This window comes from Hyla sarda, chromosome 5, assembly GCF_029499605.1.
Source record: "Hyla sarda isolate aHylSar1 chromosome 5, aHylSar1.hap1, whole genome shotgun sequence".
NCBI lineage: Eukaryota > Metazoa > Chordata > Amphibia > Anura > Hylidae > Hyla > Hyla sarda.
Window position 1 is genome coordinate 334,389,840 of NC_079193.1, and position 144,179 is coordinate 334,534,018.

Genomic DNA, 144,179 nt, shown 5'->3' on the forward strand with positions numbered 1-144,179 from the left:
TTCTTGTGATCAGTGTATATGATAACTGGAAATTTTGATCCCTCCAGCAGATGCCTCCATTCTTCAAGAGCCAATTTAATGGCCAGTAGTTCTCGATCCCCGATGGAGTAGTTTCTCTCCGCCGGAGAGAAGGTCCTAGAAAAAAAACCACAAGTAACAGCATGCCCGGAAGAATTTTTTTGTAGAAGGACAGCTCCAGCTCCCACTGAGGAGGCATCTACCTCCAATAGGAAGGGTTTAGATGGGTCAGGTCTGGAGAGCACGGGAGCAGAAGAAAAGGCAGACTTGAGATGTTTAAATGCGTCTTCCGCTTGGGGAGACCAGGACTTGGGATTGGCATTTTTCTTGGTTAAAGCCACGATAGGAGCCACAATAGTGGAAAAGTGTGGAATAAATTGTCTGTAATAATTGGCGAACCCCAAAAATCGTTGGATAGCACGGAGTCCGGAGGGGCGTGGCCAATCTAATACAGCAGCTAGCTTATCTGGGTCCATTTGTAGTCCCTGGCCAGAAACCAAGTATCCTAGGAAAGGAAGAGATTGACATTCAAAGAGACATTTCTCCATTTTGGCATAGAGTTGATTGTCTCGAAGTCTCTGAAGAACCATGCGGACATGCTGGCGGTGTTCTTCTAAGTTGGCAGAAAAAATCAGAATATCGTCCAGATAAACCACAACACAGGAATATAAGAGATCACGAAAAATTTCATTAACAAAGTCTTGGAAGACGGCAGGGGCGTTGCACAGGCCAAAGGGCATGACCAGATACTCAAAGTGTCCATCTCTGGTGTTAAATGCAGTCTTCCATTCGTCCCCCTCCCTGATGCGGATGAGATTATAAGCACCTCTTAAGTCCAGTTTGGTAAAGATGTGGGCACCTTGTAGGCGATCAAAGAGTTCCGAGATAAGAGGTAAGGGGTAGCGGTTCTTTACCGTGATTTTGTTAAGTCCGCGGTAATCAATGCAAGGACGTAGGGAGCCATCTTTTTTGGACACAAAAAAAAATCCAGCTCCGGCAGGAGAGGAGGATTTGCGGATAAACCCCTTTTTTAAATTTTCCTGGATATACTCTGACATGGCAAGAGTCTCTGGAGCAGACAGAGGATAGATTCTGCCCCGGGGTGGAGTAGTACCCGGGAGGAGGTCAATAGGACAGTCATAAGGCCTGTGAGGAGGTAAAGTCTCAGCTTGCTTTTTGCAAAACACGTCAGCATAGTCCATATAAGCCTTAGGAAGACCAGGTACAGGGGGAACCACAGGGTCACGGCAGGGAGTACTGGGAACCGGTTTAAGACAGTCCTTGAGACAAGAAGTACCCCAGTTCTTGATTTCTCCTGTGGACCAATCAAGGGTTGGGGAATGGCGTTGAAGCCACGGTAATCCAAGAAGAATTTCGGAAGTGCAGTTGGAGAGGACCAAAAATTCAATTTTTTCGTGATGAGGTCCGATGCACATTAGGAGAGGTTCCGTGCGGTAACGCACGGTACAGTCCAATCTTTCATTGTTAACAGAATTGATGTAGAGGGGTCTGGCGAGACTGGTCACCGGGATGTTGAACCTGTTGATGAGAGAGGCCAAAATAAAATTTCCTGCAGATCCGGAATCCAAGAAGGCCATAGTAGAGAAGGAGAAGGTAGAGGAAGATATCCGCACAGGCACAGTAAGGCGTGGAGAAGCAGAGTTGACATCAAGAACTGTCTCACCTTTGTGCGGAATCAGCGTACGTCTTTCCTGGCGGGGAGGACAGATAGGACAATCCTTCAAGAAGTGTTCGGTACCGGCACAGTACAGGCACAGATTCTCCATGCGGCGTTGTGTCCTCTCTTGAGGTGTCAAGCGAGACCGGTCAACTTGCATAGCCTCCACGGCGGGAGGCACAGGAACGGATTGCAGAGGACCAGAGGAGAGAGGAGCCGGGGAGAAAAAACGCCTCGTGCGAACAAAGTCCATATCCTGGCGGAGCTCCTGACGCCTTTCGGAAAAACGCATGTCAATGCGGGTGGCAAGATGAATAAGTTCATGCAGGTTAGCAGGAATTTCTCGTGCGGCCAGCACATCTTTAATGTTGCTGGATAGGCCTTTTTTAAAGGTCGCGCAGAGGGCCTCATTATTCCAGGATAATTCGGAGGCAAGAGTACGGAATTGGATGGCGTACTCGCCAACAGAAGAATTACCCTGGACCAGGTTCAGCAGGGCAGTCTCAGCAGAAGAGGCTCTGGCAGGTTCCTCAAAGACACTTCGAATCTCCGTGAAGAAGGAGTGTACAGAGGCAGTGACAGGGTCATTGCGGTCCCAGAGCGGTGTGGCCCATGACAGAGCTTTCCCAGACAGAAGGCTGACTACGAAAGCCACCTTAGACCTTTCAGTAGGAAACTGGTCCGACATCATCTCCAAGTGCAGGGAACATTGTGAAAGAAAGCCACGGCAAAACTTAGAGTCCCCATCAAATTTATCCGGCAAGGATACTCGTAGGCCGGAAGCGGCCACTCGCTGCGGAGGAGGTGCAGGAGCTGGCGGAGGAGATTGTTGCTGGAGTTGTGGTAGTAGCTGCTGTAGCATCACGGTCAGTTGAGACAGCTGGTGGCCTTGTTGCGCTATCTGTTGCGACTGCTGGGCGACCACCGTGGTGAGGTCGGCGACAACTGGCAGTGGGACTTCAGCGGGATCCATGGCCGGATCTACTGTCACGATTCGGCTGGCTGGAGGTGGATCCTCTGTGCCAGAGAGGGATTGGCGTGGACCGTGTTGGTGGACCGGTTCTAAGTTGCTACTGGTATTCACCAGAGCCCGCCGCAAAGCGGGATGGTCTTGCAGCGGCGGTAGCAACCAGGTCGAATCCACCAGCAACGGCTTAACCTCTCTGACTGCTGAAGATAGGCGCGGTACAAGGGAGTAGACAAGAGCAAGGTCGGACGTAGCAGAAGGTCAGGGCAGGCAGCAAGGATCGTAGTCAGGGGCAACGGCAGGAGGTCTGGAACACAGGCTAGGAACACACAAGGAAACGCTTTCACTGGCACAATGGCAACAAGATCCGGCGAGGGAGTGCAGGGGAAGTGAGGTATAAGTAGGGAGTGCACAGGTGAACACACTAATTAAGCCTGCTGCGCCAATCAGTGGCGCAGTGGCCCTTTAAATTGCAGAGACCCGGCGCGCGCGCGCCCTAAGGAGCGGGGCCGCGCGTGCCGGGACAAGACCGACGGGGAACGGGTCAGGTACGGGAGCCGGGATGCGCATCGCGAGCGGGCGTCTCCCGCATCGCGAATCGCATCCCGGCTGAGAGAGATATTGCAGCGCACCCGGTCAGCAGGTCTGACCGGGGCGCTGTAATTGCGAGGATGTTGCGAGCGCTCCGGGGTGGAGCGGGGACCCGGAGCGCTCGGCGTAACATAAGCATTGGGATGTTTAGGACAGAGAATATCATAAGTAAGCGTCATCAGGATGTTTAGGACAGAGTCATAAATAGATAGTGGTCTAGGACTGGCAGGACGCCTGTTATAAGAGTCGTAAATAGATCGTGTCTAGGACTGGGAGTACAAGGGATTTACCCGGCAATAACAGATTCCCGGAACTTGTCCCATTATAACTGATTGAATATGTGGTATATGTGTTATGTCTTGTCTTAATGTGTCCATGGATTAATGTTAAGCTAGCTAACTTTAGATGAAGAGAGAGGGTAAATTTCCCCTTTCTATTGCTAGACATAGTTAAAAAGGGGTTAAATGTGTTGGTATTAATTGAACCCTAATGTATTATTGTTTTAAAGGTATCTCCTAAAGTACAGGAGGGGTTAAGAGGGGTTTTAGTTGTGCAACAGCTGGAGGCCCATGAATAAGTCCCACCAGGAAGGGGAGGCTGTGGGGTCTAGATGAGAAGCCGGGGGCCTTAGGTCTGCAGATGTAACCTGATCTCACTGATAGAGTTGCTGACAGGAAGGGAAATTCAGAGAGTTGTACTAGAGTGAGGGGGAAAAAAATGAAGTTTTGATGGAAAACATGGTGAGTTCAGAATGGAATGGATAAATTGTAGATATTAATGTAGTTGAAAGTTGATGGTTGATGGATAAGAAGGTTGATATATATAGCAGTGTTATATACAGTTATATACAGCAGTGTGATTCTTGTGAAAAATTGTGATTTAACTTAGTTATATTGTAGTCATCTGAATGGGTATAGATAGGCAGAAGTTGTTGTTGCCTGAAAGTATTATGAAAATATTTAGGTAATGAAATTAACACCGATGTACAGACATACATTTTTTTATAAACTATTGATAAGATAGTGAGAAATATCATATATTCAATGAAGAGAGCCTTTGTATTTGGGTGTGGGATACCATGAATGGAAAATGGAGATTGAGTGAGGGGGAGAGAGTGTGAAAATACAGATATAATACATTTCCTGCCATCTGTATCCAATGTTGGAGGCAGTAACGTAACCAGTCACTGCCATATTCTTTTTGGTCATGTTTCCATTGTGGTGCTAAAAAATCCTTTATGGAGTGATACTTATTATGACTGTGGCATGCACCAGCCACACCCTAAAATCCCTACCCCCATGATTTCTTCCTCCACATATGTCCCATGCTTACTCCATATGGGGGCAGCCATGTATCCACCCCCAGAAGTGAAGCTCCTCCCCCAGCAGCCATTTTAGCTCACTGAATGAGTTCCCACCTCCACTCCCCAGCAGCCATTTTAGCACACCTAGTATAGTTAAGTAGGCATGATGTAGATTAAATTAAGTAGGAATACATGGAGTATGACCAGTGAATGGTTTCTGGTGAATCTGTGTATGTAAGTGTTTATGTCGTAATGAACCAATTTGATGATATTTTATTAATTTCTTAAAAAGTTTTGTTTTCACAGGTTTGCAAGATGAATGAAAAAAAATATATAAAAAAATAAAATAAAATGCAATTAATGGTCTGATTATATTATAGGAGTAACCAGAGAAGTTTGGCCAAGGAAAATAAAATAAGATATAAAATAAATTAAAAAGTGATCACTATTTAATTAATGAATATTACCTTAAGCATTTAAAATCAGCTAATGGTTTATTGATTATGAATAATGCGCATTGAAGGTGATTTTTCAAAATTTTTTAAAGAGCTCTGTGTATTTTTTTATTCTTTTACATTTTGTTTTTGGTGAGAATGTGGGCCCTGTGTGTTGTACATTAAGTATTTGTAAATGTTGGTATTGTTACATGTTACAAGTGTATTGTATGTCTCCTTGTAAAGTAACACAGGGATCAAGGCAGACACCTAGACGTTCGATGGTGATTGAGGAATGACTAAACTGGAGGGAGGACAAAAAGCCAGACTCAAAGGGGTGGTGACCAGTGACATAGAGGAGTGGGAGGAGAAAGGCGGGGCTTATAGGAAGATTGACAGAACAGCCTTGGTCTAATGAAACATAGACACATTAAATTGAAGAAACTACATAGCTACTGTTTAAACTTGAATGTGTTTATAGTACCTGCATACACAATGTGATATACCTATACATTCTACATTGCATTTATTTGAATAACATCAATTTTGAGTGGATAACTTTATAATGATAATTTAGTGTAACACGAAGATGCTGATTGTCTTAAACTTATAAGGTTAAAAATTCAAGAGCCATGATAGGATATCAGAGAATCCATGGTTGATGCTGAGTTATAAATGTAAGCTTGTTCCAAGTAATGTAAAGATGTAATACATAAAACAGGATATATGGTGACCACACGCAGAATGAAGTTCTACTACAATAAACCACTCGATCTGAGCTGGTGGTTCAGAGAAGTAGAGTTGAAGGTATTCACTGACATGTGTAAGATATCTGAAGGTATGACATAATGAGGACGGGTACACTTTTATTTCCGTCCACAAGTATGGGCCTATTGGAGTAAAGGTTTTCTTGAATCCTTGGCGAACCAATCTGTAGTTTGTAATTCGGGTGTTCAAATTCCTAGAGCTACCAGAGAAGGTGGCCATCATGAAGATCAAACCAACATGAAGGAGACAGCCCCAGAAGCCAAGGGGACTGAATGGTGAAGGAGGCTACCAAGACTGCAGTGCTCCTGTCCTCCCACAATGATGTTACAGAGTGTACAGGTGGATGGGGAGTGTGGATCTGTCTGTTTAGGTCTCTTGCAGGAACCGGCAATGCATGCTAAGAGAGACCAATAGAAGAAGAAGGAGGTGGTACAGGGCAAAGACGGCCTCTGGAGAGTTGGTAAGAAACTGTGTGTGCCAGCAGTCTTGTACCCCATGGTAACATATATGACCCCATACACTAAGCAGAGGGGAGCTATGTGTGTAATAATGTCCGTACATTGGGTGGCCTCAGGATTCAACAATGCAGAAAGAAGGTTTGTACAGACATCATCATTTACATCTGACATATGACCTAGGGGAAACAATAAAGGTACCTGACCAACACGCTCCATAATTATCTTACCTGTTTCAGAGAATATGAGTAGACTTCATCTAACTGCCTGGGGTGGGCCAATATCAGTATGTCCTTGTCTGATTGTACTGATCCCTAACTAAAGATACAGTAAAGTATACAATTAAGAACCTTTTGTAAAGTTGTGCCTAGTTCAGAATCTGCAATTGTCACCCATTTCTTTAAAACCTATGAGGGTGTGTCAGAAAATAAGTGAGGAAAGAGATGCTTACATATGATGATCCCGTATAGATTTATCTAAGATATATATTCTCTGATAACTGTTAAATCTATGTCTGTACACAACCATGGTTGTTCCAAAGGGAAAGATTATCACAACGGATTGTTAGGAGGTGACGTTGTATGAGGAGAATCAGTGGGTGAACAAGTACATTGGCTGAACTGTGTAGACTGTACCACCTTTCTAACCTCAGTAAAAGCTACCGTTACCCTTAACCTGGCCTTGGACTCTTTATTGCCCCTACCTGACCTAGGACTAGCGGTACTACCTTCGGGTGGTCATATAGGAAAACCACGCCCTGGTGTCATGAACACGAAGGGGTTAATAACATTTACCCCTTGGGCACTAACATTTGCCCCACATCTGCCCCACACGGGGGCGGAGTCGTGACATCACGATCTTCCATCCCCCTTGTCGGGAGGAATTAGCCTGAGATCCTTCAGCGCTTCTGGAAGCAGTTACAGGTGCGTGCTGCTTGCTATATTGTGGGGGTCCCCAGCGGCGGGACCCCGGCGATCTGACATCTTATCCCCTATCCTTTGGATAGGGGAAAAGATGTCTAGGGGTGGAGTACCCCTTTAACTGCAGGTACTACAGCTCCCAACATTGTACAGAGTGTGCTCCATGTTGGGAGTAGCAGTACCTGCAGTTAAGGACAGATCAGAGCAGGTATCACTCCTGACATCCGCTGTGATCATCCTTTCTATTGCAGAGATGCGGAGTGGCTCTATACAGCTCTCGCATCTCTGCACTATCCTCCGGCCAGTGATATGAATAGAACATCACTCATTCATATTTCCCTCTAAGAGACGTGATTGGCTGCAACCATCCGGCCAATCCTCACTCTGGGCGGAAAATATGAATGAGTAATGTTCTATTCACATCACTGGCCGGAGTACAGATCAGAGATGTGAGAGCTGTATAGAGTCGCTCCACATCTCTAAATGTCTATTAGTACAGGTACTACTACTCCCATCATGGAACAGGGTGTTCCATGCTGTGAGTAGTAGTACTACCTTAAAAAGGTCAAAAAAGAGAGGGGAAAAAAGTGAAACAGACACATTTTATTCAAGATTAAGTAACATTTTGTTATAAAAAATATTAATTTCGTTAAATACATTTTTTTTTCCATCACTACTGCATCCTTTTTTTTTGTTACCCAACAAATTTTGGGTACCAAAAAAAAAAAAAAAACGCCAAAGGGGCCAAAAATGCAATTTCCCCACAAATGAAAAAAATGCCAGAAAAGACGCCAGGCGTTTCAAACCAAAAAACGCAGGACAAAAAAACAAGTAGAAACTTAGCCTCAGACCTATTGAAGTATTTTTATGAATCGCGAATGAAGCCATTCACGTTTTGCAAAATACACAGAACGGCTTGGCCATTTTCAATTCCTGTTCTCTGCACCTGACCTAATCTGTGTCCAACAATAACCTATTGAGGACCGACATGTTGTGAGGTAAATTACCTCATGTGGTCCCCTCAGTTCTAGTAAACCTTATCAAGTAAAAAAAAACTAATACATGTTATTTTTAGTCCTCTATCTTTTTCTATTTCTGTCCTGAAAACGTATCTAAAATTAAACTAAACTAGTATTTTTATTTGGAATTCGGTCCCCTAAGACCATCCTCAATCACAAAATGGCGCCAAACTCTCTCAAACCATCTCTTTTATAATGTAGAAGAGAAGCCAGCGAGGACATATTGCATTAAATGTCCAGTTTTCTTGATATAAAGTCCGGAGACACAGAGTGAACAAAGTAATGCTTTTCAGGCGATGCCGCCCTTAGTCATACCATGACTAAGGGCGGCATCTTCTGAAACACGTTACTTTGTTCACTCTGTGTCTCTGGATTTTTATATCAAGAAAACAGGACATTCTTTGCAATATATCCTCGCTGGCTTCTCTTCTACATTTCGGATTACTGGTGCTGCCATACAGCGCGGTGGATGGGATAACCTGCGGTCAGCTGGCCTACCTATCTTCTTCGTCTCTTTTATAGTCGAGAGCGGACGTGACAGTGCAGAGGAAGTACTAGCGGCATCTAGTGGTGGGAGGACCGCACCTGCACTAATCAGCTCCATAGGATAAAGGGGCTGCTGTGACGTCATACCGAGTGATCAGAATATGTGGGAGGAGTCTATGGAGTTGGCTGGAGAAAGTCAGAGCTGAAGGGGTTGATGTAGTGGAGCGGAGTATGCTACTTGGCACCTAAAGGGTAATGCTTATAGTAAATGTACAGTGATGGACAGGGATAGGCAGGTGATACCTATATTGGGCTTTATTGGAAGGGCTCCCACTTTGTCTTAATGGTGGTATTGCACAATGGGCGTAACAGTGGCCCCCCGACTTACGATGGCCCGACATATGATCATTTCAACATATGGCCTCTCACAATGTGCCCCGTGTGAGTGTCACTAATCTGTCCCCACCGCTTCGGATCGTCCTCTTCATGCTCATGCACGGAAGAAGCCTCCGTGGCGAAACGTCGGGTTTTGGCGGTGTGGTTTTGCTCCTCTGTACCACTTGGTAATTATGAAATGCACTTTGTTCTGATTTTATGTTGTTCGTTTGTTGTATTATTTGCAACATAGCAGCACCTTAATTATTCATATTTTTGCCATGCACTTTATCATTTATGTATTGCTATACCAATACAATACAGTTGAGTGAGCGCCCACCTCCATATTTTCAGTGTCCTGTCTGTGTCTCCTTTTATGTTTTCCATATTTGGTGAACCATGGTGTTCATTTGCAATATGTATGTTTTATGAATTTTTTTTCTCAATAAAACTTTATTAATTGTTTATCTCTACACGCTTCTTCTCTGTGGTTTTTTACATCTGTTGCATGGCAGTTGCTCTCCTTCGTCGTCATCACGTCGCTGCGAACGCCGTCCCATCATCCAATAGGTGCGGCGTGCGTTGCGACGTGATGACGCTGCATTGCGACGATCCAGGGCAGCGGTGACCGTCAGGAGTGGCGGGGACACGTGAATATAACTTTGTCTATTATTATTGCACGTATCCCTCAACATACGATAAATTCAAGTAACAATGGTTCATTTGGAACAAATTACCATCGTATGTTGAGGGATCACTGTACATTATTTATAGAGCTTTGCACTTACTATATCAGATCAGTGGGTTAAATCAGTATTTACTAACTGGTGTGCCTGGGAGTTGTAGTTTTGCAACAGCTGGAGGCACTCTGGTTGGGAAAAAAACGGGTTAATTCACTGTCAATTTGTATATGCAGTCTGCTTTTGCCAGCTATCTACTGTATAGATATCAGCTTTGTTCCCCACTATACAAGTAGTAGTCGTGGCCGAGTGGTTAAGGCGATGGACTAGAAATCCATTGGGGTCTCCCCGCGCAGGTTCGAATCCTGCCGACTACGTGATATTTTTTTTTAAATAAATTAATCCTATTTGTTTATTTTAAACATCTTTATTATCCTAGCCTGTATAAAGCCTGATATGTCGCGATTAAACTGGCATAATGTGATATAATGAACCGTCTGGTTTATTTTCTGTTGTTGCACATGCGCTGCTGCTTTTGCTTTAGTTTGGCTCCTACAGCGTTCCGTCCGTGATCTCCTAGCAACAAACTGCTGCTGCTTCTTGGGACCGAACTTAGGCGACTTTTCCGATGGCTGATGACGATCTGGACCGGTTGCTGGACGAGGTGGAGAGCAAATACTGCCACCCCGGGGCCGGTCCAGGAGGAGCTGCGGCTGACAAGACCCGGGTGAAAAGGTGCGAAGGAGGCAGAGCGGTAGAGACGGTCAGCACCGGGCGGTCACATGACGTATGGTGGGGGAATATTGTACGACGGGGGGGGGGGTATTGTACACCAGGGGGCAGCAATATACAGCAGGACATGGGGGGCAGTATTGTAAACCAAGGAGTGGGGAATTGGGGGCAGTAGTGTACACCAGGGGATAAAGGACAGTATTGTACACCAGGCCATAGGGGGGGCAGTATTGTACACCAGGGGATAGAGGGCAGTATTGTACACCAGGCCATAGGGGGGCAGTATTGTACACCAGGGGATAGAGGGCAGTATTGTGCTTCAGGGGATAGGGGGGCAGTATTGTACACCAAGGGATAGAGGGCAGTATTGTACACCAGGGGATAGGGGGCAGTATTGTACACCAGGGGATAAAGGACAGTATTGTACACCAGGGGATAGGGGGGCAGTATTGTACACCAGGGGATAGGGGGGCAGTATTGTACACCAGGGGATAGGGGGGCAGTATTGTACACCAGGGGATAGGGGGGGCAGTATTGTACACCAGGAGATAGAGGGCAGTATTGTACACCAGGGGATAGGGGGCAGTATTGTACACCAGGGGATAGGGGGCAGTATTGTACACCAGGGGATAGGGGGCAGTATTGTACACCAGGGGATAGGGGGCAGTATTGTACACCAGGGGATAGGGGGCAGTATTGTACACCAGGAGATAGAGGGCAGTATTGTACACCAGGGGATAGGGGGCAGTATTGTACACCAGGGGATAGGGGGCAGTATTGTACACCAGGAGATAGAGGGCAGTATTGTACACCAGGGGATAGGGGGCAGTATTGTACACCAGGGGATAGGGGGCAGTATTGTACACCAGGGGATAGGGGGCAGTATTGTACACCAGGGGATAGGGGGCAGTATTGTACACCAGGGGATAGGGGGCAGTATTGTACTAGTCCGGGCTGCTGTGTCCAGCAATAAGATAAATTTGCAATGTTTTTAGGTTTTTTTTCTGGACAACAGGGGATACAGCAGATGTTTACTGGGGAAGCGTAGAGCAGCTCTGTAGCTGAACCCGCTCCATACAGACACTCATCAACACTGGCTGGGATCAGAGATAACTCTGGTCCCAGTCATTTATCACCCTTGATTCAGTTGTCAGTAATCATACGAAATCTGCGTTGCAAAACTTCTGACATGTGAACTGTGAGGATTTCACATATTAGTTTGTCTCAGCGAAAATTGGTGAAAGGGGATTTTTCTTGATTATGTTGATTTCTATCTCGTAGATCCTTATATACCCCCCACCCCCCACCACATTAAGAAAAAGGGCACAGTTTGCCAAATAAACCCATAAAATCCCCCTTATACTGCTGCTCATATTTTGTTGCTATTGGCTACATCCTCCTGTAGTGTTCAGGACCAGCAGATTCCCTCTTCAGTGCTGCCTTCATGGTTTCCCCAATAATGCTGGCGCCTCCATGGTGTCCGCACAGCAGAAAACAGATGAAGCATGCACAGTGCTGTGGATAGTAGAACCACATGATACGTTTATGTGTGGAAATGCGAATGACGGGATAGGAAGAATTGGTAACGAGAAAGAAGATACAGTGATCAACATACAATAGTTTCAATATACAGTCGTCTTTTCTGGACCATTGTAACTTGAAACCAGACTCGACATACAATGTACAGACAGTCCAGATCTGCAAAACATGTCAATGACTGGAAGAACCGACCAATCAGAATGGACATTTCACTGGTAAAACCTTTGTATTACTGAAGTGCATGCACTGACTGGTGTCTGGTAGCGCCCCCTACAGTACAGGGAGGTATTACATGTTCTGTATCTTTACCTGTACCAGGGTTAGCTGCTCCTTTGGACACCAGGTGAGGGCGGCTCCATGTTACTTTTTAGGACACTGTGTGTACTGTACAGGACCCTGAAGAAGCTCCTGTCCTCTACATAGACAGTGATTACAGCACCAGCAGATATTTCTTTCTTTTATCTGTAAGGACGTGTTTTATCTGTATTAGTTATCTACTTAAAGGGGAACTCCGGTGGAATTATTATTATTAGTATTATTTTTTTTAAATCAACTGGTGCCAGAAAGTTAAACAGATTTGTAAATTACTTCTATTAAAAAATCTTAATCCTTCCAGTACTTATTAGCTGCTTAATACTACAGAGGAAATTATTTTCTTTTTGGAACACAGTGCTCTCTGCTGACACCTCTGTCCATTTTAGGAACTGTCCAGAGCAGCATATGTTTGCTATGGGGATTTTCTCCTGCTCTGGACAGTTCTTAAAATGGACAGAGATGTCAGCAGAGAGCACTGTGCTCGTGATGTCAGCAGAGAGCTCTCTGTTCCAAAAAGGAAATAATTTCCTCTGTAGTATTCAGGAGCTAATAAGTACTGGAAGGATTAAGATTTTTTAATAGAAGTAATTTACAAATCTGTGAAAAGGAAATATATTGCCCGGACCTTCCAAGGTAGTGTAATTTAATTATATGAACGATAGAAAACTGGGTCGTACTCCAATAATAATTCAATGGTTATTTATTAAAAATGTATAGTGCATTATTCCTCACAGGGCCCTTGTGAGAAGAAACACATATAATAGATATACAAAATTAGATATATAAAATTAAAATATAGAAATATTATAAAAATGTATCACTGGCATATAGAGTAGCTCTATGTTGATGAATTCATATATCGTCTTTAGAGTATTGTAAAGGTATAGATGTCCTTTTGTATGATAATTATAAGTCAAAGTGGATACTCTGTTACCGGTCCTGGGTGATGTGGCTGTGTCAGCTCCCGTGCCCGGATGGCGGTCAGCGGTCCTAGATGGTGCTGTGGCTTTGTCTTTCAAGATCCAGATGTTTATGCGGTATTGGTCGTCCCAGGCTAGTGGCACTGGCAGGTGCCGATGGTGATTCGCCGGGAGGCCGTGCGCTGGCAGGCGCTGCTGGAAATTTGTCAGGAGACCAAGCGCTGGCAGGCGCTGATGGTATCGATCTCCTCACCGCTGGACTTGGAAGCCGGAGACTACAAGCTGGGTAGATGGAGCTTGCCTCGTGTAGATGGCGTGTGACGTCAGCTTGAGCCGGAGCTGACCAGGTAAAATCAGGACCGGACACTAGTCTAGGTCGACTAATGCGTGGGGAATCCACAATGTGATGGATTTGCTCCGTAAACTAGAGCTTAGATTCATAAAGAGCATAAATGCCAGTGAACAAAATCAGTGCATAAGACTAGACGCGTTTCAGGGTTCTCAGATACGACCCTTTCCTCAGTAGTCATAATGGTTAAAAGCAATATTTGTCTATTTATAGGAGTACGAATCCCATGATTCAACAGTGTTCTAAGTGGTAACAGAAACATGAAATGGATGATCAAAATAGGGAATTACCTAGAGAGCAAAAGTGAATGTGAATACCGTCAGAGGACGGAAATTAGATTACGTGTATGGGTGAAACTAACTGAACTTTGTATCTGATTGCAATTCAGTGTCTTTCCCACAATTGCGATGAAGATAATAATAATGGAATTGAAATGTAGATGAAAATAAAAATAAGGATAAGGATGAAACAGGAGAATAAAGATGAGGGTGTAGTTACAAATGGAAATAAAGATAAAAATATATTTAAAATATAATGGAAAAGGTAAAAATAAAAATAAAAAATAAAATATAAAAAGTAAAAAATAATAAATAATAGATGAAAAATAATAAATGAAAAATAAAAAAAGAGGGATTGGATACATAAATGAATCGATAATGGTGGAATGGATACAAAATGTAGATGAAAATGAAAATAAAAAATAAATAAATATATGAGAATAAAAATAAAAATAAATATAAGTGTAAATAAAAAATAAAAAATAAAATAAACATAGAAATAAATAAAAATAAAAATTAAAAATTAAAAATGGAAGTAAAAATAAAAATAATAGTAATAATAATAATGAAAATAATAATCATAAAAATAAAATAAAATAAAAAGAATGAAAATAAGTGTAAAGAGAAATAATATATAATGAATAGAAATAAGGAAAATGGTGGAAAATAAAATAAATGTAGATGTAAAAATAAAAATAAAAATTTTGACATCTTATTTTTATTTTTATTTTTATTTTTACATCTACATTTATTTTATTTTCCACCATTTTCCTTATTTCTATTCATTATATATTATTTCTCTTTACACTTATTTTCATTCTTTTTATTTTATTTTATTTTTACACGTAATCTAATTTCCGTCCTCTGACGGTATTCACATTCACTTTTGCTCTCTAGGTAATTCCCTATTTTGATCATCCATTTCATGTTTCTGTTACCACTTAGAACACTGTTGAATCATGGGATTCGTACTCCTATAAATAGACAAATATTGCTTTTAACCATTATGACTACTGAGGAAAGGGTCGTATCTGAGAACCCTGAAACGCGTCTAGTCTTATGCACTGATTTTGTTCACTGGCATTTATGCTCTTTATGAATCTAAGCTCTAGTTTACGGAGCAAATCCATCACATTGTGGATTCCCCACGCATTAGTCGACCTAGACTAGTGTCCGGTCCTGATTTTACCTGGTCAGCTCCGGCTCAAGCTGACGTCACACGCCATCTACACGAGGCAAGCTCCATCTACCCAGCTTGTAGTCTCCGGCTTCCAAGTCCAGCGGTGAGGAGATCGATACCATCAGCGCCTGCCAGCGCTTGGTCTCCTGACAAATTTCCAGCAGCGCCTGCCAGCGCACGGCCTCCCGGCGAATCACCATCGGCACCTGCCAGTGCCACTAGCCTGGGACGACCAATACCGCATAAACATCTGGATCTTGAAAGACAAAGCCACAGCACCATCTAGGACCGCTGACCGCCATCCGGGCACGGGAGCTGACACAGCCACATCACCCAGGACCGGTAACAGAGTATCCACTTTGACTTATAATTATCATACAAAAGGACATCTATACCTTTACAATACTCTAAAGACGATATATGAATTCATCAACATAGAGCTACTCTATATGCCAGTGATACATTTTTATAATATTTCTATATTTTAATTTTATATATCTAATTTTGTATATCTATTATATGTGTTTCTTCTCACAAGGGCCCTGTGAGGAATAATGCACTATACATTTTTAATAAATAACCATTGAATTATTATTGGAGTACGACCCAGTTTTCTATCGTTCATATAATTAAATTACACTACCTTGGAAGGTCCGGGCAATATATTTCTTTTTCACATATTTTACTATTTTTGCAACTGTGGTATAGTTGCATGCCCTGTTGACCTCAGGCAGTATTTATACACTAATTGTGAGCTGCACTTGCACCCCTTTTTTTCTTTCTTCTAATTTACAAATCTGTTTAACTTTCTGACACCGTTTGATTTATAATAAAAAAAAATATGTTTTCCACTGGAGTACCCCTTTAATTTTCTTTAAAGAGGTACTCCGTTGCTCAGCATTCGGAACAAACTGCATAGCCCTGCCCCCTCATTTAAAGTCTATGGGAGGGGGCTTGATGGCTGTCACGCCCCCTCCCATAGACTTGCATTGAGGGGGTGGGGTGTGACATCATGAGGGGCAGGGCTATGACATCATGAGCTGCCGGTATGAGGTGGAATTTTGTGACCCATGCAAACGTGCGACTGCTCCTCCCCTCAGCTCGCGTTCAGAACAGTTTGTTCCAAATGCTGAGCAGTGGAGTACCCCTTTAATCCTCATTTTTTCCTATTTTTGGATGGCATTTTGGTGGCTTCAGAACCAATTACCAGGTTTCCATAGAGTTCTGGTCTCTACATACAATGAAATCAACATACAATGGTCGTCCTGGGACAATTAAAGGGGTATTCCAGGAAAAAACTTTTTTTTATATATCAACTGGCTCCAGAAAGTTAAACAGATTTGTAAATTACTTCTATTGAAAAATCTTAATCCTTTCAGTACTTTTTAGCTGCTGAAGTTGAGTTGTTCTTTTCTGTCTAAGTGCTCTCTGATGACACCTGTCTAGGGAACTGTCCAAAGTAGAAGCAAATCCCCATAGCAAACCTCTTCTACTCTGTGCAATTCCCAAGACAAGCAGAGATGTCAGCAGAGAGCACTATGGCCAGACAGAAAAGAACAACTCAACTTCAGCAGCTGATAATTATTGGAAGGGTTAAGGTTTTTTTAATATAAGTAATTTACAAATCTGTTTAACTTTCTGGAGCCAGTTGATATATATAAAAAAGTTTTTTCCTGGATAACCCCTTTAATATTGTAACTTGAGGAGCCACTGCATATTACAAAGTTTCTTCTGTTCACTTGTATTATTGATCTTTCCAAAAAAAAAAAAAAAAAAAACGGGGACTATTTAAGGTTTGGTGGGAAAAGGGGTTTTACTCCAAGACACATTTATCTTCATTGCACATGTGATGAATGCTTTTTTAGTGGGGGGGGTTACCTCTATCATTCACAGATAGGGGGGGTCTCTTATCCATTCTTGTTCTCGGTCTTCTATAGGTTTTCATAATTGCATTTACTCCCAATGAGGGAGATATATAAAAGCTTTTGCAGAGGAAAAGTTGTCCAGTTACCCATGGCAACCAATCAGATTGTCTCTTTCATTTTGAAAGAAGGGATCTGATTGGTTGCTATGGGCAACTGGTCAACTTTTCCTTTACAAAGATTTTGATAAATATCCTCCAATGTGTATCATAAACCATTAGCAAATAGTGGTTATCTTAGTTTGGGCGTGGGGGACCATTTTTCATTGTATAAAGAGGTACTCCGCGATGTCATAGCCCCGCCCCCTCAATGCAAGTCTAGACTTGCATTGAGGGGGTGGGGTACGACGTCATGAGGGGGTGGGGCTATGATATCACGAGCTGCCGACTCCAGCGTTCGGAACAGTTTGTTCCAAACGCTGAGCAGTGGAGTACCCCTTTAAATGATTTAAAAAATAAAATAATACAGTGGTCCCTCAACATACGATGGTAATCCGTTCCAAATGGACCGTCGTATGTTGAGGGATCCGTGCAATGTAAAGTATAGGACAGTGGTCTATAACCTGCGGACCTCCAGATGTTGGCTGTCTGGGCATGCTTGGAGTTGTAGTTTTGCAACATCTGGAGGTCCGCAGGTTGAAGACCACTGGTATTGGAGGTTATACTCACGTTATACTCTCTGGACCGTCACCGCTCGTCACCGCTGCCCTGGATGTCGCCGTCCATCGCTGTCGCCGCGTCCTCAGGGTGTCCCCGACGCTTCGGCAAAGCCTCTGCTTCCCCGGCATCCTCGCTCTCCGTCGCCGCCATTAAGTTGTTACGCACGCCGCTCCTATTGGATGACGGGACGGTGTGCGCAGCGACGTGATGAGGAAGATGGAGAGCGCCGACAATGCAGGGGATTCCGAAGAGGACGCGCCGGAGCCTTGAGGACAGGTAAGTGATCGTCGGCGGACCACTTGGGGCACCGTAAACGGCTATCCGGTGGCAGCTGAAGCAGTCTGTGCTGCCGGATAGCCGTTTATGCGATGGCCCCCACATACAAAAGCATCATATGTTGATGCTGCCTTCACCATGCGATGGCCTCTGAGAGGCCATCGTATGTTGAAATGATCGTATGTCGGGGCCATCGTAGGTCGGGGGGTCACTGTAATGCATTGCACCCTATATGTTTTTGTGCTGGACACAGGAGCCTAAGCTCAGAGGCTTTATAGAGTGTTATTTTATCTTGATGTCTGTCATGTCTACGGCAACCTCCACAATATCACGGAGTCCTTTACCAGTGTTGCCGACAATTTTCTGTGTTTTCTAGGAAAGCTTCAAAAGCGATTGTGACCGTGGATGATGAAGACGTGGATGATCTGATTGAAGATATCCTGGACGTTCGCTTCTATGAAGAAAACAAGGTATATAGTGGACTGTATTACACACCCAATGCCAGCTGCACTATATAGTATATCTTTTATGCAATTATATACTTTGAACCTTGTTATTCACACCTGTCAGAAGATATTACTGGTGGATTGTATAAATAAATGCTCAGTTTTATTCCTCTAATCCACCCTTAGCAGATGTTTCAGATTAGTAGTTATACGATCTTCTTGGACAGCAGAACAGAAAACCTGACGAAGCTACATCCGTAGCGAAACATGTCGAGTGCGGCTGAGAGTTAATAGCTTATTGCTATTCCGTTGTACACTGCAAGATACATACAGAGATGGTTTACATTGGTTACTAATGAGATCGGATAGAGCCATTACTACTTGGACTTTACAATAGTAGGAGAAGCTGCATTATAAGTTTCAATATATTAATTTTGTCTTTTCAATAAAGTTTATATTTAAGGGATATATGGGAAATTAGGGGTTTTTGTGGATCACCTTATGAGTGATTTATTAGTAAATTCAGATTGAATTATAGGCACTGTGTAATGCTTCATTTTCCCTGTATTAGTGTTGCAGGTTTCCTGCAAAGTTTCACTTCAGATCAGAGCTGATCACTTAGGCCGGTTTCACACTACAGAGTCTCCAACCAGACGAAATCCGTCTGGAGATTCAGAGTGTGGGCAGGACCGCGCAGACGTTGCCATACCCATAGACGGTAATGTACGCAGAGCAGAGATCTGCCAGAATATTGAACGAGCAGAAAGTCTGCCTCAAAAACTCTGCAGTGTGCACTGTGCAGTAGAATCCCATTGCCTGGACTCTGCTGCACCGGAATTTCAAAACGGAATTCCGCTTGGAAATTCCATAGTGTGAAACAAGCCTAAGGGTCCCCACAGTAAGATACCCAGTGATCAACTTAAAGCGCAACTGTCATGAGGTTTGGAGCATATAACCTTACCACAGTGTGTGTATGGTGTGTAAAATATGTCTCCAGCCTTTTATCCCTCTTATTACAGCCTATCACACCGTGCCTATCCCCTGTACACCAGCACTAATGCCACTGTGTGATTGACACACAGGTCCCAGCGCATGCACCCCTTATCTTTCATATGTAAGTGCCGACCGACATTACAGAGCGAGTGCTCTGTCTGACACCTTCCTGCGCAATACTGGAGGCAGGGAGGGAGCGATCTCTGCCTCTAGGGATTGCAGAAGGGCTCAGTGTGTCCCCCGCACGGAGTAGCAATGGAAGCTCTGCCACTGAAATTCTGTGGTGTACCCTGTGCAGTGGAATCCCATTGAGAGCTCTCATTAAAGAACTCCCAACCCCCCAATAAATGCTGATGATCCTTATTGGTTATTGGTGGAAGAGAATAGTTATGTCTAATACTAGATGCTGTTAAAGGGAACCTGTCGTCACTTTCATGCTTCCGAAACTGAGTAATGGGGGTGATCCTCCATGGCTTATTCCTGCTCCGCTGGCCTTGATTGATATTTCTGTCTATATGCAAACAGGAATAGATCAATCACAAAGACAGGTAGGGGACTGCCGTGTTCCCTTTAAATTGGAGGAGTTCTATGAATACTTTCTTCTGCTGATCTTGTACAGTTCTAGGTTATTGGACATCTCTGATAGAACTTCCCTCGTGTCTCCCGGTGTAATATTGTATGTTTGCTCTTATCTGCTCTTTTACAAATTGTGTGTATAATGTCATATTATTATTGCGTACTTCTGGAAGCCTACTTATTTTTAATTTATTTTTTCTGTATCAGCACAAAGCGAAATCCACAGAACACCAATCCTGCAAATCATCCACACAACATCCCAGTAAAAAGTAAGTGAATCCAATCTTCCTGTAGAGGGGAAGCATCTGGGTAAGCTCCCCACATATGTCGAACTATAGGCCCCCATTTGCCCACAAGAGGCAGTGTAAAAAAAAAAAAGTGTAATTTTGGCTCATAATTACAGTATAGGAAAATGCAGCAGATTACACTTTCCTCTACATTTGGGCCTACTCAAAATAATGTAAGTGTGAATCCAAGCATCTACCCTAAAATAATCTCCAAACACCAAGCGAGCAGAGCCTTGCTGGTCTTGGCTTTACAGGGGTTTTCCCGCCAACAACCCTGAACACTAATCTGTAGGAAAGTGTCTGATCCATGGGGCTCCACTCTCTTGGACCCCCACAGATCATGAGAACCTGGTTCTGTGTCACCCAGTTCAAATGAACATATGTGTTACAGCTCCTTCTACTTTACTCTGGCTGTCTTCATCAGGCCCCTGTGACCCCTTTTTTGATAGATAGTGGGAGTCCCAGCGGTCGGACCCCCACTACTTGTGTTCACACTGTTGAAATAGCTTGTGTTCATTGGGAATCTGCATCATAATGTACACCCATATTAAAGGAGTAGTCCAGTCCTGAAAAACGTATCCCCAATTCTAAGGATAGAGGATAAGTATCAGATTGCGGGGCGGTCCGACCGCTGGGGCCCCCGCTATCTCCTGTACGGGGCCCCGGCAAATTCAACTCCATGGCAAAGCTGGAGCGCTGCCTTCAGCAATCTCCGGCTCTGCCATAGCACTGTATTGAGGGGGTGTGTCAGTCACCTCTTCGTGCGGTGGTCGTGCCGGGGCCCGGTACAGTAGATCTCGGGTGCCCCCCCGCGATCTGAAACTTATCCCCTATCCTTAGGATAGGGGATAAGTTTTACAGGACTGGACTACTCCTTTAAAAGGTTACTCCACTGGAAAACATATATTTTTTTTTTTTTAAATAAACTGGTGCCAGAAAGTTAAACAGATTTGTAAATTACTTCTATTTAAAAATCTTAATCCTTCCAGTACTTATTAGGTGCTGTATACAACAGAGGAAGTTATTTTCCTTTTTAATTTCCTTTCTGCCTGACCACAGTGCTCTCTTCTGACACCTTTGTCCATGTCAGGAACTGTCCAGAGCAGGAGCAAATCCCCATAGCAAACCTCTCCTGCTCTGGATAGTTCCTGACATGGACAGAGGTGTCAGCAGAGAACACTGTGGTCAGCCAGAAAGGAAATGCAAAAATAAAAGAACTTCCTCTGTAGCATACAGCAGCTGATAAGTATTGGAAGTATTAAGATTTTTAAATAGAAGTAATTTACAAATCTACTTTTTTAAACACATCTGGTATTTTGGACACGGATTATCCCAAAGTAATGAGGCATATCCATGACATACAAGCTGAAAATCTGTGGCAGTAATCCAGTCATATACCGCAAACTTCTGCCACAGATTTTTCCTGCAGAAAAATTCTTCATCTATACACAGGCTTAAATAACAAATAATTAGATGTAATCCTAGACCTTACGGTGACGTTATGCATGAGCTGCTGCTCACATCACCTTCTGTCACATAGGCCACAACTGGAAGTGTTCCCTGGCATATACTTCTGATGGAAGATTCCTATGCCATTGTATAGGTCATTGTTTTGCTACCAGGATGCCTCCAGCTGTTGCAAAACTACAACTCCCAGCATGCCCGGACAGCCAAAGGCTGTCCGGGCATGCTGGCAGTTGTAGTTTTGCAACAGCTGGAGGCACCCTGATTGGAAAACACTGGTCTAGGTATACAATAGCATACATCTCCCATAGATACTAATGTCATAAAATAAAAAATATATACTATACACTGTATGTTTTTGAAGGATCCCTCTGCGTAAAAAAAACTAGTCAAGTAACCCTTTTGTATACAGTAAAAAAAAAAAAAAAAAAAAAAAAGAAAGGTATACCAACATATGCTGGCATGATGAATGGCAAAAGTACACTGGGGCTTATTTATCGTTGTGTTGCGAATATTTTTTTTTTTTTTTTTCAAAGTTCTAAAATCCGTCATTTTTACTCATTGGTGTTGTTAGACCATTTTTTGAAGTGATGGATGCAGTGGTCATGAATTTATTATCTGCATGTTTTTGATTTTTGCGCAAATTTTGCCGCAACTGGCGCAAAAAACCCTGCAAATCTAGACCACCTCCTGACCAGGTCTAAAAGAGATTACTACTCCTGTCTTTTTGACAAAAATAAAAAATAATCAGCCAGAGTGAAAGAGAGAGAGAATAAGGTAGAGAATAAGAATGTGTTTAAAGACATAAAAAGTAAAAAAAATTGAAAAACATGCAAAGGAAAAGTAAAGCGGTTGTCCATATGAAACAATCAGATATCTTTTTTTAAGGTACAAAAAAGTAATGGTAAAGATGTAAGAAACAATAAGATTGTTAGCGATGGCCGACATCTCACAATTTCATGTGCCCAAGTTAAAAAAAATATATATACTAAAAGTGATGACAAAATAAAAAAGTGAAAGGTTTAAAAAAATAAATAAAAATAAAAGTTACAAATGATTTCTTTTTTTTCTTGGTCTACGGCAAGGTAAACCACTACTCTAATGTGAGGGAGACTCTCTTTTCAGACCTTCTTTTAGACATTAATTTGCCTTAAAATTGAAACTAAAACAAATAAAGCCAAACACAGAGACAAACAAGCTCCTCAGAAGTAGACATGATGTAAAATTGGCAGTAGAAAATGATCTGCACGAAATTTATCATGGTCACTGCGACAATATGATAAATTTGGAGCAGCACCGCCAAAAAAAAAAAAATGCATCTAGACAAATAACAAAAATGATCTAGCCAAGACCATTATTGATAAATATCCCCCACTGTGTTGGCCTCTACACCAAAGGCTGTCTGGGCATGCTTGATGCTTACGTTTTGCAACAGCTGGAGACGCCCTGTTTGGAAACCCTGTACTAGTGGAATCTAGTTGCTCACATCACCTTCGATGCTCGGTATACAGTCATAAAAGAAAGTGTGTGGTTAGCTGAGACCTGTGGTGCACAGCCCTGGTCATAAACATGATTCAGTCCCACTGCCCCAATGGCAACCAGTTTGAATACAGATGTAGCAATGCCAAGTTAGTCGTGTGTTAATTTGCTGAGTTAGGGGGTTGTGACATCACAGACAACCCCTTTTAGTATTAGAGTTGACTCTCCAAGTAAACAGGTCTAAAGGAAGTTTACATAAGGGGCTTATTTTCCTTCCAGCAGCCATTACTATTAAAATATGGTCTTACATGTGGACATTTAAATGAATACATGGACAGGCAAGACCACCTCGAAAAGAGCTGACTCTTGTTAGCAGCCGTCTGCTGTGGGTCACAGGACACCCTCATTCTGGATGTGGAATTCCTATCGCCCGACTCCCGGGACATGCAGTTCCTGGCGCCGGGCAGGTGAATTTTTCCGGGCCTTAGCCCTGCTTCGGGCAAGCAGGGCCGGACCTCATAAGCGCGGAGGCGGTCAGCAGTCTGTATGAGGCGGCTCCCGACTCGTGCCCGCTCCATACTCTGCAGCCCCCGGCTGATTTCAGTAGCTGGGGGCCGCCGCTAATAGCAAGCATGTGGCGATCGCCACGGCTGGCTTTTAACCCTTTAGATCGCCGCTGTCAAAGCTGACAGCAGCGTCTAAAGGGACATGTCAATGCTCCCTGGTGGGCTACTGGGGTGGACGATCGCAGGGGGCGATCCACTATAGAGGTAGCCGGAGGGCTTACCTCTTTTTCCTGGTGTCCCAGCTCTGTCATTGATAAAGCCTGGCTGGACTAGGCTCTATCAATGGATCACAGAGCACACAGATCAATGGAGTTCAATAAAACTCTATTGATCTGTATGAGGAATCTAATGATTCCTCCCAAAAGTCTAATAAAGTTTGTATAAAAAAAAGTTTTAATAAAAGTTTAAAAGACGCACATTAACCCCTTCCATGTTAAAAGTTCAAATCACCCCCTTTTCCTATATAAAAACATGTAAACATAATAAACATATTTAGTATCGCTGGGTGCGTAATTGTACGAACTATTAAAATATAACATTATGTATCCCGTACGGTAAATGTAAAAAAAAAAAATACCCAACCACAGAATTCTATTTTTATAATATCCCAGAAAAAAAAGTTAAAAAGCGATTAAAAAGTCAGATCAATACAAAAATGGTACCAAAGCAAAAAAAAAAATAATAAATTATGGCGCAAAAAATGAGCCCTCCTACAGCCTGGCATGCAGAAAATAAATTTTTAGGGGTCAAAAAATGGCAATTATTTTTTTTTTTTTTTAAAGTTCTGAATTTTTTTTAAATTAGTAAAACATGACAGAAACTATACAAATCTGGTATTGCTGTAATCAGGTGACCTAGAGTATCAAAACAACATGTTAGCTCAACCACAAGGTAAATGGCGTAGAATTGAAAACCACCAAATTTGCTAAATGATCTTTTACTATTTCAATTTCATTTCACCAATTAGAGAGAGAGAGAGAGATTTTATAATATAATTTTTTTTTTTTTTTTGGGGTTCGGAGAATATTTTATTGAAAAATTAAACGGTATCATTATAGTAGGTAGTTATGGCTATTAGGCTATTATAGGGCGAGGAGGAAAAAAACAGGAGTGTAAAAGCAAAAATTTGCCGGACAAGTGGATCGTCATGAGGGAAGAGCAGATTTTGCTCTCTTTTTGTCCCGTGGACAAGTAGTTTTTTATTAAATTTCCACACCCCTGTGGTGGCCTATATTCATGTCACATTCAGCAAAGGATACAATAAGCCTGTTTTGACATCCTCATCAGAGGCTTTGGTAGGAGTCTTCGTTGCAAATTTCCAGGGTTTTTTCATTTTCTTTTGTTGTTTGTTTGTTTTTCACTGTAAAATGAATGCACTGCAAAACTTTGAGCTGTATCCATTACAACAAGGACGTCTCATGGGAACCTAACAGTCTCCATATGAGTCTGTAGGACACCACTGCTATACGTTGTAAAGCAGATTATTCCGTACGCCCCCTCCCATAGACTTGCTTTGAGGAGGCGGGACGTGACATCATGAGGGGGCGTGGCTATGACGTCACGAGCTCCCGACGCCGGCTCCAGCGTTCTGAACAGTTTGTTCCAAACGCTGAGCAGCGGAGTACCCCTTTAAAATATAAATTGTAGTACTAAAGTTTGAGGAGGACTTTGCTCCTCACTGGAGATTAACTTTACATTTTATATTAAACCTGAAAATATAAGAGCGTATAACTCATGTCTTGTGTTACAGGTGCTGCCCAGTGTATCTTGGTGGAAGCGGGATTCCTTTTGGCATCGGAACAAGTATTTCTGAGAGGTAAATATCTTGTGCTGCTTGTGATACACTATTGGCTGCTTAAGACCATTCCTTGTTATTATTGCAAAGGTATTTAACCCCTTAACGACGCAGGACGTAAATGTACGTCCTGGTGATGTGGTACTTAACGCATCAGGACGTACATTTACGTCCTGAGCATAACCGCGCGCATCGGAGCAATGCCGGCATCATGCGCGGCAGGTCCCGGCTGTGGATCGCAGCCAGGGACCAGCCGGTAATGGCGGACACCCGCGATCCCGCGGATGTCTGCCATTAACACCTCAGATGCCGTGATCAATACAGATTACGGCATCAGCAGCATCGCGATCACTTAACAGGATGATCGGATCGCCCGCAGTGCTGCCACGGCGATCCGATCGTCCTGCACGGCAGACAGAGGTCCCCTCACCTGCCTCCGCTGTCTTCCGAGAGTCTTCTGCTCTGATCTGCCTTTCCGCAGACCAGAGCAGAAGATGACTGATAACCCTGATCAGTGCTATGTCCTATACATAGCACTGAACAGGATAAGCAATCGAATGGTTGCTATAAATAGTCCCCTATGGGGACTATAAGAGCGTAAAAATAAAAGTAAAAAAAAATAGAAAAAACCCCTCCCCCAATAAAAATGTAAATTGTCCCATTTTCCCTATTTTACCCCCAAAAAGTGTAAAAAAATTATTTTATATACATATTTGGTATCGCCGCGTGCGTAAATATCCGTACTATTAAAATAAAATGTAAATCATCCCGTATGGTGAACGGAGTGAACGTAAAAAAAAAAGTCCAAAATAGCGGCTTTTTTAATAACATTTTATTCCAAAAAATTTTTATAAAAAATGTAATAAAAGTTTTGTATAAGCAAATATGGTATTAATAAAAAGTACAGATCACGGAGCAAAAAATGAGCCCTCATACCACCGCTTATACGGAAAAATGAAAAAGTTAAAGGTCTTCAAAATAGGGGGATTTTTAACATACTAATTTGGTTAAAAAGTTTGCGATTTTTTTTTAAGCGCAACAGTAATAGAAAAGTGTATAATCATGGGTATCATTTTAATCGTATTGACCCAGAGAATAAAAAACACGTCAATTTTACCATAAATTGTACGGCGCAAAATTGCGGTTTTCTTTTTAATTTTCCCACACAAATAGTATTTTTTTGGTTGCGCCATACATTTTATGGTAACGTGAGTGATGGCATTACAACGGACAACTGGTCATGCAAAAAAACAAGCCCTCATACTAGTCTGTGGATGAAAATATAAAAGAGTTATGATTTTTTGAAGGGGAGGAGGAAAAAACGAAAAAGTAAAAATAAAATTGTCTGAGTCCTTAAGGGTTAACCCCTTGGCACTGTCCATTGTATATTTACTGTGCTGCCATAGCGCCTGTAACCTCTTATAGACCTTACAGAAGGATGGGGCTCCCTCTCCTACACATTGGTGGACCACAATAAGATTATGGGTGCTGATAGGGTGCAATGACATCTGAGGGCCTAACAGTAGCCCCCAGGTTTTACTACCTTACTGCTCTTGTTAGGCAAGGTTCACACCTAAAAAGCTTCGGACGGAGCCCAATAGATGGCAATATCTGGGGAGCAGATTTCACTTGAAGAATGAATAAGTACATTCTTTTGGTAGCGGAGTTTCAGCGGAGGAATGTCCGCCACTGAGATTCCATAGTGTGCACCGTACAGTGGAATCCCATGCCAGCAATGGCATTCTGCTGCACCAGAATGTCCAACCAAAAGTCCTAAGTAAGATTCCAGTCGAAAATTCCGTAGAGTGAACATAGCAATAGGCTTTGGCAGAGGGTGGACTAAGGGGATACCTATCTGTGTTATACTGACGGGCATAATACGCTGCAATAAAGAACAATCCCCTGTTGGTATTACAAAAAATAGTTTTAAAAGAGTAAAAAAAAAAAAAATATTAAAAACAAAAACTATAAAAATAATTGAAGCTATCCTACACGATGAGTGCAGTAAAAAAAATATACAACATCATAATTGTTTTTGCTTTTCTGCCTCCACCTGAAAAAATTTATAAACTGCAGGTTGAATGTACCAAGAAAAACTACTGCTTGTCCTGCAAAAAGCATCCCCTCATACATCTGTCAACATCAAATTATTTTTATTTTTTTACCGCATGAACAGAAAAAAGTTTTTTTTTTTTCTCTCTTTTTTTATATTATATGTACCCCTAATAGCTCCCGGCCCTGTAGTCGCCCGTAGTCAGACCCGGAGCGAACACGCTCCGGGGACTGATTACAAACTGGATGCCGCGTGCAAGATCAAGGGCGTCCACAGCTGCGGGACTCCCGCAATCAGGCATCTTATCCCCTATCCTTTGGATAGGGGATAAGATGTGTAAGCACCGGAGAACCCCTTTAACTCTTCATTGCTACCTCATTGATGTCATTGTTAAAAATGTCCCAGTCTTATCACAATGGCAAGGTAACAGTCTTATAAAAAAGCGACTGTCTACAAGGAAATAAACAAGTATAAGAAAATATAAGGCACGAAAAGAAGCCACATTTATCAGTTATCAACATATATTGCACCATTTCACTAATACTGATGCCCCCCGCAACACACCATAAGATTAAGGCAGTGTTTCCCGCCAGGGTGCCTCAAGCTGTTGCAAAACTACAACTGCCAGCATGCCTGGACAGTTAAAGGGTGTCTGGGCTTGCTGGGAGTTGTAGTTTTGGAACAGCTGGTAGCAGCCTGGTTGGGAAACACTGCCCTAAGGCTTTCTGTTTTTCAACTTATGCAGGATTCTAAAAATGAACAGTAGGTGGCGCCATTGATATGTAAGAAGCTTTTCCTACACTATCATAAAGCCAGATGATGGAAAAACAGGCATGAATGACACATGTATTATTTTACAGTATTCTGATGCAGCTTGGCAAAATATTTCATGAATGAACATGAGGTTTTTAGTAGACATGGCTATATGATCCCGCCTGCCACTTTATGCCTAACTCTAAAGCTTTCCCAAGCTCTTAGGTTATATTCACACAATTAACTTAAAATCTGAAAAGGCTGAGCCTCAGAAATAAGTGTAAGTTGTGGAAATCGGTGCCCGCTCACTTTCCGGGGAGGCACAGTGACAGACGCGCCAAATCTATTAGGAGGCGTGCACTTCTTAAAGGGGTACTTCGGTGGTAAATGTTTTTTTTCTTTTTACATTTTTTTTTTTTTTTTTAAACAACTGGTGCCAGAAAGTTAAACAGATATGTAAATGACTTCTATTAAAAAATCTTTACCCTTCCAGTACTTTTTAGCAGCTGTATGCTAGAGAGGGAACTTTCCAGAGCAGCATTGGTTTGCAATGGGGAATTTCTCCTGCTCTGGACAGTTCCTGATACAGGCATCAGGTGTCAGCAGAGAGCACTGTGGACAAGACAAAAAAGAAATTCAAAAATAATAGAATTTCCACTGTAGCATAATACAGTAACATATAGTAACATAGTTCATGAGGTTGAAAAAAGACCAGTCCATCAAGTTCACTCTATATCACTAATAAGTCCCTACTGAGTTGATCCAGAGGAAGGCAGAAAACCCTCATACTAGAGGTAAAAATCCCTTCCGGACTCCAAATATGGCATCAGAATAAATCCCTGAATCAACCTCCTGTCCCTATAGATCTAGTATCCATAACCGGTAATGTTATTACTCTCCAAAAATGCACCAGGCCCCTTTTAAATTACCATTATTAAAATTATGTTCCTGCCTATCTAAATTGTCAGACAAACTATAAACCCTCATATCTCAGGAGAAGGAGGTGTATCAAGAGACTGTGAAAAGGTGCGTGATCAGGGGACCCTCAGCCATATAATGATAGTAACATCCCATATTTAGGGGTTGGTCGCAGGTCTTCTTTAATTATTATTATTTTTTTTTAAAGAAACGTCTTTTAAGAGTATGTTCACATGTACCATATATGCTGCTGATTTTATGCTGTGTAAATCAATATAAATAGCTGAACTCTGCATCAAATCCACAGGATATACAGTGCGAATGGACATACCCTAAGGCTGGGTGCACATATGTACAGCAATCTGGCATAAGTGTCTTGAGGCCTGGTTGTACTGGATCACAAAACAGATAATGCATCATTTTTTTTATTTTTTTATGGCATAATCCCGATGGAAGGTAACTATGCCAGATATTCCAACGTTGTGCCTAGTTTCACCCTGGTGGGCAAAAGATAAGACACCTGATACTACAAATCCAGTTGCTCCTATCCACGACAGCTCTGGATTGACATAAATATGTGTACCCAGCCTAATACTGAAACGGCGTTAATGGAGCAGAAAATCAGATTGGCAGCAATTCCGAAATGCTATTCCCTTCACAGGCTTTTCAAATATTCAGGCTTTGCAAAAGATAACTCAGATACAAGATATCTGTTGGCTTTTCAGGTTGAGGAGAAGTAGGGTAATGTATGTAATAGGAACACATATTGGTAAGAATGGGACCATTGTGCTGCAGTCACAACTTTAGGTTTATTTAATTTTATCTCATTTTATTTCATTTTTATTTTTATATACAGTGGGGGGGAAAAGTATTTAGTCAGCCACCAATTGTGCAAGTTCTCCCTCTTAAACATATGAGTGGCCTGTAATTTTCATCATAGGTATACCTCAACTATGAGAGACATAATGAGAAAGAAATCCATAAAATCACATTGTCTGATTTTTAAAGAATTTATTTGCAAATGATGGTGGTAAATAAGTATATGGTCAATATTTGACAGAGGTCAAACATTTTCTGTAAGTCTTCACAAGGTTTTCACAAACTGTTGCTGGTATTTTGGCCCATTCCTCCATTCAGATCTCCTCTAGAGCAGTGATGTTTTGGGGCTGTCGCTGGGCAACACAGACTTTCAACTCCCTCCAAAGGTTTTCTATGGGGTTGAGATCTGGAGACTGGCTAGGCCACTGCAGGACCTTTTGAAATTCTTCTTACGAAGCCACTCCTTTGTTGCCCAGGCAGTGTGTTTGGGATCATTGTCATGCTGAAAGACCCAGCCACATTTTATCTTTAATGCCCTAGCTGATGAAACAAGGTTTTTACTCAAAATCTTACGATAAATGGCTCTATTCATTCTTTCCTTTACATGGATCAGTCGCCCTGGTCCCTTAGCAGAAAAACAGCCCCAAAGCATGATGTTTCCACCCCCATGCTTCACAGTAGGTATGGTATTCTTTGGATGCAACTCAGCATTCTTTCTCCCCCAAACACAAGTTGAGTTTTTACCAAAAAGTTCTACTTTGGTTTCATCTGACCAAATGACATTCTTCCAATCCTCTTCTGAATCATCCAAGTGCTCTCTAGCAAACTTCAGACGGGCCTAGACATGTACTGGCTTAAGCAGGGGGACACATCTGGCACTGCATGATATGAGTCCCTGGTGGCAGAGTGTGTTACTGATGGTAGCCTTTGTTACTTTGGTCCCAGCTCTCTGCAGGTCATTCACTAGGTTCTCCCGTGTGGTTCTGGGATTTTTGCTCACCGTTCTTGTGATCATTTGACACCACGGGCTGAGATCTTGCGTGGAGCCCCAGGTCGAGGGAGATTATCAGTGGTCTTGTATGTCTTCCATTTTCTAATTATTGCTCCCACAGTAGATTTCTTCACACCAAGCTGCTTGCCTATTGCAGATTCAGTCTTCCCAGCCTGGTGCAGGTCTACAATTTTGTTTCTGGTGTCCTTCGACAGCTCTTTGGTCTTGGCCATAGTGGAGTTTGGAGTGTGAAGTTACAGGTCAGTGAGAGACAGAAATCTTGCTTGTTTGTTGGTGACCAAATACTTATTTCCCACCATAATTTGCAAATAAATTCTTTAAAAATCAGACAATGTGATTTTATAGATTTTTTTTTTCTCATTATGTCTTTCATAGTTGAGGTATACCTAGGATGAAAATTACAGGCCTCTCATCTTTTTAAGTGGGAGAACTTGCACAATTGGTGGCTGACTAAATACTTTTCTGCCCCACCGTAAACCTAGAACAAACAATAAGATTGACTTGTTTATAAACATTTATGTTTATTGACATGAAAACAAAATGCTATGAATAAGAACTACTACTATAAGCTAGGCCCCTCCTACAATACTACATTTGTTTTATTCGGGGGGGGGGGGGGGAAAGCAGTAAGTAAGACCTATCCTACTCATGTCAAGACTCAACATTAAAAAGAATAAATTGTACAAAGAAAGAAGGAGAAGAAGAAAAAATGGGGGAGGGGGAGCCGTAGCTTATGTAGTCTGACCTGATCGTGAATAGTGAGTATTACATAAAATGAAGCTTAAATACCGTATTTTTCGCCGTATAAGACGCACTTTTTCTTCCCCAAAATTGGGGGAAAAGTTGGTGCGTCTTATACGGGGAATACACACACCTATCGCGGCGGTCCCTGCGGCCATCAACGGCCGGGACCCGCGGCTAACACAGGACATCACCGATCGCAGTGATGCCCTGTATTAACCCTTCAGATGCGGCGATCAAAGCTGACCGCCACGTCTGAAGGGAAAGTGACACTAACCCGTCTGCTCAGTCAGGCTGTTCGGGACAGTCGCTGTGAAATCGCGGCGTCCCGAACAGCTTACAGGACACCGGGAGGGACCTTACCTGCCTCCTCGATGTCTGCTCCGTGCCGGGATCCCCTGCATGGCCGACACTCTCCTTCGACGTCGTCGTGCACGCCGTCCCGTCATCCAATAGTAGCGGCGTGCGTAGCGACGTGATGACGGCGACATGATGACAGCGACGTAGAGCGTGGATCCCGGGGAAGAAGACATCCGGAGTGTCTGGGACGCGGCGACAGCGATGGAGCGACATCCAGGGCAGCGGTGATGGGTCCGGAGCGGCGGGGACACGTGAGTATTACCTCCTATACCAGTGATCTTCAACCTGCGGACCTCCAGATGTTGCAAAACTACAACTCCCAACATGCCCGGACAGCCAACGGCTGTCCGTGCATGCTGGGAGTTGTAGTTTTGCAACATCTGGAGGTCCGCAGGTTGAAGATCACTGTTGTATTCAGAATCTTTTTTTTTTCTAGATTTTGCACCTTTAAAATTGGGTGCATCTTATATGCCGGTGCGTCCTATAGGGCAAAAAATACGGTAAGTCTTCTCTGTATTTTCTTTGCTTCCTGTAGAACATGTTCTGTAAACCACAGAGACTTCACTCCCTTGTTCTTCCTTTTCTCTAGGGCCTGTGACCAGCTGCGCTGCACTACCTGTGATTTTAACATCGTGATGTTTGATGACTACAAATGGGAAGCATCCTGTGACTACCTCTTCTTCAGGTACATTAGGAAGATTGCGGCACTTAAGCTAAGTGTAATCTAACTGAGACTTACAGAACATTTCCTCTCAGTACCAGACAGATGGCACTAAGCGCCCTAACCTGTATACGCTGTGTATTCTGAAATAACCTTGTTTTGTAGGTGAGTGATATGTCTCACCCCAGGGAAGCCACATAGATTTTATAGCTACACAATTATAACTTCCTTTATGTTAGACCGCCATTACATTTTATTTTAAATACTTTCACTTAAAGTGACCATGAGACTGGAAAGATCTGTATAGAATTCTTCTAAAACTTTGCTGCGATGCTCGGGTCATGCACGGCAGGTCCTGGCTGCTGATAGCAGCCAGGGACCTGCCGGTAATGGCGGACATTCGCGCAATTAACCCCTCAGATGCCGTGATCAATACAGATCATCTGCAGCGGTCACTCAAATGGATGGTCGGATCGCCTGCAGCGCTGCCACGGCGATCCGATCATCCAGAATGGCAGACGGAGGTCCCCTCACCTGCCTCCGCTGCCTTCCATGGGTTTTCTGCTCTGGTCTGAGATCGAGCAGACCAGAGCAGAAGATGACCGATAACACTGATCAGTGCTATGTCCTATGCATAGCACTGAAAAGTATTAGCAATCCAATGATTGCTATAAATAGTCCCCTATTGGGACTATTAAAGTGTAAAAATAAAAGTAAAAAAAATGTGAAAACCCCCTTCCCCAATAAAAACGTAAATTGTCCCATTTTCCCTATTTCACCCCCAAAAAGTGTAAAAAAAATATATATATATTTTATATACATATTTGGTATGGCCGCGTACCTAAATATCCAAACTATTAAAATAAAATATTAATGATACCATACGGTCAACGGCGTGAACGTAAAAAAAAAAAAAAAAAGTCCAAAATAGCTGCTTTTTTTTATAACATTTTATTCAAAAAAATTTTTTTATAAAAAATGTATTCAAAGTTTTATATAAGCAAATATGGTATCAATAAAAATGTACAGATCACGGCGCAGAAAGTGAGCCCTCATACCGCCGCTTATACGGAAAAATGAAAAAGTTATAGGTCTTCAAAATAGGGGGATTTTAAACGTAGTAATTTGGTTAAAAAGTTAGCTATTTTTTAAGCACAACAGTAATAGAAAAGTATGTTATCACCGGTATCATTTTAACCATATTGACCCAAAGAATAAAGAACACACGTCATTTTTACAATAAATTGTACGGCGTGAAAACGAAACCTTCCAAAATTAGCAAAATTGCGTTTTTCGTTTTAATTTCCCCACAAAAATAGTGTTTTTTGGTTGCGCCATACATTTTATGATATAATGAGTGATGTCATTACAAAGGAAAACTGGTCGCGCAAAAAACAAGCTCTCATACTAGTCTGTGGATGAAAATATAAAAGAGTTATGATTTTTAGAAGGCGAGGAGGAAAAAATGAAAACGAGTCCTTAAGGCCAAAATGGGCTGAGTCCTTAAGGGGTTAAAGGATAGGACATCATTGTTAGATCATGGGAGGTTCATCTCCCGGGACCCCTCTGAACAGCTCTTCTCTTCAGCACAGATCTACAAGATTGGCGCTTGTTTAGAGCTCACTTTGGAGCATGTAATAGGGCACTAAGCCAATGGGTTGCAGGTGAGCAAGTCCCACAATAGAGGTATAATAGGGAACTGCAGCATATGTATTTCTCTGTATATAAGCATGAGTTAACCTTTGGTTCACTGCGGTAAGGGTGCGTTCACGCGGCCGTCTGTCCCACGTTTTGTTTCACCGTTTAGGTTCTGTTGCTGCTGCTTGTAAACGGATTGCAAACGGTTGTAAAATAATCCTATTGATGTAAATGGGATTTTTTTTTTACAATCCTTTCACATCCGTTTGCACCCAACTGCGCTCATTTAGTTTAGTTTTTTTTACGGGAGAAAAGACTGTGCATGCAGTATTTTTTTTCCCCCGTCACAAAAACGGAAGAAAAAACGCATACAGTAAATTTAACATTGAAGTCTATGAAAAACAGATGAGCCTTTAATGTCATCTGCTTGCATCCGTTTTTTCAATCCGGTTTTTGGTCTGTGTTTACTTCTGAGCATACTCAGAACAAAATAAAAATAAAAATTTTGGTTTATTAACTGAACAATAACTGATCCAAACAGATAACATCCGTTTGCATCCGTTATTGTCTGTTTTTTTTTGTTTTGTTTCTTTTTTAAGTCCTTTTTTATTTTTGACGGGAGAAGAACGGGACGGGTCTAGACAGCCGTGTGAGCGCAGCCTTACTTCAGAATCTGTATAGAGACACAAGCCAACCGGCACTAAAGAGCTGGAAAATTATATAATATGTAAAGTCCAGGGTCCCGTGATCGGGTGCTCACCAATGATGCAAACGGGTGCGTGGAGGTGCTAACTGTCCAGAAGTACAGCGTAATAATATATAACTGAAAAGAGTAAAGAGTTGCACTCACCACGTCACCACTGGATGTTTTTCAAAGCAGAATTAATTTCATGTTGCAGACAAAGTTACAAGTCGCGCAGTGGAGGGAAGGGGGAGTACAGACAGGGAGCAGCTACGAGTCGTTTCGCAGATAAGACTGCTTGTTCACACAGAATCTGATCCAGTAGCTTTTTCTTGTTATAAATACCCCTTAGAAAAACTTCTCATGGTGTCAGATTGAAGTGCAGCATACAGCTCTTGGTATTGTTTTGGGTCCAGAGCAATATCTCAGTGACAGATATATTGAAGAAACTACAGCTTCACTACAAGAAGGTAGATATCTAGCCTGTCCGCCATGACAATGCAAGTTAGAAATGGAAATTCCCCCTCCCATTCAGGTTTGTGTTACTCTTTATAATATTTTGTGTAAAAAAAATATTAAATACATTTGCTATTATTTAGATTCACTCACTGCCTTTAACCCCTTAAGGACATGCGCCGTAAATGTACGGTGCTGCAAAGAAGTACTTAGCGCACAGCGCCGTACATTTACGGCACAGCTTTCCTGGATCACTGCATCTACGGATGTTATGACTGCTGATATCTATCCCGGCATATTGCCCAGGGGGGTCCTGAGACCCCCCATGTCGGAGATCACCGCAAATCGCCGGTCAATTCAGACCGGCGATTTGCGACTCTTCCGGGTCAATCGAGTCTCTGATGACCCGGTGACCCAGAAAAAAGGGGTGAATGAGGCTGTCCGAGACAGCCCCATTCACCCTTACCCAGCAGGAGTGAGGTGGCAAGGGTGCCGCCTCACGATCACATGATTGATTGGTCGGAACGACCAATCATTAACGACCCTGCTGGGCGGCGATCGGGACGGCAATCGGGTCCGGCGGGGGTCCCCTCGGGATCGGTGGCGGCGACAGGAGCAGCAGGATATGAGGCCTGTTCACCTCCTGCTGTTGCTTAGCAACAACTCGCAGCATGCACAGCCAAAGGGCATGCTGGGAGTTGTAGTTTTGCAAGAGCTGGAGTTCCAACTACAACTCCCAGCATGCCCTTTGGTAGTCTGTCCATGCTGAGGGTTGTAGTTATGCAACAGCTGGAGGCACATTTTTTCTATGAAAAAGTGTGCATCCAACTGTTGCATAACTACAACTCCCAACATGCACAGACTACCAAAGGGCATGCTGGGAGTTGTAGCAGTGTGCCTCCAGCTGTTGCAAAAGTACAACTCTCAGCATGCCCTTTGACTGTAAATGCAGGCTGATTGTTGCAGTTTTGCAACAGCTGGAGACACATTGGTTGTGAAACAGAGTTTGTTACCTAACTCAGTGTTTTGCAACGAGTGTGCCTCCAGCTGTTGCAAAAATACAACTCACAGCATACACTGAGAGACTGTACATGCTGGGAGTTCTAGTTTTGCAACAGCTGGAGGCACGCTGGTTGCGAAACACTGAGTTAAGTAACAAACTCTGTGTTTCGCAACAAATGTGCCTCCAGCTATTGCATAACTACAACTCCCAGCATGTATGTCAGTCAGTGCATGCTGGGAGTTGTAGTTTTGCAACAGCTGGAGGTTTGCACTTGACATCCACATGTGGTGCCAGAATGTTAAACAGATTTGTAAATTCCTTCTACTAAAAAATCTTAATCCTTCCAGTACTTATCAGCTACTGTTATGATTCACATGAAGTTGCTGACACCTCTGTCCATTTAAGGAACTGTCCAGAGCAGGATATGTTTTCTATGGGGATTTGCTACTAGTCTGGACAGTCCCTAAAATGGACAGAGGTGTCAGCAGAGAGCACTGTGATCAGACAGAAATGAAATTCAAAAAGAAAAGAACTTCCTGTGGATCACACAGCAGCTGATGAGTACTGGAAGGATTAAGATTTTTAAATAGAAGTAATTTACAAATCTGTTTAACTTTCTGGCACCAGTTGATTTAAAAAAAAAAAATGTTTTCTACCGGAGTACCCCTTTAATGCTTGGTATTATTACAGGAACAGTATGCCAGAGCACAGCAAACTACAGACCAAGATGGTAAGGAAGAAGGGGGCACGAGCCTACGCCTGTCAGTGCAGCTGGAGGTCCATCCAGCAAATAACCGATCTCTCCTCAGAGCCGCAGCTGCGGTGGGTGTGCGGCAAGCATTCAGATTGAAGACTGGTTGGACCATAAAAGTGTTGGAATGTCTATATCAGTGGTCTCAAACTGTGGCCCTCCAGATGTTGCAAAACTTCAACTCCCAGCATGCCCGGACAGCCAACGGCTGTCCGGGCATGCTGGGAGTTGAAGTTTTGCAACATCTGGAGGGCCACAGTTTGGGACCACTGGTCTATAGTGATACATACGAAGGTAACTGTAGGTATTATAAATTCCATTTTACAACTCAGGACAGCCCCTTCCTGTGAGGGTGCATATGAATATCATACCGAACGACTCAAGAATGGCTGCAAAGAGCGTCACTCATCCTTAAAGGGGTACTCCGGCGGAAAACAATTTTTTTCATATCAACTGGTTCCAGAAAGATGAACAGATTTGTAAATAAATTACCTCTTTTTAAAAATCTTAATCCTTCTAGTACTTAACAGCTGCTCTGTATGATCCAGAGGAATTTGTGTAGTTCTTTCCAGTCTGACTACAGTGCTCTCTGCTGCCACCTCTCTGCGTGTCAGGAACTGTCCAGAGCAGGAGAAAATCCTCATAGCAAACCTCTCCTGCTCTGGACAGTTCCTGACATGGACAGAGGTGTCAGCAGAGAGCAATGTGGTCAGACTGGAAAGAACTACTCAACTTCCTCTGGAGCATACAGCAGCTGATAAGTACTGGAAGGGTTACGATTTTTAAATAAAATTAATCTGTTTAACTTTCTGGCACCAGGTGATTTAAAAAAAAAAAAGTTTTCCACCGGAGTACCCCTTTAAGGATGTTTTTTACATTTTCCCTGCTACAGTGAGAGACAAATATTGGGGTCCAGCAGCTGGGACCCAAACATTCAGCTATTGTTATGAGAAATGCCTCATAAAAAGGGGTTTGTTCTGGATATACGTCTCCACAACAATAAAGGATTATCACGTGACAATTTATACGTTTGTTGCAACTTGAAGTGAAAGGGCGGCCTGTATGACAAGTTTAACCTCTCGTACCATGGTGATAATTTCTCTTGGCTCCGCTTATAAGATGGATCATGTGTTGCAATATTTTGACTGCTTAGTCACGTCCTCCCTTTTTCTTTAGAAATGCCTGCCAGTACTTAAAGGGGTACTCCGGTGGAATTTTTTTTTTTTTTTTTTAAGTCAACTGATGCCAGAAAGTTAAACAGATTTGTCATTTACTTCTATTAAAAATCTTAACCCTTCCAGTATTTTTTAGCAGCTGTATGCTACAGAGGAAATTATTTTCTTTTGGAATTTATCTTTTGTCTTGTCCACAGTGCTCTCTGCTGACACCTGATGCCCGTATCAAGAACTGTCCAGAGCAGGAGAAAATCCCCATAGCAAACCTATGCTGCTCTGGACAGTTCCTGATATGGGCATCAGGTGTCAGCAGAGAGCACTGTGGACAAGACAAAAAAGAAATTCCAAAAGAAAATAATTTCCTCTGTAGCATACAGCTGCTAAAAAATACTGGAAGGGTAATATTTTTTAATAGAAGTCATTTACAAATCTGTTTAACTTTCTGGCCCCTGTTGATTTAAAAAAAGAATATGTTTTCCTCCTTTAATAAGATACCACAAAGCATTTATAAATGTCGCACCATATTTCTGGCATCTATATGCTTTATTTCCGGTAAGCAACAGTTGACGCCCATGACTCTGATGCTTATTAGTGGAGAAGATAATTTGTAGGAAAACTCTAATGGTGATTTCCCATTTTCTGCCTTATTTTCTGCAGTTTTTGAAGCCAAAGCCAGAAATGGATCATAAAAGGAGGACATATATACCATATATATATATATATATATTATTTTTTTTTTTTTTTTTATCCATTCTTGGCTTTGGTATTAAAAACTGTGTTTAAAAACCTAAATGTGTGAACTCGCCCTTAAAAAATGTATATGTGTGTTTGAAACCTTTAAAAGGCCCTAAGTGTTTTAAAGGAGATCTGCAGCAAGAATTAATTTATCCCCTATCCACAGGATAGGAGATAAGTAGCTGATTGCAGGGGTCCAACCATTGGAGCCACCCGCGATCACCGAGACGAGACCCAGCGCTCTATTTATTTGTATGGGAGTGCCGAAACGACCTGAGTACAGCTTATTGGTGCTCTCTTAGAAATGAATGGAGCTTGTGCCGTCTACTGGTAGATGACACATGCTTCTCACTGAAAATGCCGGGGTCCAGTCCTGGAGGTCGCAGGGGGCCCCAGCGGTCAGCTACATTTTCCGTATCCTGTGGATAGGGGATAAGTGAATTTTTGTCAGAGTACTCCTTTAAAATAACAAACTGACTGATATCAACCTCTGAGATCAAATGCTGATTTCTCATTCAGCATCATGTTATACTTGAGGACCAGACGTGACGGGACCACCAGTTATTGTTTACAGTCTGTACTTATGGCATCACCGCAGGCAGGGCAACGCCGCAATATTATGTCAAGTGACGGCAGTCTGGCCATCTAGCCCCAAGTCCATCCATAACAGAAGACATTTCAATTGTATGCCTATAGACCGATCAGATTGTATGCCTATAGACCGATCAGATTGTATGCCTATAGACCGATCAGATTGTATGCCTATAGACCGATCAGATTGTATGCCTATAGACCGATCAGATTGTATGCCTATAGACCGATCAGATTGTATGCCTATAGACCGATCAGATTGTATGCCTATAGACCGATCAGATTGTATGCCTATAGACCGATCAGATTGTATGCCTATAGACCTATCAGATTGTATGCCTATAGACCTATCAGATTGTATGCCTATAGACCTATCAGATTGTATGCCTATAGACCTATCAGATTGTATGCCTATAGACCGATCAGATTGTATGCGTACAAGTGTTTCTCAACCACATTGACCTGTAGGGTTATTCAAGCAGGACAGAAATGCTGCAGATTTATTGCATATTATAGCTTCCCTATTGAAGTTAAATGGGAAAATCTCCAGTAAATCTGCATTGTTTTAGTCCTGTGTGAGCATACCCTCAATTTATATTCATTTTTATTTTGACAAAAATGCAGGTTCACAAAGAGAAAGTGGTGGTCAGCTCACTCAGGACGACCAACCATGACCCGGACAGGTGCGGACCTCGCCGAAGACAAGATAGAAGAAAAAAAATGGAAGTCCAGCAGATCAAAGCAGATCATACGGTTTATTGTATCAAAGCATGCAGAACAACAATGATGCATGGTGGTGACACCGGCCGAAACGCGTCACCACCATGCATCATTGTTGTTTTGCATGCTTGATACAGTAAACCGCATGATCTGCTTTGATTACATCGCGCTGGACTTCCATTTTTCCTTCTAAAAATGTAGGTTATTATATACCAAATATGTGTATATTATTTAGTGTTTTGGACCCCTTGAGTTATGGTGCCATACTCCTATATTTTTATTTATACATACACACATATATATATATATATATATATATATATATATAGCAACAGAAGAATACAGCAGCACACTGCTAGCACAAAGATATAGATAAAACATGAGTATATAGATACAACATGAAAAGCTATACAACTATGGTGAAAATATTAAATATAAATGAAAATATAAAATTATGAAGTTATGAAATAGTGAGGTACTTAGCTTCCAATTTGGCGGCCAAATAGCTTGGACCGTCCCACCATAGCTGTATAGCTTTTCATGTTGTATCTATATACTCATGTTTTATCTATATCTTTGTGCTAGCAGTGTGCTGCTGTATTCTTCTGTTGCTGTATATTTAGCCCAGCAGCCTGCACCTGTAAGCCAGGTCTATATAATAGTTTGGAATCAATAGTGCTGGCTGACGTATCCTTTTATCTGTATTGTACATACATAGTTACATAGTTAGTACGGTCGAAAAAAGACATATGTCCATCAAGTTCAACCAGGGAATTAAGGGGTAGGGGTGTGGCGCGATATTGGGGAAGGGATGGGATTTTATATTTCTTCATAAGCATTAATGTTATTTTGTTCCATGAATGTATCTAATCCTGTTTTAAAGCTGTTAATTGTTCCTGCTGTGACCAGTTCCTTAGGTAGACCGTTCCATAAATTCACAGTCCTCACGGTAAAGAAGGCGTGTCGCCCCTTTAGACTAAACTTTTTCTTCTCCAGACGGAGGGAGTGCCCCCTCGTCCTTTGGGGGGGTTTAACCTGGAACAGTTTTTCTCCATATTTTTTGTATGGGCCATTTATATACTTATATACGTTTATCATATCCCCCCTTAAACGTCTCTTCTCAAGACTAAACAATTGTAACTCCTTTAATCGCTCCTCATAGCTAAGATGTTCCATGCCCCATATTAGTTTAGTCGCACGTCTCTGCACCCTTTCCAACTCCGCAGTGTCCCTTTTATGGACAGGTGCCCAAAACTGAACAGCATATTCCAGGTGAGGCCGTACCAATGCTTTATAAAGGGGGAGTATTATGTCCCTGTCCCTTGAGTCCATGCCTCTTTTGATACATGACAATATCCTGCTGGCTTTGGAAGCAGCAGCCTGACATTGCATGCTATTCTGTAGTCTGTGATCTACAAGTACACCCAGATCCTTCTCTACCAGTGACTATGCCAGTTTAATCCCCCCTAAGACATACAATGCATGCATGCATGTTATTAGTACCCAGATGCATAACTTTACATTTATCCACATTGAACCTCATTTGCCAAGTGAATGCCCAGACACTTAGTCTATCCAAGTCATCTTGTAACTTATGCACATCCTCTATAGACTGTACCGTGCTACAAAGCTTGGTGTCATCTACAAAGATAGAAACAGAGCTGTTAATACCATCCTCTATATCATTGATAAATAAATTAAACAGCAGCGGGCCCAGTACTGAACCTTGGGGTACACCACTAATAACCGGGGACCAATCAGAGTACGAATCATTGACCACCACTCTCTGGGTACGATCCATGAGCCAGTGTTCAATCCAGTTACAAACTAAAGTTTCCAAGCCCAAGGACCTTAACTTACCTGTCAGATGTCTATGAGGGACAGTATCAAACGCTTTAGCAAAATCCAGAAACACTATATCCACAGCCATTCCTCTGTCAAGGCTTCTACTCACCTCTTCATAAAAGCAAATTAGATTGGTTTGACAACTTCTATCCTTAGTAAACCCATGCTGGCTATCACTTATAATACAATTATCCCCTATGTATTCCTGTATGTAATCCCTTATAAGTCCTTCAAACAATTTACCCACAATGCACGTTAGACTTACCGGTCTATAGTTTCCTGGGGAAGACCTAGAGCCCTTCTTGAAGATTGGTACCACATTCGCCTTGCGCCAGTCCCTTGGCACAATACCAGACACCAGAGAATCTCTAAATATCATGAACAGGGGTACAGATATTACTGAACTTACCTCTCTAAGAACTCTTGGGTGTAGTCCATCCGGCCCAGGGGATTTGCTTACATTTATATCACTTAACTTACCTTGTACCATCTCTACATTAAGCCAGTTCAATACATTATATGATGTGTTACCAGCACTGACCTGGCCAATGTCAGCTCCTTCTTCCATAGTGTATACAGAACTAAAGAACCCATTCAGTAGCTCCGCCTTATCTTGATCGCCCGTGACAACCTCCCCATTATCGTTATTAAGGGGTCCTACATGCTCTGTCCTTGGTTTTTTTGCATTTATATATCTAAAAAAATATTTAGGATTAGTTTTGCTTTCTTTGGCCACCTGTCTCTCGTTTTGAATTTTTGCTGTTTTTATTACATTTTTACAGATTTTATTAAGCTCTTTGTACTGTTTAAATGTTATAGCTGACCCATCAGATTTGTATTTTTTGAAGGCTATTTTTTTGTTGTTTATTGCTCTTTTAACATCATTTGTCAGCCATGTAGGATTTAGTTTTAATCGTTTATATTTGTTCCCCTTTGGTATATATTTAGCTGTATAGTTATTTACAGTTGATTTAAAGATGTCCCATTTACCTTCTGTATCAGTATTTGAGAACACCTCCCCCCAGTCTATGTCCTGTAGTGCAGCCCTCAGCCCAGGGAAATTTGCCTTTTTAAAGTTATATGTTTTTGCCTTCCCCGCCTGTCTTTGTTTTCTACATTTTAAGTCAAAAGTAACTATATTGTGGTCGCTATTACCAAGGTTTTCCCGCACAGTTACATTACCAACCAGCTCTGCGTTGTTGGAAATGATCAGATCCAACAAGGCATCACTTCTTGTTGGGTCCTCCACAAACTGGCCCATAAAATTATCCTGCAATAAATTTAGGAATTGTCGCCCCTTTGTAGTTTTAGCCAACCCCGGACCCCAATCTATATCTGGATAGTTAAAATCTCCCATTATTACCACTGTACCTGCCCGGGCGGCCCTCTCTATTTGTTTATACAGCCGACCTTCTATCTCTTCAGTGATATTAGGGGGTCTGTAGATAACACCAAATATTCTTTTTTCAGTATTTCCCTCCTTTTGTAATTCTACCCACAGTGATTCCACCTCCTCAGAATCATCACACACTATGGCATCGTTCACACTGACTTTCATACCACTTCTTACATACAGACAGACTCCACCACCTTTTCTGTTCATTCTATCCTTGCGAAACAATGTAAACCCCTGCAGATTGACAGCCCAGTCATGCGAGGAGTCCAGCCATGTCTCAGTGACCCCAACTATATCAATATGTTCCTCCAGTATCAAGGCCTCAAGCTCCCCAATTTTATTTGCTAGGCTTCTGGCATTTGTGAACATACACTTTACATTTCCATCCTTTATGTTATTGGGGTTAATGGGATTCAAGGGTGTAAGTTTTATTTTCCTATGAAGCCTATTCCTATTAACTATTCTAACCCCTCCCTCCGCTCCACCCCCAGGTACATTTATAATTCCCACCTCTCTATCTACACTATCTTCCCCCTCTTTGCTGTAGGTTCCCTCCCCCCAAGTCCCTAGTTTAAACACTCCTCCACCCTTCTAGCCATCTTCTCCCCAAGCAAAGCTGCACCCTCCCCATTGAGGTGCAGCCCGTCCCTACGGTAAAGCCGGTAACCGACAGCGAAGTCAGCCCAGTTCTCCATGAACCCAAACCCTTCCTTCCTACACCAGCTTCTGAGCCACTTGTTTACCTCCCTGATCTCCCGCTGCCTCTCTGGTGTGGCTCGTGGTACTGGTAGTATTTCAGAAAATACTACCTTGGAGGTCCTTGCCTTAAGCTTGCGGCCTAAGTCCCTGAAATCATTTTTAAGGACACTCCACCTACCTCTTACTTTGTCATTGGTGCCAATATGTACCATGACTGCTGGGTCCTCTCCAGCCCCGCCCAGCAACCTGTCAACCCGATCCGCGATGTGCCGAACTCGTGTGCCAGGCAGACAACACACTGTTCGGCGATCCCGGTCTTTATGACAGATTGCCCTGTCTGTCCCCCTAATAATTGAGTCCCCCACCACTAGTACCTGTCTGGCCTGCCCTGTACTCCTCCCTCCCTCCTTACTGGAGCAGACACCCCTCTGGCGGTCAGAGGCGGTATCCTGCTGCAGTTCTGCTAGCTCTGTAATGGCATCCCCCTCATCTGCCAAGCGGGCAAACTTGTTGGGGTGTGCCAGTTCAGGACTAGCCTCCCTGACACTTTTTCCCCTACCCCTCTTTCTAACTGTAACCCAGCTAACTGCCTGACTGTCCTGCAACTCCGTCCCACTGTCCTCCCCCACCTCTATTCCCGAGAGTGCCTGCTCAGTGAGCAGGAGACTCCTCTCCATGTTGTTAATGCTTCTCATTGTTGCCAGTCGCCCCTCTAGATGTAGGATCTGGGCTTCCAAACGGACAACTAGCACACATCTCGCACAACAATATGCACCCTCAAACTGTTGTTCAAGGATTGCATACATTGAACAGGATGTACATTGGACTGCATTTTCCAACATGGAGGCCATCTAGTTATAGGGATTTCACAAATGTATAGGAAAAAACAGACAGTCAAAATTACACTTAAAATTTTTTGTAGACCTTGTGGGTTCAGAAATTAACACTCACAGCGATCTCAACCTCCTGCTTTCAAACTCCTGTTTTTGTAACTCCTCTTTCACGCCCCCTCTTACACAGCAACACTCAGAAGAGCAAGCTCTCAATAAGAGTCCCAAGCTAAGATTTATGGCTACCTCCATGTTGGCTCTTGCACCCCACCCACCTGTATCAGGTGTAAATAAGGTGTCTCGGATGTTTCAGATCCTGCAATGCCTGCTGAACTGATCACACAGAGGCATATTCATAGTGTAGGGTCCGTCCCATATGAGGTCACCTTATCGCGGTGGGACGGTCCAAGCTATTTGGCCGCCAAATTGCAAGCTAAGCACCTCACTTTCATAATTTTATATTTTCATTTATTACACCATAGCTGTATAGCTTTTCAAGTTTTATCTATATCTTTGTGCTAGCAGTGTGCTGCTGTATTCTCCGGTTGCTGTATATCTAGCCCAGCAGCTTGCACCTGTAAGCCAGGTCCATATAATAGTTTGGAATCAATAGTGCTGGCTGACGTATCCTTTTGTCTATATATATATATATATATATATATATATATATATATATATATATATATATTATACACAGAGAAGTCAGCACACGAACCTTCAACACATCTGCAAGTGTCCAACCAGTTTGCCAATGCTGTATTCAATGTATTCCGTTCCAAATGAGAACACCGCAAAAGGTGACTGTATTCAGGATGAAAAAAGTAGCTAAAAATGTATTGCACACTAGCAAATATGTCCGACGTTTCGGCCTGGTGGCCGCTTGAGAAAGGCCACCAGGCCGAAACGTTGCATATATTTGCTATTGGTGTAATACATTTTTAGCTACTTTTTTCATCCAGAATACAGTCACCCTTTGCTGTGTTCTCATTTGGAATGGTGTGGGTGTGTGTATATATATATATATATATATATATATATATATATATATATAATGTGTGTGTGTGTGTGTGTGTGATATATATATATATATATATATATGTCTGTGCCACTGGAAAGTCAATTTAACAGTAATTAGATAAAGATATACATGCATACATCGGTCCCTTTGTCTGCATGTATGACACGCTCCTTTACGCAGCCCCACAGTATCTCTGCATACCTTCAATTTAATACAGAAGATGTTTCTGTTTCTCTTATGCAACAGATAGAAAATGCCACAGTCATTTCCTCTTATCAGTTGCTATCGTATGAACATGTTCTTCTTTAGAAACAGTGCTTATAGGAGGGAAGATCTTCATAATAAGGTGTCATAAGCAGAAGAGCAGCATATGGTGTGCCTGTGGCTCCGTAATTGAGAGCCAAAGGGAGTCCTGGTGCTTCCATACTCTGTGCACATGGCCCTGTCGTCTGTATGAGTCTATACCAAGGTGCCTCCAACTGTTGCAAAACTACAACTCCCAGGATGCCCGGACAGCCAGCGGCTGTCCGGGCATCCTGGGAGTTGTAGTTTTGCAACAGCTGGAGGCACTCTGGTTGGGAAACACTGGTCCATAGGCATAAAATCGAAGTGCCTTTTGATATGGATAGACTTAGGGCTAGATGGCTTATTGCGGTCACTTGACATAATACTGCAGCATTGCCCTGCTAATATCACAACTATAATGGAAGTGGATGTGCAGAAATCCAACAGGTTTGGATTATAAATAGAGAAGAGCGAACTTACAGTAAATTCGATTCGTCACGAACTTCTCGTCAAAAAGAAAAGAATTTCCTCTGTAGCATACAGCTGCTAATACGTACGGGAAGGATTACGTTTTTAAATAGAAGTAATTTACAAATCTGTTTAACTTTCTGGCACCAGTTCATATAAAAAAATATATATAAATGTTTTCCACCAGAGTGCCCCTTTAACAACGTATCCCCTATGCACAGTATGGGGGATAAGTGTCTGATCGGGGGGGGGGGGGGTTTGTTGGGGGGACAGACTGCTGGGGCCCCCGCGGTCTCCTGCCTGCCGCCCCGGCTGTCCTATATGGAGGGATTGCGTCGGCCACCTAATTGTGCAGTCGTCGACACAGCTCCATGCATATGGAGAGCCGGGGCGCCAGGCAGGAGGTTGCAGGGGTCCTAGCAGTGGGACCCCCGCGATCAGACACTTATTACCCTTTCCTGTGGATTCACATAATTTGCCCCATATTTCTCCTACCAAGAGTTGTTATTCTACATCATTTGTGGGGGTAAAAGACCAAAGACACCAATTAGAGATGAGCGAATTTACAGTAAATTCGATTTGTCACGAACTTCTCAGCTCGGCAGTTGATGACTTTTCCTGCATAAATTAGTTCAGCTTTCAGGTGCTCCCGTGGGCTGGAAAAGGTGGATACAGTCCTAGGAAAGAGTCTCTTAGGACTGTATCCACCTTTTCCAGCCCACCGGAGCACCTGAAAACTGAACTAATTTATGCAGGATAAGTCATCAACTGCCGAGCCGAGAAGTTCGTGACGAATCGAATTTACTGTAAATTCGCTCATCTCTAACACCAATGTTCTTCATACAGATGTATTTCAAATAAAAACTATATCCAATATCTGCATTGTTGCTCATTCAGACGAGAACAATTTTTTTTTCTTTTTGTTTGACAAGGCTGTAGGAGTCAGTTTTACTTTATATAGGTGCCATTATGTGGTGCTTACACATTGACCTGTAGTGTACGTTCACACAGGACAGAAATGCTGCACATTTTAGCTTCCCTGTTAAAGTTAAATGGGAAAATCACAAAACCCAGAAAAAGGAGATATATGATCCTTCAGCCAATGATATACATGCCCTTGGAGACAATTTTACTAAATAATAACTCAACTGAAATCTACCAATGAGGCCACAGATAAACACATTAAGCTAAAATATATAATTTTTATTATTAAAGATGGTAAGAAAAACAATGCCTCACAATACAGTGCTCAGAAAGGTATCAAATCAGATATAGCACTAAATAATGAACACAAAACCAAGGGAGGGGGTTTAGGGTACAGGTGAAAAACCTGACCTGACCAACCCTACCTAGTCTAACCCCTTGCCCTCACTACAATAAATGTGGACAGGGAATAGGGATAGTAGAAGTCACATATACATTAAGAATAAACAATGCAATGACTTAATATGTATATACTCTTACTCCTAATGACCTACGCGTTTCACCCTTACTTGTAGTTAGGGGTTCATCAGGGCTCAGGGGAGCAGTCAACATATCATATGATATGTTGACTGCTCCCCTGAGCCCTGATGAACCCCTAACTACAAGTAAGGGTGAAACGCGTAGGTCATTAGGAGTAAGAGTATATACATATTAAGTCATTGCATTGTTTATTCTTAATGTATATGTGACTTCTACTATCCCTATTCCCTGTCCACATTTATTGTAGTGAGGGCAAGGGGTTAGACTAGGTAGAGTTGGTCAGGTCAGGTTTTTCACCTGTACCCTAAACCCCCTCCCTTGGTTTTGTGTTCATTATTTAGTGCTATATCTGATTTGATACCTTTCTGAGCACTGTATTGTGAGGCATTGTTTTTCTTACCATCTTTAATAATAAAAATTATATATTTTAGCTTAATGTGTTTATCTGTGGCCTCATTGGTAGATTTCAGTTGAGTTATTAAATGGGAAAATTCCCAGAAAATCTGCATTGCCTCAGTCCTGCGTGAACATACCCTCAGTTTGTATCAATTTCATTTGTTTTCTATAGCGTATACCAATAAACACGAATGCTGGTAGAAATTTATTATACAGGTTATTATGTACCAAATATGTGTATAGTATTTAGTGTTTTGGAACTTAAACTTTATTAAATATATATGCTGTAAAAATGTGTTTTTGTGTGGTTGTGAGTTTTTTTGTTTGTATTAATCCCATTGGAGGACCTGATTGTTATTTTTTTCATACTATAACTTACTGGCATATACACTAGCTATACAGTCATGGCTGTAAATGTTGGCACCCCTGTAATTTTTCCAGAAAATGAAGTATTTCTCACAGAAAAGGATTGCAGTAACACATGTTTTGCTATACACGTGTTTATTCCCTTTGTGTGTATTGGAACTAAACCAAAAAAGGGAGGAAAAAAAGCAAATTGGTCATAATGTCACACCAAACTCCATAAATGGGCTGGACAAAATTATTGGCACCCTTAACTTAATATTTGGTTGCACACCCTTTGGAAAAAATAACTGAAATCAGTCACTTCCTATAACCATCAATAAGCTTCTTACACCTCTCAGCCGGAATGTTGGACCACTCTTCCTTTGCAAACTGCTTCAGGTCTTTCTTATTGGAAGGCGCCTTTTCCCAACAGCAATTTTAAGATCTCTCCACAGGTGTTTAATGGATTTAGATCTGGATTAATTGTTGACCACTTCAGAACTCTCCAGCGCTTTGTTGCCATCCATTTTTGGGTGCTTTTTGACATATATTTGGGGTCATTGTCCTGCTGAAAGACCCAAGATCTCGGACGCAAACCCAGCTTTCTGACACTGGGCTGTACAGTGCGACCCAAAATCCGTGGTAATCCTCAGATGTCATGATGCCTTGCACACATTCAAGGCACCCAGTACCAGAGGCAGCAAAACAACCCCAAAACATCATTGAACCTCCACCATATTTCACTGTAGGTACTGTGTTCTTTTCTTTGTAGGCCTCATTCTGTTTTCGGTAAACAGTAGAATGATGTGCTTCACCGAAAAGCTCTATCTTGGTCTCATCTGTCCACAAGATGTTTTCCCAGAAGGATTTTCCCAGAAGTTCTTTTTGACCAAATGTAGTCTTGCTTTTATATGTTATATGTCAGCAGTGGGGTCCTCCTGGGTCTCCTGCCATAGCGTTTCATTTCATTTAAATATTGACCGATAGTTCGTGCTGACACTGATGTTCCCTGAGCCTGCAGGACAGCTTGAATGTCTTTGGAACTTGTTTGGGGCTGCTTATCCACCATCCGGACTATCCTGCATTGACACCCTTCATCAATTTTTCATTTCCGTCCACACCCAGGGAGATTAGCTACAGTGCCATAGGCTGCTAACATCTTGATAATGTTGCGCACTGTGGACAAAGGCAAATCTAGATCTCTGGAGATGGACTTGTAATCTTGAGATTGTTGATATTTTTCCACAAATTTGGTTCTCAAGTCCTCAGACAGTTCTCTTCTCCTCTTTCTGTTGTCCATACTTAACACAGACACACAATGCAAAGACTAAGTGAACTTCTCTCCTTTTTATCTGCTTTCAGGTGTGATTTTTATATTGCCCACACCTGTTACTTGCCCCAGGTGAGTTTAAAGGAGCATCACATGCCTGAAACAATCTTATATTTCCACAATTTTGAAAGGGTGCCAATAATTTTGTCGAGCCCATTTTTGGAGTTTGGTGTGACATTATGTCCAATTAGCTTTTTTTCCTCCCTTTTTTGGTTTAGTTCCAATGCACACAAAGGGAATAAACATGTATAGGAAAACATGTGTTACTGCAATCCTTTTCTGTGAGAAATACTTCATTTTATATACAAATTACGGCCATGACTGCATATGTGCCAGTAATTTACTGACATACACACTGCACAGTGTGAACACAGCCTTACACGTGCCAGTTATCAGCAATGAGCATTTCTAGAAACTGCCCGTATACATGTATTTGATGCTCAGTATTTCTGTGCTAGAAAAGTCTATGGGAGTAATAATAAATACCCATAGATTTTGCAAGCACTGAGATACGCTATGTGTGACCCTACCCTGCTGTTATTAAAGGGGTACTCTGCTGCTTAGCGTTTGGAACAAACTGTTCCGAGCGCTGAAGCCGGCGCCGGGAGCTCGTGACTTCATAGCCCTGCCCCACAGTTTGTTCCAAATGCTGAGCAGCGGAGTACCCCTTTAAATAGATAAAAACAATCAGGAGTTTGTTTTTGTTTTAAACAATGCTGGCTGCCTACAATTATATGTCTGAGATATGTTATTTTAGATATACAATGATACTATATATACCTCATCCTTGTAATACTTTGTGTTTTATCTCTCAGAAATATTATACACTTGTATTTGCCATTTAAAATCCCAGGAGAGGTGAGTAAAGTGAGTGTGTTTAGGGTCCCACCTGCAGTAAGGCCAGTTCTACGTGGATGGATAGGGGACACATTTTGATCAAAGAGTGTGCTAAGAGCCTCAACATTTTTTGACAAAATATCAAAACCTTCTTTTTGACATTTAAAACGTGTTTTTTGGGTCTCTAAAGGGGTACTCCACTGACCAGCATTCAGAACATTCAGTTCCGAACGCCGTGTACGTGCTGCGGGTGTCGGCCACGCCCTCTCGTAACGTCACACCATGCCCCCCTCAATGCAAGTCTATGGGAGGGGGCGTGGCTTAGGTGCATGTGAGACTTTTATGCACCGAATATAAGCAAATAAAGACAGTGATAAATGTTCCCCTACTTTCGCAACTATGCACCATATTTTCGAGCAGCCTGAGCCCTTGTTAAAAATCTGGCGCAATCTTAGACTGCCTGTGTAAATTTAAACTGCCTCAGAATCGGCCAATTTTTAAATATCTCCCCACATGAGATTAAAAACATAAATAAAAAAAAACTCATACACACACTGCAGCTTAAAGGGGTACTCCGATGCTCAGCATTTGGTACAAACTGTTCCGAACGCTGGAGCCGGGAGCTCGTGACGTCACAGCCCCGCCCCCTCATTGTGTCACGCCCCGCCCCCTCAATGCAAGTCTATGGGAGGGGGCGTGACGGCCGTCACGCCCCCTCCCATAGACTTGCATTGAGGGGACGGGGAGTGACATGAGGGGGCGGGGCTGTGACGTCACGAGCTTCCGGCTCCAGCGTTCGAACAGTTTGTTCCAAACACTGAGCAGCGGAGTACCCCTTTAAATACACAAAAAATGTGGTTTAAAATTAGGCCTACAGTCTGAAATTCAGATGTGCAGCAGGTCAGATATTGTGTAGGAAACGCTGTGGATTTATTGTCCATTCTCCATTGACTTCGCTGCATGTGATCTTACCCGTAATAAGTCGGCTCCTCTGTGCTTTCTGGGAGACCAATACTTTAGCAGGCTGTCGCTCCAGTATAAACTTTCTGATGGACATTGCCCTTTGGTATTTCGCTCAATACATTCTTTTGTAAACTTTGTGTTATTTTTCTCTATTTTTCTATCTTTATCCTTTGACTCTAATGGGCTCCAGCTGGCTTTGAGGATGCAGGAAAGGACATTGTGCTGCTGCCCTAAAGAGATTTCTATCCTCAGAAACCCTCTTGGCTTATTTCTTACTTCACAGCTAAAATGTATTGTGTGTATATTATTTATTTATATATATATATATATAAATATATATATATATATACACACACTACTGATTGAAAACTGTCTCACATTAACAAGCGGCCTTGTTGCTCATCAGCTCATGATATGAGTCGGACTGTTTCATTTTCGCAGACGTGAAGTTTACAGTTTTTTGCATAAATGTATACTTCTTTAACCCCTTAAGGACCAAGCCCATTTTGACCTTAAAGGGGTACTCCAGTAGAATTATTATTTTTTTAAATCAACAGGTGCCAGAAATGTAAACAGATTTGTAAATTACTTCTATAAAAAAAAAAAAATCGTAATCCTTCCAGTATTTATTAGCTGCTGAATACTACAGAGGAAATTATTTTCTTTTTGGAACACAGTGCTTTCTGCTGAATCACGAGCACAGTGCTCTCTGCTGACATCTCTGTCCATTTTAGGAACTGCCCAGAGCAGCATATGTTTGCTATGGGGATTTTTTCCTACTCTGGACAGTTCCTAAAATGGACAGAGATGTCAGCAGAGAGCACTGTGCTCGTGATGTACTGAAGGATTAAGATTTTTTTAATAGAAGTAATTTACAAATCTGTTTAACTTTCTGGCACCAGTTGATTTAAAAAAAAAAAAAAAATTGCACCGGATTACCCCTTTAACCTCTTGGGGACGCAGGGCGTATGCATACGCCCTGCATCCCCGATCCTTAAGGACTCAGTTTATTGGGTTTAAACTGTTCTCAACCCGGTGGGTCCTGGTTGCTACGGGCAGCCAGGACCCACGGCTGATGCCGGGCATGGCCGATCGGGCAGATGCCCAGCATTGACCCTGTAGATGCTGCGATCAAAGTTGATTACGGCGTCTAAAACTAAAGTAAAATATTCCCGGCAGTTCAGCGGAGCTGATCGGGACTATGCGCAGCAGGCTAGAGCAGCAGACCGCCAGTTTCACTTTGCAATGACAGAGCACTGAATAGTGTATGCAATCAGAAGATTGCATGTTTTAGCACCCTATGGGGGCTAAAAAAAAAAAAAATGTAAAAAAAAAGGATAATAAAGGTTCATTAACCCCTTCCCTATTAAAAGTTTAAAACACCCCCCTTTTCCCATTTTTTAAATAAAATAATGTAATAAAGAATAAATATAATCATATATGGTACCGCCACATGCGTAAATGTCCGAACTATTAAAATATAAGGTTAGCTAAACTACATGGTCGATGGCGTACACGTAAAAAAAATACCAAATTCCAAAATTGTGTATTTTTGGTCACTTCATATACCATAAAAATATTAATAAAAAGCGATCAAAAAGTCCCATCAAAACAAAAATGGTACAGATAAAAACTACAGATGACGGCACAAAAAATGAGCCCTCATACCGCTCGGTACACGGAAAAATAAAAAAGTTATAGGGGTCATAAGGTGCCAATTTTAAACATACTAATTTTGGTGCATGTAGTTTATAATTTTTTTAAGTATTAAAATAAAACCTATATAAATTGGGTATCCTTGTAACCGTATGGACCTACAGAATAAAGATATGCTGTCATTTTTACCAAATATTGCACTGTGTAGAAACGTGAGCCCCCAAATTTACAAAATGTTTTTTTTTTATTTCACCCCACAAATAATTAAATTTTTTTTTTGTTTCACCGCAGGTTATATTCTAAAATAAGTGATGTGATTGCAAAGCACAATTGGTGACGCAAAAAACAAGCCCTTATATGTGTCTGTAGGTGCAAAATTGAGAGTCATGATTTTTAGACCATGCCAATTTTATTTTTGAGTTTGTTTTTTCCCCCCTCACCTTGTAAAATCCAGAACTCTTTTTTATTTCTATTTACAGACCCATATAAGGGCTTGTTTTTTTGCGTGATCAATTGTACTTTGTAATGAAACCTCTCATTTTACGCAAAAATGTTCGGTGAACCCAAAGAATCATTTTTTTAGGGAGGAAATTTAAATGAATACCAAAATTTAGCACATTTTGGAGGGTTTCGTTTTCACACTGTACACTTTACGGTAAAAATTACGTGTTCTTTATTCTGTGGGTCAATACGATTAAAATGATACCCATGATATATGCTTTTCTATTTGTGTACTGCTTAAAAAAATGTCAAACTTTTTGTATAAAATCGCCCTATTTTGACCACCTATAACTTTTTCATTTCTCCGTATATAGGGTGGTATGAGGGCTCATTTTTTGCACCGTCATCTGTACTTTTTATTGATACCACATTTGCATATAAAAACCTTTTACGTTTATGCCATTCACCGTACGGGATTATTAACATTATATTTTGATAGTTCGGACATTTACGCATGCAGCAATACCAAATACTTTTATGCTTTTTGGGGGGAAAAAGGGACAATTTTAATTTTTTTTATTGGTGGAGGGATTTTTAACTTTTTTACATTTTTCAATAATTTTTTTTTTACACTTTTTATGTCCCCATAGGGGATTTTTTATAGCAATCATTTGATTGCTAATACTGTTCAGTGTTATGCATACTGATCAGTGTTATCGGTGATTTTCTGCTCTGGTCTGCTCGATCTCAGACCAGAGGAGAAGACCCGAGGAGATGGCTGGAGGCAGGTGAGGGGACCTCCGTCCGCCATTACAGATGATCAGATCACCGCGGCAGCGCTGTGGGCGATCCGATCATCTATTTTAACATGCGCATTGCCGCAGATGCCGTGATCTGTATTGATCACGGCATCTGAGGGGTTAATGGCGAAAATCCGTGGATGTCGGCCATTACCAGCAGGTCCTTGGCTACTGATAGCAACCGGAACCTGCAGTGTATGACGCGAACACCGCTCCGATGCTCGCAGTTATACACAGGACGTAAATGTACATCCTGGTGCACTAAGTACCTCCGTTTACGTCCGTGGTCGTTAAGGGGTTAATAAAAAAAAAAAAAAATGCATTCCGTTTTTTTCATGACATAGACCGCATGCATACACAGTGTGACCTACACCCAATTTACACCCATGCTTGTTATATAGTGGGGAGAACAAGTATTTGATACACTGCTGATTTTGCAGGTTTTCCTACTTATAAAGCATTTAGAGGTCTGTAATTCTTTTAGGTACTCTTCAACTCTTCTTCTGTGAGAGACAGAATCTAAAACAAAAACCTAGAAAATCCCATTGTATGGTTTTTTTTAAATGTTTTTATTAATCATAACATCACCATAGAGAGGGTTAAGAATGTACCAATACAAGGTAACAACACTGTTGATGTTTTTATTGTACTGTATGTTTTCATTGTATAACAAAGTACAAGAACAACAAATAAAGCACAACTTTCTTACGAATCATTTCATCAATTATGACTCCTAAGGAGGATCAAAGAAAAGAAGAAAGAGGGTGGCAGGAGAGTAACCCTGGAGGGATAAATAAGGTCAAACCAAGGAGTGCCCAAGGAGAATCAAGACCACTCAACCCCAGTATTAGGGCAATTGTACTTAACCTAGATAAGGATGAAAGGAGATAAGATGCTATGTGGTGAGTCAAAGGTGAGTTGTACTATTAAGACCTCACTTTCTCATCAAATGAACATACTGACTTGTTTTTTCCACTGGGACACTCTAGGACCTGGGTTCTCAACCTGGGGTATGCTTACCCCTAGGGGTACACCAGTGGCTGTCAGGTGGTACGCGAAAGCGCTGTCAAATACCGGCCATGCATTGGCCAGTATTTGACAGCGCATAGCGGAGAATGGCCGCGGCAGCTCACTGTACTGTAGCCGCCGCCCGAGCTCCGGTGTGGCCATGGCTACTGTGAGTGAGCTGGGTGGTTGCCGGGGAGACGTGCGACCTCCCCTGACGTTGTGCGGACTTGCCACACAGCGCAGGAGGACGTCATACGTCAGTGTGGCCCCGCCGAACTGTATGGCACGGAGGGGGACTGTGTGGGACAGAGGGGGGATGTATGCCTTGTGCTTTATTACTCCCCATCCCCTCTCCGCCATTATCCCTCTGCCCTCCAATCTTAATCCTCTTGCGCCATTCCCCCTTCCTATGACCCCCTTTTGCCATATCTGATAATAATGGCACAAGGGGATTAATATGGAGGGGAGAAATGGCAAAAGGGGATCAGAGGGAGGGGGAATAATGACACAAGGGGATTAGGATGGAGGGAGGGATAATCAACCCCCCCCCCCCCCTCCATATTAATCCCCTTGTGTTATTATTCCCCCTCCATCTTAATCCCCATGTGCTATTATTCCCCCCTCCCTCTGATCCCCTTTTGCCATATTGGATAATAATGGCACAAGGGGATTAAGATGGAAGAGGGAATAATCGCACAAGGGGATAAAGATGGAGAAGGGAATTATCGCACAAGGAGATAAAGATGGAGGAGGGAATAATCGCACAAGGAGATAAAGATGGAGGGGGAATAATAACACAAGGGGATAAAGATGGAGGAGGAATAATAACACAAGGGGATAAAGATGGAGGAGGGAATAATAACACAAGGGGATAAAGATGGAGGAGGAGGAATAATAGCACAAGGGGATAAAGATGGAGGAGGAATAATAACACAAGGGGATAAAGATGGAGGAGGGAATAATAACACAAGGGGATAAAGATGGAGGGGGGAATAATAACACAAGGGGATAAAGATGGAGGAGGGGGAATAATAACACAAGGGGATAAAGATGGAGGAGGGGGAATAATGGCACAAGGGGATAAAGATGGAGGAGGAGGAATAATAGCACAAGGGGATAAAGATGGAGGAGGAATAATAACACAAGGGAATAAAGATGGAGGAGGAGGAATAATAACACAAGGGGATAAAGATGGAGGAGGGGGAATAATGGCACAAGGGGATAAAGATGGAGGAGGGGGAATAATGGCACAAGGGGATAAAGATGGAGGAGGAGGAATAATAGCACAAGGGGATAAAGATGGAGGAGGAATAATGACACAAGGGGATAAAGATGGGGGAGGAATAATAACAAGGGGATAAAGATGGAGGAGGAGGAATAATAACACAAGGGGATAAAGATGGAGGAGGAATAATAACACAAGGGGATAAAGATGGAGGGGGGAATAATAACACAAGGGGATTAAGATGGAGGAGGAATAATATCACAAGGGGATAAAGATGGAGGAGGAATAATAACACAAGGGGATAAAGATGGAGGGGGGAATAATAACACAAGGGGATTAAGATGGAGGAGGAATAATATCACAAGGGGATAAAGATGGAGGAGGGAATAATAACACAAGGGGATTAAGATGGAGGGGGAATAATAACACAAGGGGATAAAGATGGAGGAGGAATAATAACACAAGGGGATAAAGATGGAGGAGGAATAATAACACAAGGGGATAAAGATGGAGGGGGGAATAATAACACAAGGGGATTAAGATGGAGGAGGAATAATAACACAAGGGGATAAAGATGGAGGGGGAATAATAACACAAGGGGATAAAGATGGAGGGGGAATAATAACACAAGGGGATAAAGATGGAGAAGGAATAATAACACAAGGGGATTAAGATGGAGGGGGGAATAATAGCACAAAGGGATTAAGATGGAGGAATGCATTAGTATAAAGGTAAGAACGCGCCTTTTTTCCCGCGGGTACCCCTCGTGCGCAAGTTCCGTGCGAGGGGGTACCCGCAGACATACTTTCAGCCTTTGGGGGTACAGTCGCCAAAAAGGTTGAGAACCACTGCTCTAGGAGACCTTTACCCTCATCGCAGTCACCTTTTTGGCCCAAAAAGAGAGTCTCAAAGAAATATCCTGTCACGGTGTGACCACACCACCTCATCTAATAGACCAAACAGACAAATTTCAAGGATGCTCCACAAACAGAGGTTCAGTCACCTCCATCCAGAAACGCACAATCCCAGATTAGAGGCCAAAAATTGTCACAAGGTGAATGACAACACTCGTGGCAGCCTACCCATTCTGTAAAGCCTAAAATAGCATTGATGTATAATATATAGTTGAAAGAGTTTATTGTTGGCAGCCTGGGAAACATCGGTGCAACTCAACCACGTTCATCCATTCCTCATCCATAAGAGTAGGGATCAGCTCATGCCATTTACTTCTACTGACAATCGAGTAGAGGAGATGTTATTGCCCAGGATTGTGTGTACAGGACCAAGATCAGCCCTGTGCATATATCTTGGGAACAGGAGGGCATTTTAAGAAACCATGAAAAGGTTTGAGATCAAGGCACCCAAAGCTGTTTAATGATCGTAACATCTCGGTTTATTGGTTTGGCCACAGGTCTTTTAGTGCAATTGCAAAGCAGCTTTTTTTTACGTGGATATTATGTCATAGTATGCCCTTATGTCAGTACGTGTGTCCTAATTGGACATCCCCATATTTTTAGATTTGTTAAATTAGAGTTTTGATTATCTAATAGCTGTACCGGTCATTGGTCTCCATAATGTTCCCCATACTGATGATGTGCAGCCATTGCCGCAGTCACTGAAGTGTGCAACCATGCACTTGTGTCTGTGCCGTTTCCTTTATTAGCTAAGAGAAAAGAATCTAGGGGGAGATTTATCAAAACCATTGGAGAGGAACAGTTGCCCATAGCAACCAATCAGATTGCTTCTTTCATTCTTAACAAGGCCTGTAAAAAATGAAAGAAGCGATCTGATTGGTTGCTATGGGCAACTCAGCAACTTTCCCTCTCCACAGGTTTTTATAAATCTCCCCCTTAGTCATAAGTTATATATAGACACACTCGCAGTTTCCTTGACCTGGTGCACAGTAATACTAGTAATGGGTTTTGTGTGAAAAGTTCCAGGATAACTTCTCATTTATTCACGTAACTCTCTGCACATTCTGGGCTAAGTAGTCATGGGGGTGGTGCTACTCAATGACTAATAAGTGTTTATACAAAGAGTTTCAAGCATTGAGTATGACGACCAACTTAAAGGGGTATTCCAGGAAAAAACTTTTTTTTATATATCAACTGGTTCCAGAAAGTTAAACAGATTTGTAAATTACTTCTATTAAAAAATCTTAATCCTTTCAGTACTTATGAGCTTCTGAAGTTAAGGTTGTTCTTTTCTGTCTAAGTAATCTCTGATGACCTGTGTCTTGGGAACCGCCCAGTTTAGAAGCAAATCCCCATAGCAAACCTCTTCTAAACTGGGCGTTTCCCGAGACATGTGTCATCAGAGAGCACTTAGACAGAAAAGAACAACCTAAACTTCAGAAGCTCATAAGTACTGAAAGGATTAAGATTTTTTTAATAGAAGTAATTTACAAATCTGTTTAACTTTCTGGAGCCAGTTGATATATAAAAAAAAAGTTTTTTCCTGGATAACCCCTTTAACTACTTTGCCCACAATGAGCAAAGTTGCCAAGTGGATGGTCTTACTCTTTGTACATGAACACCCATGCACACTGACAGTTCTCAATCATTGAGCAGGACTGCCCACATAATTACTTATACACATATAGCTGACAGTCACCGAGTAGGACAACCCACATGACTACTTATACACAGATAGCTGACAGTCACAGAGTAGGTCAACCCACATGACTACTTATCACAGATTGCTGACAGTCACCAAGTAGGACAACCCACATGACTACTTATCACAGATTGCTGACTGTCACTGAGTAGGACAACCCACATGACTTCTTATCACAGATAGCTGACTGTCACCAAGTAGGACAACCTACATGACTACTTATCACAGATAGCTGACTGTCACTGAGTAGGACAACCTACATGACTACTTATCACAGATAGCTGACTGTCACTGAGTAGGACAACCTACATGACTACTTATCACAGATAGCTGACTGTCACCGAGTAGGACAACCTACATGACTACTTATCACAGATAGCTGACTGTCACTGAGTAGAACAACCTACATGACTACTTATCACAGATAGCTGACTGTCACTGAGTAGAACAACCTACATGACTACTTATAACAGATAGCTGACAGTCAACGAGTAGGACAACCTACATGACTACTTATAACAGATAACTGACAGTCAACGAGTAGGACAACCCACATGACTACTTATCACAGATAACTGACAGTCACCGAGTAGGACAACCCACATGACTACTTATCACAGATAGCTGACAGTCACCGGGTAGGACAACCCACATGACTACTTATCACAGATTTCTGACAGTCACCGAGTAGGACAACCCACATGACTACTTATCACAGATAGCTGACAGTCACCGGGTAGGACAACCCACATGACTACTTATCACAGATTGCTGACAGTCACAGAGTAGGACAACCCACATGACTACTTATCACAGATTGCTGACAGTCACCGAGTAGGTCAACCTACATGACTACTTATCACAGATTGCTGACAGTCACAGAGTAGGACTGCCCACATGACTACTTATCACAGATAGCTGACAGTCACCGAGTAGGACAACCTACATGACTACTTATCACAGATAGCTGACTGTCACCAAGTAGGACAACCTACATGACTACTTATCACAGATAGCTGACTGTCACTGAGTAGAACAACCTACATGACTACTTATCACAGATAGCTGACTGTCACCGAGTAGGACAACCTACATGACTACTTATCACAGATTGCTGACAGTCACCGAGTAGGACAACCCACATGACTACTTATCACAGATAACTGACAGTCACCGAGTAGGACAACCTACATGACTATTACTTATAACAGATAGCTGACTGTCACTGAGTAGTACAACCTACATGACTACTTATCACAGATAGCTGACTGTCACTGAGTAGGACAACCCACATGACTACTTATCACAGATAGCTGACTGTCACTGAGTAGGACAACCCACATGACTACTTATCACAGATAGCTGACTGTCACTGAGTAGGACAACCCACATGACTACTTATCACAGATAGCTGACTGTCACTGAGTAGGACAACCCACATGACTACTTATCACAGATAGCTGACTGTCACTGAGTAGGACAACCCACATGACTACTTATCACAGATAGCTGACTGTCACTGAGTAGGACAACCCACATGACTACTTATCACAGATAGCTGACTGTCACTGAGTAGGACAACCCACATGACTACTTATCACAGATAGCTGACTGTCACTGAGTAGGACAACCCACATGACTACTTATCACAGATAGCTGACTGTCACCGAGTAGGACAACCCACATGACTACATATCACAGATAGCTGACTGTCACTGAGTAGGACAACCTACATGACTACTTATCACAGATAGCTGACTGTCACTGAGTAGGACAACCTACATGACTACTTATCACAGATAGCTGACTGTCACTGAGTAGGACAACCTACATGACTACTTATCACAGATAGCTGACTGTCACTGAGTAGGACAACCCACATGACTACTTATCACAGATAGCTGACTGTCACTGAGTAGGACAACCCACATGACTACTTATCACAGATAGCTGACTGTCACTGAGTAGGACAACCCACATGACTACTTATCACAGATAGCTGACTGTCACTGAGTAGGACAACCCACATGACTACTTATCACAGATAGCTGACTGTCACTGAGTAGGACAACCCACATGACTACTTATCACAGATAGCTGACTGTCACTGAGTAGGACAACCCACATGACTACTTATCACAGATAGCTGACTGTCACTGAGTAGGACAACCCACATGACTACTTATCACAGATAGCTGACTGTCACTGAGTAGGACAACCCACATGACTACTTATCACAGATAGCTGACTGTCACCGAGTAGGACAACCCACATGACTACATATCACAGATAGCTGACTGTCACTGAGTAGGACAACCTACATGACTACTTATCACAGATAGCTGACTGTCACTGAGTAGGACAACCTACATGACTACTTATCACAGATAGCTGACTGTCACTGAGTAGGACAACCTACATGACTACTTATCACAGATAGCTGACTGTCACTGAGTAGGACAACCCACATGACTACTTATCACAGATAGCTGACTGTCACTGAGTAGGACAACCCACATGACTACTTATCACAGATAGCTGACTGTCACTGAGTAGGACAACCCACATGACTACTTATCACAGATAGCTGACTGTCACTGAGTAGGACAACCCACATGACTACTTATCACAGATAGCTGACTGTCACCGAGTAGGACAACCCACATGACTACATATCACAGATAGCTGACTGTCACTGAGTAGGACAACCTACATGACTACTTATCACAGATAGCTGACTGTCACTGAGTAGGACAACCCACATGACTACTTATCACAGATAGCTGACTGTCACTGAGTAGGACAACCTACATGACTACTTATCACAGATAGCTGACTGTCACTGAGTAGGACAACCCACATGACTACTTATCACAGATAGCTGGCTGTCACTGAGTAGGACAACCCACATGACTAGTTATCACAGATTGCTGACTGTCACTGAGTAGGACAACCCACATGACTACTTATCACAGATAGCTGACTGTCACTGAGTAGGACAACCCACATGACTACTTATACACAGATTGCTGACAGTTATCCTGGAACTTTTCCTCCCACAAATCTGCTAAGCACCTCCTGTTCTAGCTTGAACTGCATTTCCATGTGACAGGTTCCCTTTTAAAAATGATCTGTCAGCTATCCTGATATGTCTTAATTAGTAATTAATTGTGTTTACTATAAAACAACGCCTAGGACATATTTTCTTAGAACCCTTTATTGCTCCGTTCCTTTTTTTAAAATTCTTCCTCAAAGTGTATGAATAAACTGACAAGTGAGCGCTACCATTCCCCTTGTCCATAAAGTGAGTCCCTAAACGGTGTAGAGTCTACAGAGTCTGACGAGGGGTCACTGACTAAAATACATACCTTTGGGCCGGAGATATGCCCCACCGATGATCCACTGCTATATTCTGTGAAGTGCATGCTGAAGGCGGGCCCCGCCGGCTCAATTTATATATTTATTGTCTGTGACTCCACGTCACTAGTCAATTTGGCGTGCGCAGTAGTGTTGAGCACGAATATTCGTAATGCGAATCTTTATCACGAATATTGGCACTTCGCGATTTCCTGAATATTTACAATATAGTGCTATATATTCGGAATGACGAATATTCGTGTTTTTTTTCACATGCAAATTTTCCATGCGAATAGGGGTCTATCACGTGGGTCTGTTTATTTATTTATTTTTTTTTTTTTCACATGCAAATTTTCCATGCAAATTTTCGCACGCAAAAAAAAAAAAGTGAATGAACATAGCAAATTTCGCGAACATAGGACGAATAATCGTCAATATATTTGCGAAATATCACAAATTTGAATATGGCCCCTGCTGCTCATCACTAGTGCGCAGTGCCCATGCACCTTTTTACTCTAAGAAAAGCCCACTTGCTTTGAAGTGGCACGGCTAGGCTAAAACAGCGGAAGGTCTAATTTTTTTGCGCAAACCAGGATCTTCAGAAAAAAAAATTGATGCCAATAATAAAGCATAACAAATTCCGCCATATATTTCCAAAAAGTATATGTACCCCCTTTCTAGTTATTGGGTTCAGGTGTTTCAGCCATACCCATTGCAAGTAAATGCATCATACAATCTCCATAGATAATCCTTGTGAAGTTATGGGTCATACTGAAAGGCTCAGTGACTTAATGTGGCACTGCCATAGGATGCCACCTCTGCCGCAAGTCATTGTGTAAAATCGCTGATCTGCTACATCCGTCACCTGGAAGTGTTGTTACTTCTAGATGCTCTAAGTTCACGGTAATAGCATGAAGCAGTAGACCGTGCAAACCTACAGAGCGTGGAGCGTAGACACTGTCTATCCGCTGTTGCATCACTTACTACAGAGATGAGCACATAAGATGGGTTTCGATGGTTGTGCAGATCACCATATGCAATTCCAAAAAAAGGCTCTAGAGCATTTCAGCGGCAGTCTGAACTATACAGTCCCTTGGTGAAACTATGTGAAGATAGGATAATGGTATGGGACAGTTTTATCAGAATTTGGACTAGGTCCCTCATTTTCAGTAGAGACTAATGTTAAAGGGGTACTCCACTGCCCAAGCATCCGAAAGATTTTGTTCTGGACGCTGGGTGCGGGCTACGGGGGCCGTGACGTCACGCCCCCTCAACTCAAGTCTATGGGAGGGGGCGTGGCAGCCGCCACGCCCCCTCCCATAGACTTGCATTGAGGGGGCTTGACGTCACTAGGGGGCGTGTGCATGACATCACGACCATCTCTGACTGCACTCAGCATTCTTAAAGGGTACCTCTCATCAAATAAACTTTTGATATATTTTAGATTAATGAATGTTGAATAACTTTCCAATAGCATGTTAATGAAAAATATGCTTCTTTCTATTGTATTTTTCCCGATCAGTCCTGTCAGCAAGCATTTCTGACTCATGCTGGAGTCCTAAACACTCAGAGCTGCCAGCCTGCTTTGTTCACAGCCAAACAGGCTGTGAACAAAGCAGGCTGGCAGCTCTGAGTGTTCTCCTTTGTGAACAAAGCAGACTGGCAGCTCGTAGTGTTTAGGACTCCAGCATGAGTCTGAAATGCTTGCTGCCAGGACTGGTAGGGAGACCCCTAGTGGTCATTTCTTCAAAGTGGAAAATTAAATAGAAAGAAGCATATTTTTTAATAACATGCAATTGTGAAGTTATTCTGCATACATTAATCTATAATATATCAAAAGTTTTTTTGATGAGAGGTACCCTTTAACAAAATGTTCCGGACGCTGGGGCAGTGGAGTATCCCTTTAAAGGGGTACTCGATGAAAAACATATTATCCCCTATCCAAAGGATAGAAGATAAGATGTTTTTTCCATGGATTACCCCTTTAAACTTTTGTCAATTGTCGCTTCCATCTTTGTGGGAACAGTTTGGGTTCAGCCCTTTTCTGCTCCAGCATGACTGCGCCCCAGTGCATAAAGACACGGTTGGGGGAGTCTGGTGTGGAAGAACTTCATGTCCTGACCCCTACCCCGTCCAACAACTTTGGGATGAACTACAATGAAGATTGTGAACCAGGCCCTCTAAGGACCTCACACATGTTCTTATGGATGGATGGGCAAAAATGCACAAAAAACACTGCCAAAGTCTTGTCAAAAGTCTCTTCAGAAGAGGGGAGTCTATCAGGCCTCTGAAAGAGGGCCCAATTCCATATGAATGTCCATGGATTTGGAATGGGACTTAAAGGGGTACTCCGGTGGAAAACTTTTTTTTTTTTTTTTTTTACATCAACTGGGGCCAGAAAGTTAAACAGATTTGTAAATGACTTCTATTAAAAAATCTTAATCCTTCCAGTACTTATTAGCTGCTGAATACTACAGAGGATTTTTTTTTCTATTTGGAACACAGAGCTCTCTGCTGAATCACGAGCACAGTGCTCTCTGCTGACATCTCTGTCCATTTTAAGAACTGACCAGAGTAGGAGAAAATCGCCATAGCAAACATATGCTGCTCTGGACAGTTCCTAAAATGGACAGAGATGTCAGCAGAGAGCACTGTGGTCGTGATGTCAGCAGAGAGCTCTGTGTTCCAAAAAGAAAAGAATTTCCTCTGTAATATTCAGAAGCTAATAAGTACTGGAAGGATTAAGATTGTTTAATAGAAGTAATTTACAAATCTGTTTAACTTTCTGGCACCAGTTGATTTAAAAAAAATAGTTTTCCACCGGAGTACCCCTTTAAAACTAACTCATATAGAAATTATGAACTGGTGTCCTTATAACTTTGGCAATATAGTTTATGTCCATATTTATTTTCAGAGCCAGATCAAAATATAACACAATTCTTGTTGCATGCAGCCTCCACTAGGAGGCGCTCACTGCATGTGGATTTTTGGTTGCAGGTACCAGCTATAACTGCAATGGTGCTCAGTGTCGGACTCCATTCTACTATGGCAGTGTGGTCCCTGTTTCTATTGTAGACTTGATGCTGGTTACGAACTAACAAAGACATGAGCATAGTTGACTTACATTAAGCAAGGCAAGTAAGAAGATGGATGTTATCATTTGGGGGGGGGGGGGGGTAGTCTGTGGCCTGTCTGTCTCTTTCCTAGAGCAGTGGTCTACAAACTGTCGGCTGTCCGAGCATGCTGGGAGCTGTAGTTTTGCAACAGCTGGAGGTCTGCAGTTTAGAGGCCACTGTTCTTGACCATGTTGTATTCACCAACAAAGAGCACACCTCTTGTACAATATGACACAACTGCATCAAGTATTGAAAAACATGGTAACATAAAAAGTCTAGTGTTGCTCAAAAAAGTGGCAAGGAGGGTAATAGAACAGGCAGGCTTAAAGGGGTACTCCGCTGGAAAACATATATTTTTTTATCTCAACTGGCTCCAGAAAGTTAAACAGATTTGTAAATGACTTCTATAAAAAAAAAATTCTTAATCCTTCCAGTACTTATCAGCTGCTGTATGCTCCACAAGAAGTTGTGTAGTTCTTTTCAGTCTGACCACAGTGCTCTCTGCTGACACCTCTGTCCATATCAGGAACTGTCCAGAGCCGGAGTAAATCCCCATAGCAAAACTATTCTGTTCTGGACAGTTCCTGACATGGACAGAGGTGTCAGCACTGTGGTCAGACAAAAAAGAAAAACGTAACTTCCTCTGTAGTATATAGCAGCCAATACGTACTGGAAGGATTTAGATTTTTTTAATAGGAGTAATATACAAATCTGTATAACTTTCTGGAGCCAGTTAATATGAAAAAACATTGTTTTCCACCGGAGTACCCCTTTAACCCCTTAAGGACCTAGGGCATATGGATACTCCTTGATGTCCTGGTACTTAAGGACCCAGGGCGTATCCATACGTATCAATCAGCAGGCACCCCACGCAAATGCCCAGGGGGGTCATCAGACCCCCCCGCCGGCGATCGGCGCAAATCGCAAGTGAATTCACACTTGCGATTTGCGCCGATTCCGGGTCATTCCGGGTCTATTGTGACCCGGTGACCCGGAATAGAAGGGGGATCGCGATTGTCTAAGACACCCATGATCCCCCTGTAGGCATAGGAGTGAGGTGGCAGGGTTGCCACCCCTCCTATCCCTGCTATTGGTCTGCTATTGATCGTCAGAGGCGACGACCAATAGCAGACCGGGGGCGGGGGGGTTAACTTTCGTTTTCCCCATCCTGCCCACCCAGAATAGGCGGGGCAGAACGGGGAACCGAAGGGGACCGGGCGCCGACGTCCACTTACCTGTCCGGAGGCTGCGGCGACGTTGATCGGCGGGCGGCGTGACCTGCGTCTGAAGAGGACGGCTCCCGGGATCCTACGGTAGCCGGTAAGTTGATCTGGAGGGCTACAGTCTGAGACTGTGGTCTCTAACTGTAGCCCTCCAGATGTTGCAAAACTACAACTCCCAGCATGCCCAGACAGCTGTTTGGGCATGCTGGAATATGTAGTTTTGCAACAGCTGGAGGGCTGCAGTTTGAGACCACTATACAGTGGTCTCTAAACTATATCCCTCCAGATCTTGCAAAACTACAACTCCTAGCATGCCCACATAGCTGTTTGTTTCTGGGCATGCTGGGAGTTGTAGTTTTGCAACATCTGGAGGTCCACAGTTTGGAGATCACTGTGCAGTGGTCTAAAAACTGTAGCTCTCCAGATGTTGCAAATCTGCAATTCCCAGCATGCCCGGAAAGCAAACAGCTGTCTCGGCATGCTGGGAGTTGTAGTTGAGTACCTCCAGCTGTTGCATAACTACATCTCCCAGCATGCCCTTCGGTGATTAGTACATGCTGGGAGTTGTACTTTTGCAACAGCTGGAGGCACACTGGTTGGAAAATACTGAGTTAGGTAACAGAACCTAACTGAAGGTTTTCCAACCAGTGTGCCTCCAGCTGTTGCAAAAGTACAACTCCCAGCATGCATGGTCTGTCAGTACATGCTGGGAGTTGTAGTTTTGAAACAGCTGGAGGTTTGCCCCCCATGTGAATGTACAGGGTACATTCACATGGAGAGGTTTACAGTAAATTTCCTGTTTCAAGTTTGGGCTACGGCAAATTTTTCGCTGCAGCGCAAACTCCTAGCGGAAAATTCACCTTAACCCGCCAGTGTGAATGTACCCTAAAAACACTACACTAACACATGATAAAGGGTAAAACACTACATATACACCCCTTACACAGCCCCCCCCCCCCCCCAAATAAAAAATTTAAAACGTCTTGTACGGCAGGGTTTCCAAAACAGAGCCTCCAGCTGTTGCAAAACAACAACTCCCAGCATTTCTGGATAGCCACTGACTGTCCAGGCATGCTGGGAGTTTAGCAACAGCTGGAGGCACCCTGTTTGGGAATCACTGGTGTAGAATACCCTATGTCCACCCCTATGAAATCCCTAATTTAGTCCTCAAATGCGCATGGCGCTCTCTCACTTCGGAGCCCTGTCGTATTTCAAGGAAACAGTTTAGGGCCACATATGGGGTATCTCCGTACTCGGGAGAAATTGCACTACAAATTTTGGGGGTCTTTTTTTCTTTTTACTGCTTGTGAAAAGGAAAAGTTGGGGGCTACACCAGCCTGTTAGTGTAAAAAAAAAAATGTGTACACTAACATGCTGGTGTTGCCCATACTTTTTATTTCCACAAGCGGTAAAAGGAAAAAAAGACCCCCAAAATTTGTAACGCAATTTCTCCTGAGTACAGAAATACCCCAGATGTGGGCGTAAAATGCTCTGCGGGCGCACAACAAGGCTCAGGAATGAAAGCGCACCATGTACATTTGAGGCCTTAATTGGTGATTTGCACAGGGGTGGCAGATTTTACAGCGGTTCTGACAAACGCAAAAATAAATACCCACATGTGACCCCATTTTGGAAACTACACCCCTCACCGAACGTGACAAGGGGTATAGTGAGCCTGAACACCCCACAGGTATTTGACGAATTTTCATTTAAGTTGGATGGGAAAATGAAAAAAATTATATTTTTTCACTAAAATGCTGGTGTTACCCTAAATTTTTCATTTTCACAAGGGAAAATAGGAAAAAAGCCCCCCCAAATTTGTAACCCCATCTCTTCTGAGTAAGAACATACCCCATATGTGAATTTAAAGTGCTCTGCGGGCGAACTACAATGCTCAGAAGAGAAGGAGCGCCATTGGGATTTTGTAGAGAAAATTTGTCCGGAATTGAAACATGTGTTTACAAAGCCCCCATAGTGCCAGAACAATGGACCCCCGACACATGTGACCCCATTTTGGAAACTACACCCCTCATGTAATGTAATAAGGGGTACATTGAGAATTTGGGCCCCACAGGTGTCTGACAGATTTTTGGAACAGTGGTCCGTAAAAATGAAAAATTAAATTTTTCATTTGCACAGCCCACTGTTCCAAAGATCTGTGGGGTGTAAATACTCACTGCACCCCTTATTAAATTCTGTGAGGGGTGTAGTTTCCAAAATGGGGTCACATGTGGGGGGGGGGTCCACTGTTCTGGCACCACGGGGGGCTTTGTAAACACACATGGCCCCTGACTACCATTCCAACTAATTCTCTTTCCAAAATCTCAATGGCGCTCCTCCTCTTCTGAGCATTGTAGTTCGCCAGCAGAGCATTTTACCTCCTAACATGGGGTATTTCCATACTCAGAAGAAATGGGGTTACAAATTTTGGGGATCATTTTCTCCTATTACCCCTTGTAAAAATGTAAAATTTAGGGAAAAACTGCATTTTAGTAAAAAAAAAAAAGTTTTCATTTACACATCCAACTTTAACGAAAAGTCGTCAAACACCTGTGGGGTGTTAAGGCTCAGCGGACCCCTTTTTACGTTCCTTGAGGGGTGTAGTTTCCAAAGTAGTATGCCATGTGGGTATTTTTTGCTGTTCTGGCACCACAGGGGCTTCCTAAATGCGACATGCCCCCAAAAAACCATTTCAGCAAAAGTTGCTTTCAAAAAGCCAAATGTGACTGTCACGATGCCGGCTGGCAGGAGGTGGATCCTCTGTGCCAGAGAGGGATAGCGAGGACCGTGCTAGTGGACCGGTTCTAAGACACTACAGGTTTTCACCAGAGCCCGCCGCAAAGCGGGATGGTCTTGCTGCGGCGGTAGTGACCAGGTCGTATCCACTAGCAACGGCTCACCTCTCTGGCTGCTGAAGATACAGAAGATAGGCGAGGTACAATGGAGTAGGCAGAAGCAAGGTCGGACGTAGCAGAAGGTCGGGGGCAGGCGGCAAGGATCGTAGTCAGGGGCAACGGCAGGAGGTCAGGAACACGGACTAGGAACAGACTAGGGAACGCTTTCACAAGGCACTAAGGCAACAAGATCCGGCAAGGGAGTGCAAGGGAAGTGACTAGATATAGGGAAGTGCACAGGTGAACACAATAAGCTAATTGGGCCAGGCACCAATCATTGGTGCACTGGCCCTTTAAATCTCAGGGAGCTGGCGCGCGCGCGCCCTAGAGAGCGGAGCCGCGCGCGCCAGCACATGACAGCAGGAGACGGGAACGGGTAAGTGACCTGGGATGCGATTCGCGAGCGGGCGCGTCCCGCTGTGCGAATCGCATCCCCAACGGCCATGACAGGGCAGCGCTCCCGGTCAGCGGGACCGACCGGGGCGCTGCGGAGAGAGAGACGCCGTACGCGCTCCGGGGAGGAGCGGGGACCCGGAGCGCTAGGCGTAACAGTACCCCCCCCCCTTAGGTCTCCCCCTCTTCTTGGGGCCAAAGAACCTGAGGAAAAAAAATTCAATTTTTCCGTGATGAGGTCCGATGCAAATTAGGAGGGGTTCTGTGTGGAAACGAACGAGACAGTCCAATCTTTTATTGTAAAAACAATAGATGTAGAGGGGTCTGGCGAGACTGGTCACAGGAACGTAGAACCTGTTGATGAGAGAGGCCAAAAAAAATTTTCCTGCAGATCCGGAATCCAAGAAGGCCACTGTAGAGAAGGAGAAGGCAGAGGCAGACATCCGCACAGGCACAGTAAGACGTGGAGAAGCAGAGTAGACATCAAGGACTGTCTCACCTTTGTGCGGAGTCAGCGTACGTCTTTCCTGGCGGGGAGGACGGATAGGACAATCTCTTAGGAAGTGTTCGGTACTAGCACAGTACAGGCAGAGGTTCTCCATACGGCATCGTGTCCTCTCTTGAGGTGTCAAGCGAGACCGGTCAACTTGCATAGCCTCCGCGGCGGGAAGCACAGGAACAGATTGCAGAGGACCAGAGGAGAGAGGAGCCGGGGAGAAAAAACGCTTCGTGCGAACAAAGTCCATATCCAGGCGAAGCTCCAGACGCCATCCGGAAGAACGCATGTCAATGCGAGTGGCAAGATGAATGAGTTCATGTAGGTCAGCAGGAGTCTCTCGTGCGGCCAGAACATCTTTAATGTTGCTGGATAGGCCTTTTTTAAAGGTCGCGCAGAGAACCTCACTATTCCAGGACAACTCGTAAGCAAGAGCACGGAACTGAATGGCGTACTCGCCAACGGAAGAAACACCCTGGGCCAGGTTCAGCAGGGCAATCTCGGCTGAAGAAGCTCGGGCAGGTTCCTCAAAGACACTTCGAATTTCCGAGAAGAAGGAGTGTACAGAGGCAGTGACGGGGTCATTGCGGTCCCAGAGCGGTGCGGCCCATGACAGGGCCTTTCCAGACAGAAGGCTGACTACGAAAGCCACCATAGACCTCTCAGTAGGAAACTGGTCCGACATCATCTCCAAGTGCTGGGAACATTGCGAAAGAAAGCCACGGCAATACTTAGAGTCCCCATCAAATTTGTCCGGCAAGGACAGGCAGAGGCTAGGAGTGGCCACTCGCTGCGGAGGAGGTGCAGGAGCTGGCGGAGGAGAAGATTGCTGGAGAAGTTGCGACTGAAGTTGGTGCGAAATGGTGGACATTTCCGACAGCTGACGGGTTAGAAGGGCGATCAGTCGGGCTTGCTGGGCGGCCACCGTGGTGAGGTCAGCGACCACTGACAGAGGAACTTCAGCGGGATCCATGGCCGGATCTACTGTCACGATGCCGGCTGGCAGGAGGTGGATCCTCTGTGCCAGAGAGGGATAGCGAGGACCGTGCTAGTGGACCGGTTCTAAGACACTACAGGTTTTCACCAGAGCCCGCCGCAAAGCGGGATGGTCTTGCTGCGGCGGTAGTGACCAGGTCGTATCCACTAGCAACGGCTCACCTCTCTGGCTGCTGAAGATACAGAAGATAGGCGAGGTACAATGGAGTAGGCAGAAGCAAGGTCGGACGTAGCAGAAGGTCGGGGGCAGGCGGCAAGGATCGTAGTCAGGGGCAACGGCAGGAGGTCAGGAACACGGACTAGGAACAGACTAGGGAACGCTTTCACAAGGCACTAAGGCAACAAGATCCGGCAAGGGAGTGCAAGGGAAGTGACTAGATATAGGGAAGTGCACAGGTGAACACAATAAGCTAATTGGGCCAGGCACCAATCATTGGTGCACTGGCCCTTTAAATCTCAGGGAGCTGGCGCGCGCGCGCCCTAGAGAGCGGAGCCGCGCGCGCCAGCACATGACAGCAGGAGACGGGAACGGGTAAGTGACCTGGGATGCGATTCGCGAGCGGGCGCGTCCCGCTGTGCGAATCGCATCCCCAACGGCCATGACAGGGCAGCGCTCCCGGTCAGCGGGACCGACCGGGGCGCTGCGGAGAGAGAGACGCCGTACGCGCTCCGGGGAGGAGCGGGGACCCGGAGCGCTAGGCGTAACAGTGACTCCTTCTCTTCTGAGCATTGTAGTTCGCCCACAAAGCATTTTACGTCCTAACATGGGGTATTTCCATACTCAGAAGAGATGGGGTTACAAATTTGGGGGGGCATTTTTTCCCATTACCCTTTGTAAAAATGGTAAATTTGGGGGAAAAACCACTTTGGTGAAATTTTTTTTTCCATTTACACATCCGATTTTAACGAAAAGTTGTCAAACACCTGTGGGCTGTTAAGGCTAATTGGACCCCTTGTTACGTGCCTTGAGGGGTGTATTTTCCAAAATGGTATGCCATGTGGTGTTTTCTGCTGTTCTGGCACCATAGGGGCTTTCTAAATGTGACATGCCCCCCAAAAACCATTTCAGAAAAATTCACTCTCCAAAATCCCATTGTCGCTCCTTCCCTTCTGTGCCCTCTACTGCGCCCGCCGAACACTTTACATACACATATGTGGTATTTCCTTACTCAAGAGAAATTGGGTTACAAATTTTGGGGGCTTTTTCTCCTATTACCACTTGTAAAAATTCAAAATCTGGGTCTACAAGAACATGCGAGTGTAAAAAATGAAGATTTTGAATTTTCTCCTTCACTTTGCTGGTATTCCTGTGAAACACCTAAAGGGTTAACACACTTACTGAATGTCATTTTGAATACTTTGAGGGGTGTAGTTTTTATAATGGGGTCATTTGTGGGGTATTTCTAATATGAAGGCCCTTCAAATCCACTTCAAAACTGAACTGGTCCATGAAAAATTCCGATTTTGAAAATTTTGTGAAAAATTGGAAAATTGCTACTGAACTTTGAAGCCCTCTGGTGTCTTCCAAAAGTAAAAACATGTCAACTTTATGATGCAAACATAAAGTAGACATATTGTATATGTGAATCAATGTATAATTTATTTGGAATATCCATTTTCCTTATAAGCAGAGAGCTTCAAAGTTAAAAAAATGCAAAATTTTAAATTTTTTCATAAAATTTTGGAATTTTTCAGCAAGAAATGATGCAAGTATCGACAACATTTTACCACTAACATAAAGTAGAATATGTCACGAAAAAACAATCTCTGAATCAGAATGAAAGGTAAAAGCATCCCAGAGTTATTAATGCTTAAAATGACAGTGGTCAGATGTTCAAAAAATGGCCGGGTCCTTAAGGTATATTTGGGCTGGGTCCTTAACTCCTTGGGGACGAAGGGCGTATGCATACGCCCTCGCGTCCCGTCACTTAAGGACGGAGGGCGTATCCATACGCCCTCCGTATTTCCGATCACTGCCGCTCGCCGGGCGGTGATCGGACCGGGATGCCTGCTGATATCTATCAGCAAGCATCCCGTGGCAATGCCTAGGGGGGTCCTGAGACCCCCCCCCCCCATATCGGCGATCGCAGCAAATTGCAGGTCAATTCAGACCTGCAATTTGCCGCGATCCGGGAAAATCGGGTCACTGGTGACCCGATCTCCCGGAAAATAAGACTGATCGGAGCTGTCAGAGACAGCTCCGACCAGCCTACAGCATAGGAGCGAGGTGGCAATGTTGCCACCCCCCTCCTATCCCCTGCCATTGGTCGGTCAGGCTGACCACCAATGGCAGGAGGGGGGCAGGGGGTTAGAGTTCATTTCCCCCGATAGAAGTCAGTACAGAGCGGGGGGAACACTGGCGGCGAGTGGGGGGACATGGCCCGGCTTACTCGGACCCTCATCGGAGGCGGCAGCGGCATCCCGGAGCTGCGGCAGGAGGAAGAGCGGCGGCCGGAAAGTGCGGCTGAGAAGGCTGCAGTGAAGATCGCGGTAAGTGATCTTCACTGTGGCCTTCTAAAAGCTGCAAAACTACAACTCCCAGCATGCCCAGACAGCCAAAGGCTGTCTGGGCATGCTGGGAGTTGTAGTTTTGCAACATCTGGAGGGTCACAGTTTGGAGACCACTGTGTAGTGGTCTCTAAACTGTGGTCCTCCAGATGTTGCAAAACTACAACTCCCAGCATGCACTGACTGTCTGGGCATGCTGGGAGTTGTAGTTTTGCAACATCTGAAGTGGCACAGTTTGGAGACCACTATATGGTGGTCTCTAAACTGTAGCCCTCCAGATGTTGCAAAACTACAACTCCCAGCATGCCCAGACAGTCAGGGATGCTGGGTGTGTAGTTCTGTAATATCTGGCCCTTCAGATGTTGCAGAACTACAACTACCAGCATGCCTGGACAGTCTGGGCATGCTTGGAGTTGTAGTTTTGCAACATCTGGAGGGCTACAGTTTGGAGGCCACTGTTCTTCCCCAGTTGTTGCATAACTACAACTCCTAGCATGCCCAGACTGTCCAGGCATGCTGGGAGTTGTAGTTATGCAACATCTGAAGGGCCAGATATTGCAGAACTACACGCCCAGCATCCCTGATTGTCTGGTCGTGCTGGGAATTGTAGTTTTGCAACAGCTGTAGGCACACTGGTTGGGAAACACTGAGCTAGAGTCTGTTTCCTAACTCAGTGGTTCCCCACCAGTGTGCCTCCAGCTGTTGTAAAACTACAACTCCCAGCATGTACGGTCTGTCAGTGCATTCTGGGAGTTGTCATTTTGCCACAGCTGAAGGTTTGGGGCGCCCCCCCCCCCCCCATGTGAATGTACAGGGTACATTCACACGGGCGGGTTTACTGTGGGTTTCCTTCAAGGAAACTTACTGTGAACCCCTGCCTGTGTGAATGTACCCTAAAAACACTGCACTACACTAACAAATAATAAAAAGTAAAACACTACACATACACCCCCTTACACGTCGCCCCCCCCCCCCCCCCCCCCCCCCAATAAAAATGAAAAACGTCTCATACGGCAGTGTTTCCTAAACGGCGCCTCCAGCTGTGGCAAAACCACAACTCCCAGTGTTGCCGGACAGCCATAGACTGTCCTGGCAGGCTGGGAGTCTTGCAACAGCTGGAGGCACCCTGTTTGGGAAACACTGCTATAGGGTTTTGGTGGAGACAAGCCCCATCCTTGTAACCAGGTCCACCACTATTGCAAATTCCTTATTCAGGCCTCAAATGGCGCTCTCTCACTTCAGAGCCCTGTCGTATTTCAGGGCAACAGTTTAGGGCCACATATGGGGTATCTCCGTACTCGGGAGAAATTGCGTTACAAAGTTTGGGAGGATTTTTCTCCCATTACCCTTTGTAGAAATGGTAAATTTGGGGAAAAAACCTGCACTTTAGTGAAATTTTTTTTTTTCATTTACACATTCGAATATAACGAAAAGTCGTCTAACACCTGTGGGGCGTTAAGGCTCACCGAACCCCTTGTTACGTGCCTTGAGGGGTGTAGTTTCCATAATAGTATGCCATGTGTTTTTATTTTGCTGTTCTGGCACCATAGGGGCTTCCTAAATGCGACATGCCCCCAAAAAACCATTTCAGCAAAACTCACTCTCCAAAATCCCATTGTCGCTCCTTCCCTTCTGAGCCCTCTACTGCGCCCGCCGAACACTTTACATAGACATATGAGGAATTTCCATACTCAAGAGAAATTGGGTTACAAATTTTTGGGGGCTTTTTCTCCTTTTACCCCTTGTAAAATTTCAAAAACTGGGTCTACAAGAACATGCGAGTGTAAAAAATTAAGATTTTGAATTTTCTCCTTCACTTTGCTGCTATTCCTGTGAAACACCTAAAGGGTTAACAAACTTACTGAATGTCATTTTGAATACATTGAGGGGTACAGTTTTTATAATGGGGTAATTTATGGGGTATTTCTAATATGAAGGCCCTTCAAATCCACTTCAAAACTGAACTGGCCCCTAAAAAATTCCGATTTTGAAAATTTTGTGAAAAATTGGAAAATTGCTTCTGAACTTTGAAGCCCTCTGATGTCTTCCAAAAGTAAAAACATGTCAACTTTATGATGCAAACATAAAGTAGACATATTGTATATGTGAATCAAAATATTATTTATTTAGAATGTTTATTTTCCTTACAAGCAGAGAGCTTCAAAGTTAGAAAAATGCTAAATTTTCTATTTTTTCATCAAATTTTGGAGTTTTTCACCAAGAAACGATGCAAGTATCGACAAAAATTTACCACTAACATAAAGTAGAATATGTCACGAAAAAAAAATCTCGGAATCAGAATGAAAAGTAAAAGCATTCCAGAGTTATTAATGCTTAAAGTGACAGTGGTCAAAAAATGCTCCCGTCCTTAGGGTTATAATGGGCTCCGTCCCCAAGGAGTTAAGGGTTAAGTTAAAGGGGTATTCCAGGAATAAACTTTTTTTTTATATATATATATATATATATATATATATATATATATATAAACTGGCTCCAGAAAGTTAAACAGATTTGTAAATTACTTCTATTAAAAAATCTTAATCCTTTCAATAATTATCAGCTGCTGAAGTTGAGTTGTTGTTTTCTGTCTGGCAACAGTGCTCTCTGCTGACATCTCTGCTTGTCTCGGGAACTGCACAGAGTAGAGGAGGTTTGCTATGGGGATTTGCTTCTAAACTGGGCGGTTCCCGAGACACGTGTCATCAGAAACCACTTAGACAGAAAAGAACAACTCAACTTCAGAAGCTCATAAGTACTGAAAGGATTAAGAATTTTTAATAGAAGTAACTTACAAATCTGTTTAACTTTCTGGAGCCAGTTGATATATAAAAAAAAGTTTTTTTCCTGGATAACCCCTTTAAGACCAACCCTGCACTCCCTCAGTCTTTTGTAGAGTTTTGTCCTTTATGATGCTAGGATAACCCTCATAGAGTAAAGGAAAAAACGTTCCTTAATGGCATAAAGCCGGCCAAACATAACTATCCCTAGTATAAAAGACAATTACCTGCCCGATTGCCCATGATAGCTACACATTGGTGTCTGTTCGGTGTTAATTACAATGTACTTCGGAAATCTCACCTTGTTGTTGCTTGTTTTGTGGTTTCTGTTAGAATCAGATATCTCTGTCAATCTGTTTCTCTATTTTGAGCATCTAGAAACACTGTGAGCTGGAGCGTGCGGTAATAGTAAACTCATCACCTGGAAACCGGGGCAGTGTGCCATTACTAAGTATAGGAACGTCCAGATTCACAGCAGCACAAGAGTATGACAGAGCCTGAAAGGGACATTATGAGATGATCTAGAGATATGAGATGTTCACCCGCAGGGGGTAGGGCCAACGGTAGCAGTAAGGGTCTACTCACACGGCAGAATTTTCATTTGCCGAATTCCACCTCAAATTAAAGCCCATAGACTTCTATGGGTATCCACACTCCCATTCACACTTCTGAATTTCCGCTTGCGGAATTCCGCAAGCGGAAATTCAGAAGTGTGAATGGGAGTGCAGAAACCCATAGAAGTCAATGGGCTTTAATTTGAGGTGGAATTTCGCAAGTGAAAACTCTGCCACGTGAATAGACCCTAAAGGTAAGTTCACACGAGTGGATCCCCAACGCGTATTACGCTGCTGATCTGCCACTGTAGGACCGCTGTATGCTGCCTTTACAGGTGCCTGCTCAGAACCGCAATACGTCGCTACAAGCAGATACACTGCGATGTGCGAGTTGCTGTGCGCATGCGCAGTATACTCGCACATCGCGGCAGCTCCGAGCCTAGCTCATAGAGAAGGGGGAGCAGCCACGATGCGTGCGAGTACACCGCACATGCACAGCGACTCACACATCACTTCAGTGTGTCTGCTTGTAGCAGCGTATTGCTGCTCCGAGAAGGCACCTGTAAAGGCAGCATACAGCAGCCCTTTAGCGGCGGATCTGCAGTGTAATACACGCTGGGGATCCGCTCGTGTGAACTTACCCTAAGGCTGGGTTCACACCGTTGAATCTCTGGGCAGATTTTCTGCCAGACATTGATCCAGCAGCACTAGGACTGCGCGGACTGCATTGCCGTCCCCATAGATGGCAATGCATTTCTGGCTGGATCTTTTGGGAGATCTGCTCAGAAATGTCCTATTGCCGCCGGCTCGATCTCCGGCAGAAATTCTGCCCGGACACTCCGCAGTGTGAACCCAGCCTAATGCATAATAGTAGGGGGAGGTAGCAGAAAAGTAGGGGAGACCTCATTATAACGGGAAACCAGACACCTTGACCTATGTAGCTGATATACTTCTCCGTGTCTCACCACCATTGTGCTTACCATGGGGGCACATGCCTGTGCCAAGCAACTTCTTGGCGCTCGGATCTGCGGCTTATAAAAGCAGATGAGAAGCACCACTCCTTGTCTGAGCAGCAAAGTCCTTTGGTTCCTGTTCATGTGTGAATTTTGGATTAGACGTGGAATGTTTCCTGACTATACCTTTTTATCGCTGCTTGTTCTGTCTTGTATCTGTCGAAGGCTGAGTTTCCCCTTGGTTACTTTTAGCAAAAATGCCGACAAAAATGCCCAGTCAGTCACACAGCGTTTTTTTTGGGGGGGGGGGGGGGGGTGAAAAAACGCTGCAGCCAGATGTTAGCTGCACATCAATAGGGATGTATAAAAATGTCATACCCACTTGGCGTTTTTTGTCTTTAGTGTTTTCTCATTACTGTTGGGCGTTTTTATGCATTTTTGAGCTCAGTGGCAGTTTTTCAAAATCACAGCATGTTGAGATGTTTTTTTCTATAAAATATTGTCATTTCTTTCCCATAGAAGTCTATAGGCGAGAAAAAACACCATTAAAAACGCAATGTGGCTTTTGCATTGCCTTTTTTTTTATTAATACAGTAGTTAAAGGGGTATTCCAGGGAAAAACTTTTTTTTATAAATCAACTGGCTCCAGAAAGTTAAACAAAAAAAAATCTTAATCCTTTCAATAATTATCAGCTGCTGAAGTTGAGTTGTTGTTTTCTGTCTGGCAACAGTGCTCTCTGCTGACATCTCTGCTTGTCTCGGGAACTGCAGAGAGTAGAAGAGGTTTGCTATGGGGATTTGCTTCTAAACTGGGTGGTTCCCGAGACAGATGTCATCAGAGAGAACTTAGACAGAAAAGAACAACTCAACTTCAGAAGCTCATAAGTACTGAAAGTATTAAATCTGTTTAACTTTCTGGAGCCAGTTGATATATATAAAAAAGCTTTTTCCTGGATAACCCCTTTAAAATAGAGGGTAGACACAGGAACAGGAAAAACTGGGGAAAAATATGCACTTTCCACACAAAGGCAAAAACACAAAAAAAAGACCACAAAAATGCAGTGGCAGCTTTTCAAGTGGTTTTTTTTACAGGTTTTTTAGTTTTTTGGGGGGGGGGGCAAAAAAACGAGTGGAAGCTTAGCTTTACCATGTTGCGAGAACTCTACCAGCACTCACTTTAGATTGTTATGACCACACTTCTTTCTATTGATTCTGGTACATTGCTTTGGATCACAGTCTATTGCGGCATCTAAAGGTCTAAAATACAGGTGTCGATCAGTTACAGAGGCTGACCGCGACCTCTGCAGCGTGATCACGGGGTCTTGATTAGTTAAGATGAAGGCCGGAGGTTTCTTACCCTCTTTCGTGATGTCCGATTGTTGCTCTGATGATACAGTCTGCCTCGGCAGGCTTTATAAGCAGAGCACTGTTAAAGGGGTGCTCCAGGGAAGAACATATAAAAAAAAAGCTCCAAAGCCACCAAACAACCTGAATATGTTCCCTTTAAGGGTACGGTCCCACGTACCGCGTATTTCATGCTGTGCAAAATCTGCTGCTGCAGCAGGAAATACGTTGTGTTATCCCCGATCACCATACACACAGGGCTATACGGCAGCAGCACTACGTGTGCAGTGAGTTTTGGAGGCAGGGCCGCGAGTTACAGTCTTGCCTATGCGTGACCCCACCTCCAAAACTCACTACACTCACAGGGCTGCCGCCAAAAAGCCCTGTGTGTATGGTAATCAGGGATTATGCAGAATATTTCCCACTGCAGCAGCAGATTTTGAGCAACATGAAATACACTGCTTAAGTGGTACGTGGGACCGTACCTTAAATAATCCTGCCTTATATGCATGGCTCCTGTGGCCTGTTTTCTTCTCTGGTTGCTTGATATTCTTTGCCTCCTCTTCAGCATGAATACATTTCCCAGCAGCCATTGCAGCTTTCCTCTCACTGTCATCAAGCTCGCTACAGCTCCTTCTCTGAGAGCAACCCCCACCCTCCTGTTCTGGGAGCAGAGAGATTTAGTGTGTGATTGGCTAAGGCTGCACACACCTCCCAGCTCTCAGTACTAAAGAATCAGGACTCATCAGTGAAGGGCAGAAACCATATGGTCTTTGTCTCTCAGGAGGGTGGGGGCTGTTATGCAAGCCAAAGATTGCATGAAATAGTCTCCTATGGGGACTTAAATATTTTGTATATAAAAAAAAGTAAATATTAAAATATTACGATAATGAAGCCGCATTGTGAATTACATATATGTAACAAAATGCCAAATGACAGAATTGCTGATTTCACGGTACGCATTTTGACACAGGATTGGCCTGTGTGAACATACCTTTATGCATAGACCTCTTCTATAGTGTTCACACACTTGTATTGTAACCATTATATTATGACTATTGTGATAAGTTAAAAAGGAAAATAAATCAGTGTTCTACAACCCATATAATTTTAATATATATATATATATATATATATATATATATATATATATATATAAGCAGTTATGTTCCTCTGATCAGCCAAGGGTTACAGACTACTAGAAACCAGACTAGTTCCTCAATTTTGAGTGTGGCGTAATACGTGACTCTATTTTCATACCCTGAACTTCCCCTGATTCTGTCTTTTCAGATCTACCTCTGATATAGCGTTGTTGTTAGTCAAATACTGTATAATACAAATGTTTGGATTAAAGGAGTACTCTGGTGGGAAAAACATTATTTTAATCAACTGGTGTCAGAAGGTTACACAGATTTGTAAATGACTTCTATTTAAAAATCGTAATCCTTCCAGTACTTATCAACTGCTGTATACTACAGAGGAACTTATTTTCTTTTTTCATTTATTTTTTGCCTGACTACAGTGCTCTCTGCTGACACCTATGTCCATGTCAGGAACTGTCCAGAACAGGAGCAAATCCCTATAGCAAACTGCTTCTGCTCTGGACAGATCCTGACACAGACAGAGGTGTCAGCAGAGAGCACTGTGGTCAGACAGAAAAGAAATTCAAAAAGAAAAGAACTTCCTCTGTAGTATACAGCAGTTGATATGTACTGGAAGGATTACGATTTTTTAAATAGAAGTCATTTACAAATCTGTTTAACTCTCTGGCACCAGTTGATTTAAAAAAAAAGTTTTCCACAGGAGTACCCCTTTAAGGCTCTAAATTTCAGACAAAATTGTGGTGACATTTAGACTCCATGACTGTTTTGGGCTATGTTCACATGACATGTTTCGTGTGTTCTATCTGTATAACCCTCAACATTTCTGTTATTTTTTTTATTGCAAAAGCTAATTTTACCACAGGAAGCCGCAGGCAGTCAGACATTTGAGGGATATATTAGTAATACATTAATGGCTTGACGTGAGCAGGGGTCAGTCTGTAAGATCCCCTCCTGACATCTAAAGACTTATTTAAAAAATTGGAAAGGCTTAAAGTGTAGCTCCCACCAAGTTATATATAATCTAATATGTCCCTACCTATTAGTAATCTAGCCGAACCCCCTACCTGTCTTCAAAAAAATTTTAAATCGCTTAAATAGAGCAGATTTAGTGCTTCTAAATCTGCTCTATAAAGCAGGGCAGGAAGCGGCGCTTCCCAACAGGCCGCGACGTCACTGATGCCTTGCTGGGCGCTTGCTTCCGCCCTCAGATCGTCTATGCAGCGCTCCTGTCGGGAGCGCGCATAGACGATCTGCCAATAGCACGGCAGGCAGCTCCGGGGTCTCCTCCTCCCTGTTTAGCTGTGCATATGCTATCCAGGGAGGAGGAGTAGAGGAGCAACGCCGGCCTGCCGTGCACGATATTACAGCCGAGACCCGTGGAGGCCAGTGGAGCTGGCCAATGCGCGCAGCCCCAGCTATCAGCGTGCTCGCTCTTGCCTGTTTGATTGACAGGCGGGAGCGAGCACAGCAGTGCCTGAATTCCGACTCATTGCCAGGCTGAAATGAGTCGCAATTCAATAGTGACGTCACTGCTGAATGCATTCGGCCACTAGGAGGGCGACCCCTAGTGGCCGAATTTAAAAGTGATTTTAAACTGGTTTAAAATCACTTTTTTTAATTAAAGTATATTAGAGATATGTTGTAGTACTTAAGTACTACAACATATAAATTTTTTTACTTCATGACAGTGCCCATTTAATGTTCTTCCCATTTGCTGTTAAATGATGGTTCCTACAATGCAGCAGCTGCTGTATATAATTCTCGGCCTCACATGCTGTGTTCTCAATAGGCAGAACAGGTTGCTACCAAGCTCCTCTGGCAGTGGTGTATCACTCTTCATAAGAAAAGCATCAGGCATGTTGAAATCCTTCTACTGATCCTTATTTCCTTCAGGGGAGAGTCTAGCGGCCCTCATACATTGGATGGTCAGCCGCTCCCTATGAAATCACCCATTTCAGCCGACAGTAATCAAATATTCATGGCCAGATTAAAGGGTTACTCCCAACATCAAACGTATGTGGATAGGGGATAACAAGTGGATCGAAAGTCCAACCACTGGCTCCCCACACAGATCCTAAGAATGGAGGAAAATTGTCCCCCAAATGATTTGTCCCCCAAACATGCATGAGCAGCTCTATTCATTCTCTATGGGGTTTCCAAACATTGCTAAGCACTGTCCCAGTGGTCAGGCCCTCATTATCCCCTGTCCGGTGGGTAGGTGATCATTTTTGATGTTGAAAATACCCATTCAAGAGAAAAAAGGTTTTCAGTCCAGCAACAAAAACTGATCCGGTCCAAAAATGAGCCGACCAGAGTCACTAGCTGGCACTAGCTCACTTATTGAAATGAATGTAGTGCTGCGCGAGTCCGGTATAGATAAGACAGCAGACATTTTTTTAATTTTCACGCCGGATCCGGCTGCCATATGCCCAAATCATGGTGTGAATGCAGCCTAATAGTACCGTTAAACATCAAGACAGATACTAGTCCGGCACTGCATCCCACCTGGACCCGTACTTCGCCACCAATCAAACAACAGCCTTCAAAGTATTGGAATATGACTTGGTGCTCAGACCACAAGTTCAGCATGGCAAATAGATGTCCAAGAAGTAATGAATGTCGGCACTCACCAATTCTTCTGTTCTATTTCTTCTTTATTTGCAATACTCACATATTACAAGAGACAGGACAACAGACATGGGGGGGGAGGTACCACAAGGCCCGTGGAAGCTCGTCAGCGAGCGAAACAGTGCTGTCGCCTTGTGGTACCCCCCCCCATGTCTGTCATCCTGTCTCTTGTAATATGTGAGTATTGCAAATAAGGAAGAAATAGAACAGAAGAATTGGTGAGTGCCAACATTCATTGTTTCTTGGACATCTAATAGTACCGTTATCTGATATGTGCAACAAGACGTGAACCTGTATGACCATCACATAACCAGGGAATGCTAAATGTAAGAAAAAAAGAGAAGAGGTGCGCTCATAGTGTGATATTGTCGGTATTCTGGTGATCAAGTGCTGGTTAGTGCACCTTACCGTTATGTGTTGAGCTGAGAGCACAACACCTCTATGTGCCTATAGACTCGCTCGGAGCCGGTGGTTTTCCAAGTTGGTGGTTCCAGAGTCGGTGGTTTTGGGTAGGTGGCTGCCTCTGCGTCCTTGACCATGACTGGCAGGTCCGGTAAGACGTGAAGGAAGTAGGGGTAAAAAATTGGACGAGATAACGGCGCCTCCCTTGAATAAAATAGTACAGTATAGTAAAATAAAACTAGCCCAGGTAGGGTAAAAACTAAAAAGGCTTTTTTATTTAAATAATACAGCCTTTTTGGCTTTTACCCTACCTGGGCTAGTTTTATTTTACTATACTATTTTATTCAAGGGAGGCGCCTTTAACTCGTCCAATTTTTTACCCCTACTTCCTTTACATGGGAAGACCTTCATCCACTGGAAGTAAACGGTGAACATTTCTATTAAATAAAAACAAGAAAAGATTACAGAACTATAAGAAATACATTCAAAAAGTAGTATACCTTTTCATCTAACAAAGAATAACTGTTTCTAAAACCGTAATACTCCTTTAAGTAATTTAAGAATAATATTGTGGGTTTGTGGTCCTCTGGTGTATTGGTGTTTCTGTCACTCCCATATCTACATAGTTAGGTCATTGTATGATTTCCACCTATTGTCAGCCTGGAAATGTTTCTAGAGCTGAGGAAACGCATTGCAGGAATATTTATGTGATTCATTGCTATGAATTACCAATGAAAACAGAGAAGGTATCGGTAATTCTGTCCTTTCCATCCCTGTATATTCTGCCGTGGTTTGGTATTGGCCTATACTCGGGGTGGTTCCATACAATTTGTCTTCCCACATCTAGATGTTTTCCTGATTCCTCTGTAAAATGAGGGAAGGATGAAAGGTGCTTTCTATAAATAATACGGAATTAGGAAAGTGATCCTCCTGTGACTTATTGGTCATAAATCACAACCCTAGAATCAGTATGTGCGCACCTTGTGTTTTCTTCCAACATAAGCAACAATTACTCACATGACTCACACCAGAGCTAGGAACATGTATCCTGTAATAATTGAGTTTTAAGGGGGTTGTCGAGGATTAAAGAGGTTATCAAGGATTAGAAAAACAGGGCCCATAGCCTCCAAAAACAGAACCACGTCTGTCCTTAGGCTGTGTGTGGTAATACAACCTGGCTCAATTCACTTTATTGGAACTGAGCTGCAATACCGCACACAACCAGAGGACAGATGTGGTGCTGGTTTATCGAAGAAATCAGCTTTTTTTTTTCTAGGCCTGGATAACACCGTTAATTCGGGATTGACCACATTTCTCAATAATATTAAAGGGGTTATGGTGATAAGACGACTTTAGTACTTACCTGCCAGATAGTAATGGACATGCTTAGGAAGGATCCATGCTTGGCTGTGTTGCGCTGTGTTGTGAGTGCGCCATAACGCTGTGGCTTTCTTTTTTTGAAAAGGCTATTTTCTGTTGGAGTTCCCTCCCTCCAAATACAAGTCCCATGATTCCTTGTTTGTAAGTGTGAGGTCACTTTTCTCCCTCCCACACGACAGTCACCTCACCCATTGCAGCACAGCTAGGCTCCTTTGCATGCTTTGCTGTCCTTGAAACTACAATTCCCTGCAGCCCTGTGGAGAATGATCTCCCTCCCACTCAGAGGTCTCTACACTCATTGAAGAACAGACATGCTCCCTTTTAACACCTGACTAGTGATGTAATGTCTCAGGCCGCACTGCAGCCTAGGAAAACCTGAGATAACACTCAGTATGTATGGGGAGGGGGCGTAACTGTCGACCTAAGTTGAAGCTACGCGCATTAGTGCTCTCACTGAGCGCTAGTGCAGGGTCCCCATTCAGGAGATCGTGGTGGGTCCCAGCGGTCGGACCCCCTGCGATCAAACACTTATCCCCTATCCTGTGGATAAGTATTATAATGCTGCAGTTGTCCTTTAAGAATCAAACACAGGTACAGACACTATATTATGAGCTCTGTATCATACCTTTCCCCTTCCTCACATTGCATGAGCTCCCGGCAGGAGAAAGTGGGCGTTCCCCAGCAGGAGCAACGTCACTGAAACCTGCGAGAACTGTGACTCGCCATGCCTGGCACGCACTTTCTGCAAGTCCAGATGGAGACCAAATTAACTGTTCGGGAACAGAACAGAACCACCTAATGGCCATTTTTTTTAAATCACATTAAAAACAAATAAAAATTTTAACTGGCCCAGCACCATATCATGCACATGCATGGTCTCTGCCCCCGAAATTCACATGCTAATTCAATGTTCCCCAACCAGGTTGCCTCCAGTTGTTGCAAAACTACATCTCCCAGCATGCCTGGACAGCATATTGTTCAAGGTGGGAGGTGACTTATTTCTGTCCCACACTTCGGTTGCCCCACCCATTTCAGCACAGCCACGCTCCCTTTGATCACATGACATCCTCGACATCACCTGACACACAAGCTGTTGATCTGTGTGATGATGAATGCATGCACATGTGTGCTGGTAAGGGGGCTGGCTTCACACAAAACAAACAAGCCTGCCAAGCTCACTTTCAGAACCTGACTCGTGATGTATTGTCTCGGGCTGCACAGCAAGCTGGGAAAGGGCCAAGACAACATTCATTTTGTAGGCTGCAGAAAATGAACTTCTGGAGAAAATAAAGACTAAGAAATTTGATACCAGCCACCAAACACAGGTAAAAGAAGTACACTGCTCAAAAAAATAAAGGGAACACTAAGATAACACATCCTAGATCTGAATAAATGAACTGATCGTATGAAATACTTTCATCTTTACATAGCTGAATGTGCTGACAACAAAATCACACAAAAATTATCAATGGAAATCAAATTTATCAACCCATGGAGGTCTGGATATGGAGTCACACTCAAAATCAAAGTGGTAAACCACACTACAGGCTGATTCAACTTTATGTAATGTCCTTAAAACAAGTCACAATGAGGCTCAGTAGTGTGTGTGGCCTCCACGTGCCCATATGACCTCCCTACAACGCCTGGGCATGCTCCTGATGAGGTGGTGAATGGTCTCCTGAGGGATGTCCACCCAGACCTGGACTAATCATCTGCCAACTCCTGGACAGTCTGTGGTGCAATGTTGCGTTAGTGGATGGAGCAAGACATGATGTCCCAGATGTGCTCAATCGGATTCAGGTCTGGGGAATGGGTGGGCCAGTCCATAGCATCAATGTCTTCCTCTTGCAGGAACTGCTGACACACTCCAGCCACATGAGGTCTAGCATTGTCTTGCATTAGGAGGAACCCAGGGCCAACTGCACCAGCATATGGTCTCACAAGGGGTCTGAGGATCTCTTCTCGGTACCTAATGGCAGTCAGGCTACCTCTTGCAAGCACATGGGGGACTGTGCGGCCCCCCAAAGAAATGCCACCCCACAAAATTACTGACCCACCACCAAACCGGTCATGCTGGAGGATGTTGCAGGCAGCAGAACGTTTTCCACGGCATCTCCAGATTCACGTCTGTCACATGTGCTTAGTGTGAACCTGCTTTCATCTCTGAAGAGCACAGGGCGCCAGTGGCAAATTTGCCAATCTTTGTGTTCTCTGGCAAATGGCAAACGTCCTGCACGGTGTTGGGCTGTAAGCACAACCCCCACCTGTGGACGTCGGGCCCTCATACCACCCTCATGGAGTCTGTTTCTGACTGTTTGAGTGGACACATGCACATTTGTGGCCTGCTGGAGGTCATTGTACAGGGCTCTGGCAGTGCTCCTCCTGGTGGTGGGTTGTTGCCCTCCTATGGCCTCCTCCATGTCTACTGATGTACTGACTTGTCTCGTGGTAGCACCTCCATGCTCTGGACACTACGCTGACAGACACAGCAAACCTTCTTGCCACAGCTCGCATTGATGTGCCATCCTGGATGAGCTGCACTACCTGAGCCACTTGTGTGGGTTGTAGACTCCGTCTCATGCTAATACTAGAGTGAAAGCACCACCAGCATTCAAAAGTGACCAAAACATCAGCCAGGAAGCATAGGAACTGAGAAGTGGTCTGTGGTCACCACCTACAGAACCACTCCTTTATTGGGGGTGTCTTGCTAATTGCCTATAATTTCCACCTATTGTCTGTTCCATTTGCACAACAGCATGTGAAATTGATTGTCAATCAGTGTTCTTCCTGAGTGGACAGTGTGATGTCACAGAAGTGTCATTGACTTGGAGTTACATTGTGTTGTTTAAATGTTCTCTTTATTTATTTTTGTATTTTTTTTGAGCAGTGTATATTAGTAAATAGACTAACTCTGCTATCTCTGTCAAAGAACCAAAAATCCTTAAATACCCCAGGTACTGTTTTTATTGCTTCAATACTTTTCAGCCATGTTATTTACCATCCTGTTTTAAACAAAAAAACGATGAGAATTGTGCTTGTGGTGTCAGCCCTTCCATAGCCTGACCCTGTGACCTTCCTCCATACAGAGGATTTGCAGTCCCAGGCAATTCTCCAGCAGGATGTAGTAATCTCATTACAGGTCTATGCTGTGCCGCCCTAAACCCCTCCCAACAGGGGAACGCCGGACACCATTCTGTAATAGATCTGACTTCTTCCCATTCAATTACAGGATTCATGTAAAAGTGATTCCGACAAAAAAGGAGAAACACACGATACATCAAACAGGATGAAAGCTTCTCCAGAATAGACTAAAGGCACCGAAGAATAGCGGGCGGCACCACTGCTCTGATATACAAAATTCATGGTGTATTCAAAAGTCCCGCTCGGAACTATATTGTAGTAGATAGGGGTGCAGGGGGGCATTTTAATGGTCTAATTAAAAGTCAAGTTTTACAGTACGGGTGAGTGCTCATACTCTATTTATTTCTTTTTGCGAACATTTAGTTTTCCAGAATAGATTCTGAGATTTGAGTAGCTTCTAAACCAGTATTTCCCAACCATGGTGCCTCCAGCTATTGCAACTGAATAGCTTTTCCAGGAAATTGTGCTGACAAAATGAAAAATAAAGCATACTACACAGGAACTACCCATGCAGCCAGTCACAGTGGGGACCTGCCTAGGCCAGTGATTGGCTGAGCAGACACTTCCTGCATGGTCGCCAGGTCACAGGAAGACGCCAAAAGTAACAAGTAAAAGTAGCCAGGAAGCATAGGAACTGAGAAGTGGTCTGTGGTCACCACCTGCAGAACCACTCCTTTAATGGGGGTATCTTGCTAATTGCCTATAATTATCACCTGTTGTCTTTTCCATTTGCTTACAGGACAGCAGATGCAGGGGATCAGCACAGGTGTAATTTACTTTTTATTTTGGCAGCACCCAGAGCCCTTCCTGAAAATCTTTTCTTCCTCAACAACCTCTTTAGGTGAGTACTGCTTTTTTTTTCAATGATTTTTATTTTTTATAATTTTTTTTATTTTTTTTAAATACAACTCAGAATATAGCACCCCTGTATATTCGAGGTTTTAGTAATGAATAGTAAATCGTATTAGAACAGTAGAGAATAGCAACACACAAGTGCAGCCCTTTTTTAATGTTTTTTTTTTTTTTTTACTCAGTCAGTTTTTTCTGTTTTATCAAAGCATTTTCGATTTTTCCAAAGCATTTCATACGGTGCCACATAAAAGATTGGTGCATAAAATGAGAAGGAACGGGCTGGGGGAGAATGTGGGTAAGTAACTGGCTCAGTGATAGGAAACAGAGGGTGATTATTAATAGTATTTATTCTGATTGGGTGACTGTTACTAGTGGTGGTTACTAGTCTTGGGTCCTGTTCTATTTAATATATTCATTAATGACCTTGTAGAGGGGTTGAATAGTAAAGTAGCAATCTTTGCAGATGATACTAAACTCTGTAAAGCGGTAAACACAATAGAAGACAGTGCACTGTTACAAATGGATCTGGATAGTTTGGGGGGTTTTGGCTGAGAAGTGGCAGATGAGGTTCAACACTGATAAATTCAAGGCTGCTTTCACACTATAAAAGTTTAAAGATCCGTTATGAAATTCCGTTATAAAGTCTTTTATAACGGATCCTTAAACTTCCGTTAATAAATCCCATTAAAGTCTATGGGATTTTTTAATCTTCCGTTTGTACCTTTTTTGTTCCGTTAAACTAACGTCCGTTAGTTATAATGGAAAAATAGAACGGACATGCTGTATTTTGTTTCCGTTTATAATTAACAGATCATTGAACGTCCGTTAATTATTAACATTGAAGCCTATGGCGTAATGGACGTTACAAAATACACCCGTTATTGTCTGTTAATTTAACGTCCGTTAGTGCTACTGAGCATGCTCAGTGGAGACTTCACACTCCTGAAGTCACATGGGAAAGTTGAGTAGTGCTCACACCCCCTGTCACACCCCCTCTACTTCCTGGTCAGACAGCAGGAGGCAGCAGTAGGAGTCTGTTCTGGGTATCCGTATTCATCCGCCGCCATCCGCCTGATAGCACCCCAGATCGCACTTCAACAGCGCTCTATTAACAGCCCAAGAACCAGAGTAGTGCACCCTCCTGCACCCCCCCTCCAGGAGGCAGAGTAGTGCACCCTCCTGCACCCCCCCCCTCCCTCCAGGAGGCAGAGCAGTGCACCCTCCTGCACCCCCCCCCCTCCCTCCAGGAGGCAGAGTAGTGCACCCTCCTGCACCCCCCTCCCTCCAGGAGGCAGAGCAGTGCACCCTCCTGCACCCCCCCTCCCTCCAGGAGGCAGAGTAGTGCACCCTCCTGCACCCCCCTCCCTCCAGGAGGCAGAGTAGTGCACCCTCCTGCACCCCCCCCTTCCAGGAGGCAGAGTAGTGCACCCTCCTGCACCCCCCCCCCCCCTCCAAGTGGCAGAGTAGTGCACCCTCCTGCACCCCCCCCCCCCTCCAGGAGGCAGAGTAGGCAGAGTAGTGCACCCCCCCCCCCCTCCAGGAGGCAGAGTAGTGCACCCTCCTGCACCCCCCCCCCCTCCAGGTGGCAGAGTAGTGCACCCTCCTGCACCCCCCCCCCCCCCTGATAGTCTGATAGAAAGCATACGATAATACTCTCCCTCTCAATGCTGCAATGCAGACTGCGGCAGGATCATTGTGGAATCCTTTTATACCCTCCCCTTCAGGTAGGAGGAGGAGCTTCAGCTGTTGCAAGGTGTGCAGGTAGGGAGAGGCCAAACAAAGGTGAATATAACGGACGTTAGTAATAAGGTATTAACGGATAATAACGGATAAACATTTATCCGTTTAAGTAACGGACGTTAGAAGTCTATTCATCCGTTATAATCGTTTTATTCATCCGTTATATAACGTCCGTTAAATCAGTATAGAATTTAATATAACGGATGTTTTATAACGGATTTATGAACCATAGTGTGAAAGTAGCCTAAGGTAATGCACATGGGGAGGAAAAATCTGGGACGGGGTTATATATTAAATGGGAGAACACTTGGGACGACTGACATGGAAAAGGATTTAGGAGTTTTAGTTAACAGTAAATTTAGCTGTAGTGACCAGTGTCAGGCGGCTGCTGCCCAGGCAAATAAAATCATGGGGTGCATCAATAGGGGCACAGATGCGCATGACAAGGAAATAATTCTACCGCTGTACAAATCACTAGTCAGACCACACATAGAATACTGTGTACAGTACTGGGCACCAGTGTACAAGAAAGATATAGTGGAGCTGGAGAGGATTCAAAGACGGGCAACCAGAGTAATACCAGGAATGGGAGGACTACAGTACCCAGAAAGATTATCAGAATTAGGGTTATTTAGTTTAGAAAAAAGAAGTCTTCGGGGCGACCTAATAACTATGTATAAATATATCAGGGGACCGTACAGAGATCTCTCCCATGATCTATTCATACCCCGGACTGTATCTATAACAAGGGGGCATCCTCTACGTTTAGAGGAAAGAAGGTTTCTTCACCAGCACAGACGGGGGTTCTTTACTGTAAGAGCAGTGAGACTGTGGAATTCTCTGCCTGAGGAGGTGGTCATGGGGAACTCTGTAAAAGAATTTAAAAGGGGTCTGGATGCATTTTTTGGAGAGTAAGAACATTGCTGGTCATGTATACTAGATTTATAGGGACAGAACGTTGATCCAGGGATTTATTCTGATGCCATATTTGGAGTCGGGAAGGAATTTTTACCTCTAGTATGAGGGTTTTTTGCCTTCCTCTGGATCAACTCAGTAGGGACTCATTAGGGTTATAGGTTGAACTAGATGGACTCTATGGTCTTTTTTTAACTTTATGAACTATGTTACTATGTAAGCAACCCCTTTTATCATTTTCTACTGTATTGTGTTTGCAATTCTTTGCCTACCCATGTACCCCTGTGATCACAGACTCAGGCAGAAAAATTCTGCTCTGAAATTTTTTTTTTGGCTGCACCGTGCACATGGCGGAAACATCTGCCGTGGAAATTCCAGTTCCAGCCACTGCAGAAAGAATTAACATATGAATACTGTCTGCGGAATCCGCTCCGAAATGCATCTATGAAGCTGTGCTGGTCCGAGCGGTCCTAGCACCGGCATGTTCTCCGGACCCCTGCTGCGTGCAGAACATCCTCAGAAAATTTTCCAGGCGCACATTACACAAAAAATCTGCAGTGTGAAAATGGCCGTACCAAGAAAGTTGGCAATAAAAAGTGGCTGAAGTTAAAAACATAAAAAATAAAAGCCAAAAATATGCTTTAGTTTTGCAGTACGCAAACCGTATCAATGTTTCTGCAGCACCAAGAAGTAACAATGTGGCCCTTAGATAAAAAAGCTCAGCAGATGATAAGCTCAGCCCTGATGCTTATACATTGTATCCTCCGGTCGTTTGTTCATCAGTTATTTCCTGTTGTGTTTACACAGTGGACTCCGACTCCTCAGTTACACCCAACACAAGAATTTACCGTTTTGATCTAATGAGACAGTCATATGCAGATGATCCCGTCTCATGGTTTTCTTACATGGTAATAATCATGGAATTCAATTTGTTACAAAAAAATAAAAATAATAATAAAACACAGTTACAGATTTCTCAATCTTTCAGAGACTAAAACTGGAGGGATTTTGCCCATAACAACCAATCCCAGCTCAGCGTTCATATCATATTGAGCCCTGGTAAAATAAAAGCTGAGCTGGGATTCATTGTTATGGGCAAATCCCTTCCCTGTCTCAGGCGTATTGATAAATCTGGGCCATTAATATCATTATTTCTCATACTTCTAATAATTGAACACAAAGGGGGGAATTTATCAATGACGCTCATCTGCAAAATTGCGTTCGCAGTGTATTTTTATTTTGCACTTGACTTGCGCCAGAATTACAACAATATTGCAATAAATTATTAGGGTACGTCCACACCTACGGTATTGTCACACCTCCCATTATTAGGGTATAAATGTGAACAGCTTCAGAGAAGATGAGGCGGAGTGACGACGCTGGAAGGAACTGATCAGGTAAGATGAACAAAGAAATCTTTCACGGACCAGCATTCAACGTGTTTTCAGGCTCATAGGCCGCTTCATCAGGATGCCAGATGAAGCGGCCACCTAGCCGGGAAACGTGTTACATGCTGGTCCATTAAAGATTTCTTTGTTGATCTTTATAAATAAATAATAATCATAATCGCTGTTTCTTTAAAAAAAAAAAAAAATCAGAGTAGCGACAAATATCGCAAAATCACCCTGCACACTTTCCTGGTACACGCAATCATACCCACATATGAACTGCGTGCAATAATGCCTGCGGCCTGCAAAGTGGTAACCACATGGTGGTCATGAAATGCCCGTGGCCAGTGAGCACATGTTCACAACCAACACCATACAATGTGCATCGCAGCCATCCATGTACCTACCTTCACTCCAAGAATGATTTGCGTGGAGAAATTGAGCAAATATGGTGGATGGTAAGGGATTGTGTCAGAGTATCCAGAACACAGCAAAAGAGGGCTCTGAGCGCTCCTCCCCCTTCCCATGTGACTCCCTGAGTGTGAAGGCTTTACTGAGCATGCTCAGTACAAATAACAAACGTTAGAATAACGGGCAATAACGTGTTTTTTGAGAACATCCATCATCCATTGACTTCAATGTTAAAAAAAACATCCGATATTCCACCGTTATTTGTGACGGACAAAAAATTTGTGCATGGGACGTTATTTCTCCCGTCACAAATAACGTCCGTTAGTCATTACGGGCTATAACTGGTAACAACGGATGCTCAAAAAATCCTATAGACATGAGTGGGATTTTTTGACAGCAGTTTTTAGGATTTTGTGACGGGAGATTGTAACGGGTCTTTGTACAGGATGAGGTAGTGTGAAAGCAGCCTTAACCTGATCAGGTCCTTCCAGCGCCATCACTCTGCCTCATCGTCTTTGAAGCTGTTCACATTTGTATCTGTCCATTCTGGCAGGAGAGCTGCTGAGGGATTTCACACCTGTTCACACCTTTACCCACTGTTGTGTATGGATTACACAACCTGCTTTGGTGCATTATTGATTTTCAAAGGACACCATTAATGAGATTGATTTACACTATGGAGCGCTCCTGCTTTTTATCTTAGGTTATTATTAGGGTATACCCACACCTACTTTATTGACGCACCTCCCATTATTAGGGTATGTCTACACCTACTTTATTGGCACACCTCCCATTATAAGGGTATGTCCACATCTACCTTATTGGCACACCTCCCATTATTAGGGTATGTCTACACCTACTTTATTGGCGCACCTCCCATTTAGGGTATGTTCACACCTACTTTATTGTCACACCTCCCATTATTAGGGTATGTCTACACCTACTTTATTGGCACACCTCCCATTATTAGGGTATACCCACACCTACTTTATTGGCACATCTCCCAATATTAGGGTATACCCACACCTACTTTATTGTCACACCTCCCATTATTAGGGTATGTTCACACCTACCTTATTGTCACACCTCCCATTATTAGGGTATGTCTACACCTACTTTATTGGCACACCTCCCATTATTAGGGTATACCCACACCTACTTTATTGGCACATCTCCCATTATTAGGGTATACCCACACCTACTTTATTGTCACACCTCCCATTATTAGGGTATGTTCACACCTACCTTATTGGCACATCTCCCATTATTAGGGTATGTTCACACCTACCTTATTGTCACACCTCCCATTATTAGGGTATGTTCACACCTACCTTATTGTCACACCTCCCATTATTAGGGTATGTTCACACCTACCTTATTGGCACACCTCCCATTATTAGGGTATACCCACCCCTACTTTATTGTCACACCTCCCATTATTAGGGTATGTTCACACCTACCTTATTGTCACACCTCCTATTATTAGGGTATGTTCACACCTACCTTATTGTCACACCTCCCATTATTAGGGTATACCCACACCTACTTTATTGTCACACCTCCCAGTATTAGGGTATACCCACACCTACTTTATTGTCACACCTCCCAGTATTAGGGTATACCCACACCTACTTTATTGGCACATCTCCCAATATTAGAGTATACCCACACCTACTTTATTGGCACATCTCCCAAAATTAGGGTATACGCACACCTTCTTTATTGGCACATCTACCATTATTAGGGTATTATAAGGGTATGTTCACACCTGCCTTATTGTCACATCTCCCAATATTAGGGTATACCCACACCTACTTTATTTTCACACCTCCCATTATTAGGGTATGTCTACACCTACCTTATTGGCACACCTCCCATTATAAGGGTATGTCCACATCTACCTTATTGGCACACCTCCCATTATTAGGGTATGTCTACACCTACTTTATTGGCATACCTCCCATTATTAGGGTATACCCACACCTACTTTATTTTCACACCTCCCATTATTAGGGTATGTCTACACCTACTTTATTGGCACACCTCCCATTATTAGGGTATGTCTACACCTACTTTATTGGCACACCTCCCATTATAAGGGTATGTCCACATCTACCTTATTCACCAAAAGATCACCGAAGTGATCCACTAATTCCCTATATTTCCCATATATTTGTTGAAAGGTATAATCTTTATTAATTTCAAAACACCAACAAAAAAGGAGTTAAAATTTGCAGTGTATCTCTCCTCCTGTATTATTAGTTATCTGTGCCAGCCAGGCATCACCTATTATCTACCTGTGTGTACCTGCAGTGTACACACGGTTAATGGAGGAGTCTACACTGTATATTAAAAAACCTGTCCTATGCCCCCCTCGACATGTTTCGCCGCAAGACGCGGCTTTGTCAAGAGGCCCCTAAGCCTCTTGACAAAGCCGCGTCTTGCGGCGAAACATGTCGAGGGGGGCATAGGACAGGTTTTTTAATATACAGTGTAGACTCCTCCATTAACCGTGTGTACACTGCAGGTACACACAGGTAGATAATAGGTGATGCCTGGCTGGCACAGATAACTAATAATACAGGAGGAGAGATACACTGCAAATTTTAACTCCTTTTTTGTTGGTGTTTTGAAATTAATAAAGATTATACCTTTCAACAAATATATGGGAAATATAGGGAATTAGTGGATCACTTCGGTGATCTTTTGGTGAATTGGTTTAAATAACCCTCCATATATTGGTCCGCAGTTGGATCACACATCTACCTTATTGGCACACCTCCCATTATTAGGGTATGTCTACACCTACTTTATTGGCATACCTCCCATTATTAGGGTATACCCACACCTACTTTATTTTCACACCTCCCATTATTAGGGTATGTCTACACCTACTTTATTGGCACACCTCCCATTATAAGGGTATGTCCACATCTACCTTAATGGCACACCTCCCATTATTAGGGTATGTTCACACCTACCTTATTGGCACACCTCCCATTATTAGGGTATGTCTACACCTACTTTATTGGCATACCTCCCATTATTAGGGTATACCCACACCTACTTTATTTTCACACCTCCCATTATTAGGGTATGTCTACACCTACTTTATTGGCACACCTCCCATTATAAGGGTATGTCCACATCTACCTTAATGGCACACCTCCCATTATTAGGGTATGTTCACACCTACCTTATTGGCACACCTCCCATTATTAGGGTATACCCACCCCTACTTTATTGTCACACCTCCCATTATTAGGGTATGTTCACACCTACCTTATTGTCACACCTCCCATTATTAGGGTATGTTCACACCTACCTTATTGTCACACCTCCTATTATTAGGGTATGTTCACACCTACCTTATTGTCACACCTCCCATTATTAGGGTATGCCCACACCTACTTTATTGTCACACCTCCCAGTATTAGGGTATACCCACACCTACTTTATTGGCACATCTCCCATTATTAGGGTATTATAAGGGTATGTTCACACCTGCCTTATTGTCACACCTCCCATTATTAGGGTATACCCACACCTACTTTATTGGCAAATCTCCCAATATTAGGGTATACCCACACCTACTTTATTGGCACATCTCCCAATATTAGGGTATACCCACACCTACTTTATTTTCACACCTCCCATTATTAGGGTATGTCTACACCTACTTTATTGGCACACCTCCCATTATAAGGGTATGTCCACATCTACCTTATTGGCACACCTCCCATTATTAGGGTATTTCTACACCTACTTTATTGGCACACCTCCCATTATTAGGGTATACCCACACCTACTTTATTTTCACACCTCCCATTATTAGGGTATGTCTACACCTACTTTATTGGCACACCTCCCATTATAAGGGTATGTCCACATCTACCTTATTGGCGCACCTCCCATTATTAGGGTATGTCTACACCTACTTTATTGGCGCACCTCCCATTATTAGGGTATGTTCACACCTACTTTATTGGCACACCTCCCATTATTAGGGTATACCCACACCTACTTTATTGGCGCACCTCCCATTATTAGGGTATACCCACACCTACTTTATTGGCACATCTCCCATTATTAGGGTATGTCTACACCTACTTTATTGGCGCACCTCCCATTATTAGGGTATGTCTACACCTACTTTATTGGCACACCTCCCATTATTAGAGTATAGAAGGAGAGGGGGGATAAAAAAAAGTCTCATCCCAAACCAAAAGCCGATAAGTACTGAATGGTTAAGATTTTTTTATAGAAGTAATTCACAAATCTGTTTAACTTTCTTTCATGTCCCGACTCCGCCCCGTGTAACGTCACTCCCCGCCCCGTCAATGCAAGTCTATGGGAGGGGGCGTGATGTCGCACGGGGCGGAGTCGTGACGCCACGATACTCCGTCCCCGTGGTCGGGAGGCATAAGACTTGGAGCCTCCAGCGCTTCCTGCAGTGCTTACAGGTGGGTGCTGCATGCTAGATTGCGGGGGTCCCCAGCGGCGGGACCCCCGCGATCAGACATCTTATCCCCTATACTTTGGACAGAGTACCCCTTTAACATAGTGTGTTACATTCTCTCTGCTGTCTGTGAATCGAAACCTCTAGAAACTGAAAACATGCTCATGCCATATGGATCGTGTTGTGTCATGGTATTGGCCATGTAAGGGAGTGGGGAAACTTATTAAAAGTGTCATTTTGGGCTTCGTTAGGAGGCAGAGGCTCCAAAGCAGCAGTATCATTGGGAAGCAAAGCAGTGATGGTGCAGGGACAAGGAGGTAAGCATTGCAGGGACCCCTGGGGACTTGGGCCTGGCCAGTGCTGAAGCAGATTGTGGGCTGCTGATGGGAGATGATCTAGCCATACGCCATATCAGTAGGTGACTAGAACAGGGAGGGTGAGCTAAGTATTGAACATTTCACCATTTTTCTCACAAAATACTGTTTCTTTGAGACAACAATACCTTCTAATTCCAAGAAGCTTTTTGGAACACCTGGTTAATTTATGGTAAAATAATCGTCTTTTGTATTACGGCCCTAACAGAGCTCACTGGAACATTCTGAAGCTTATGAATGCGCCTGTAACCAACGCCTCTGTTATGTTTTACTACAATTAGGTTGTGAAGGTCTTAAGACAGCTCTTTGGTTTTACCCATCATGAGATGTGTCTTGTGTGAAGTCTCGGAAATGAGACCCTTTTGTAGTCATCAGTTGGGAGTTAACCAGCTGATATTAAAGGGGTACTCCCCTGGAAAACATTTTATTTAAATCAACTGGTGCCAGAAAGTTAAACATATTTGTAAATTACTTCTATTTAAAAATCTTAACCCTTCCAATACTTATCAGCTGCTGTATGTTCCAGAGGAAGTTCTTTTCTTTTTGAATTTCCTTTGTGTCTGACCACAGTGCTCTCTGCTGACACCTCTGTCCATGTCAGGAACTGTCCAGAGCCGGATAGGTTTTCTATGAGGATTTGCTCCTACACTGAACAGTTCCTGACATGGACAGAGGTGTCAGCAGAGAGCACTGTGGTCAGACAGAAAGGAAATTCAAAAAGAAAACAATTTCCTGTGGAGCATACAGCAGCTGATAAGTATTGGAAGGATTAAGTTTTTTAAATAGAAGTCATTTACAAATATTTATAACTTACTAACACCAGTTGATTTAAAAAAAAAAAGTGTTTTCCAGTGGAGTACCCCTTTAAGAGCATGCCACAGACCCGATTTAGTTGCACAAGCCAGAACTTGATTTTCATTTCTTAGTGGTCATAAAACAAATAGAAGTCTCTTCAATGGTTTTTACCATTTGCATCTCTTTAACATCAGGAGCTGGGAAAGGGGAGATGATTCTGTCAAATTCTCTCTCTTTCTAATACAGTCTGCCTTTAAATGTGAAGTTTCCGGTAACACAGGCTTACGGTGTCCATTTGGGTGAAATAAGTATTGAACACATCACCATTTTTCTCATTAAATATTTCCAAAGGTGACATAATATTTTTACCAGATGTAATCCATATAAATCCATATAAATATACAAGGAAACCATAACAAATAAGCTTAGAAATTACGTTATGTGTAATAATGCGACATGACACAGGGAAAAAGAATTGAATATATGAAGAAAGGGAGGTGCAAAAAGACACGGAAAGCCAAGACAACAGCTAAAATCTATTAGTAATTAAAAAGAAATCCACCCCCTTGTCAGTGCAAGTTAAAGGGGTACTCCAGCCCTAATACATCATATCCCCTATCCATAGGATAGGGGACAAGATGTCTGGTTGCGGGGGTCCCGCCGCTGGGGACCCCCGCAATGTCATTGCGCACCCACCTTTGTAAGCTCTCCGCAGCACTGGAGGCTCCAAATGTGTAGTATGACGACCACGGGGCCGGAGTATCGTGACGTGACGACTCCGCCCCCGTGTGATGTCACGCCCTGCCCCCTCAATGCAAGTCTATGGGAGGGGGCGTGATGGCCGTCACGCCCCCTCCCTTAGACTTGCATTGATGGGGCAGGACGTGACTTCACACGGGGGCGGAGAGCTCACAAAGGTGGGTGCGCAATGACAGATTGCGGGGGTCCCCAACGGGCGGGACCCCCACGACCAGACATCTTATCCCCTATCCTTTGGATAGGGGATAAGATGTATTAGTGCTAGAGTACCCCTTAAGCATGTGGATACATTTGTTGTGGTGCTTATGTGTAGATTTTGGACTGTGGGCAAAAAACCTGGGGTAAATACTACTGCTTAAGGGTGCTGGTTCACAGAGTGGTCGCCTTATGTCAGTGTTTTCCAAACAGTGTGCCTCCAGCTGTTGCAAAAGTACAACTCCCAGAGGCTGTCCGGGCATGCTGGGAGTTATAGTTTTGCAACAGCTGGAGGCACGCTGTTTAGAAAGCACTGCCTTATGTGGAAGCCTAGTACTTTATCTGTTCTTCTTTGATACTTGCAGCAAATACCTGGCAATTTGTTTTACGGTGCGTTCACACATGTTTATTTTTGCTGCAGATTTGCTGTTGCAGATTTTGCTGCCCATTGAAGTCAATGGGGAGCAAAATCTGCAGCAGCAAATCTGCAGCAAAAATATGCACATGTGAACGTACCCTTAAATTGGTTTACTGCAAATGGAAGCAGTTTTCCAAGAGGTGCCAAGGATTTTCAACAACTACCAATGTCCAATGTACTGATAAAGTGTAATGCTAGTGCATATGGTTACCACGACATGTAGGTTCACTCCTAGGGTATGTTCACACAGTGGAAATTGCTGCTGAATTTCAGTGGACTTCTGTGCTATCTATACACAGGATTCTGCTGAAATTCAGGTCCCATTGATTTCAATGGGATTCTGCCACGGAATGTCGTAAAATATAAGACTAGTTTTATATTTTGACGGAATGCGGAAAGCAGTATTTCCGTAGGGGAACGCATACATTTCCAATAAGTATAATGTGAGCACTGAAGGACATTAGGACATAGATGAGAGAAGACTGATAGGAATGGCAGCTGTATTTTATATAACATTGGGGAGGACATCAGGTGAAGATCTGATACCAAATAAAGTCCAGTCAGGAAATAGTCCAGAGACAGGAATGGAAAGAAGATATTGGGTTTCAGCACTGCAGGCGATCCCAGGAAGGAGACGCTGGGAATCACAAGACACTAACATGTCGCTCCTCTCCAGACACAAGTCACCGGAAGAGGAGATTAAAGTTTAATAAGAAATGATGAGTCTTCACTAAACCATTTGTTCCTCGTCGCAGTCTGAGAGATATTAAAGTATTCCATCAAAACAATGAATCAATAAAAAGAGTTGTCTCCTGGGTGAACACTGATAATAAAAGTATAGGACGTCACAGCCAAGCCCTGGTGTCTAGAGGGGCCCCTGAATGGCACGTTATAATTGTACATTGGGGCTCAGGCAGAGGCGTAGCTTGGAGATTCTGGGCCCCATATGCCATTTATAATACTGGTTTCTTATGGGGTAGATGTGTTTTGGGGCCCCCTTAGGCACCAGGGCCCCGGTGCGACTTCTACCTCTATAGCTACGCCCCTGGCGTAGCTATAGAGGTAGCAGTCGCACCGGGGCCCTGGTGCCTAAGGGGGCCCCAAAACACATCTGCCCCATAAGAAACCAGTCGCAGTCTGAGAGATATTAAAGGTTGCACCCCTGGAGATGAGATTTATAAACAACAGAAGTGAAATCCTGTGACCTGTTATATATTATAGGGTGCTGCAGTGTTCCTCCCCAACCGAGTACAGTCTGATTGGCCTCTGTCCCAATGAAACTCATCCTATCATTTTCTCTTTTGTAATCATACCCGGAGATCAATGTTATAGGTCTGCTGAAAAAATTGTTTAAAGCCCTGAAAGACTAAATAAAAATATGAAAATAATGAATATGCTAGAACACAAAAAATACAATAAACTATTTTTTTTAAATAGATTTACAAGTCGACTCTGTCAGTCTGATCGCAGGGGTTGGTTTTCACAGACTTAAAAATAATAATGGATCCCGTCTGTAGTCAAAGGGACTGCGCACTGAGCTGGATGCTTCTCCCAGTTATATCTAGACATTGGTCGGGGTCTCAGCACTGAGACCCTGACTGAGAAAAACTTTGGACATTTGTGCCTTTTGATGGCTTTGGATAAAAGCACTTTAAATTCTGTCACATTGTTGTTTCCCCGCAGCGTTTTTTTCTAAAAATGTCACTGTAGTTTTTCAGGCAGTTTTTTTTTAGATAAACCCACAAGTGGATCCAACAGGATGGGTGTCGCTGGCTGAAGGACATAGCTTCCCGGTTTCTCCCCTCCCCTTCCTGACCTCCTTCATGGCTGTGGATCCTTAGGTGCTGCTGATCACTGGGGTCACTTTTGGTGCTGCTAGAGCCTAATCTGGTTGTGGCCCCTGCAGGAAGGCCTAAGATGATACTTGCATATAGCATCCTGGCACTTGAGATGAATGAATTCTACAAAGACTTGCTGTAGATCGGGTGGAGGTGATCGGGTGGAGACAGCCCATTTAAAAAATTGAAAGACTACCTGTCACCAAATATTTATAAACTAACTCAGGCTATGTTCCTTAACTACTTCTTACACTCCTCCCACCCTTAAAAAAAGATTTCAGAGCTTTAAAAAGCTGTGTATCTTACTGTTCTTCTTGCTCACATAGTGCAATCTCCCAGCAGGAGAAAGTGGGCATTTCCCAGCAGGCATGACATCACTGAAGCCTGCCGGGGGACCACTTCTGCCCTCACATCATTGCAGTGCTGTGATGAATAGAAGACCTCAAGCTCTGTGCATGTTTCAGTGAGGCTCTGTGCATCTGTCAATCAACCTTAGTGCAGAGAAACACTTCCTGAGTTTGATATCCTGCCAGGCCAGGGGGTAGACCACACTAACTGTATTAATTGTGGCAGGGAACAGAACAGAGCCACCTAGTGGCCCTTTTTCTATTACATTTTAAACATATTTATGTTGATCATTTTAAAAGCAAGTGAATGGAAAATGTCTGCTAATTACACAAGTAACACTATATTAAAAGTTTTATTTGGAGACAGGTACTAATATTATAAATTAGCAGGATAAGTACCTTAAAGGGGTACTGTGGTTTCATGCACAATGAGAGCAGGGCACCAGGAAGGAGATCACAAGGGGTCTCAGTGGTGGGACTCCCCGCGATCATACACTTATCTCCTTTGCATAGGGGATACATAGTTTAGCACCACAGTACTCCTTTAAGTCACTGAATCATAATAACAGGAAAAAATAGCAAGTATAAATCACCTAATGTTTGCAATACTTCTGTGACTATACATAACTAAGGTGGCTCGATTACAATGTGCCACAATTCTAGTACAGCTGGAGCAAAATTCTGGCAAAACAGCCATAGTAAATCTGGGTTATTGTTAACTAGCTTTTGCCCGCGGCTTCACTCGCATTAAATCTGGGGTAACATAGATTTACTTTTTACGATCCTATAGTAATGAGGCCGTTCTGGGTAAAGTCTACGGGCATCCAAACAACCCAAAACATTACATCTGCTGTTTCATGGAATTGAAGATCGACATCCTTTGAGGACTTTTAACCAGCCTTCTCGTGTTGCTTATATACTGCCAACAGTCCTCATATTCCATCCTCCTATCCCGTCCTCCTATCTAGACCTCCTATCCCGATCTCCTATCCCGACCTCCTATCCCATCCTCCTATCCCTCCTATCCCGACCTCCTATCCCAACCTCCTATCTCGACCTCCTATCCCAACTTCCTATCCCGTCCTCCTATTTCGACCTCCTATCCCGTCCTCATATCCCGTCCTCCTATCCTGTCCTCCTAACCCGACCTCCTATCCCGAGCTCCTATCCCGTCCTCCTATCCCTTCCTCCTATCTCGACCTCCTATCTTTACCTCCTATCCCGACCTCCTATCTCGACCTCCTATCCCGACTTTCCTGACCTCCTATCCCAACCTTCCTGACCTCCTATCCCGACCTCCTATCTTGATCTATCTCGACCTCCTATCCCGACCTTCCCGACCTCCTATCCCGTCCTTCTATCTCGACCTCCTATCTCAACCTTCTATCCCGTCCTCCTATTTCAACCTCCTATCCCGTCCTCCTATCCCGACCTCCTATCTTGACCTATCTCGACCTCCTATCCCGACCTCCTATCCCGTCCTCCAATATCCACCTCCTATCTCGACCTCCAATCCCGACCTCCTATCCCAACCTCCAATCCCGTCCTCCTATCTCAACCTCATATCCCATCCTCCTATCTCGACATCCTATCTTGACCTCCTATCACGACCTCCTATCCCGATCATCCCGTCCTCCTATCTCGACCTCCTATTTCGACCTGCTATCTCGACCTCCTATCCCGACCTGTAATATGTGTACCAGGTATTCAAATATCTCCAGCCGTACGGAAGTTATGTGGGAACATACATTTCCCATTGATTTGCATGGGACTTTAAACAAAACCCCCGACCCTCACAAATGGGGGTAGTTAAGGGTTAAATTAACTATCCTATATTTTAAGTGGACATATAAATAACATGTGACCAAGTATTATCGAAATATCTCTTTGGAAGTTATGCAGTAACATATATTTCCCATAGACTTGTATGGGACTTTAAAAAAAAACTAAAAAAAAAAAAAACTTTTTCACCCCCTTAAGGGTGGAATTTCGAAAAATCCTTTCCTATTCCTTGTCTACGTCTTAAAAACAACACCTGTTCAAAAATTCAGGTTTCTAGGTCCAAGGGTTTAGGCTGGGCGTTGATGAGTCAGTGAGTCAGGTCTTCTCCTTTTATATATAAGATAATAGGTGAAGCAGTGCCCCAATCTATGTTTCATAGATAATTTAGACATAAGTTGCATAGGTTCTTGTATGGAGCGGAGTGTTTATCCTGCTCCCTGCACATGGGTTTTCTTTCATTAAAGGGGGTTACATAGTTAGTACGGGTGAAAAAAGACACATGTCCATCAATTCAACCAAGGAGGTGAAGGGAAGGGGTATGGGCAAATGAATGGGGAAGGGATTCTATATTTCTGCGTAAGCGTTAAAGGAGATGTCCGGTGAAAAATAACTTATCCCCTATACACAGGTTAGGGGATAATTAGCTGATCGCAGGGGGTCCAACCATTGGGGCCCTCCACAGTCATCGGGACGGGACCCGGCGCTCAGTGAGGAGTGTGTGCTGCAGCCGGCACGCGCTCCATTTATTCCTATGGTATTGACGAAAGGATTACAGCTCTCAGGCATCATCTGTGGATAGGGGATAAGTTAATTTTTGACGGAGTACTCCTTTATGGGACAGTCCCATGTAGCGTATTTGATGCTGCGTATTTGATGCAGCTGTGTATTTGTGCGTATTTTGCTACCCATTGATGTCACTGGGTAGGAAAATATGCAGCTGCATCAAATATGCAATGTGGGACCGTACTCTTAATGTTATTTTGTTCTGGAATATATCTGTGGTGTCCCGGTACGTATTGCATACGTTACCTTGTGGTGAGGTCCCCAAAGTCAGAGTCCCTAGGAACAGTGGGGGTCCTCTTCCTTAGTTAACCCCTAGTCACCCATTAGTCACTTAATATTTGTAAATATTGACAGACATTTATCAAGGGGTTTAGTCAGGTTTACTTTACTATAATTGTCGCAAAATTCTCGCAACTCCGACTACGTGTCTTTTGTGCGACAATTTGCGTGAAGAACAAGAAAAGCAAGAAAATTCAAACTTGCTTACGTAGTTAATTTTTCAAAATGGATTTGCTTTAGTCAGGTATTTATTAACTGCGACAGTCGCAGCTGCGCAATAAAAAGTCGCAACTGCCTTAAAAATTGACAAAATTTACTCCAGCTCCAACATGGAGCAGGAAAAGCTACTGCCGCCCGGGCTCCGACATACTTTCTCCCCGCTACCCTCACTTCGCTACAGGGACACTGCAGTAATTTACATCCCCCCCCCCCCCCCCTCACCTGCCAGCGCCACACAACTCCCATCTGTCTGCTAACTGTTGCAAGACTACAAGTCCCAGCATGCCCTTACAGTGAGGACACGCTGGAAGTTGTAGTCTTGTAGCAGCGGGAGCTGAGCGGTGCAGACGGGAGACAAGGGGGGGGGGGATATCAGTGTCCCCATCATTATTAAGTGAGGGTAGCGGGGAGGCCGTATGAGGAGCCCGGGCGGCTGCACTGTAATGTAATGTCAGCCCGGGCTCCTTATAACATATACCAATGCCGCAGACTCCTAAATCCCCTGCTGTCATTTCACATTTCCCGCTGGGTCCTGTGATTGGCCAGGACCAGCAGCCAATCACAGGACCCGACCGGAACAGTGACATGATTAGGGGATATAGGAGTCTGTCGGGGGGGGGGGGGGCTAGGTCCGTCAGCATACACCCCCCCCCCCCCGGGCTTCACTGTTCCCGGCCTCCGCCCTCACCAGCACCCCTCTGACCCCCCCTCCCCCGGGCTTCACCTGCACTGCCCTTACTGTAAGGGCATGCTGGGAGTTGCAGTCCTGCAGCTGGGGCAGGGGACAAACTTGTCACTTGCCCACACATTTCCTGCACCACACAACTACATCTCCCAGCATGTCCTTACTGTAAGGGCATGCTGGGAGTTGTAGTCGTGCGGGGCAGGAGATGTGCGAGCAGTTGATAATAAATGTACTAACCCATTTTTTTGTTTTTTTTTTCTTCTCATTTCAGATCCGTGTATCCTGTGGACTCCTTCGGAGTCGGTGGACTACTTCCATGACCAGCGTTTTTCTTTGTTTGATTTTTAATAAAATGGTTAACGAGGGCTTGTGGGGGAGTGTTTTTTGTAATATATTTTTTTTAAACCTGTTGTGTTTTTTCCTTACTTTACTTGACAGGCTTAGTAGTGGAAGCTGTCTTATTGAAGGAATCCATTACTAAGCCGGGCTTAGCGTTAGCCACAAAAACAGCTAGCGCTAACCCCCTATTATTACCCCGGTACCCAACGCCACAGGGGTGCCGGGAAGAGCCGGTACCAACAGGCCCGGAGCGTCATAAATGGCGCTCCTGGGCCTAAGCGGTAACAGGCTGGTGTTATTTAGGCTGGGGAGGGCCAGTAACAATGGTCCTCGCCCACCCTGGTAACGTCAGGCTGTTGCTGCTTGGTTGGTATTTGGCTGAGAATAAAAATAGGGGGGACCCTATGCATTTTTTTTTAAATAAATAATTAAATATAAAAAAAAAAAAAAACACATAGGGTTCCCCCTATTTTTATTCTCAGCCAAATACTAACCAAACAGTAACAGCCTGACGTTACCAGGGTGGACGAGGACCATTGTTACTGGCCCTCCCCAGCCTAAATAACGCCAGCCTGTTACCGCCTAGGCCCAGGAGTGCCATTTTTGACACTCTGGGCCTGTTGGTACCGGCTCTTCCCGTCACCCCTGTGGTGTTGGGTACCGGGGTAATAATTGGGGGTTAGCGATAGCTGTTTTTGTGGCTAACGCTAAGCCCGGCTTAGCTTCCACCACTAAGCCTGTCCAGTAAGTAAAAAAAAAAAAAAAAAACACAACAGGTTTAAAAAAAAAAAGGAGTCCACAGGATACACAGATCTGTAGAAGAAGTAAAAAAAATATATATATAAAAAAAGTACATTTAGGGAGAAAAAAATGTGTTAAAAAATGTAATAAACACACATATTATATATATATATATATATATATATATATATATATATATATGCACATTTTTTTTCAAAGCTGCAAAGTGGTGTAGTCATTATTTGGTTTTTGCTTATGTGTGCTAAAAAAATGGTATTTAAAAGTGATTTCTTGGTTTTTGCTCATGTAAGCCAAATTTATCAACCCCCTGTGATAGTATGATAAATATGTCATACATAAGCAAAAAAAATAGCAAGAAAAAAATTACTACAGAACTTGCTTACCAAAGCAATGTCCCCGATTATCTATATAAATAAATGTATATGGTATTACTCACTGTTTTAGCGTCGCAGGACCTGCGGGTCATGTGACCGGGTTGCAGAACTCTATGGTTTTCGCTAAAGGACCTTTGGTGGTTTTGGACATGTGATCACCCACAATCCATTGTAACGATGAGTGACAGCTGATTGGACCAATCCAAAACGGCCAGTACCTGCCCATATAAGGGAGCTGCGCCATCTTGATCGCTCTCTTGGGTTGCTGATTCTGGACGAGGTAGGACCTCCGCAGCTTACAAGACAAATTTCTAGGCCTAAGCCTTGCGGCCTAAGCCTGCGCTAGAGACAGATAGTTCATACAATTCCCCGCTACCTTCGCAAGATCTCCGGACCTAATCAAACCCCTAAATTCGGCGGATCTATGCAAATACAATCCTCTAAAGCTAAGGAGAACTTTCCGGTCCTAAGCATCTGTCAATCACTGCTGTGCTGTTTCAATAGACTCTGTTATCTGGACTGTTACCGTTATTGCAAATACAGAAAATCTTCAGTAAAGACTCCGCAAGTTTTAAGTTCAGCACTGCTGTGGACAATCTATTTATTCTACACTCACCTATTGCTCTTGGGAAGGGTGGCGATAGGCCCAGCATCAATACAGAGTTTTAACCCTAACCCTGGCGTCACGAGTGACAAGGGTTAACAGCGCCCTTTATAATACTGAACAGCAACACCCCAACTACCCTACACCCCCAAAAGGCTTTATTCCCCAAGTTTACCACATATCTAACCCTGTTTTGAAGTCCACAGCTGTTCCCAGTTGGGACCAGTTCCTGAGGAAGACTGTTCCACAAATGCACAGTTGGTAAAGATGGTTGTCACCAATGGAGACTAAACCTTTTTTTCCAGGTGGAGGTAGTGCCCCTTTGTCTTTTGAGGGGGTTTTACCTGGAATAGTTTTTCCCAATATTTTTTGTATAGGACATTTATATATAAAAAAGTTTATCATATCCCCCCTTAACCCTTTAAGGACACAGGGATTTTTCATTTCTGCGCTTTCAACTTTTTCTCCTTGCCTTCTAATAGCCATAACACTTTGTAATGACATCACTCATTTACCACAAAATCTACCGTGAAACCCAACTTTTTTTTGCAAATATTATGGGCATTCCATTTCTATGCAGTGTAAAAAAAATTGGGGCATATTTATCAAAACCTGTGCAGAGGAAACATGGAAAAAAAGCTAATATTGAGGCCTAGTGCTCAGGATGTGCTTTAAAACTTACCTTTTACTATATGCAATTAAAATAGTGATAAATGTGCCCAAGTGTGTTATATCAACAAAAGAACAACTGGTCCATAAATAATATCAATATATATACAAGGCACTCACTGGGTTCTGCAGGGCCCAGCCAATCAAGTGGTGCCACACCATCAGGGTATGACCAATGTATAGTAACAACAGGGAAACAAATATACCCTAAGAGCATCTGAAAAGCTACCTCCAACATGTTTCTACCACACAATATTAAGGTGGCGTCATCAGGTGGGTATTCAAACAATAAGCAATACGGACCAAGGTGATATAATATCAATAAACATGTCAGTGGTGACCAGCAGGACCTGTAAATAAAGACTGTCCCTATTAATCCTGTAAAGGAAAACGATGCAGAGTAGACCTTATGTGGTACAGTGTACATGTGGAAAGAGACTTTCCCTAGCAGTCAATCCACCATTCAATTGCCCATGGGAATAGGTCATCTGTTTTCCACGGTTAGCTGTTCCGCTCACACCGCCGAGAGGAGACACCTTCTAGCGGGCAGGGAGCCGGAGTTGGCTCTCTACGCTGTAGGTTCTGGCGTCTGACCTGAAAAGTGGAGCAGTAGCACATAGCAACCAATCAGATTGCTTTTTACATTTTTTAAAAAGCCTAAAAATATCGATCTGATTGGTTGCTATGGGCAACTGCTCCACTTTTCTTCTTTTAAAAAATTCTAATTTTTTGTACAAAAATCATTATTCTTAAAATGACCCTCTTCTGATCCCTATAACTTTTTTATTTTGCAATATACGCCATGATCTGTAGTTTTTATTGGTAACATTTTGGCTTTGATGAGACTTTTTGATCACTTTTTATAATTTTTTTTTCTCGCATATGAAGTGACCAAAAAATCAGGACCAAGCAGTTTTGGACTTTGGTGTGTTTTATTTACATTTCTGCCATTGACCGTGTGATTTAACTTTACATTTTAACAGTTCGGACATTTACGTAGGTAGTTAGGCATGTGGTTTATGTTCATTTTTGTTTATATTATTTTATTATAAAAGAAATGGGAAAAGGGGGTGATTCAAACTTTTATTATGGGAAGGGTTGATTCACATTTATTTATTTACATTTTATTCACAGTCTTTTAGTGCCAAAAAGGGCACAGAGGAAAGAAAGAGTCCTCCGTCCATCCTTTGAGCTAATTGGGACCCCACGATTTTGCCACAGTGGTCCCAATCAGCTACCTTGAAGCTACCAGTAAACTGATTCTGGGGCTTTAAGGAAGTTTGATTGCGGCATCAAAAGTGTTAATGCTGGACATCAGCCCAATCTGCTGTCAAGAGCACCTAAGACCAACTCAGTATGAAGCACACTCAGCTCCTGAGCAAGCTTCATAGAACAGGACATATACATCCTGCGTCCTTAAGTGGTTAAACATCTCCTAAAGGGGTATTCCAGGAAAAAATTTTTTTTTTTTTTTTTTTATATCAACTGGCTCCAGAACTTTAAACAGATTTGTAAATTATTTCTATTAAAAAATCTTAATCCTTTCAATAATTATCAGCTGCTGAAGTTTAGTTGTTCTTTTCTGTCTGGCAACAGCGCTCTCTGCTGGCATCTCTGCTTGTCTCGGGAACTGCACAGAGTAGAAGCGGTTTGCTATGGGGATTTGCTTCTAATCTGTGCGGTTCCCGAGACACGTGTCATCAGAGAGCAGTTAGACAGAAAAGATCAACTCAACTTCAGCATCTGATAATTATTGAAAGGATTAAGATTTTTTAAGAGAAGTAATTTACAAATCTGTTTAACTTTCTGGAGCCAGTTGATATATATTTTCCTGGATAACCCCTTTAAGACTAAACAAATGTTATTTTTTTAATCTTTCCTCATTGCTAAAATGCACCATGCTTTATTTTTAGTTTAGTTGCGCCCCTCTGTACCCTTTCCAGTTCCAGGGCATCCTTTCTATGAACCGGTGGCCAAAACTGGACAGCATATTCCAGGTGAGGCCGTACCAATGCTTTATAAAACTATAATAATGTGTCCCTGTCCCTTGAGTCCATGCCTCTTCTTATACATGACAATATCCTGCTGGCCTTAGAAGCAGCTGCCTGACATTGTGCTATTTTGTAGTCTATGATCTACAAGTCACCCAGATGCTTCTCTACCAGTGACTCTCCCAGACATGCAATGCATGCAGATTATTACTCCCCATAGGACATACAGTATATGATTCTGCAGGTTATTACTCCCTCGATCACATATGATGGATGCAGATTATTACTCCCCCTAGGACACATGATGGATGCAGATTATTACTCCCTCTAGGACAGGGGTCCTCAAACTTTTTAAACGGGGGGCCAGTTCACGGTCCCACAGACCGTTGGAGGGCCGGACTATAGATAACAAAACATGAATAAATTCCTATGCACACTTATATATCTTATTAGTGGACTACCACTTTAAGTATGCAGCACAGTTCCCCCACATTAGGTTGGCAGTATAGATCCCCCCACATTAGGGTTGAGAGTACAGTTCCCCCACATTATGTGTAGTACAGTTCCCCCACATTAGGTGCAGTACAATTCCCCCACATTAGGTGCAGTACAATTTCCCCACATTAGGTGCAGTACAATTCCCCCACATTAGGTGCAGTACAATTTCCCCACATTAGGTGCTGTACAATTCACCCACATTAGGTGCAGTACAATTCCCCCACATTAGGTGCAGTATACTTCCCCCATATTAGGTTGGCAGTATAGTTCCCCCACATTAGGTAGTAGTTCCCCTACATTAGGTTGTAGTTCCCCCCCACATTAGGTGCAGTATAGTTCCCCCACATTAGGTTGTAGTTCCCCCACATTAGGTGCAGTATAGTTCCCCCACATTAGGTGCAATATAGTCCCCCACATTAGGTTTGCAGTATGTTCCCCCACATTAGGTGCAATATAGTCCCCACATTAGGCTGGCAGTATAGTTCCCCCACATTAGGTGCAATATAGTCCCCCACATTACGTTGGCAGTATAGTCCCCCCACATTAGGTGCAATATAGTCCCCCACATTAGGCTGGCAGTATGTTATCCCACATTAGGTGCTATATAGTCCCCCACATTACGTTGGCAGTATGTTCCCCACATTAGGTGCAATATAGTCCCCCACCATTACGTTGGCAGTATAGTCCCCCCACATTAGGTGCAATATAGTCCCCCACATTAGGCTGGCAGTATAGTTCCCCCACATTAGGTGCAATATAGTCCCCCACATTAGGCTGGCAGTATAGTTCCCCCACATTAGGTGCAATATAGTCCCTCACATTAGGCTGGCAGTATAGTTCCGCCACATTAGGTGCAATATAGTCCCCCACATTAGGTTTGCAGTATGTTCCCCCACATTAGGTGCAATATAGTCCCCCACATTAGGTGCAATATAGTCCCCCACATTACGTTGGCAGTATCTTCCCCCACATTAGGTGCAATATAGTCCCCCACATTAGGCTGGCAGTATGTTCCCCCACATTAGGTGCAATATAGTCCCCCACATTAGGCTTGCAGTATGTTCCCCCACATTAGGTGCAATATAGTCCCCCACATTAGGTGCAATATAGTCCCCCACATTACGTTGGCAGTATGTTCCCCCACATTAGGTGCAATATAGTCCCCCACATTACGTTGGCAGTATAGTCCCCCCACATTAGGTGCAGTATAGTTCCCCCACATTAGGTTGTAGTTCCCCCACATTAGGTGCAGTATAGTTCCCCCACATTAGGTGCAATATAGTCCCCCACATTAGGTTTGCAGTATGTTCCCCCACATTAGGTGCAATATAGTCCCCACATTAGGCTGGCAGTATAGTTCCCCCACATTAGGTGCAATATAGTCCCCCACATTACGTTGGCAGTATAGTCCCCCCACATTAGGTGCAATATAGTCCCCCACATTAGGCTGGCAGTATGTTATCCCACATTAGGTGCTATATAGTCCCCCACATTACGTTGGCAGTATGTTCCCCACATTAGGTGCAATATAGTCCCCCACCATTACGTTGGCAGTATAGTCCCCCCACATTAGGTGCAATATAGTCCCCCACATTAGGCTGGCAGTATAGTTCCCCCACATTAGGTGCAATATAGTCCCCCACATTAGGCTGGCAGTATAGTTCCCCCACATTAGGTGCAATATAGTCCCTCACATTAGGCTGGCAGTATAGTTCCGCCACATTAGGTGCAATATAGTCCCCCACATTAGGTTTGCAGTATGTTCCCCCACATTAGGTGCAATATAGTCCCCCACATTAGGTGCAATATAGTCCCCCACATTACGTTGGCAGTATCTTCCCCCACATTAGGTGCAATATAGTCCCCCACATTAGGCTGGCAGTATGTTCCCCCACATTAGGTGCAATATAGTCCCCCACATTAGGCTTGCAGTATGTTCCCCCACATTAGGTGCAATATAGTCCCCCACATTAGGTGCAATATAGTCCCCCACATTACGTTGGCAGTATGTTCCCCCACATTAGGTGCAATATAGTCCCCCACATTACGTTGGCAGTATAGTCCCCCCACATTAGGTGCAATTTAGTCCCCCACATTAGGCTGGCAGTATAGTTCACCCACATTAGGTGCAATATAGTCCCCCACATTAGGCTGGCAGTGTAGTTCCCCCACATTAGGTGCAATATAGTCCCCCACATTAGGCTGGCAGTATGTTCGCCCACATTAGGCTTGCAGTATAGTCCCCCACATTACGTTGGCAGTATAGTTCCCCCCACATTAGGTGCAGTATGTTCCCCCACAGACATACAGCCTCCAGCCATACAGTATGGCTGGAGGCTGTATGCCTGTGTACTGCCCCACTTCAGTGTTCTGATCACCGCTCCTCGGGTCCGGCCATAGCAGGACCGGAGGATCACTGGTCGGAACACCGAAGGGACGCGCCGCTGGTAAACACTTAACAACTGCCAGCGCGCGTCCTTCTTGCTTCTTCTCCGCTCCTCCGCGCTCCCTTGCCATAGGCGCACGCATGGGACGTAAGTGACGTCCCTGTGTGCGCTAGCTCCCAGCGGTCTCCGCATTTTTAAAGTAAAATCAGGGCCGCAGGAACTTAACAGAGGCGTCCCTGTGTTCCGAAAGCAGGTTTCGGAACACAGGGATGTGCGGAGGCAAAAACACCCGGCAGGCCTCCCCCGCCGAACCCCCGAGACTGATTCACCGAACCCCTGGGGTTTGATTGAACCCAGGTTTAGAACCACTGCTCTAGGACATATGATGGATGCAGATTATTACTCCCTCTAGGACATATTATGGATGCAGATTATTACTCCCCCTAGGAGATACACGATGCATGCAGATTATTACTCCTCCCCTAGGACATATGATGCTGCAGGTTATTACTCCCCCTCGGACATATAATGCTGCAGATTATTACTCCCCCTAGGATATATGATGCTGCGGGTTATTACTCCCCCTAGGACATATGATGCTGCAGGTTATTACTCCACCTAGGACATATGATGCTGCAGGTTATTACTCCCCCTAAGACATATGATGCTGCAGGTTATTACTCCCCCTAGGACATATGATGCTGCAAGTTATTACTCCCCCAGGACATATGATGCTGCAGGTTATTACTCCCCCTAGGACATATGAAACATGCAGGTTATTACTCCCCCCTAGGACATATGATACATGCAGGTTATTACTCCCCCCTAGGACATATGAAACATGCAGGTTATTACTCCCCCCTAGGACATATGATGCTGCAGGTTATTACTCCCCCTAGGACATATGATGCTGCAGGTTATTACTCCCCCTAGGACATATGATACATGCAGGTTATTACTCCCCCCTAGGACATATGATGCTGCAGTTTTTTTTTGTACCCAGATTCATAACTTTACATTTATCCACATTGAACCTCATGTGCCAAGTGGATGCCCAGACACTCAGTCTATCCAAATCAGCTTATAACTTAAACATGTCTTCCATAGACTGTACCGTGCTACAAAGCTTGGTGTCATTTACAAAGATAGAAACAGAGCTATTATTCCCATCCTCTATATCATTATTAAATAAGTTAAACAACAGCGGGCCCAGTACTGAACCTTGGAGTACCCCATTAATAACCGGGGACCAATCAGAGTACGAATCATTGACCACCACTCTCTGGATACAGTCCTTAAGCCACTCTTTAAAAAAAAAAAAATAATAATAATAATACATAATATGGTCCTGGGGTGGCAATAGAAATATAAACTATACTTACCTAGCCCCCATCCCCTGATGGTCCCCTGGAGCTTCTATTCGGCTCTGTCTGATCACCCAATCTTCTCTCCTATTTCTGCTTCCAAGACAAGGTCAAGTTGCAGGACCTGCGGCTCAGCCAATCACTGGCCACAGCTGTGTCCTGGCTCGGCCCCTGATTGGCTGAGCTGCAGATCCTGCATCAAGCACTTGTCTCAAAAGGCAGGAAGAAGGAAGATTGGCTGATCAGACAGAGCCAAACAGGAGCTGCAGGGACTGGAGCTAAATAAGTATTGGTTTTCTTTTTCAATCCCCCCTTCCCCCTCACTTGCCTCAGCAAAACTACAACCCCCAGCATGCCCGGACAGCCTTTGGCTGTCCGGGCATGCTGGGAGTTGTAGTTTTGCAACAGCTAGAGGTACCTTGGTTGGCAAACACTGCTTTTAGGCTCTGTTAACAATGTCTGAAGTTTTGTCAATGTGATAGGAAGAATATAGCACTAACTTTATGTTTTATGGGAAACAGGATTTCCTTTGGATGCCTTATTATAAGTGTCCTCCCTTCATTGAATACTATTGAGAAATGACCATTGATAGAATTGCTGAAATGCGTTGCACAACATGCGATCAAACATTTAATACTGAACTTCAGATGCCATTGCTTTAAATGGAAATAGCAGCTCCTGGCTAATCCTTGGCGTTGTTGGATCTTCTCCAATGATACAGTTTCATAGAGTCTTAAGTAATCTTCAGGGTAAACATCTTTCGACAGGGATGTGAAGTGCATCTTCCTTCCACCGCGCCGGAGCGTATTACACAAATACGTCAAGTTACAGTGCGAAGCTGTGAATTCTCTGAACTCGATTCACTGTCAAAGTCAGGTTACCTGCCAGGAAAGTCCCAGGAAACTAGACACTCTGAATTTGCATTCTAGCAGTAAATGTAGGGCCGCCGTAAAGACCGTACATGTGGAAAAGTAGTCAGGGCCCAAGAAAAAATCGCCCATACTGACAGCTGCCACCCACCTGTCACTGCAGGTGACCTGTAACGGGAAACCCAGACTAATAAAAGAATGGGATCTCACATGGGCCTGGAAGGGAGACATCATTTACCTTTTCCACCTCCATAGGTTAAATCTGTGGTCAGTGGCGTAGGTAAGGTTGGTGTCAACTGGTGCGGTAGAAAATGGCGCCCCCATTCCTCCATTAATTCCCAACACGCTGTGCTTCCATTTCTTTCCTATATACTCTGCCTCCATTCATTCCATGTATATTGCCACCATTAATTCCCTATATACTGTGTCTCCCTTATTTCCTTATATACTGTGCCTCCATTATTTCCCTATGTACTATGCCTCCATTCTTTCCCTATGTACTGGGCCTCCATTCTTTCCCTATGTACTGCGCCTCCATTCTTTCCCTATGTACTGGGCCTCCATTCTTTCCCTATTTACTGTGCGTCCATTCTTTCCCTATGTACTGGGCCTCCATTCTTTCCCTATTTACTGTGCCTCCATTCTTTCCCTATGTACTGCGCCTCCATTCTTTCCCTATGTACTGTGCCTCTATTATTTTCCTATATACTGTGCCTCCATTATTTCCCTATATACTGTACCTCCATTAAGTCCTTATATACTGTGCCTCCATTGTTTCTCTATATACTGTGCCTACATGAATTCTTTATATACTATGCCTCCAATAATTCCCTATATACTGTGCTTCCAATAATTCCTCATATACTGTGCCTCTATGAATTTCCTACATACTGTGCCTCTATTAATTCCCTACATACTGTACCTCCATTAATTCCCTATATACTGTGTCTCCATAAATTTCCTATATTCTGTGCCTCCATCAATTAATTAATTAGATACTTTGCCAAAGCCCCATACATAGCATACTTACCTTACATGCTTGATCTGGCACTGTCCTCACTGGTTGCCGATCTGGCCTCAGTTAGCCAGACCTGGCGCCCAGATTCAGGCAGCGTGATTACACAATCTCACTACCTTCATCCTTTAGAAAGGATGGTGTTTGGAGCCTCGGGTTCTCATACATTGACAGCCGGTCACTCTTAATTCAAGCGCATCCTAAGGATGTGTTTACAATTGAATACATGCAGGAGGTGACAAATGCGGAATGATCACATACCGCTCGCCTGGCGGTGTCATCCCACTTGGGTGTGTCACCCGATGCAGTCCGCATCCCCCTAGCAACACCACTGTCTATGGTATTATGGTTATGTTATCCTCTTCTCCGTCTCATCCTATATTCAAAATGCAGGATTTGTATTTATTTAGTTGGGTGTCTCTCTCTAAATATATCTCACCTAATGCCAGAGGTGTAACTTGAGGGGATGCAGAGGTAGCAGTTGCACCTGCATTTCACCTGCCTGATCCTTTTGTTCTTGCGGACATAACCCCCCACCAGAGGAGTCTGGTAGTGGCTTGTACACTTTGGGCTTTCTAATTACCCAGCTGCCTGGATTTGATGAAGTGGTTTATGGCCCATAAAGGCCCTATAAACATTACATACATGTCGGCTGAAGGCATCAATTTCAACAGGACCAACTGACCATATTCAGATGTTGTTGGGGGATAGAAGGATCAGGCATGTTGGATCTCACCTGCCTGATCCTTTCCTTTTCGTGGACATAAGCCACCGCTAGAAGAGTCTGGTATTGGCTTGTACACCTTGGGCTTTCTAACTACCCAGCTATCTGCATTTGTATCCAATGGCTCATGGTGGCCGAAAGGCCCCATAAACATTAGATAAACGTCAGCTAAAGGACCAGACTTCAACAGAACCAACTGACCATCTACAGATGATGTTGGGGGAGAAAAGGATCATGAATTTTGGGTTTCACCTGCCTGATCGTGGACATAAACCACCGCCAGGGAAGTCTGGTAGGTGCTTACTCCTTTGCATTCAGAACAGACGAACACTTGGCCGAGTCAAGCATCCAAGTCTATAGGGGGAATCTATTGATTGAATGGGTTTTCAGCCGACAGGTATTGAAGGTATATGACCACCTGAAGACCACTGATAATATATACATAAGTAGCAACGACCTCCCTGATATATCAGCAGAATCCACTGTCTATAGCTGCCAACAGCCCAAGAGGCACATGCAAAGAAGTTTTAGGACACCAAATAGCTGCCTACAGTGATGATGTGGATGGTAGTACCTGAGATAGTTACACGTGCTCGGTATTTTACTTCCTTTATAGTTTATGCTGATTCACTATGAAAACCTTCTAAATTGTTGCTTTGAAGAAGGGTGTTACTGGGATAATAATGGTATTGCCCACGATCAGTCACACGGCTATAATATTCCTGTATGTCCCACATAACAATCCAAGCAATTATACGGCATATACAAACAATATGGATGTTCATCGATAGTAGAAAACCTTACGGACAGGCAGAACAAGTTCCATTTATTGTATCATATGTCTCTATACATGAGTAAACCTATATGTCAACGCTGGGTCATTTATATACAGTATGAGATACTGATAAGATACCAGGAGGGAAATTAACTGGGATGGATTATAGGAGAGTGGTCTCCAAATTGTGGCCCTCCAGTTGTTGCAAAACTACAACTCCCAGTATGCCCGACAGTCAATGTCTGTCCAGGCATGCTGGGAGTTGTAGTTTTGCAACAGCTGTAGGGTTAAAGTTTGGAGACCACTGCTTTAGGGTCTTTTATTTGTTGTTGAATGGGCCCACAACTTTGAAAGACTTAGGACTACTCCGCCCCTAGACATCTTATCCGCTATCCAAAGAATAGGAGATAAGATGTCTGATTGCGGGGGTCCTGCCCTGGGAACCCCCGCAATCTCTCCTGCAGCCCCCTAGTCATCTGGTGCATGGAGCGAGCCCCTCTATGCAAGTCTATGGGAGGGGGCGTGACGGCCACCATGCCCCCTCCCATAGACTTGCATTAAGGCGGTGGGGCGGGGCATCGCAAGGGGCGGGGCCATGACGTCACAATCCTATGGCCCCTGCATCACTTCGATCCGTGCACCAGATGACAGAGGGGGGCTGCAGGAGAAATCGCGGGGGTTCCCAATGGTGGGACCCCCGCGATCAGACATCTTATCCCCTATCCTTTGGATATAAGCCATCGTTTATCAATATATACCAGGTGAGAAATCCTGTTTTGAAAAATACAATTGATCTTCTTACATATCATTACACAGCAAATCTCTGGGTTTTCCAATAAACTGTTGTATTTCGGCTGCAATGTTTGGGTAATGGGCCTCGTGAACAATACCCAAGTGAGCGTGCGCTGACAGCACACAACTCCTGGAGGTCACGCTGACCGCTCACACACAATATATAAAGATCCAGATCATTTGCTACTTGAGGGTGATGTCAGTTTTACTGGACACTTTGACATAACTTTTAGGAAATCTCTTTCTACAGAAAATCTTGCAGAATTAAGAGCTGAGCTCGTCACCGCGCAGGACGGGGCAGATATATCAGGTCTGTGCAACAAGTATGTGGCAGGAGCAGGAGGATACAGTCTTGGCAGGAAGAAGTGGGATTATTGTAGGTGTCCCGTGTTATTTCTGTTCTAGTATGTCTTTTATCCTTTGCATTAAAGGGGTACTCCAACATTAGGAAAAAAAAAACATAAAAATCCTTTAAAAGCATATAGCATCTCTCACCCATCTGTCCAGTTCTAAATCCACCACAAATCCAGTTGTTTTAATCATCTTAGTCCTGTACTTCTGGGTTGTATTTTCTGATTGAGCAGCTGCTCAGTACTACAATTCCCAGAATGCATTGCTTTCCCTCAGATCTTTATCACAGTCCTTCCACCCTGCCTACTCCCCTCCTATAGCACTCCTGCCAGTTCCGCATCCAAAGCTGCTGAAGAACATCTCATTTTACAGCAAACTATCACACAGTCAGAGATGTTGCAGCACCTCCTCTATTCATTCCCTGTCTGCTCCTCAGCCTATAGCATTGTTCAGCACAAGGCAGCATTCTGTAAACACACCTCATACTTTCCTTAATTTCCCAAAAAAGATGTGTGTATATGACAGTGAAAGGCTGTAGGGGTCGTCAGAGGTGATGACATCATTCAGGGGGTGGGGCTACAGCCCAGAAACAAGATCAAACCAAGCCTCCTGAGAAGCAAAATGTGTTGTCTCTGGAGGAAGGAGCTGCTAAGACAACACCACACTTAAAAGGGTACTTAGGTGGAAAACATTTTATTTTTTTTATATCAACTGGTGCGAGAAAGTTAAACAGATTTGTAAATTACTTCTATTAAAAATTCTTAATCCTTCCAGTACTTATTAGCTGCTGAATACTACAGAAGAAATTCTTTCTCTTTGGAACACAGTACTCTCCGCTGACATCATGACCACAGTGCTCTCTGTTGACATCTCTGTCCATTTTAGGAACTGTCCAGAGCAGCATATGTTTTCTATGGGGATTTTCTCCTACTCTGGACAGTTCTTAAAATGGACGTCATGGATGTCAGCAGAGAGCTCTGTGTTCCAAAAAGAAAAGAATTTCATCTGTAGTATTCAGCAGCTAATAAGTACTGGAAGGATTAAGATTTTTTTTAATAGAAGTAATTTACAAATCTGTTTAACTTTCTGGCACCAATTGATTACCCCTTTAAAATGAAAGGTGGCATGACTAAGAGCTATATAGTTCAAGTTTATATAGTTTTACCCCCCTATTTGTCCTTTCTTTTTGACTTTTAATGCATACCTATTAAATTCATGATGTTTTGACTGTAAACACAAATATCTTTGTTCACCTGGGAGCTGGAAGCACCTTTTTTTCCTTTATTCTTAAAATAAAAGGAGATCTGTAGTGAATAAGTGTCTGATCGCGGGGGGGTCCGACCACTGGGACCCCCACAATCTCCTGTATGGGGACCCGGCTCTGCGTGACTAGTGCTTCTGTCGTTGACCTCACTGAGGTTGGCAGACACGCCCGCTCCATTCAATTAATGGGAGAGGTGGGGATGGTGGCCCTGATATACTAAGAGTGTTGTGTAGGTTTCTTTGTGGGTTTTAATTCCCTACAATTTATTTTACATGGTATTTACTAAGGTTTCCCTACATTTTCCACTTTCCCTACATTTTGCTTTTTTTACACCTGCTCTGACCTGTAGGGTTTTCCTCAGCTCAAAACCACCACATTTTATGTGGAAACCTTAGGGTACGTACACACGAGTGGATTTCTGCAGCGTATTTCGCTGCGGATCCCCTGGTGAAGGCCCCGCTCTATGCTGTCTTTACATGTGCCTGCTCTACAATACGCCGCGACGAGCAGACACACTGCAGCGATGTGAGAGTCGCAGTATACTCGCACATCGCGGGAGATCTCTGTCTAGCTCAGAGCAGGGAGAGTGGCCGCGATGTGCGAGTACGCCGCGCACATCGCTGCAGTGTGTCTGCTCGTTGCGGCGTATTGCTGCTACGAGCAGGCACATGTAAAGACAGCATAGAGCGGGGCCTTCACCAGCGGATCCGCAGCGTAAAATACGCTGTTAATCCGCTCGTGTGAACGTACCCTAAATATGTTGGTTTTTGTGAAAATATCAGGGACACGCCCCTTTTCCCGACATCAACGCCCCTTTTTCGGGGTTTCTCAGTAAAATTGAGAGTTGGTCGGGTTTTTTTTTTTTTCAATTTCTGGCGCAATGAGACAGAATTGTGGCGCAATGAGATAGAAACTGTTGCAATGCGCCAGAATCTGGCGCACAACCCGACAATACATGTCGGGTTTACAATAGTAAATCAGGGCCGGTATGTATTACTGTAATCAACAAGTGAAAGTTCACACCACATTTGGGCCCAATGTCAGGTATAAATGCAGAGATTGATGAACAATTTGTCATTTTAACTTATGGCGCTGTCTAGAGATGAGCGAACTTACAGTAAATTTGATTCGTCACGAACTTCTCGGCTCGGCAGTTGATGACTTTTCCTGCGTAAATGAGTTCAGCCTTCAGGTGCTCCGGTGGGCTGGAAAAGGTGGATACAGTCCTAGGAAAGAGTCTCCTAGGACTGTATCCACCTTTTCCAGCCCACGGGAGCACCTGAAAGCTGAACTCATTTATGCAGGATAAGTCATCAACTGGCGAGCCGAGAAGTTCGTGACGAATCGAATTTACTGTAAGTTCGCTCATCTCTAGCGCTGTCATCCACAGCAGAGGCGTACATAAAGGAGAGGAAGCTCCTTGGGATAACTCTTTACATCAGTGTTTGCCAACCAGAGTGTCTACAGCTGGTGCAAAACTACTACTCCCAGCATGCCCGGACAGCCAAAGGCTGTCCGGGCATGCTGGGAGTTGTAGTTTTGCAACAGCTGGAGGCACCCTGGTTGGGGAACACTGCTCTACAATCACCTTCAGCACATATTTAGCTGATGTCAGCCCTTGCGCTTGCATCATATTCTAATGTAACGTGAAGATCTGATGTCTAAAAACAGGTTAAGCAGGTCACCCAACTTTCCCAGACGTTTATAATGGCTAAAGAGAGTTTTGAAAAGTTATGAGGGGGGCAATTCAGCTATTTCTATTAATGATATCATACATTAAGCTAGATGCATTCATAATAATACATGAGGGTGCTCTTTAGTTTTTTTATTTTATTTTGTTAAAATATATATATATATATATATATATATATATATTATTTTTTTTATTTTTTTTTTTCATCCTATAAGCTGGAACAGGCAATAAAAATATAAAAAATGTACTCACCCCTGTATTTGGCACCACTCCTTTAGGATATGTTGACACATTAGAACATTTTCAGATGAAACTGCATGCGAATTTTTTTTTAAAACATCAGGAAATGTTCACGCTTAGACCGGATTCACACTGCAGAATTTCTGCACTAAACTCTGCATGAATTTATAGCAAATACATTTCAATGGGGAACATTTACCAAAAACTGTGAAGAAAGAGTGGTGCAGTTGCCCATGGCAACCAACCAGCTTTCTTCTTTCATTTTTAAAAAGGCCTGTGGAAAAATGAAAGAAGCGATCTGATTGGTTGCTATGGGCAACTGCACCACTCTTCCTCTACACAGGTTTTGATAAATCTCCCCCAAAGGGATTTCACTGTCCCAATCACACAGCAGAATTTCTGCTGCAGGAATTCCATAGAAGTGAATTGGCTATAAATTCATGCAGAATTTAATGCAGAATTCCGTTCAGAAATTCTGCCGTGTGAACTTAGCCTAAGAATTTCTGCCCAAACTTTCCACTTGAAAATCCCCGGTGGGTGGAATTCACTTTGCAGCAGTTCCCTACTGTTGCCAATGGAAACTCTGCAGAATTTCCCCAAAAAATAATGAACATTCCTTGGCATAATTCTATTTAAACTGCTTTGCCGTCATTGGTGTTCTGCGCAGTCCTAGCGCTGGCGGTGCCTGCTGCACTGGAAATCTCTGGATGGAATTTGTCCTAGTGGAAATTCTCAGTGTGAATGTCCACTGCAGGTTTTCTGCAGTGGGGATTCTATTTGCAGATTTACTGCAGACCCATTAAAGGGGTTATCCAGGAAAAAAAAACTTTTTAACATATATATATCTCAACTAGCTCCAGAAAGTAAAACAGATTTGTAAATTACTTCTATTAAAAAATCTTAATCCTTTCAGTACTTATGAGCTGCTGAAGTTGAGTTGTTCTTTTCTGTCTAAGTGCTCTCTGATGACACGTGTCTAGAAGCAAATCCCCATAGCAAACCTCTTCTACTCTGTGCAGTTCCCGAGACAAGCAGAGATGTCAGCAGAGAGCACTGTTGCCAGACAGAAAAGAACAACTCAACTTCAGCAGCTGAAAATTATTGAAAGGATTAATATTTTTTAATAGAAGTAATTTACAAATCTGTTTAACTTTCTGGAGCCAGTTGATATAAGAAAAAAAAGTATTTTCCTGGAATACCCCTTTAAAGTCAACGGATAGCAACTTAATCTGCAAGAGAAATCTCCGCTGCAGAAAGCCTGCAGCAGATTACAAACGTGTGAACAAACCCCTAAAGGGGTACTCTGGAGGAAAAAAAATATTTTCTCATCAACTGCTGCCAGAAAGTTATACAGATTTGTAAATCCTCTATTTAAAAATCTTACCCCTTCCAGTACTTACTAGCTGCTGTATACTACAGAGGAAGTTTCTAGTAGTTCTTTCCAGTCTGAACACAGTGCTCTCTGCTGCCACCTCTGGCTATGTCAGGAACTGTCCAAAGCAGGAATAGTTTGCTATAGGGATTTGTTCATGTTCTGGACAGTTCCTCACACGGACAGAGGTGTCACCAGAGAGCACTGTGGTCAGGCTGGAAAGAACTACACAACTTCCTCTGGAGCATACAGCATCTGGAAAGTCCTTCACTTGAACCCATTCTATATCCACAAATATGTGGTACAATATTTCTTCCTGACTCCAGATAATGCAGTCAGGTGCTGGAATAAATTCTGCAATGAAGCCGTAATCTCTAGTCAGTCGGGCACAAAAGGTCAGAAATAAGGAAGATGAATTTGTTTTGCAAAAAGGCTTATGTCGAAATGCAAATTGCAGCATAAATACAGGATATCGGGTCACATCTCCTGCTATTGCCTATTCTTTATTGAGTCATTTCACCTATAGCTAAAAAAAAAACTCCGGTAAGTTTTTGCATTATTCCTCTTTGGTCAGGTTGTTGGTTTTGTTTTTTCTATATATTTTTTTTCTTCTTTTCTTTACTTCTTTTCTGTTTTCCAAAAGTGACTACGTGAAACGGCTGTCATTATAGGATCTGTAGGGGCTGCCAAAAACAACACTGCACGACTAAGGTATAAAGTTTACGCAAAACAATGGACAGCCCATATAGGAGCTGTTGTTTCTTCTTCTTTGCATTTAGGACTCACAGAAGAAACGTCGTTGCAAGCAAATGGCTGTATGGAATTTTTTCAAGTTTGACAGGTGAAGGACCTTCATGGTTGAAAGGTCAGCTGAGGGTCTGGGAGCCATAAGTGGTTATACCGGCATTTCCCAACAGGGGAGCTTCCAGTTGTTGTGAAACTACAACTCCCAGCATGCCCGGACAGCCGTTGGCTGTCCGGTCGTGCTGGGAGTTGTAGTTTTGCAACAGCTGGAGGCACCCTGGTTGGGGTTGGGAAAAACTGGGTTATACATTTCCCCTTCTAGGCCATCCATCATATTGACATCGGACAGTGTCTCCCAACCAGTGTGCCTCCAGCTGTTGCAAAACTACAACTCCCTGCATGCCCGGACAGTTGTAAGTTTGCAACAGCTGGAGACACACTGGTTAGAAAACACAGAGGAGCTGGAGAGAGGTCAGAAGAAGTTATGGAAGACGATCATGTTTATTGAACTTGAGGAAGGAATGCAGATCAATAGAGAAAGTGATAATGTACATGGAGCTGGAGGTTTGTTGGTAAATGATTAACTAGGCCATAAAAGATAATGGGGGAGAGTTATCAAAACCTGTGTAGAGGGAAAATTGTCCAGTTGCCCATAGCAACCAATCAGATCTCTTTCATTAAAAAAAAAAAAGGCCTCTGCAAAATGAAAGAAGCGATCTGATTGGTTGCTATGGTCAACTGGACAATTTTCCCTCTACACAGGTTTTGATAAATCTCCCCAAATGTAAGGTATATATTTTTTTTATGGGTTACATACAGATTCTGAAATATTTTCATATTTTTTTTTTCTAATCTGTTTATTTATTTATTTATTTATTTTTTGTACATTGTTATGGGGGCAGCCATTTTGCTTTTAACAGCAAACATTTAGAGATATGCTTTGCAGCAGGCCCCATGGACGTAGGCAACAATAGACAGGAGCTGTTGTATTCACATGAATGGGAAAGTTTACTGGGCATACTCTTTGACCTTTGCAAAGTTCATTCCGCAGGGAGGAGGAGGCTGAGCTGTAAGCTTCATCTATAGTCTTCACCTTCTACTGGTGTGAGTACATTGCTCACATCTCCCCTCCAGGTATGCCTTGAATAAATGCCAGTTCCCTGATTCCAGGTGTATCACAAGCAATAGCAGATAGATGCTAAGTTTAAAGGGGTACTCCGGCCCTAATACATCTTATCCCCTATCCAAAGGATAGGGGATAAGATGTCTGATCGCAGGGGTCCCGCCACTGGGGACCCCCGCAATCTGCCATTCATTCACCAACCTTTGCGAGCTCTCCGCAGCGCTGGAGGCTCCGAGTGTGCAGAGTGATGACCACATGGTCGGAGTATCGTGACATCACAACTCCGCCCCTGTGTAATGTCACGCCCCGCCCCCTCAATGCAAGCATACTCCGGCCCTGTGCTCATCACGCTGCACACTTAGAGCCTCCAGCGTGATGAGCACGGGGTCCTGAATGACAGATTGCGAGGGTCCCCAGCAGCGGGGCCCCCGCGATCAGACATCTTATCCCCTATCCTTTAGATAGGGGATAAGATGTATTAGGGCCGGAGTACCCCTTTTAAAATCCCAGGGCCCTCTGTAGGGACGGTAACCTGGTTGGAAACCTTTGTTGTGATGTGTTTCAGAGGCTATGACTTAATCCTCCTACATCAGTCTGTCAGGATCCGCTGCTCTAACAGCCCCACCATGACTTTCTGGGCTGGGTCAATGACTGCGGCTAGCAGACATGACCGGCCAAGGAGGACTGTAAGTAAGGCGGGAGTGGATGGACTTGCTGGATGTACACATCCTCTCCTTGTCAGTTTTCTTTCCTTCTAGTGGTATCAACTTTCACTGTAAGGGTAGAGAAACTTTCACACGTAGAGCATCCGCAGCATATCTGACGCTGCGGATGTGCTAATAACCATCTTTGTTGTGCCCGCTTTGTCTGCTCGCAGCAGCAATCCGCTTCTATGAGTAGACACACAGTGATCTGCGAGTCACCGCATGTACTCACAGACATTGCGGTCACTTCCCCTGCTCCCTGAGCTAGGCAGAGAGTGGCAGCGATGTCTGTGAGTAAACTGGGCATGCGTGCAGTGACTCGCAGATCACTGTGTGTCTACTCATAGTGGCGGATTGCTGCTACTAGCTGACAAAGCAGGACACACGGGCACAGCAGAAGGCACACTGTAGGGGTGGGCATCCGCAGCATCAAATACACTGTGGATATGCTACGTGTGACCCTACCCTAATGCTGTACAGATCACTTTCCAGCATGCTCCTCCTTATCACAGACTGAACAGGAAGTCTCAGCTTAGTTTTAGGCCTAGTGGTGAGAATGAAAACTGCAAGATCTTCAGGATTATTTTATAATATAGATAGTAAAATGGAAATTTAGAGGGAAAAAATCACATAAGCACATAATTTAACAATAGGTAATTTTTTGATGGCACCCTCCCTTTAATCCAGACAACCCCTTTTGCTGGGTTTAATTCTATTCTTTAGTCTAATTTTAGCCCATAAATGTCAGAGTTAAAGACTTTTTGTCATTTTCTGATGATAAAGGCTTCTTTCACGCTACAGCAGTTCTGTTTTGGAACAAGCCTAGACTGTGAAATAAACAACATTGCCAAGAAGTCTGAGGAGTTGCACAACTTATTTTTGGTCTACGATTTTTATAGTCACCAATATCATTTTTTTCATCAACCCTCTGTGGGTGAAGAAACACATATATATAGTTCTAAAAAAAAATATATATATATATATAAAAAAAGAAATAAAGAAAATGTCATCACAGCAATTATTATTAAGAAAACCTCCTTAAAGGAAAGGGGATAAGATGTCTGATCGCAGGGGACATTGTGTGACATCACGAGGGGGCGTGGCTGTGACGTCACGTCTCGGTGGCAGCGCCCGGAACATAATGCAAGGGGTTGCTCCGAGATCGCAGTGGTCTCAGCGGCAGGACCCCTGCGATCAGACATCTTATCCCCTATCCTTTGGATAGGGGATAAGATGTAAAAGGCCGGAATACCCCTTTAAAGTGGTTCTCTGGGCTCTTTCTTTCTTTCATCAGTGACCTTACTTGGTTCATCATAGACATCCTTAGTTGGTGTCTGACTTCCAGCACCCATGCCATTAGGCTGATTAAAGGGGCCGATGCTTGTTTGGGCCCTATTGCCTCTTTACTTCCTACCATGCACAATGCCATACCCTAGGTAAAAGCCTCATCTCTGTCTTCCACCCTACGCATGCGCTCCCCAGTGCTGCACTTCCTTACATCTCCTCTCTCATCTGTTTCTACCATCCTACATGTTCTCTCTGCTCTGATAATGATCTAAAACGAACACCTTTAATAATCCGAACCTCTCACTCCCTTCTTCAAGACTTTGCTCGTGCTGCATCGGTTGTCTGGAATACAATACCTTGGTCCTGGAGACATTACCATATTTATTAGCCCACCTTCATGTGATCTATCCTATTTACAAAACATGGCTGGGCCATTGTATCAATAAGTGACTTTCTGCCTTTTTCCTCAACCTCATTCCTCGTAGTCTGTTAGCTCTGATGAGCAGGGTCCTCACTCCTCCTAATTGAATACTTAATGTGTAATATTGTAATATCTGATACTTCTCTTTATGTACATGGCGCAAACAGATTCTGCATTTTTTTTTAGTTTTGAAGGTACAAAAAAAGATTATTACTATTATTATTCCAAAACAAAAAAAAAGCTGCAGAATCTGTTTGCACCATGTACATAAAGATTATTATTATTCCAAATCCAAAAAAGATAATTTATGTAACATCATAATTTATGTAACATCATAAAATCCCATCCCTTCCCCAATATCGCGCCACACCCCTACCCCTTAATTCCCTGGTTGAACTTGATGGACATATGTCTTTTTTCGACCGTACTAACTATGTAACTATATAACTATATAAAACAATTCCCAGTCGAGTGTCAATGGCTTATAAGGCTGTGTTCACGTGGCAACATTTTCGAGTGAAATTCCGCTCGAAAATTCCACTGCAGTGGAGTCCCATTTATTTTAAAGGCATTCTGCTGCACTGCGCACATGGAAGAAATCCTGATTCCGGCATCCACAGAAACATTGAACCAGTTCAATGTTTCTGCCGATTCTGGTCGGAAATGCATTGCTGCTATGGCATTTCCAAGTGGTCCTAGTGCCTCTGAATCAAGCAAATGTGCGGAACGTCCACCTGTATTTTCAGGGCAGACATTCCGCACATTTTTGTCTGAGTAGCCTAGGTCTCCACACTTCTTTATGACACTGTCCTTAATATTAAAGGGGTACTCCGGCCATAATACATCTTATCCCCTATTCAAAGGATAGGGGATAAGATGTATGATCGCGGGGGGCCGTCACACCCCCTCCCATAGATTTGCATTGAAGGGGCAGCACGTCACGTCACGATACTCCGGCCCCGTGGTCGTCACGCTTCACACTCACAGCCTCCAGCACTGCGGAGAGCTCACAAAGGTGGGTGCGCAATAACAGATTGCGGGGGTCCCCAGCGGCAGGACCCCCGCGACCATACATCTTATCTTATAGGGGATAAGATGTACAGTATTAGGGCCGGAGTACCCCTTTAAGGAGTAAAATAAATAAATAAAAATTTTAAAACGGGGGTCCACCTTTGGCTGTGTCTGGTTTTGCATCCCAATCCCATTAATTTGAATAGACACCTGACCCATGGCATAGACTAGATCAGTGGTCTCCAAACCGTGGACCTCTAGATGTTGCAAAACTACATTCTCCCAGCATGCCCGGACAGCCATAGGTGCACAGTTTGGGGGCCATTGGACTAGATGTTGAAATTATTCGGCAACTCTTTTTTTTTTTTTTTTTTTTTTTACATACATTAAAGCAGCGATCTGCATAGATTGCTGGTTTACTGTAAGCCTTGCCTGGGCTGAGTGCCATGAGCGGGCCCAGCAAAGAAATAGTTAACTGGCATTGCTGAGCTGCTCTAGTTGACTTCTTGCAGGGTATACAGTATACAGCGATCTATGTAGAAGGCTGAACACTATAAATTGTAAAAAACAGATACAAAAAACGTAAGAATACAATGTGGATGAAGCCTAAACACTCTATTTCCTCAAGTATTTGATGCTGCGCTCAGGCACTTTACTGGGGTTGTTGTTCATAATTTTAGGATACACTGAGGATTCCTTCCCTATCAGCAATATGTCAGAGCTACTCCGCATCTTTTATGTGAATGCACTGATGTATAAAGCCAGTGCAGAACTAAGCTGTTATATAATGCATGCATCTGTGAACTAAATTTGCTTGCAATACCCTGAGGTAAAAAAAAAAAAAAATGCGAGGTCGGAATTACTAAAGAAAACATAACACAAAGTAAAAAAAGAAGAAAATCTATAAAACATGTAAGAGATAATACACAGTATACACAGTACTGGATTATCAGGATAAAAGGGGTCAATCTGCGACCGCATCGTTTTCTCGTATCCAGGGTTTTCATTAACAGATTGCTTTTCATTTCCATGTCTGACCTTTGAAGAGTCTTCACTGTAAAGGACAAGATATATTAAGACCAGAATGCAAGCACAGGCTTACTGCTAATTCCTTGGCTGGAAGCGACAGATCGCTCATCAACGGGATGTGGCAATATGCTGTGAAGGAAACGGTTAACTCTCCGCACATCGCTTACATAACATTGTTGCTAAAGCAGAGGACAACGGCATATGGGGTTTTGTATTTGGAAGCTATAACGTCTGCCTTAAAGTAAAATAAATAAATAAAAATAAAAAAAAGGGGTCCACCTATGGCTGTGTCTGGTATTGCAACTCAATACTATTAATATGAATAGACACCTGACCCATGGCATACACTAGATCAGTGGTCTCCAAACAGTGGACCTCCAATTGTTGCAAAACTACAACTCCTGGCTTGCTGGGAGTTATTGTTTTACAACAGCTTGAGGTGCACAGTTTGGGGGCCACTGGACTGGATGTTGAAATTGTTCTGCAACCCTTTAACATACGGTAAAGCAGTGAGCTGTATATCTGGCCCAGCAAGGAAATAGTTAACTGGCACTACTGAGCTGCACTAGTTGACTCCTTGCAGGGTATACAGTATTTATCAAAAGGAGAGATAAAGAAAAATGATTTTTCTCAGGATGTGCCATAAAACATAACTGTTACTTTGAAATATATTAAAAGAGTAAATTTTTTAAGTGAGTATTATGGTATTGCAAGATGGCAACAATATTAAAGTAAAGTAGATGCTGGACCGGTGTGGCTGGGCCCAGCCACACACAGTACAGTATAAACACTGATAAAATAGTATCAGAAACTCAAAAAACACCACCGTATACAGGGTATACAGTATACAGCAATCTATATAGAAGGCTGTACCCTGTAATTGTGGACAGAAAAGTCAGCTTACCCACCTTGTTCCTGGTCTGGTGTAACCCCACCTCTGGTGACAATGTCACTAGAGGCAGGACTACACTGGAACATAACATACAAAAACGTGGTTGGTAAGTGAGCCTCTGTAGTTTAACAAAAAAAATGTTTAAAAAAATATATGATGTGAACAGACCCTTTTTGGTAGTGTCCAAACAGGAAGCATCCAGTTGTTTCAAAACTGCAACTCCCAGCATTCCCAGACAGCTAATGCCTGTTCAGGCATGCTGAGAGTCGTAGTTTTGCAACAGCTAGAGGTGCACAGTTTGGAGACCACTGGGCTAGATGATGAAGTTGTTCTGCAACTTAACTTTTTTCTCAACATACAGTTAAGTAGCCCTTTGCTGGGCTCTGCTCCATGAGTGAGCCCAGCAAGGAAACAGTTAACTAGCACTGTTGAGCTGTATTAGTTGACTCCTTGCCGGGTATACAGTATACAGGAATAGCTTAAGGTGCACAGTTTGGAGACAACTGGACTAGAAATTAAAATCGTTCTTCAGGAATATTGGATCCATGTGGACAGGAGTACTTCTCAGAGTTGAGCCACTTGAGAAGAAGGTATTTCTACGTTTCTGAAGAATCCTTTCCTACCACGTCCCATACATGCTCTATTGGATTAAAGGGGTTATCAAGTGTTATATATAAAATATTATGGTGTGGGGGCATAGAGAATAGAAAAAAATATATAATAGAAAAAAAAAAACTATCCTTTCCTATCTCCTGTTTAGCTCTGTCCAGATCCCCGATCTTATATATTCTCACGGCTTCTGATATGAGTGATTGTTGCAGGACCTGCCCTCTCAGCCAATCACTGGCCAAGACAGGACACTACTGCGACCAGTGATTGGCTAAGAAGGCAAGCAATAATCTCAGAAGGGAGAGCTGATTGAGGTTGCTGAATAGAAACTGCAGGGGACCAGGGATAGGTAAGTATAGTTTTCTTTTCTTCTATATTCCCCCGCCCCAAATAAAAAACAAACAAACACTGGATAACCATTAAGACATCCAGGACCTGAGGGGCATAGAAGCAAGAAAAACTCACTGGGGGACATGCATCAAGATTTTACCCATTTTGTGTGTATTTTTTTGCGCAAAATTTTGCGCAAGCCCTTTTTTTGCGCACGCTTTGGTAGAGCATGTCCTCCAGATGTGGCCAAATCGGTGTACCTTGGAGTGCCATATATAGTACGCATGGATTTATTAGCTGCATACTTTTCCTTTACACCAAAAATTTGGCCGCAAGAGCTGTTTTTTTTGCGCAAATATGAGCCATCTTGGACTTAACGTAGTAAGATGCTCTAAATCATCGATTCTATTTTCCAAAGAGAGGATTGAGGAGATTACTATATTTGACCGCAATTTATGAAACTCATTGCACTTGATTGCGCTTCTGCGCATAATTTAGAATTTGGGAAAAGGGGTAAACCGCTTCTACCATACACAAATAATGATACATGTCCCCCACTGCGTCTGGAAACAATAGATGACACTATGACCCGTTTCAACTCCTGTACCGACTACACAAACCCTGCAGTCATGCATAACTCCCTTACACTTGTCTACTGTCTGTTCATCAGCACGTGAACGTCCTCTGATCATGTCCGTCTCAGAGAAAGTCTTGGGCTATGAGATTGTCCAGGAGTTTAAACATATCCTACAGCCGCAGATCACGACAGGTATGCTCCAATAGAAAAAGTTGCTTAAAGTCGACCAACCTAAACCTATCATAGACAGATGTCAAAACTTTGGTTAGGGTCACAGCACTGATCCAATCAGGAGAAGTGCACGGTAGGGAGCTTCACTCCTTATCTCATAGGAATCTCCATCCTATGGTCCTATTTTAAGTATATGGGGCAGTCCAGAGAAACCAGTCAGAGATTGCTGCAAGCTGAGGAGTAAATTATGTTCTTCTGAATGGTGTTCCGAGTTTTTTTTTTTTTTTTTTTTATATAGAAGTTCCAGTTTTGGTCCCCATTTTCATTTCTTGCAGTGCCACAATAACACCAAACGGAAAATGGAAAAGGACCTCATTCATCCAGGCGCTGCCGTTTAGGTCATCAGGTGCACAAAATGATGCAATGTATACCTTGGAATATTGTATACATGAAAGTTTATTAAAAAATAATAAACAACATACAGATTACGCGTTTCGAGGGTGACTCCCCTCTTCCTCAGATCAGGTGTGCACACCTGATCTGAGGAAGAGGAGAGTCACCCTCGAAACGCGTAATCTGTATGTTTATTATTTTTAATAAACTTTCATGTATACAATATTCCAAGGTATACATTGCATCATTTTGTGCACCTGATGACCTAACCGGCAGCGCCTGGATGAATGAGGTCCTTTTCCATTTTCCGTTTGATGACTACGTCAGGACGTATGTGCCTGTGACCTCCGGCTTGCAGCCCTCCTTTGGACATCAGTGAGTACCCCTATTTGGGGTGATATGCGTTACTTCTATTTACATCTGGTGAGCAGCCACCTATAAGTGCCGTGGGTTTCTCCCACATTTACACTTGCTGTTTGTGTTTAAGGGTAATACACGAGGCGCCGTTCCCCGGTCTTTTTTCTTTCTATTTATTTCAACAATAACACCAAAGCAACTTTAACCTACAACTGGGAGTCTTCGTGCTGCAGTAAGGCGTCAATGAATACGTATGCCTGAATGTGTCTGTTCCACGAGTTCCTAAGTGAAGCCGTCATCTGATTCTGAACTTTTTATTTTTCCACTGAAAGCAGTAAATTAGGGATGTTGCTATAGTGGGTGCCAAGGTCACAGTCACACCTGGATCCTGCTGACAGGATAGTTAAATGGGACATCCACATTAAAACCCTGAAGTCGTGTATATTTACGAGCCAAAAGATTGGATCCAGGCAAGCCCACATACCCCCCCCCAAAAAAAAAAAAAAAAAACTATAAAAAAAAAAAATATATAATATATATATATATATATATATATATATATATATATATATATATATATATATATATATATATATATATATATATATATATATATATATATATATATATATATATATATCTCTATATAATCCTGACAACAGGCTCCAGGTGTGACTGTGACCTTGGCACCCACTATAGCAACAGGAGCCCAAACCAGCCCTGGCACTGGACCAAGAGGTCAAATCGAGACTAAGCTCTTGGTATTAAAACAACAAAACATTTATTTCATAGCACATACAATGCGTTTCAGGCCCGTAATGGGCCCTTCCTCAGGACAAGGTGCACCTTATCCTGAGGAAGGGCCCATTACAGGCCTGAAACATGTTGTATGTGCTATGAAATAAATGTTGTGGTTTTAATACCAAGAGCTTAGTCTCGTTTTCCCAATTTCTTGTGAGGGCTGGTATGGGCTCATGTAGTAACAAGGGACCTTAACTCCCCTCACTTTCTTACCAGAAATGCAGACACTGAACTGTGAGGAGTGCTGAACCATTGTTAGGCTAGGTTCACAATTTTATTTAGACAGGGGAGTGTCCATGGTTATGAGATATGGGCATTGGAGCATCACTATTGTACTACAGTGGTCTTTCAACTTACAATGGCCTCTGGTCATAATATTTTCAGTCTTTTCTGGACCATTGTAGCATGAACCCATACACAACATAAAATGCTACAGACAGTCCAGATCTGTGAAACATGTCAATGGCTGGAAGAACAGACCAATCAGAATGGACATTTTACTGGTAAAACCCCTTTATTACTGAAGTGCATGCACTGAATTCCTGTCTGGCAGCGCCCCCTACAGTACAGGGAGGTATTACATGTTCTGTGCTCTTTACCTGTACCAGGATTAGCGGCTTCTTTGGACACCAGGTGAGGGCGGCTCCATGTTACTTTTTTTTTGGATGACATTTTGGGGCTTCAGAACCAAATTACCAGGTTTCCATAGAGTTATGGTCTCAACATACAATGGATTCAACAAACAATGGTCGTCCTGGAACCAATTCAAGACTTTTTAGCATTGAAGGCAGCAGCTTTGGAAAGACGACACCATAGTTTGTAGTTATAAAAGTTTATTTTAAACCAATTTCAAATACAGTAAAAAGGAGAATACTGGATCTTTCAGGAAAAGTGCTACACAAGATATAGTATTGTAATCTGTAGGAAAGACGTCTTTTAAAGGCAACACAGGGAATCCAAAAAGTAGCAACCCGAGAGTATAGGCCAAAAACTAATGAAAAAAAAATTTATTTTAACTTATTTTTGTATTGCGCTCACATTTTGCAGCATTTTTGATAAGTGTCGGCAGTAAAAACAAACATTTTCATAGAAAACATACAAAGATAGCAAAACTGAGAGGTGCCGAAAAAACAGTCTGAACCATACGCAGTTGTGGACCAGGACAGTCCTTTTACAGATATGCGTCTAAATGATAAAAATGGTCACATTAAGCCGATCCGCTCAACACGACATGGGGGTGTAATGTTCCCCAGACCAGCATTTCTCAAACAGGGTGCATCCAGCTGTTAAAAAACTACAACTACCAGAATGCCTGTCCATGCTGGGAGTTATACTTCTGCAACAGCTGGAGGCCCCCTGTTTGGTAAACGCTGTCCCAGACTGTTACACCAGAAACTAATCCATTCATAACCAGACTTCTAACATATACTTAATTCAGGTTTCCAATTGGAAACTTAGAAGTAGAAATAGTATTGGATTTGGTAGCTACCGGTGGTCAGTTGGCAAACATCCAGATGACTCCAGGCGACACTAAGGCTGCGTTCACACGGCCATTTAGACCCGTCCCGTTCTTCTCCCATCAAAAATAAAAACGGACATTAACGGATGCAAATTGATGTTATCTGTTTGTATCCATTATTGTTCAGTTAATAAACCCAAAATTTTTCAAATTGTGAATTTTTTTTTATTTTTTATGTTGTTTGCATATTCTTAGATAGGGTGCACACTGAGGAATAGGAGAGGAATCCTTGTGTAAAAATTCCTTAGCGGAATTTTTTTTTTTTTATTCACGCAAAGAATTAACACGGAATTCCACACGGATTATAGGAGGAAAGTGTTTTTTTTTTTTGCTGGACTACACCCACCAATTGGAATTTCCCTTTTTGTTTGTTTATTTTTTTGTCGTGCAGAATTTCCAGCGAAATTCCATGCAGAATTTTTCTTTTTACCATTGACTTCAATGGACTTCTGCTCGCGTATTCTGCGAGAAGAATTAACATGTTCTTTCTTCTAGTGGAGCGGAATTCCGCTGCAGAATTTACACAGTGTGAACAGTGCTGAGTAAAATACATTGAAGTCAATGGCAAAGCAGATGTTAATTATTTCTAAGCGGAGAATTAAAGAGGAATTACTCAAGTAAATTCCTCTTGAATTACTCAATGTGAACGCACCCATATAGGGACCACAGTGTGATCGGTGAAGGTCATAGGAGTCAGCATGGAGGTATCCCATACAGTTGGCTGCACCTGGTTCTGCAGCTCAGGTCCACACTTGTGACTAAAAAAGGAGATGCAGCAGTAACAGGTGCAGGTTCTAGGGGTCAGGGCCGCATATGTTCACACCTCGGACTGTACATGTGGAAAATCTCCATGCGGATATTCTGCAGACTGCAGGCACCAGCATAATATGCCATACACGGCTAGGAATTCTCGTGTTCATTCTTTCTGCCTACACATTAGCGGCAGCCCCCTGTAGACCACAGTTGTAGACCTTGTAGACAGCAGACACCCCCCCCCCCCTCCCCGTGCACTGCAAGCCACCTCCCAACCCCTGGTAGTTGCTCACCTGCGGCTGTCCTCTGTCAGGTGTTGCCGCTCTGCTTCCCCGTTCACCCGTCCTATGGAGGAGCATGTGACACACGTTACTGCTTCCTCCGTAGTGTTACGCTGGGCACAGTGGAGGAGGTGGAGTGACTTGTGCATCACATGTTCCTCCATGGGACGCCATGATGCGGACAGGAGAATGAGGCAGTGGAGCAGGGCATTAAAGGAGAGGATGGCCGCACTGCAGAAGGCATCGGGCATGGTATCTGGGACATTAAACGTGTCCCAGATACCATGCAAATGCCAGGTATCGGCCACTGATACCGATACTAGTATCGGAACATCCTTAATCGTAAAGCCCCTTTCTGGCCCAGCTGGTATATAAGGCACAGAATACAGATGTTTGTATAAAGATGATATGGGATAAATAAATGCCGGATGCTCAAACAGTCCCCAAGTTTACTGTAAGTTCACTACAGAAACACAGTGCAACTAGATTCCAACATCATTTTTGGACACAAATCAAAAGGAGTTCTATACATCCAGAAAATCAAAATGGTAAAAAAAAGGGGAAAAATAGCTGCGGGCCAGTCTAGCACAGATATCTAAGGTCTATAGCCACCCTTAGTTTTACAGGTAATTTGAAAACCCCAACATGGAAAAATGTCTCAATTAAGGGAATATGTAAGCTCTAGATTCTGGTCAGAGCTCAAGTATCAAAAACTCTGACCAGCAGCATGCATGCCTGCTCCCTCCCCCACCTCTTGCTAACTTGAGTGAATGACATACAGCACTGAGCTTTGCATGTAAATTAGTCAAGGCAGGGAAGGGTGGGGGAGGTCGCAGGAGTGCATGTCAGTCAGTCAAGGCAGAAAGGTGTGGTAGAGGGATCAAGTATGCATGTCAATAATCAAGGCAGGGAGGGATGGTGGAGGAAGCAAGCATGCATGTCAATAGTCAAGGCAGGGAGGGGTGGCGGAGGCAGGAGCAGTGCATGTTAGCTCAGAGCTTGACCTAATTACAAAAAAAGAGAACACAACAGCCAAAAGCTAGACAAAGTCTATTGGTGAATGAAACACAACATACATCTCACTTTTGGGTCCCTTCACTTTTTCTCTTAGCAGGCCGACTATATATAAACTGCAAAAATCTTTTACAAAGAAAAAACAAAAAACCTGTTCTTGCCAATAACACAAATACATCAGAAATCCGTCACAAATACAGAAGACTATCTAGAAACTGAAAAAGGTATGAAAAAAAATAATAAAAATTGATGTGTCACGGAAGTTACACATTTTAAAGAAGATAGTTGTTTAGCTTCAGACCTCTCATAACACTGTTTACACATAGAAAAGCTTCCGTCTAACCAGTTTAGCACATTTTCACCTTTGAACACCATTTGCACTGACAAAAATGTATGCAAAACAGTAAATTTGTAAATACGTTGCTTATCTGCACTGATCTGGAGTTACAGCTTTTATTATATTTCTAAACTGCATTTACAATTCTGAAAGACTCAAAGCTCAAATAACCCAGTGCCTCCTCCTAAAGTCTGTAAATGCATGCATTCTGGGACTTACTGACTACACTAGGCACGGTACTGTTATCTAATGTAAGTTTGGATGTGGCCACACTTAGCTTTTTGTGAATTTTGCTAAAGGGTACCTAATTTAGGAAATTTTTCAGGATAAGCAGGGGCGTGTACACGAGCAGCAGCACTAATTCATACCCATCATATAACTTTCTTCATTACATTTATCACTAGCATTCCCCTTTGGGGGCTCTAATTTTCAGTTGTGTGAAGCCGAGCCTCTATGATGTCTCCCCTACACTGCACACACAAAACAGGGGATCTTTCTATTTTACACCTCTACAACACATCCCCAGCAGCAGCATGGAGGACATTGTAGAGCAGTACTGATCAGTGTAAGGCAAAGTTCACATTGCCATTGTGCTCTGACCCAATCAGTCTGTTCGTTTTCTTGGCGCTGAACAGACCCTGAACGGGTCGGCACACATTTGACACCACCAGGTCCTTTTGACTTATATAGGGTACATCGGGTGTCCAGTATTTTACAGGAGTTGAATGGAGCAAAAAGATCGCATGTGCAGTATTTTTTTCTTCGCTCAACTCCTGTCCTTCTGATGGATAGAGCTTTCTGTACCGCAGAATGTTGGAAGTGTGAACGAGCCCTAAGCTATGAATCCAGCATGAAGGAGATATAACACTTACTAAATCAGTGCTTCCCCACCAGGGCCCCTCCAGCTGTTGCAAGACTACAACTCCCATCACGGCCGTACAGCTCTTTAGTAGTAACAGCTGAAGGCCTACTGGTTGGGAAACATTGTACTTCCTCTCTATGTGTCTCTTTCCAGCTACTTCCTCTCAGTCTTCTGTGGATAGCTGTAACCTGATCCTTCAGTGAGCTAATCAAGACAGATCTGAGCAGTTTTTGCAGCGTAAATGAGGAGTTTAGAAGGGGGGGGGGGGGGGCGGGTGTAGGAAGAGAGCCTGATAAGTGGAGAAAGAAGCACTTTCTCCTCAGACATATTACAAAAGTTTCTTAATTAAATGTGCTTTTACTATGCAAAGTTTAGTGCCAAACTAAAATGATATCCATAAGGTGAAAATATGATAGTGCTTATTAGAACTTAAGCATACAAATTTGAAGTAAAAAAGAAAAAGAAAAGAAGACTAATTATATATATATATATATATATATATATATATATATATATATATATATATATATATATATATATATATATATACACACACACACACACACACAATTTGTCGTGGTTAGCAAGACTTTAGGAATTAAAACTGGAAAAAAAGTGTCATGGCTTAAGCCAGTGTTTCCCAACCAGTGTGCCTCCAGCTGTTGCAAAACTACAACTCCAGGATGCCCGCACAGCCTTTGGCTGTGCGGGCATCCTGGAGTTGTAGTTTTGCAACAGCTGGAGGAACACTGATAGGTAAACACTGGCTTAAGAAATGTTCAGCTTATAAACCCTTTATAATTTAAGACCTGTACTTGGCATACAGCCATCCTGTCTGTACCTGGCGTACGTGGGATTTTTATAGCTCGCAGAGTAATTGGCTTAAAGTGGTAGCATACTGTACATCGCTACTATCTCCTCAATTATGTTCCTTTTATTAGAGAAAATTACAGCAAAATATTAAAAAAACACGTAAAGCCGGACAGATATAATAAATAACAGTAAAGCGTCCACTTTGGGAAGGCTTAGAATCCCAATACCTGTGCTAATGGCCAATCTTTGGACAATGTAAATGGCTTAAGACGCAATCTTTAAGGATTTCCCTGTGCTTATTAACGTTTATAAAGGGTTTTAGGAAATGTTATTATTGTAATCTCATACAACCCCCTTTAAGAATGTAAAAATGGCAGCTATCCGGCAATAGCATCGCAACTGTACGGTACAAAATGGCCGTCTTTGGTTATGTACATTTCTTTATTTTTAGACCGATCAATTACATATGATTTCTCCATCATTGTCGTTCTTAGTATTTTGTGCCTTTTCTACTTGAATGGTAATGCTACGAGGAAAATGGAGATCCACGATGAAAGTAATAAAATATTAGTAAAAGGGGTATTGCTTTCTGTTAATGGGGTCGATTAAGAATGGTAGAAAGCAGCCATCTTTTCTAGTCCAATACCAGATCTTCGAGGCAGAGTTCACACAGCAGAAAATGCACACTCAGAAATGCACTGCCGTCTATGGGGACGGCAATGCAGTCCTAGGCCTGTCTGCTGGAACTCTGGCGGAAATTCCATAGTGTGAACCTAGCCAAAAGGGGTTGACCAGGATTTATTTTTCGCACAAAAAGCACCACTCCTGTCCACAGGTTGTGTGCAGTACTGCAACCCAGTCCCATTTATTTAAATGGAGCTGAGCTTCAATACCAGACAACCTGTGGACAGGAATGGTGCTGTCTCTGCAAGTCCTGGACAACCCCTTTAACTTAAAGGACAACTGCAGCAGAATTACACTTATCCCCTATCCACAGGATAGGGGATAAGTGTTTGATCGTGGGGGGTCCGACCGCTGGACCCCCCTTGATCTCCCTAACGTGGCGCCACCATTAGCGCCCATGGTGACGTTGCGTCGACCTAGAGGTCGACGGTGATGCCCCGTCTACTCCCCTTCCCCATACAGTTCTATGGGGGATGCGGGGAGGCACGAATGCTGCCTCCCCCATAGAGATGTATGGAGGAGGCGTGCCGGCTGCAACGTCATGCTGCGGCTGGCACGCCCCCTGCACAGGACAGCCGCGGCCCCGTACAGGAGATCGCTGGAGGCCCCAGCGTTCGACCCTCCCACGATCAAACACTTATCCCCTATCTTGCAGATGTCCTTTAAGTAGGGTCACACATACTGCATCCACAGCGTATTTCATGCTGCGGGAAATATGCTGCGGATCTGCTAAGAGCAGACCAACAAAACTACCTAGCCGCAGCCCTGTGTGCGCAGTAATGTTTAGAGCAGGATCACACGTTGGCAGGCATCTGCTGCGTAAAATACACTGCGTATCTGGTACGTGTGACCCTACCCTTAAGCTGGTTTGGAAAAAAATGGAACTCTACTTGTACACATTGCTTAGGGTGGGTTCACACTATGGGTACGGGTGCAGGATCCGGTTGGGAGGAGCGAAAACCAGCCGCTCTCTTACCCCAGCCTCATTTTTGCCCTGTATACGGTTTTCCCACCAGACCTTAAACCGTGGTATACCACCAATTTAGGTCCGGTTAGAGAACCGTATACAGGGCAAAAATAAGCTAACCTGAGTCCACGTTTGACTCCGGTCGGCTCATTGAAATGAATGGGGTTCCGGCCGGATTCAGCTGGGGTACGGGAGCGGACGGTTTTTGCTCCTCCCAACCAGATCCGGCACCTGTACACTACAAAAGTAGTGTGAACCAGCCCTTATATATTCTTACAGCAACTGCACAGTAGAAACAAAGACATAAGTAGAGGAAATATTATGGAAGCCAATGAACCCAGAGGAACTAAAAACAACCTCGGCCCTAGGGTAGCCAAAAGTAAACAATTGTCCTGGAAGAATGTGCTTAAACATAACTCCGATCACGCTCTGGCAGCAGGATATCTGTTTCAATATCTCGCAACTTCGTAGCCCAGGACTACAGGGATCAGGGTACATGTTTTGTATAGATTTGCATAGGACTTTTAGCTAAACTAAATCCTGATCCCTGTATTCTCGGGATACAAAGTTGCAGGATATTTAAACAGATATTCTGCTGCTGGAGTGTGATCGGAGTTATGCTTTAAATAGAAGTGACATAAGCCTTTAAATAGGCAAAAAAAAAACAACAACCGGCTGGGCCCCTGCCATCTGCAAGCCTCAGGCACACGACTGTATTACAGATCTGTAAGGATCTGTAGACCTCTTGTCCCT

The 144,179-nt window shown here is 43.3% G+C and overlaps 1 protein-coding gene and 1 non-coding gene across 12 annotated transcripts; both read left to right on the forward strand.

Annotated features, from left to right (window-relative positions):
• Positions 1 to 9,989: 9,989 nt before the first annotated feature.
• Positions 9,990 to 10,071, forward strand: TRNAS-AGA (transfer RNA serine (anticodon AGA)). Its single transcript has one exon. It is a non-coding gene; the product is annotated as a tRNA-Ser (tRNA).
• Positions 10,072 to 10,147: 76 nt separating this feature from the next.
• Positions 10,148 to 112,409, forward strand: CFAP418 (cilia and flagella associated protein 418). Of its 11 annotated transcripts, none has more exons than XM_056522440.1 (7): positions 10,148 to 10,429; positions 18,241 to 18,334; positions 20,087 to 20,148; positions 25,426 to 25,491; positions 32,716 to 32,811; positions 37,257 to 37,388; positions 40,443 to 40,858. In XM_056522440.1, exons 1-7 carry the CDS (start codon positions 10,323 to 10,325, stop codon positions 40,603 to 40,605), a joined length of 720 nt encoding a protein of 239 aa, XP_056378415.1. In that variant the 5' UTR covers positions 10,148 to 10,322; the 3' UTR covers positions 40,606 to 40,858. The 11 variants fall into 11 exon arrangements, 10 of the variants coding, with proteins under 10 accessions (XP_056378415.1, XP_056378419.1, XP_056378417.1 ...); XM_056522444.1 differs by lacking the exons at positions 37,257 to 37,388; positions 40,443 to 40,858 and adding exons at positions 90,165 to 90,266; positions 107,936 to 108,160 and having other exon boundaries at positions 10,149 to 10,429; XR_008844314.1 differs by lacking the exon at positions 40,443 to 40,858 and adding an exon at positions 35,460 to 35,642 and having other exon boundaries at positions 10,151 to 10,429.
• The last annotated feature ends 31,770 nt before the right edge of the window (positions 112,410 to 144,179 follow it).

Coding starts and splice junctions, on each gene's coding strand:
- CFAP418 (XM_056522440.1), top strand. CDS start 10,323: ATGGCTGATGACGATCTGGACCGGTTGCTGGACGAGGTGGAGAGCAAA. Junction 18,335..20,086: donor GCTTCTATGAAGAAAACAAG/GTATATAGTGGA, acceptor TTTCTGTATCAG/CACAAAGCGAAATCCACAGA. Junction 20,149..25,425: donor ACACAACATCCCAGTAAAAA/GTAAGTGAATCC, acceptor CTTGTGTTACAG/GTGCTGCCCAGTGTATCTTG.